Genomic DNA, 121,896 nt, shown 5'->3' with positions numbered 1-121,896 from the left:
GCAGGGGTCACTTGGAGACGTGGGCTGTGGTCTTGCCTGGTATGAAAGGTAAACAATATAGTTCGGAAAAAATGTCAAATAGAACAGAAAATGTCAGAAAATTTGATTTGGGCTGATGTGTGTGTTTATAAATCTTGCCGTTTTATATTTATTGTTTTTTAACTTTACAATAATTAGTATAATTAAGAATATTTTAGCCAATTTATTTTTATACATCAGTATTGGAATATAATACGATTTGGTTAATTGCAAGATATTTATATCTACATTTAATTTAAATTTATAAAGGCACTACTTAATTGCACAAAAAGTGGACTTTCCCTGAAAGTACATTAACAGCAATAATATGTTTAGTTCTTGTTAAAATACTTCTGCTACCCCCAACCAAAAATGTATTTAATTGTTCACTTCCACTTTTTTCAGCGTTAACAACAAATTCAGTGAATGATTTGCGGCATATGTGGTTTCCATAGCAACGCAACAAAACAAGCTAACTCGTGTCTCACTATACAACCCTCACAAACTTTAGCTAGCTCGCATTTTAAAATCGACTTCTGACCGTGAAAGGTAGGAGAATTCAATTAATGCTTTACACCTCAACAATTCACCACAACAAGCGAGACCCTCACGCTGAAAACATTATACACAACGCTAGTTGTACAGTGTTGTTGTGGTTAGCTTTAAGCTAACCTAGCATTTAATTTCCGACATTTTTAACAGTCTGCGTTAACTTCAGTGAATCACATACTGCAGCCGGACAGATATAAGTGTGGTACTGTCTTTGACAATGATAAACTACTGTCCCCAAGTCCCTGGAAAGCAGGGGCCCAGGGGAACCTGAGTTCAGTTAGCCATCAGCTTCTGTCCATAGTTCAGCTCCTCTTTATCGATCAGTGTCTCTTTTCTCCAATAACCTCGACCTGATTCCTTGAGATCAAGTGTGGAGAAGACCTGCTGTCACATCTCCTTCCCTACCTTTATCTTTTAGTGGCTCAAGCTGACAGTTGTATATGTAGCAGGTAGAGAGGTGATATATAATAATATACTGGAGCTAATAAACAAATCACATGGGGATTAACCAAGAGGAAGCAGAGGAAGCAGTGCTCACGAAGTGATTGCTGTAATTACAACACAAACTGAGTGCTCAACCAAACCTTTAGCCTCTGTCAAGTTCCTTAAGACGGATGCTTTTTTCACTATTTACTTCTAATTGTAAAATTAAGTTTTAGGCAAATTAAGGCTGATTCCTACCTGACATTTGTTATGATAGAAAATCATTAGAAAATAATGATTCAGGAGAACATTTTTGTCACTGCTGTGCTACTTGAGGTTACATGTGTCTACTTTTTTTTGACAAACACAGCCCCAAATCACTGCTGTGGGCTGAATGCTTGGCTGAAGCTGAAAAGGATCCTCTCTGAAGCACAGTCTGTGACGGAGCCAACATGGTGCATCTGACCGTAGATCTGATTGCTAAATCTAGAAACCACTTCAAAAAGAAAAGGGGCCTCTCCTTTCCAGACTACCTCAAGACACTCACACACCTCCACTTTTCCAGCAAGAATATTGACCATATTGTAAGTAGCCAGCATGTTCTGTGATTGATTCAGCTTCTTTATTTAATCCTCACACTCTAAAAGCCTTTTTTATTTTCTTTTTTTTTTTTAGGGCAATCTCTCCATGTGTAGAAACCTCACTGTTCTTTACCTGTATGATAATCAAATCACCTCCCTGTCCAACCTCGACTTTGCCTCCAACCTCACCCATTTGTATGTGCAGAACAACAACATCACTCATATCGATAATCTCCACAATCTCCACAAACTCTCCAAACTGTGAGTAGTGAGGGGTGTCACTAATTCTGGTTTTCCGTGCTGCCATCAGTGTGAACACGTGTGTGGTTTTTCTGCTCTGTAGGTACCTCGGCAGGAACAGAATTACAGTGGTGGAGGGGTTAGAGCGGCTCCATGAGCTCACAGAGCTTCATCTGGAGAACCAGAGGCTGGCACCAGGGGAAAAGTTGCTCTTTGACCCCAGGACTCTCTTCTCACTCTCTGTATGACCTATTTTTTTACACTGTGCAGTTCAAAAATAGTATCAGGATCCACAAAGAATCAGGGCTCTCGTTTAATTTAGAGGAAAAAAAAACTTTTAGAAGATTTGTGCACGATGTATCGTGCGGTAGGTTATCACATCTCAGGTTTCTCCAACACTAGTGATCCATGTAAAAGCAGTATTGTGCAGAGCAGATTGATGTCAAAGAGACCTCTGTTGCTCCCTCTCTGGTCTGACAAATCAGTTTGGTCTGTTTACTTTGTTTACTGCCCACCAAGCTATGGATAAACACACCAAAAGTCTCTGCTTCTGGTTTGTTTGGACAAATTAAAGAAATTGCTGTGTAAATTTAAAGAGTTCCAGCTTTTTATAAATGTGGCATTATAGAACTTCAAACCGAGATGAATATTTAGCAACAGCAGCACTATATAGAGTCTGATTTGGATGCGACCCTTGTAGTAGTTGTGTAGACATAAATCTATATGCTTTAGTTTTGCAGATGGTAACATCCATAATAAACCGATGTTAGGTTTTGTTTACTTTTATCTGAGAAGTTGCACTACACATTTGAATAATTGTGAGGTTTAACGTTTGATCTGATCACAAAAATGTTCTGTTAACTCTGCTCTCTTCATTTACTCTTTTCACAGAAGTCCCTTGGCGTCCTGAATATCAACAACAACAACATTGATGATATCAGGGACCTGGCAGTGCTGAAGGAACTCCAGCAATTTTTTGCTGTCGACAACAAATTGCACAATGTGGAGGTAAATAACAGTGTGACGGTAGAAACTGTGCACTGTGCAGTCAAAGTAAAGAGTACAGCAGCACAGCAACCCTGCATTATTAAACTCACCATAGCTGATCAGGTCAGCATTAACATTGTTCTGTAGCTTTCTCCAGTGATGCGTGAAATGATATGGAGAACAGGGGTGTAAAGACCCAAATCCTGCAAATCCTGCCAGAGGTTCCCAGTCTGCAGGACTCGCACAGGGTCAGAATTATTCAACAAATCAGTGAGCAGTTCCCTGGAGACATTTCTTGCTGACAGCTTTAAACAAGCACAAGTTTCTCTCTTACCTTGGAAGGTTTGATTTTTTTTTTCCTCTCTGCCACAGAATCCTCTATTTGATATCCTTAACGACCAACATATCCCCTTATAGAAGATTCGTGTTTGGCAGAGAGGCAGTGATTTTTCTGACTTGAAAGGGTTGATGGCTTTATTTAAAAAGGAGTAATACTTTTACCTTGCTGGCATCAGTCACATGACTGAAAGTACTTTCTAACTGGCTGCTTTGTTACCTTTTAACAGAATGTTGATGCAGGTAATTGCTGTACACGCGTCATTTTTAGAAGATATGTCCTATAATTTATACAACCCGTCTGCTTCTATTGATTCTGCAAAGACAGCACTCTGAAGGATCAATTCTTTCTTCTGCACCATTTGGTCAGAATCCAGTGGAAACATTATGGATTTTTAAAATAGATTATGACAGGCAGTCAGCCTGGGTGACAAATGGGGAGCATCTTCCGAGGCTGTTAGCAGTGTGCAGGGCAGAGAGGACAGGGGAATCGAAGCTCTGGTCAAATACAGGTTCATAACTGGCCCATCATTAGTCCAGGCGAGAGACCCAGCCGAGCTCAGTGAGTATCCAGTCTCTGCTGTTCTCCACGCCCCCGCGTGGGGGGCAATTTGGCGCTGGGCTCCTCTTCAGTGAGGGCCTTCTGAGTGACGGCCCTGACACGATCATTTATCAAAGCCTGGGAGCGCGTGGTGCTCAGGGGTCCCCTCTGAACTGATTGCAGCTCGGGCTGGAAAAGTGGAAGCGCTTTGGCCAAGACAGGAAGGCAATGAACAATCAGAGCGTGTCCAGAGAGTATTCATATTTCCAGGCTTGGATTAATGTGCCTTTAGATAAACATACAACTGCAGGCAACCCGCTGGAGGAGCCAGCCTCACACTGCCCCGGGAGAGAACTTGTAGTTACATGACACCGGCGACACTGTTTATTAAAACAGACTGATGTGTTGTTTATGCACTTTCTGCTGGCCCTTGTACGGCACATTACCATTCATGTCTTTACAGATGTTTTCTGATGTTTGTCTTTGTTGTTGTGTGCTTTATACTTTATAAAACAAAGCTGACTTTTGTTTAACCACAGAGCTAAATTTTAGAAATACAATATCATTAGTTTACAGGTGGTATTTGTGTGTGTGTGTGTATTTTCAGGAGTTGGAGGACGTGTTCAACCACTGGCCTCAGCTGCGTCTGATGGATCTGAGTGGAAACCCAGTGTGTAAAAAACCCAAGTACAGAGACTGCCTGATAATCACGTGCAAAAGCCTCGGTAAAAAAAAAAAATCGTATGCATATAATGCATTCTAATTTGAAAATGATTGTTTTGACTCATTGATATTAGGTTCAGTTTTATTTTTAATTTAAATTGTGTATTGTTCAGAGATCCTGGATGGAAGTGAAATTAATGAGGTCAACAGACAGTTCCTTATTAACTGGAAAAAAGCCAAAGAGAGCAAGAAAAAGAAAAGAATCAAACCATTGATCCCCTGTCCTTTAACGTGTAAGTTACAAATATATTTCACTAAATCTTTGCCCACTTCCTACTATGTTGCCGTTTCTTTGCATGGTGTTAATACTCTCACTATTGTGCTTTAGAATTAGTTATAATTTAAGCAGGATATTAAAAAAATATACCAACCCTCAAAGTGTGTTGTATGGTAGAGACATACCGTTTTGTCATATTTGCTGTAGTAGATGTGAACATGTTTAAATTTCGGTGCTCATCTCTTTGTTTTTGTTTCAGATGATCTTAACGTGCGGATCAGCAGACATGGAGGGCACGGCGGTTTCTCAGGTTTAGTGTAACACCTCAAAAGAGCCTGTGTTTGGTTCTTTATTGTTTCTAAACTGCTAAACTGGAGGCATTAAAATGTATTGATGAAATACTCAAGACATCCAGCTGTCATACAGATATAATGTATTCCCTCAGAGTATCCTTCATGTTCATTTACTTCCCATTGTCATCCGTTTCTGTGTTGACAACTGATCTAAGTCTACTTTTTATTCATACTTTTATTTTTCTCTGATCATACAGGGCACATAAATTAGAGAATCATCTGAATGGACTTAATCATTTGCCCTTCTGCATGAGCCATCTGTAGTCGTGTGGATGTTTAAGACGAGTCCACTAAAATCTTCACCCGTGTTGTCCAGAAAATCACCCAAAGCCCTGGAATACACACACTTCTTCCTTGGTCATTATCTAAGAAACAGTCACTGTCATCCTGTCACTGTGATGTCCAGCTGGGAGAGTCGCTGCAGTACAGGCTATATGACCAGGAGCATTACAGTGTGTAATTACATTAAAGTACATGTAAAGTCTTATAACTGAGTTAATATAAGAAAAATAATTGATACTTGTTTAAAAAAATTGGATTCAAGATTAAAACAATTTCCTTAAACTTCCTTTGCTCATTATTACAGCTGCTTTATTGCGGATCTAAAAACTGCAGCCAGCTCTCTCTGCTCGTGCTGATAGATCTACATTTTCTATGATGTGTGTGATTTTTCTTGTGGCAAATAAGTGAACAGTGAAATCCAGAGTGGCACAATCTAAATGATCATTCTGCCATATTATTACAAGTCTTTACATGATCCAAAGCTAACAACACGTGCTTCTATTCAAACAACTGTGTGACAAATGATTCAGGCCTCTTTTTATACAGTAACAAAGCGGATGTGTTTATTGCCATCATTGTTACTAAGTGTTTGAATGAGGTTTTAGGAGCCACGTGGGTGTATGACCCCTGAAAGATACGGGATAATTAGGGAAACAAGCTTACTTAACCTCCTTTTACATCGCCTTATAATTAGAGGCCTGGAGCAATAGTGTTACTCCATCCTTACAAAAACAATGTTTATTAAGAACAGTCCGAGGATATACATATTATGAATAATTCCTTTCATTAATTTGCCGACATCTCCGTTTGGAGCTCTGAAAATCAGAGTGATTAATTTCTGAGTCTTGCAAGAATTTCCTCAATGCCTGACTGTTGATTGCAGCGCTGGACTTTATTTATTAGCTGTTCCAATGAGCTTGCAATTCAAGACACGCTGGCAATTCGTCAAATGTTTTGCATATCACCTTACACTTGTCAGTTTGTCTTCATGCTTCATTGCAAATAGCGTTTTGATAAAGAGCACTTTATATTTCTGACCATAAGGAGCACACTTTCTGCTCATTTTGTCTACATTTCTGATAGGCTTATAAAGAAAATACAGTGTCAGATTCGCAGCCAATTAGAGTGGGGCATGGCCTACCACATATCACAGTTACAGCAAAAGGGGAGTCCTGCCTCTGGCGTTGAAAACGAGCCTGTGCTGCCCCCCAGACAAGTTGGGAACGGGAGAGAGTTCTAGTCTCCTCCGCTGTGAGGGACTGTTATGGGCCGAGTGATTAATTACGACCAAGTCAAATACTTGTCCACCGCTTTGTGTATGCAATAAATTAAAGGCTCCCGAGACCTTTGCGCATACAGGTGAAGTGCTGGATGCGCGTACACGGAGCGCTGCGCACCCTTTCTGCAGACGCATTACTTTACAAGGATAACCTGGACCTGGACGTGGACTGGGACTACTTCACATCCAAGAGAAAATTCTCCATCCTAACGAAGCCCACTTTGGATTGCCTTCATGTCGTCTTTTGAAACAGCGCCTGAGAGAAACATCAGAGGTAAAACTCCAGATCAGACCACCAACAGGACACTGTACTCTGCAGCTGGCAGCATGCCTGGCAGGGGCTTCGTTTGGGCTCCAAGTCCTCTGTATTCAGGTGTCAGCTGTTTATTTTTATTCTGCTTAATTTGCAGTATTGTACAATCTATATGACCAATAAAGTTAGGATGGAGGCAATCATTTAAAATGTATAATAAATTACAAAGTAGAACATGTGGAATGAACAGGGTTGTGTCTAAATATCTTGAGTCTTAAACTATATTGTTTCAGTCTGAAGGTCTGTAAGAGCCCCCTGATGGTTGGAAGACAGACGCTCCGGATGGACAGCGGTAATTGTTCCGGAGCTGTGGTGGATGACAGCCCAGCCTCCAGTCCGAGCTCAAGTCCAAGTCCGGACGGTCGACGCCGGGACCTCAACCGGCCCAGAGTGCTCCAGACGGGCGGGCTCGTCGGGAGAGGACGGCCGGCAGCAGCTAACGCAGCGCGGGAGAGGAACCGGGTACAGACCCTGAGGAACGCGTTCCTGGAACTCCAAAGGACTTTGCCGTCAGTGCCGCCGGACACCAAGCTGTCCAAACTCGACGTGCTGATACTGGCCACTACCTATATTGCCCATTTGACTCGAACACTACAAGAGGAAGGTACGGAGGAGGGAGAGAGCACAAAACAAACAGAAGCCTTACACTCACTGAAAGGTGAAGGATACCTGCACCCAGTCAAGGTCAGTACCAGGGAATTATTACAATAATACACAATATTACAAAAATAACACAAAAACAATAATATTACACAATCATCAGCTTTTGTTGTCAATTGTGAATTTACTACTTTATTGTAAAATAACTGATGAAATTAAATTATCACTGCATGTTTGAGGGAAAAGTTCTTTTTTTAAATTAATCTAACACATTTTCAAATTTAGATCAAAGTGGTGTCATTAATTAGGAATGAAATGTCTTTTTACAGAAATGGCCAATGCGATCCAGACTGTACGTCGGAGCATCCGGACAGTTCCTGAACAGTTCAAACCCGTCAGAGTCAGAGAATCAAGGCCCGTCATCGTCCACCTCCCAGTAACAGGCCTAAATCATTTGTAAATTCATATCTGCACGACTTCATGCTTTACATTCAGGATCAGCATAATGCCTTATGAGTGTAAAAACAATTCATCAGTCTGATTTGATTTCCACCAATAGACAAGAGGACAATGTAAATTAATATATTTAGGTGAATTTTATTGTATAAATTTTGAGCGTTCTGTTTCTCTATTGTTATTTTGGTTAATCCTGTTTGCGTTGTGCAGCTCCACACATGTCCCAGCTATGATAGGATATTTGTAGAAATTCCATGGCGTAACAAGCCCGTCATGCTTGAGTGTGCACTTTCAGTTGAGACATTTGCACTAAATGCATGTGTGAATAACTTAACATCTGTCATGTGAAGTGGTCTGTCAGGGAGTCGACAATGGAGGCTCTGCATCTCATGTTGCTTCTTATTTTTACATGCATGGTTGTAAATGTGTTTGTGAATAAATAACTTGACAATACAAGAAGAGACATTTCCCAGGGTTTTAAATGTATCGAAAATGTCCCTTCTTACAGGGGTCGATTTTAGTAATTATAATTTTTTATTATGGGGTATAATAATTAAAAGTCCACATGTAAAATTATTATTACCCTATTATTATTATTATTATACAAACGGTCTTGTTCCTCCTCTCAGCTAGGCTAAATAAAAAAATTGTAGCCTATACCACCATATAACCATATAGCCTACATCATCTTATGAAATAAAAGACTATTAAAAATAAACTTTTTTAAATTGTATGCACTGCAGGCAAAGTCATGTTATGCCACTAATGACAACTTTTCGTCTCTACCTCAGCTGACTATTTTTATTTAGGAAAATAATCTGACTCATCCTCAAAAGAATAACAGTTTTAATGTCTGTATCTGTTTACCCTCAGACGAATTAAATCATTTTAAGCACAGAAATGATCTATAGACACAGGCCTATAAAAGATTTTAGCAGTGTTCTAAAAATTACCAGGGTATCTGTCATAAATCACATTTTTTGCAAACATTCTGTCTTTTAATATTAACATGAATAAAAGGCAAAATGTTGTAGTTGAAACTTAGCCGTCAAACTGTCTGAGGTCGGTGCTCCTCGGTTTGTTAATTACTGCCTATGTCTGCGCTCCGTGGCTGCAGTGCGCAACTCTGATGCGCAGAAAAAGGAGGACGGACCGGAAGTTCTTCCTTTTCTCTCGGAGATGACGATGGGCAGCAGTCGTGCGCTCTACCTCTCCCCAACTTTAAGTTTATGGCTGCTGTGCATAGGTAAGCAGTACTTAAATGTTTGTCTGTGGTTTTATATGTTGCAGTGCGTTCTTTCGTCCAGGTTTTTTCTTGACTCTTTTAAGAATTCGCTGATGAACGAGGCCACTGCTAGTTAGCATGAAGCTAGTTAGCGTTTCGGCCACGTGGGTAATAAGGAGCATGGCTTGTCGATATTACCACCGTCAGAAAAGTTTAAATACTCACGGCAAATGTGTGTCGTTTGATTTGCATTGTATGCAAGTCTGCAAACATTGGCATATTTTGTTCATTGCTGTACGGCAATGACTGCATTAAGCCATGGAGCTGAGCTACAACACTGTAGGAGGGTTCGGATGGAAATTGAGTTCTGTTCGATCGTTGTGTCATCGTTTGCATTTTCAAGATTCTGCGTGTCATTTTAGCAAAACGTCTATTTCCCTGCAGTATTTGGATTTCGTTGTCTCGGTATAGACGGGTCTCTCTGAAGTGAGGCAATAAATCATTCTTTCGGACAGTTGAAAAAAGGAAAACGCCCGCACTGTCATTCAGCATCTCGCTGCACTGTCTGTATCTATTTGTGTCCAAGGGTCAGCAGAAGAGCTGCTGGTCAGGGAGTTGCCCTCTCCCATTATTATACTGGGGAAAGTCATCAAGACCCCCGGTGAGGATGTGAGGTCATGGCAGAGGTCGGGACCTGCTGTTGAACCCGTCCTCAGACCTCTGTTAGCCATGCTCCCAAGCTGTGTTGCGTTGTACCCTCTGACCTTCGGGTGATCAGTCATCTGTCCTCGCTGTATTGGCTAGTCCTTCAGTACATCTTAATTATCCTTGCTGGAAATCAATATGGTCTCACTCCTGGGTGTAATTAGTTGTAAGGTTTGGGAAACTTGGTGACACACCCTGACCACTGGGGTGGGGGGATTTGTGGGATGACCCAGTGAAAGTTAACATGTGACCATTGTCTTTCGTTTCAGTCTTTATGAAGATATCAGAATCTTACCATGGCTGATACATATAAGGTAAGCTTTCTAACCCTAAAAATGGACGTCATGGTAAAATAAGTCCAGCTGCCTCCTTGAATGAAAAATAACCTCCATGAATGAGAATCTTCATAAACAAATTGCTTACCAAGTAATCCTTCCCATTTCAGGTGCCATGCACCTGCTGCCCAAAGCAGGTGACCAGATGACTTCTTTATGTGGACCAAAGTGAGTACAAGAGGAGTTTATTTTTTTGTAGTGGCCTGTTGGCTACGTAGACTAGTCTAGATGCTGGAATAGTGATGAATTCACTTTTTGCCGTTTACCCATCAGACAATCAGATGGTGAAACTGTGACTAACTGAATGCCCAGCATAATGCCAAGCACAACTAGTTAGTGCAATTGTGTTGTAGTGGTACTTGTACAAAGTTAATGACATGTTTTATTTTTACCTTCAACAGCTATGGTCACAAGATATCCACCAGATATGTGGTATATGCAGCCAGTGTCTGCTGTCTTGACAAGGTTAGTGATTCTATTACACTGTTTTTATACTGCTGGAAATTGTGGGTGGAGTTTTTCCCCTTTTTAGGTAGGGACACATTAGGCTACACAGACGAGCTGCTGGAATAGTGATGAGTTCACTTTTTGCCGTTTACCCATCAGACAATACGATGGTGAAACTGTGACTAACTGAATGCCCAGCATAATGCCAAGCTCTGCTTATTTAATAATGCATATTTGATGTAGACAGTGGTCCTTTCACAGAGTTAATTTGTTATGTTTTCTACTTCAGCAGTTATGGTCTACCAGAAACGTAATCTATTGCATGCTGTCCTGATGAGGTGAGTGAATCGACCCCACTGTTTTTATACTGCTGGAATAATGAGTTTATCTTTTTGCTGTTCACCCATCAGACAATATAGTAGTGGGTGTGATTACTGAATTGCTTGCTGCAATGTGCAGATTGTTTTTTGGTGACATGTTTAGGCGACACAGACCAGATGCTGGAATAGTGATGAGTTCACTTTTTGCCGTTTACCCATCAGACTATATGATGGTGAAACTGTGACTAACTGAATGCCCAGCATAATGCCAAGCACACCTTGTTTAATGATGCATATCTGGTGTAGATAGTGGTACTTTTACAGAGTTACTTAGTTGTTTTATTTTTCTTTTAGAAACTATGGCCACAAGATATCCACCAGATGTGATATCTATTGTCTGCTGTTTTGATGAGAAGGTGAGCAAATCTACCCCACTTTCTTTTTATACTGCTACAATAACAATCCCATCAGACAATATAGTGTGAAGATTGTGATTTACTGCATTGCTAGCTGCAGTCTGTATGCAACACCATTGCCCTAATGAATTCATGTTCTACGTTTTAAGATTGTGGACAATGTCTTTTGTCTGAAATTGTAATGATGAGATCACATTTTCGCCGTTTACCCATCAGACCAAAATGGATTGCTGAGAATGTGACTAACTGAACTTCAAATTAGTTTTATAACAAACTAAACACATGTATCTTCATTTGAGCTGAGTATGTACCGTTTGTAATGTCTTTTATGTAGCCAGAAGAATGGTCAGATGTTACACGGAGAAACCTCATTTGAAAGGCAAGTACAAATCTAATTGTCATCAACTTGTGTTAATTTGTGCCATATTTTTACCCGTAATATAATTTGAATGAAGTAAACAAAAGTATAATTTTGTGGCCTACCTGTTTTTGTGAAGGTCTTACTCTTCTGTGATGTATGCGTCTGCTCCAGGTGCATAGGCGTAGATGAAGCGCAGGACGTTCTGGTGGAGCTCATCCAGGATCGCATCTCTCCTGTCCAAACCATCCACATCTCCCAGGTCACAGGGGAACAGTGCATCAGGTGGAATGATGAGAGCAGAGGCACCTGCAGACAGAGAGCAACATCAGTAATAAGCATATAAATATTTATCATAGCTTTTGTATACATTGATAAACACAATGTAAGAATATAATTAACAGAAAAACTATGTAGGAAGTATTAAGTAATGGAAATAATAAACTTTTCTTGTAAACTACCGTGTTTAAGGGTGATGGCATTCTCGCAGAGGAGCACAGCGATCACAGCGTCCTCCTCCAGCACTGTAGTTCTGATACACAACTTGCAGTGGGCCTCAGCCAAGGAAATCCTGTGACAAAATACCAGATTTTACCATTTTCTTTGTGTGTGGTTAATTAAATCTGCAATATATTATATATCTGTCATTTTACAATACAAACGAAAGCATGCAACGTTTGAAAAGTCAGATCTGTTAGTATACGTATAGTAAAATAACTATATGAAATTGAAATACTTAAGTACAAGTACTTTAGGCCATACTTGAGTAAATTCACTAACTACACACTAGGAGAAAAAAGCTGTAAAGTATAATTTAGATGGAAATGGATAAATCAAAACTGGTACAGGTTGCGTAAATGTTATATTTAAAGCTTAATGCGCTGCCTTCTCACTGAAAATATTTATTTTTATAGTTTTAGTTTCACATAAAATGTGTCACCACACTGGAAAAGATTTATAAACATTTGTCATTTAAATGAAAAATAATCCTCTGAGCATAGTTAGGGTATATGTGCCATCTAGTGGATGATAGTGATATTACACTGGAGGATAGAGGATATTAAAATAGCAAAGATGCATCTGGATTTGGCTGTTTCCTCACAGTAGTTTGATTAAAGCCACAGATATCTTGACTCCCTGATTCTGTGACCGGACTCTGCGGCTTGCCATGTAGTAACCATGGATTACTTTCTCCGCTGCAGGGCTAAGCTCCACTTGCAAACTCTGAGCATGGGCTACCAACTGAAAATAAAGTGACGAAAATGTGAAGGCTGCATATTTGAACGAAGAAGCATCTGGTAACAATACGTATACGTCAACCTCTTGATAGTCTTGAGTTGAAAACTCCCAGAGGGATGGATTGTGGGGTTTTCCAGGGTGTACTGCATGCTGGAGGGTGTGGACAGTCTGGGCAAGCAGGGCCTGCTCTCCCACCCTGTCCCCACACTGAATGACGAGCCCGAAGGCATCTGCCAACTGAACTGGTAAAGGACCAATTTCCTGCTCATAAAAAAGAGAGTGGGCATCAGACAGCTATCTTTAAGGCTATTTCCACAGTGGTAATGTTCTTAAATGTCCATCATCTCTGAAACCTCTATTTGACTGTTTACTGTCTACCTCTTCCCTGCAACAAATGAAAACACCGCTTTAATTATTCTCAAGGGCTCTCCTGTTAGGGAATGTCTGGGCAGGGCACTTCCTTCAAGAAAACCAAATTGTCTTAATTTCCTGTTTTGCCTGGAATACATACAAACAGTATCCCAGCAGACGTTTTTCAAACTATGTACTCCATCAACAAAAGACACTTAAATTTCCACAAAAATCTCATTTAAAGGCCTGTTAGCCCATACTGACATAAAGATAACTGAATATTATGTTACAATTAGACTCACTGCTGTTCCAAGTACTGCACACTCTACCCTCCCAGACCGACGGGAGGAGTCTGTGATGGCCCAGAAGCTGCACTGGACTGGAAAGTTAAGGTGCTGATCAGCGTCCTCGCCATACTTCTTTCCTGGGATTAACACAGAGACTGTGTTGCTCTCCAGAACTGAGAAAAGATGAAATGAAATACACCCACAAATGTCATAAAACTGACACAATCATCTCCTTAGTGGCAGCATTTATTATATTAATGACTTTTATACTATACCTGATTGTATAGCATCCAACTTGTCCTTTTTGTAAAAGCCAAGATCTCCCAACATGCAGATGCCGCCTGTGGCCAGCAGAGCAGAACCAGCATGGATGTTAGCAGTACCTGCTCCATGTTCATCCCGGGACAAAGATGCAAACATCTCCCCTGAGGGCTGATGTCTGACACCACGACAGGCCAAACTCAAGCTGTATCCCATTAGTCTATCACAAAGGTGGTGGGTACGAAGGATTAAATCTCATCGTTTGATAAACATGGGTTTCATTAAGAATCCAACTTTGTTTTTTACCTGTCTAGTATGAGAGTGTCAGCAGTGACAACCAGGAGATTCAGGTTGCGAAATGTGTCTTTAGCGTCTGTTCTTGTCTGCACCAAACTGAGCAACAAGCTCAGCTTTAGTGTGTTGTACAAGCCTGGGGGAGTCACATCCGATCCAAAGCAGTGAGCTACAATGGCAGAGAACCTCCAGGGAGAAGAAGCCATGGCCTTTAACAGTTCTTGGAAGCGAGCGCTGCCTTTGTGGTTGTCTGCAGGCAGACGTGTGAAACATGATGAATCTTATATACAATTCAGACTGTGGGTCAGATTTCTGTGGAGCAGGATTTAACTCTCTCACATTTTGGCTCCCACAGTTGGATGCTATTTGCCTCTACACTCCAAGTAATATTAGGCCATTGGTGCACATGCGCAGGAATGCCTAACACCCTGTAGAATCGACCGATTCTCATGGAGTTACACAGCTCATCTAAGGAGGGAAAACAGAGCAGTAACACTCAGAGGGGTCGTTCTCTGCTGTCTGGTGATTATTATTGAAGAAACATGTATGCCACCTACAAACCACTGCCAACAGAAACAGAGTGACGCCTTTAGAACAAAGATTTCACTGTGTGCTAGTTGCACAGCAAGCTAATGAGTGTTCCTGCACTTATTAACATATATGTTTAGTAACAGGAACCCACTGTATTGAATTCCTGCAAATGGCTGGGTCAACAGAATATGTTAATCCTGGTGCTGAGATTTGTTAAACTCTTAGGGGAACTGGGGGGGGGCACAATGTTATTAGAAGGGACAGAAACACTTAATATCCATCATGAGACAGCTGGCTGAACAAAAATCTATTTATTTGAACGCTCCCCCACCAAATTTGTATTCCAAAGTGAGCCTCTTTTAGAAAGCCACAGAAAATTAATGGTAAACCGCAGTACAGTAAATTACTAAAAACATGAAAAAAAATGATAAAAAAACAGGAAATAAAACAGTGCACGCTTGTACTGTAGACGTACCTCTGAGAAACAGAGTGACAGATTGGTAACGGAGCGAGCTTTGTTGACGGCCACTTAAAACATCCAACACGTTGACATGGATCAGCTCCACCAGCTGTTTATCTGTTTCCAAAACAATGGCATGTACATACAGAAAATAATAATGCACTGATCCCACCACATAATGCATCACTCTCACCTCCCAAAACTCTGAACTTCACATCCTCTTTCAGTTGGGAGCTGCAGATCAAGCAGCTGAAGTCGTTTCTCACAGTGGCTGACTCTGTAGCTCCGGGTGCATGAACACGGATGTGGTGGAATCCTAAAGCAAGAAATGTGAATCCAACTTTAAGTACATATTATGTACATTCATTACTTTTGTAAAGTAATGTGGTTGCTACTTCAGTGCAGTACCTGTAGAGCAGGGGCAGGTATCATTCATACAGAGGAACCTTGCACCCTGGGTGTACTTGGTGACTCTTGTCATGGCGATGACGAGGCCCTCCATTGAGAAAGGCCTCATAGGACCAGATACACGAGGATAGCTGCTAAGGTCCATTGTGTACTCGGGGAATGGAGGTAGATGTGTCCATTTTAAAATGACATTCACCTTAAAAAAACAGACAACATGACTGTAATTGAGGGGTTTTTTGTGACAGATAAAATGCATGCTAAAAAAAGGTACAAAAGTCTGTTCACACAATCACACGTACAACAATCTGTGACTAAAGGGAGAATAGATTCACTGTTAAATCCTACCTGATTCTCTGTGTGGATTTTTTCAATAAGTGAAAGTGTCTTTATGGACAGGAAGCAGACCTAGATGAAGAATTGTGTTAATAATAACAGTTAATCAAATGTGGACATTTAGCCTCTTTTCATTTTTTCCTGCTAAGAATTTTAACTCACAGACTGAAACAGAACTGTTGCCTTTAGGGGGTCATGAAGAACACAGTCACCCAGTACAGGGTCCACTTCTATAACATCAGAGGGATTAACAGTGACGCAAAATCTATAGACCGCCTCCGTCTGCTGGGGATCTGGAAACAAGGAGCAACTCTTTTAGCTAAATACTGACGTTAGCTAACATCGCTAACTGGTGGCGTACCTTTAAAAGCTGCGCAGTCTTGGGAAAGTTTCTTTAGGCCTCCACTTCTGTCTAAATAAACTAAAACAGATTCTTTCAAAGATAAAATGTCCGCCATTTTCACGTATAAGCAAAAGTCAAACCAGAAACGTCAACAGATGGCAGGGTTAAAGTCAACTTAAACTACTATCGGGCCGCCGTGGAGCATGTTGTCATGGTGACCACTCACCCGCGGAGCAAGAGAGGTTAGCGCGTGATGCGACTGAACCGTAAATCCTAAACAAGTATCGTAAACAGAAGTGAACAGAAAAAACTTGTATAAAAATTTAAAAAAAAATATAACTGTAATGTTTGATGCATAAAAAGACATTTAGGATCAAAGACCAGTAAGAGGGAGGTCAAAGTGATTGACAGGTCTGTCCTCCAATCACTGACGGGCTGTTTGGAGGAAGCTGGGAACCTTTTGGATGAAGTGTGTAAATGACATGATGTTACACAATATTCTCAGACATGGGGTGGAGTCCCATTGGAACATCTCTAGACTTCCGTTATAGAAACATTTCATTTATCATCTGAAAGATCTTGAAATTGATATCAGTAAGCATAACATAATAATATCTTTAGTTTCTGTTATTGGAAATACCACCACCTAGTGTTAGGCGTTTGATACTGCGGCCACTGATTTTGTAGCAGAGAGAGCTTTGCTCAGTTTTATTGAAGAAAATCAATACTGTACTGTATACAACGACTGACAGGATTCAGGACCCCAATAGATTACTTAAATAACGCAGGCTGCTTGCCACACTCGAACTAACTATGACTCCTGCATTAATGTAAATGTGTGACTGTGTGACTCCAGGCTGTGTGGATACAATCTAGTGGGTTCTGCACATTTATCTTATTTTCCTGTTTTTGCTCTCCTCCTTCTTCTTGCCCACTTTACTATAAGAAAATGGAATTGCAGCAATTCCTGAAAGTGCTGATCTCTGCCACCCATACAAATACCAGTACAAACCACTCCCTGCATGACGCACTCTTTTTAAAACCATTAGAAAGGATTTGGCTCAATGACCCCTGGTGGGAATTTAAAACATCTACATTATTCAGTTGGAGATCACACCTGTGTAAAGATTAGTCATGTGTGTGAATAGTTTTATAGTCCTAGTTGACTCGTCTTCAAAAGCATGTTGGAATAACTATACAGCAGCTTGTACAGCTAAATAGAATTAGCTACAGAACACTCCTCCAAGCAGCTTCATCTGTCAGTGGGGAAACAGGCTTTTATGTGTTGGAAGACCTCAGTGGGTGGATCAATGAACAATGGGTCGTTAACCTGTCCCACCACCTCAGCTCACCTGCAGCCTCATAGTCACTAGCTGGTCATTAGACACACCTGAGGAAACACACATAACAGCCTATTTCCACACCAAAGCCTTAGAACTGATGAAGCTGCCTGGAAGAGCAGCCGAAGTCTTCAAGAAAACTCTACAGGTCCAGCTGCTTCGCTTCAACCTTTTGAATGATCTACTAAGCAGTTCCTCTCCTCTTTCTCAGCCTGCTCTCTACCTCCGTTTTTCCTCCTCCTCCTCCTCTGGCCACCCATCAGCAGGAGGGTCCACCCTTATGAGCTTTTTACAATTCTGATTGTAAAACACATTAAAAGTTGCTGCTTGGACTGAACATAAATTTGTTTTACAAATTACCTATTAAACATATATAAACAGGCACTGTCATATTACTTTCTTTGATTTTATTTATTATTGTGCAAGAGTAACTGGCAAGCGAAAAAAGCATTGTGAATGGCTACTTTTGAATATGAATAAATGTAAGACAAAGAAAAGCAAATATAACACAAATAATCTAATAAAAACAACCAGTATTTGCAAAGACAAAATGAAAGGTAACTTAAGTACATTTCTCTTTTTTACAAATGTGATACATAAACCATAATGCTTTATTCAGTAATGTCTCAAGTAAATCCCTCTTTCCAGCTCAGTTAATATGAATGATACTTGAGTTTTTGACAGCAATTACATGGCAAACAAAGATCCATTTCTGACAGCCAAATGGTGCCATTAAGTCCAGTGAACTGTTCAAGTTTTTCAGAAAGCAGATTTTTTTAATTAAAGGGAGAAATTTAAGGCTTTGTAAAGGCTCATTTTAGAAACCACCAGAGTTCATCTTAATAGACAAGGACTGCACTTGATTTTAAAAATACCATCTGTAATGTATGTCTATAAATACAAATAGGTAAAACATAAAGACGCTCTGGTACAGTTTTTCAGACCAAAATGTGTTTTAAGTGCAGTTTCTTCTTAGCTGCATGCTTTGGTTAATCCATGATATAAGTTCTTCCCTTTAGTCACAATAATGTTAAGGCATTTGAGGGCTTCGTTGGGAATGCTTCATAGGAAAGAGTCATCAGAGGGTGGGGCGTAAGAGAAGCCCACAAAGGCATCGTCGGCCTCCATGACACTAGCGTTGACTATGGAACGTTCTTGAGACCAGCAGATGGAGTTTGGAACAATCTCCTCTGTGAACTCAGGATCGAAGTTTGAGATGTCACTGAAAGAGCTCTGAAAGAAAAAAAAAAGCATCATGTGTGCTGGTCCTAAAAAAACGTCAGTAATGTCTTTATAAGCAGTCATGTGTCATGTGTAGAAGCTGAAGCTGATTATTGGCCCCGAGCCGTAGTATTTACCACATTAGGTGTGAAAGGAGCAGGGATCTTCTTCTGCTCCAGGTCATCCCAGTTGATGGAAGAAAAGAAGCTGTGTGCTCTGATCTCATTCTGAAAATGGATGAATAGGGGAATTCATGAATGGCATTCATGTAATGTAATGTGCAAGCAGCACTAACACTAATACATGTCTCTGGATGCTCTCATTCATCCAGGTTATGTAGCAAAACTGGGAGAGTGGTGAAATGTCTTCAGACAGTTTCAGCTTCAATTTAAACTCTTGGACATAACATAATATACATTGGTGAACCACCAGAGGGAGCTCATACACTGAAAATCTTTCGGTTCCTAAACAATCAACAAGCACCAAATATTCAAACCTACAAAGTCATCTCTGGATCCCAGTCTGTGTGTGCCATCTTTCTCCAGCAGGCCCTCCAGAAGGGACCAGGCAGTACTGGATGCACCGGGACGCTTCACCAGCGACTTATGGAGTATGTTGTCATACATCTCATGTGTGTCTCTGCTATAGAATGGCGGCTGGGTCATTGGAGAAAAAAAACAGACAGATGTAGTATAGCAATGAACTGATTTTTAAATAACAATTAATTGTTGAAATGCACGCTGAAAGACTCACCAGTCCAAACAGCATTTCATACAGCACCGATCCAAGACACCACCAGTCTACTGTATTATCATATGGCTGCTTCCTCAGGACTTCTGGAGCCAAGTACTAATCAGAATTACAGAATAAATATGACATTAACATAAATAAGTTGCTTCTTGCTTAAATTATTTAAACCAGCTATTTTTACACATGAATCCTATTTTCCTGTCTGGGAAATATGACTCATTCCGACACATTCAGCAGTGCACCCATACTAAATTATTAACCACACTATTACTGCAAGGCTTTCAATGATTAGTAGGATTTTACACTGTGAGTGTGAGGCCTCTGTCGTGACAAATTAGCACCAGCAGACATATAAATACCTCAGGTGTTCCACAGAATGTAGTGGTGGTATCTGTCTGGGAAATGCCTTCCTTGCACAATCCAAAGTCCGTCAGAACGATGTGCCCCTTTAAAGAGAGGACACAGGCATGATTTTAGACAATATGTGCCACACAAGCAGCTCATTATCCCCATGGACTGAGGATTCCATTGTTGCCCAGGAATGCTGGCTGCAGTGTTCAGTCAGTCCCATGCAACGGGACTCACTTTCTCAATAAGGCTAGGCAGGAAAACCATTAGTAAATCTAATCCAATCACATGCATTCTGTCCAGCTGGAAGAGGAATTAACACTGGTGACATATTTATGACAGGAAATAATGAAACTATGATCCAAGTTTCAGTTTCATGAAAAAATACTCATTAATGACTACTACACTATATCACCACATTGACCAACAAGTGTGGTGCAATCCTGGTGTTTTAAGGGGTTTCAAAGAAAGAAACATTAATACTCACTTCATGGTCAAGAAGAATATTTTCTGGCTTTAAGTCTCTGCAAATAAAAAAGGATGGCAACGTAACTGTAAATCACATTCATTATCAAACAGGGCAGACTCACATGTGTCTCACACACACTTTATGATTTAAAGTGATACAAGCACGACTTTGAGCCTTTATTTATATACATTAATGTGTGATGTAGTTGAGGTTTTCTATTATTTATTTTCTAATAATAGGGCTGTGTTTCAGTAGCCTGGTCAGCCATACTAATTACTTAAGTAGTTTGGACTCGAGCTGCATGTAGAAATGAAGCATATGATGTAGACAGAGCAATAACCAGATGAGTATCAATAGACATCCAGGAAATGTCAGGTGGAGTAGACCGTTTTGCTATAAAAACATGAAAATGCAAGGTGTTAATAGCATTCCTGTAAATATTTTTGAACAATGTAGTGAGTCATTGCATAAAGCCCGTCCAATTTATAGATAAAAGGTTACAATCGGTTGTACTGAATGAAACCTGTGAAGGGTGAATGGGTAAGACTGACCAGGCTAGTGTTTAACACAAGTTTGTCCATTAAGAATAATGCAACATTGAAAATAATTACCAGCATACCTGTAAACAATGTTGAGAGAATGCAGGTATCCAAGTGCACTTGCCATTTCAGCGATGTAGAACTTTGCCCTGGGCTCTGGAAAGGTCCGTTCTTTTTGAAGATGAAAGAAAAGCTGAAATTGTCCAAAGGAATTTAGTGTTAATTTGTCCAGAAGGACAAGAGGCAGATTTACTGGGACACAGATTGTAGTAAGCTGTTCTCACACAGTCACACATTGCAGCTTTAAAAAGACTGATCACACTTGTAGAAGATCAACAGAGGAAGTGTCACTTGTGTGAGCCACTGAGCATTAATCAGTAATCTGTGAAAAGGTCACAGATGGAGATGTGCTAACTAGTCAAAGTGCAGCTCTGAAGCATTTTATTAAAGCTGTGTGGCATGTACATCCTGTATGACTGCATTTCTCAGCTGCTCTCAATGTTGTGACTCATTTCTATGTGATCACATTATTCACAAAACTGAAACAACTCACTTCTCCTCCATTGATGAAGTCCAAAACGAAGTATAACTTGTCTGCGGTCTGGAAGGAATAATGAAGTCCAACCAGGAACGGGTGTTTTACGTTCTTCAGCAGGACATTGCGCTCTGCCATTATGTGTTTTTGCTGATTAGAAAAATCATACAGAAGGAGCATTATCAGACCCATACAATGCATTCCCATGGTAACGGGTAAGGTCACGTGACTCGTATAGTTACCTCTTTTCTGTTGAGGATAACTTTTTTTTGTAAGACTTTGACTGCATAATACTTTCCATCATGTTTACGTTTGGCGAGAAAGACCTGCATCACAGAGAAGACAACACACACCGAGCGCTGCATCAGTAGTGAAACACCAGAACAAATCCCAGCCTGATTCTCACTTCCTACATGGAAATGTGATGCAGAACTAAAAGTGGTTGCTTCCCTAATAGACAACATTTCAACATTTCACAATGTTTCCATGTCAACAATAACACAAATACCACATGATCTTTACATTTTTTTTAACTTGCTTTCTACATAATAACAAGTATTACACTGAAAATGATGCTTTCTTCAATGGATGGACAAACTGAATATTCCACTAATATTTACATATCCTCTAACCAGCATCTGAAAACAGAGCTTTTACACCGAGCATACACTTCTACTTTCTGGTCTTGTGGTTTGTATAACTGTAGTAAAAAAAAAGCTGCTAAACGGTTTCTAATGCTACCAGTATATATTCCACATGACTCAATCTATAAATGCTCCATTTTAAAAATGGCAGAATTGTTGATAATATGACCCATATATATCAAAGTTGGACTGCATACTGCATTGCTGACGTACCTTCCCAAAGCTCCCTTTCCCTATGACTTTTAAAAAGTCAAAGTCTGTGGGCTTGGCTCTAGAATAAGAAATCATAAATCAGTACATGAGTACTTGACTACATACAGGATTGCTGTCCACTTTGTATTCAAAGTTTAAATTATATGTGTAATAGTGAACCTACTGTGGGTTTCCAGAGGGTCCCAGGTTAATGTTTCTGGAGGTAGAACTGTTCTGTTATAAAGCACAGAAAACATTACCTAGATTAGTCACAAGGGTGTAACTAAAGGCTAAGGCTGTAAAACAACATGCCAAGATGACAAACATCTTATATTTAGATTTCAGTAACAATTAAAAGATGTTAAAATCTGGTTGATCAGTTGCTTACTTTGTCATCTTCATCCTCAGAGGCATCTGAGAAGTGCTGCTTTTTGTCCATCAGTAGAAAAGTCCTCACATCTGGACTGTGCGTGAAGGAAAAATTACATCACTGCTTGACGATGGACAAAGCATAACTAGGCTTTTGTATGATTTGTGGTTTTATCTTAATTCAATTCAACAATATATTCATGTGTATAATGTAATATGATGACAGTGAGAGCACAATGCTTACTGGTTGCAAAGCTGAGGGTGTGATACAAGTCGCTTGATGAACTCGTGCAATCCTGCTCTTCTTTGCATGATGAAATCTATGATAAAAAAAAATACAATCAAACACCAGCTAAACAACACCGATCAAGCAAAGTTTCTTTTTAAAGATCAGGCTGCCGTCACACTGAACATGGCACACTTACCTGGGTCAAAGTTGTCCCCAAATATTCTTTTTGCAGGAATTTTCAAGTTCATAGTAGGAAACTGTTTCTTTAACTGTGTTTAAAAAGAGCAGAGAGGATGGTATAAGAGGTAGGAAGAGCTATAGTCACAAGTCTGTAATTACCCTAAATGTCAATGTAAAAATAGCAGGACACACAGACCAGTACAATCAAAGACTAAAGCAACAATACTCATAAGTTGGATTGCTGTCATGTGCATCAGTCCTAATGATCGAGTTCTGGCACTCACTGTGTTGTAGAGTTTATCAAACTCTGCATATCGCCTAAAGACAAACCACTCTTGTCGTCCAACACTGACCATCACTTTGTAAACCTAGAAAAACACAACATAAGGAAGTCAAATTCTAAGACAGACACATTCTAATAGATTTATGCTAATTGACTAGAAACATAAACATGATGTCATGAACAGTAGCACATACTGTGTAACGCTTTTTCTTGTCCCGCTGCTCATTGTGGCAGGGTATGCTGACATTGGGGAGACTGGACTGCTCTTCCATCTTGGGGTCTGTCGGCATTCAAAGGTGCAAGGCTGTGAAGTGACAAGTCTTCTAGGATAAGGCTTCAAGTATAAAACTGGACACTCCCCATCCTGGGTCACTGCAGCCAGAGAGACGACACCACAAAGAGGAAGTGAAACTGCTGTTCTTTCTGCTCACTACACTTTTCAGTCTACAGTGCTTATGCTCATCACCGACTCCAGCTCTATTTATTGATTAGTTGTAATATGCATTGTACGTATTGTTTAGACACAGGAGTTGCCAAACAGTCACCATTATTCCCTTCCTTTTTGGTTGTTCTCCAGGGCATGGTCAATAGGGCAGCATTTTTTATAGTGTGTTTGAAAGAAAAGACATCTTAACATCCTTGGTAACCATGGAGTAAATGGAAATACCGGTAGTCATTCAAGATAAACAGCTCCTAAGTCAATGTTCCTATCCTGACTAACCTCAGGAATCCAACTTATCTTCCTCCCATGCTATCACAGCTTATGTCACCCTAAATATTTAAATGTTTAGCAACTTTTATGTAACCTAGCAACCATCAAGTAGCCTGTACTTACACACAAGTGTTTTGTCATCGAAACACAAAACAGAGTTAGTCTGATATAAGCCTCTGTGAATAGTCTGTTGACATTTCACTGGTTGTGTAAAAGTGCAGCAGGGAAAGGACAGCTTCACAGATATTCTGACATTTATTTAAGGTTTTGGTTTGTTACCATGCTTAGGTAACACATTTCTTTAACTTATGTAATAAAAATTTGGGAAAATAACTGTCACATACCCTGAAGCTTTAGAGGGGATGTTGTCTGTTATACAGCCCTTTGCCAGCACCTATTACCTGTTCCAAGTATTATTTGAACAGGTTCTTCAGCTCCCCACCTTAGAGCCTTTTATCACTAGTGTCATTTGGCAGCAGCACAAATTCATTTGTTGTGACACATTTTATATATATTAAGAATAAAGGCTATGTTCTTTTTGCTTTAATAAGCAAATAGCCATTTAGCGTTTGTGTCATTCAAAACCATTGAGTGTCTCTGCTTTTAAAAGCACTTCTGTGTCCTTGTTAAGTCGTGTTTTTGCTTTCATGAAGAAGGAAGACTGTAGTGAGAGTACACATGTAACAACAAGCGGGTCAGTGAGCTGCAACATGGCAGCAGGCGGGCTCCCTCCTCCTGGGCGACCAGTTAACTCTCTCCTTCCTCTGAGCATGAATGTCACCTTATTCTCTAGTCTCTGAAAACCCTCAACAAAATAACAATCAAATAATAATAATAATAACTACCACCATCATACATTTTGCTTTGTTGCCATCTACTTCACCCACATCAGTCCGCACTTATTATCTCTTCATTCATCCCACACACTCTCTCTCTCTCTCTCTCTCTCTCTCTCTCTGTGACATGAGAACACACACAAACCCACACTAGCTCTCATGCATGCTGAGTCTGTGACACTATCCCCTGTTTGGAGCAGTTGAAAGGTAGCTTTAAATAACCTGCCGGTGGTCTTTGAAGCTGGAGTTGCACAAAAGGTTAAATCCAAGAGAAAGATAAACACAGTTTATTACTGAGGTGTAATACACTTCTCAAAAACTGTATTAACAAACAGGTCAAGGCCTCAGTTAATTGAAGGTGAGGACAAGATGCAATGACACTGAATAAGTGAATAATCATCGGTTGAAGTACATACAGTCTCCTTCATTCAACTTGATGCTGACCTGGTGCATAATGTGTATTGAAAATACAAATACAATGTGTGATCTAACTAAATCACACGCACACACAGACATATCCTTCACTACCATGAGTTATGTAATGTCCATTTGTGCTACGACAAAGCTCTTTGTCCTCTGCTCAGACTTGACCATTGTTTGATTATGGTGAGGTCAGCCTAGTTTGTTTGGTAGTTTTTATCTTTTTAACAGGCAACAAACACAAAAAACCTGCTTTGTGTCAACTTTCTTTGTCTGCATATTGATCCAAAATGCATCCTGAGGGGATAACTCATTCCGCTCACGTTGGGGTGAGGGAAAAGAGCGGCCCTCTTTAAAATGCATGTGTGCAGTCAGAGGGGCCGTCATGCCCTCTTGATCACTAGCCCTTCTTTCTGCAACTACGTTTATATTTCTGTTGGTTTCAGTTTCACACACACAGACAGACAAACCTCTAAGAGGATTACCATTTTCCTCTAAAACAGAACATCAATAGTTCTTCCTCTTATACTAAAACTGTTAGAACTTTGGTTAAACGCAGGGTGTGACTGACACATGATAACATCATTGTTTTTCAGAGCACATCCTCATGTGTCCAGTTTTGCCACAGCAGTCCAAAAACCAAAGGGACCCCAAACAAAAGTTCATTTTTGTTACAATTTTGGCAAGAATTGGGACATTTTTGCTTGACAATAATGGGAACAAACTAACAAAGCCATTAATTTTACTGATTACTGTTCAAGGAATTTATATGTAATTTCAACACATTTTAAATATAGATTTCACCATGAGCTCTGAAAATCACAGCACCAGCTAGGCATTTGGGCTTTTACTCTGGTTTTACGTTTTTTAAAACCTTGTTGCTGGATTACAGACAAAAATGTGTGGTCAGTTAGCAGGGCTGCTGCACATCTGTGCCTGTTTCCATGCTTAAAAGGTTTTATACATCACTGGGTAGGACCCGCTTTTTAACATTCCCCAAATTTTTCTGTTTGAGGGGGTAATAACCCACAACTGACTAGCACAAGGTACATTTTGAACTAACGCTGCTACTCCTTCATAAGGAATGCTACAGCTCACCACACCCACTAACAGACATTGTCAGGTTTGTTATACAAAGCTGAAAGCATGGGAGGCAGCATGAGTATGAAGAGCTACAAGAATAATGACAAGCACATTTTCCTCCCCACAATTTAAGAACCATGCCCAGCACCCACACCACGATATGAATTAACTTGTGCTGACAGGCACAAACGCGCTGGGCTACTACACAGGATCAAAAATAGCATTCTTCCTGCTTAGCTCAGACATACATCCTCGCTGCTGAACAAGCCATGCGGATTTTGGACATGTTTTTTTTCGTTCAGCATGTGTGGCTCTGTATCGTGCGTGTCGAAGACTTTTAGTGAGAAAACAAAGCAGATGTCACACTAGAATGGTAAATCTGATGGTAAGGCTCAATCAGATCACGGCAGAGGAACACTGACATGCAATCTAACAGCTACATCAGCGCATTGACACAAACAATCGTTTGAAAGCTTAATTAGACTAGTTATTTATCTTGAATCTGTAGAGGGTTTTTAAATTATTTTCCCCACACAGACACTATGTTTGTATCCTATTCTAATATCTAAGAATTAAATTAAGATGTAAAACAGACAGATCTCCAATTTAGGAAGTACAGCTGCAGAAGTTTGAACTCAGTCAACCCTAATGCGTGAAACCAACCTCAACATTTGACCAAATACTTACCCTAGCCTGACAGCACATGGACATACACATTGATGTCTTTTTAGAAACAAATCTAGATCAGTTTGTGTTCATTCAACTCCTGAAATTACAGTGTCAGAGGTGTTGTTTTGTTGTTTGTGTTGTTTTTATGTTATTCTGTGTGATGTGAACAGGGGCATGAACTGATGCTTGATATTTTAATATCCTCTTCTGTCATACAGAATCATACAGAACTTCAACTCATAGCATATAGAAAAACTCATGATTTCCACATAGTAGTTTAAATGTATGCAGGGGAGCACTGAGGCCTGTCAACAACACAACAACACAACACATTCTGACAGCTAACACAAGGCCCTTGTGTCTGTAGGTGGATAGCTACTCTTTTATTTTTTAATTCTTGTTTTTTTTTACGCAAAGTAATGCGTGTACCGACACTGAAACAACTTCTAAATCTCAGAACACGTCACGTGTATTACAGGAAAAAAAAAACCTTATACTTTCTCCAGCGGAGGAAAAAAATGGAGGGAGGAGCTGCATACACTCACACACACTAATAAAACAAAGTGAGTGGTTTTAATTGCTCAAAGAGGCTCCCATATGTAATTAAACTGCTAACAGTACACCCAACGATACATAATATTTTAACACCTTTGTAAAACCAACAAATCAAAGTAGCTAACTCAACTTTGCTGACGTTAAACTTCTGTTTAGCCTTCGAAGAGTAAGAGGTAATGTCATGTAATAGCTGAAGTGATCCCTTTACTCTTACCATCGAACATCATTATGTTGCTCAATGTTACAGTGAAAGTAGAGCTCCGTGTGTAAATATTACCCGACAGCTAGCCGGACGCTACGTTAGCAAAACCAGATCAAGGTAAGTTTACATGAACATCACGTACCTTACAGTATTTTGATGAGGCGCTTACTTATTTTCGTAATTCCAGTGAGGATGTTTCCATCTGCAGCATTTAAACCGTTAATACGACGGACATTTTCCCCGTTTGGATCGGGACAAAAGCCCCCGAACCCTCCTCAAACTGAAAGTGTATTTTCCTCGCTGCTCTTTAGCGTCTGACAAGTGAGAGAAGCAGGAAACATCAGTCTTTCCTGGCCGAAAGTTCCAATGAAATTTGTCACGGGACCTCACGGCCAGCGTCAAAACCAATAATAAAGCAGCGTCACATCCGGTACGGATTTTCAAAATATAAGCAGAGAAAACTGGACCGCATTTTAAGATATTATTTTATTTTTTTTATTCTATAAGATGATTTAGGTAGTATTGTAAATACTCCTGAAACAATTAATTTTACTTTTCGATCAAGGTAATAGGAATAGTAAGTGACTATCTAGAGATTTCTCTTTTGTGATGACAGTCATTGTTCAGTGATAAATCTGGACTTTTATTTTTGGAAGCATATTAATCGTTTTCCGGTATGGTTTTTTCTCGCTTGGAACAGCTTCCTTTACACTCAGGAATGACAACAGTCAGAAGTCAAACAGTTAAACAGTGACACCTACAGGAAGAACTGCAGTACAAAAGCAAATATTCCAAAAAGAAATACAGAGACAAACTTATGGCCCATAAACAGAAGAACACACCTATCTTTTAGTGCGAACATGCTCTTATCCGTGAAGAGCACTTCATTTACCAATGGCAAATCTGCCAATCTTGGTGTTCTCTGGCAAATGCCAATCACCCTGCACAGTGTTAAGCTGTAAACACGGGCCCTCATACCACCCTCATGGAGTCTGACAGTTTGAGCAGAAACATGCATAATAGTGGCCTGCTGGAGGTCATTGGGGTCATAGGGCTCGGGCAGTGCTCCTCCTGTTCCTCCTTGCACAAAGGAGGAGGTAGCGGTCCTGCTGCTGGGTCGTTGCCCTCCTCCAAAAGTGAGCAAAACATCAGGCAGAAAGGATGAGAGCAGAGAAATGGTCTGTGGTCAGCACCTGCAGAACCTCTCCTTTATAGGGCTTGTCTTGATAATTGCCTCATTTCCACCTGTTGTCTGTTCCATTTGTACAACAGCAGCTGAAACTGATTCACAATCAGCGTTGCTTCCTATGGACAGGCTGATTTCACAGAAGTGTGACTCACTCAGAGTTACATTGTGTTCTTTAAGTGTTCCCTTTATTTGTTGAGCAGTAGATTATGATGATAGTTATATATTCTTCATAGCTCATCATTATACCAGTTATTTCTAGATAATGTCTACTGGATCACTCAAAGCAAGCCTGGCTCTGTTGAACTTTGTGGTATGTAATCCAAACAGATTCATTGGACCAATCACCCCCCCAAAAACGGTCTGTCCCGAGTCAGCCTACCTGTTTGTAGTCACCCACATAGATAACACTTCTTTAATTAAATCTATAGAAACGTTAAGTTGAGATAACACATGAATAAAGTACATTTCAGTGTTAAATATGCACAAAACGAAATAACAGTACGCAGTTTTATCCACTAGATGTCAGTAAAACATAGTTTAAATTTACGGTGTGTATCGCAAATATGTAGTCAACAATATTGTCTTATACATGCTTAAGCCTATTTTGTCATATACAATAAATATAAATATACAATAAATATAAATATAATAAAGTTATATGAACTGTCCTAATTATTAGTTTGTAAAACTAAAGCCATATGAAATCATGAACAAAAAAGTGACACAGTTCACATTGAGCTGTGCTCAAAAATAAAATATATTAGTTGCTTGTAGAAATACACATGCAGTCAATATAAGTAACTATAAAGTAGAGATGATGCAGCCTAAGTGTAGCTTGCACTTTTGAAACACATGCAGCTGGGAACTCCTTGAAATCTCCCTATAGGGGCCCCGAAAGACCCCGCACCCCACCACTGACCATGAAAAGCCCCATTCTGCTGCAGAGGGTGACGGTACAGTTCTCTAACACGAAGCCCGCCCCTCAACCAATGAGACCAAAGCCTGTGAGTAATTTGACCAATCACTGACGAGCTGCTCCCCGTTTATGACCATTCAGTTTCGAGTACCCGCGCCTGTTGTCACAGCCCCAATTCTGACCAATCAGAGGCGAGGCCGCCTGCGCAGAGGGCTGAGCGCGAGAATCGGCGGGATGGACAAAAATGATAACGCCAGGGAAGTTCAGAGGAGAAACATTAAGACAGAAACAAGACGGACGGCGTGTAATGAACGTAATGTATCAGTTCCTTCAGCGTAATATTGCCTTTTTATGCTGCCATATTAACTCTTAGGAAACACGGGACAGAAGAGGACACCGTGACGCATGACGTTAGATAGTTGTTATTGTCTGTGAATGCGCCATCTACGAGGGGAGCATAATGTTATGAACTGTGTGTCATGTTAGCTTGCTGGCTAGCCGAACACTGCTAACTGGATGCTGCCGCGTCCCAGAAAGAAACCGGCAATGATTGACAAGGATTTCTATGGATACACGTCTTTTAATGTGGGATTATAGAGCGCTGTCAAACACATCTTTGAAGAGGTTCAATCGTCCAACCGACTGTCATGGACACCGTGAAATCACGCAGGTGGGTGATAATAGAGTGCAGTTTCATGATCCCACTCGCTAGCCATCTGTTTGTGTAAATTACTCGTCCTTCTGTGCACATACAACAAAAAATAATCTGAGATGGGGTTAGTAGCCTAATGCAGTGTGCGCTTACACTTTTACATTGTAAATGCATGTGCACCTGCATAACCACAGTGTGAGGAGCTCTGTCAGCTGTGAGATTTATGAATGGTAAATAATAACACGTGTAGGTAAATACCAATCCAATAGCATAAAATATAGCTTAATAGCGCATAATAATTTATCTTAAAATGTACAGTTTGTACATCCAGAATTATGTTATGGTTGATAATTTTAGCGGATAACTTCATTATGCATATTTGGAAATGCATAGGGGCGGGCTGGCTATTTTCAAACTGTAGTTATGTAACAGCATTATTCTTAAAAACACTCCTGAAAGTGACAAGTTAAGCAGACTAGTTAAAGGTTAGCTACAAACATTACACTTTTAGTTCTCATATTCTGCTTTCTCTATGATAAAAACATGATTAGATGCTCTCATTATTTAAACTTTTTGGGAAAAGCCAAAAGAGAAAAGTACCCTTAAGTTCTCAAAACACCTCTGTCAAAGCCCCCAGGTACAGAAAGTACCCGAGAAAACAAATCCAGAGGCAGAGGATGTATTATTTACATTCAGAAACAATTGTAATAATAATAGTAAAATTATTATAAGCAAAGAACATTAAATGCCACCAAAAATAACAATAATGTTCATCTACAGCTTCATTATTGATTATGATCATTTTACTGCAAAAACAAACCATTACATGTATAAAAGTATCATTTTTAGTTGATTTTCTTGTTGTGAGTTATTGATGGGTCATTTCTTCTGCAAGTGGAACAACTACCAGTTTGACTTACTTCAGTTATTACAGATGTAATCTTTATGCAGGAAACACTGAGGCTGTGACAAGCTGGCAGAGTGGTATTTGCGTTGCAGAATCAATGGCATCCCTAACTATATATTGAAATACGTCCCTGTTTTTGAATCTTTTTGAACAACTGGACCGTTAGAGCATTGCCATCCTTCTGACCACACCCCAGAACACCTCCTCCATCTCACATGCACACACACATGCACACCTCTGGAAGAGAAAGAGGCTGTTTATGTGGGATTGCCCCTTTCCTGTAGTCACCTTACACCCCTCCTTCCTGTTCAGCCAGGGGTCCAGTTTACACATTGCTCTAGTGAAGGAATGAGAACACACATATATATTCAAATTTCCACCTTCAAGAAGACCTTTCATTCACATTCTAGTAGAAGACCCAAGGAAAGCACTGCTTTTCCTGTATGGTAGCAGCACTTGGGAGCTGGTTTGGAATTTAATTTCTCCAACATTTATTAAAGTCTGTTCCACCACCACAAAGAAAGTCTTGCCCAGCAACAGGGCCTGCTGTTGTGTGATTAGTCTGTGGTCTTTGTATTTAGTCATTACACATTACATGCTTCTCTCATTCTTTTGCCTTGACAGACTTGTCAGGTTAAATTGCTTGTAGCTAATCCTGCTAACACTCATACTAAATTTGGAAAAACTACTCAAGCTGCTACCCTGCTGGTGTTGTGATTGAAATATCCGTGCAGTACACGTATTGTACAAAAATTCCTGCTAAACTTGCACATTGTCTTTCTAAAGACTTCAGTAATAAAATCTGCTATTCTTTTTTTTTTAGCAGTGATGAGGATGAAGAGCTACACTCTACAGATCCAGAGAGTAAAGAGAGGAGCAAAGACAAAAAGACACTGTGCAAAGTAAAATGGTCACGAGATGAGGTAAGTTCACCAGCGATTTATAGGTGGTCTGACTGGTTATTTGAGAGGTGAAAACTGAGACGTGTTCTGTATACAATCTTCTTGAAAATGAAAGCATGCACAAAACCTTCTCCCTGTCTATGTGTTTCCTTTTTTCCTGCTTTAAGGATGAAAAGCTGAAAAAACTTGTTGAGCAGCATGGAACTGACTCCTGGAAAATAATCGCTAACCTTTTTCCTGTAAGTACACCATGTATCTACTTAAGTATTCAGTCAAAATGTGCTCGTTCTGATTAAAAATAGTACCAAGTCAAAACTGTTATGACAGGAGATCGATATCCAGCTGTTATGAGAGGGTGTAACTGCTGGGCGGTGCATGTAAAGGTTGTTTGCACTTTGTGTGTCTGTCACAGGGGAGGACAGATGGTCAGTGTCAGCACCGCTGGCAGAAGGTGCTCAACCCGAAGCTAGTGAAAGGACCCTGGACAAAAGAGGAGGATCAAAAGGTAAGAGGAGCTGGGAGTTCCTGTTCCAGACAGAAAGAGGGATGAGAATAGGTAAATGATACAGGAGACAGAGGGAAGCTGTGCATAGAGCAGCTTAGTAAAAGTGAAAGATCACAGCATGCAGTGTATCTTTTACTTTCAGACTAATGGGGCTGTGCTCATGCGCAAGCTTACTTCCCGCCAAGAAGATTTTGCATGAGCCTCTTTTTTTCTTTTTTGTTAATGCTCCACTACATCACTCCTAATAAAACACAAACTTTCCAGGTCTACAGTTTAGCACCCAGCCCTTTTTTGTACAGAGTGCAGCTCTAATATCATCCCCAGCTCAAACATGAGCAGTGCATTCCTTAAATGGATCACTGTTGTTCAAGAATGATGCCTCATTCCTCCAGCATTTTGGCATCATTTCAGAAATACAGGTCTATCAGTAACAGTTTAACTTGCCAACAATGACATCATAACATTTTTTAGCTGTGAGAGAAACAGTTAAACATGCTCTGATGCTGCCACAGTAGGTTTTCTAAACACTAGTGCTGCTCAGAAATCCTTATACAAGCTTGGAGTTTGAATAAATTCATCCGTCCATAAAACAAACAGTGGCAGAAGGTTGATCATTACTGAAATAAGAACCTGTGTATGAATTAGTTTCTTTAAGTATATACCTCCATGTGATGGTGTTTCTGCAGGTTATTGACCTGGTACACAAATATGGCCCCAAGCGATGGTCAGTGATTGCAAAACACCTCCAGGGAAGGATTGGAAAGCAGTGCCGTGAACGGTGGCACAACCACCTCAACCCAGAGGTGAAGAAATCATCATGGACTCAGGAAGAGGATCGAATCATCTATGAAGCCCACAAACGGCTTGGCAATCGCTGGGCAGAGATCTCTAAGCTTCTTCCTGGACGGTAGTCTAACCAAAAAAGTTGTTATTGTTGCTTCCAATCGAAGCAACAAACTAGTTCACAATGTTAAAAATATCTATGTTCTTCACAACAGCACAGACAACTCCATCAAGAACCATTGGAATTCAACCATGAGGAGGAAGGTGGAGAATGAGGGGTACCTGCAAGATGGCTGCAAGACCTCCACGTCCTCTACTAGTGCAAAGAGACGCCACAACAGACCATGCCCTCCAACTCCATCAGATCTCCATCACTGCAACGGCAGTCCGCTACCAATGACAGGACCCAACCAGGTCTGTTGTCCATCTGCACCTCTTATTACATGGCATGGTTTCTTTCTTTCTTCACTCTAACCTGTGTATGATGCTCTGTGGTGTAGATGGGCAATTATCCTTATGATCCTCACAGTGGACACATAATGGACAGTCTTCCTGAAAATTCAGGCTTCATATCAGTGAGTCTTTTAATATGTATTTCTATGCATGCTGGTGTTAAAAAAAACTTTCCACATCTTTATTTTCTGGTCTTTCTGTGTTATGTGTGATTACCAATTCTGGTCCTCAAATCAAATACTTGAATGTCCTTATATTTTCACCTAACAATCAATATTTTATGTGTAAAATTGTTCTGTTTTTCTCCCTTTTTTCCTTGATTTTCTTACCTCTCCTAATCTCTTACCTTTCCTGTTTTCCTCTTCACCTCTCCTTCCTGACGTTTGTTTATTCCAGCCATGCTGCCTGGATGATCCCAACAGAGAGCAAAGAATTAAGGAGCTTGAGCTGCTGCTTATGTCAGCAGAGAATGAAGTCCAACGACAAGTGCAGTGCAGAGGTTCATGTGTAAGAACACACTCCGAATGTGTGTTAACATACTTAGCCAGCTTAGCCTGCGTGTGTTTGTAGCTTACATACACTGTAAAAAGGGACATTTTAAATTACATATTTGAGTCTAGAAATTGATTTTGAAGGCATATAAATGAAGAATGCTAAAAAAATTTAATCTGGTTTGATACTCACACAAAAGTTTTTTGTCCTAAATGAATTCTTGAATGGACTTTTTACAGTGTATACACGTGGAAATGAGAATGGCACACACATATGCAACACCTGTAGCCTGATTGTTGTAGTGTTGCCATTGTAACTACTTTCCCCATTTCGCCACTTACTCAGCTTGGCCTGAAGCTGTGCTTGGTAGTCACCCTACTTCCCTTCATTACAATTCAAAACATAAACCGCTTCCTCATCCCTTCCAGGCCTCATCCCCATCATACACCCTCTTGCCCCAAACATGCACCTGTTCTGTTTCTATTCTGTTTTTTATTCATTGCATCCATTTATTACCTCATTCTTCACAGTCAGTACCATCATGTTGTACCATTTAGTGGTCAACATTGTCCTGATGTGCAGTAGTAACACCAGTGTTTGCTCACACCATTATATCTAATCTGCTGCATGACCCCAAGATCTAATTCAAAGAACTTTTCCTCCCTCCTCATCCCTCAGAGTTTGGAGCCGTACTCCGCCTGGTCAGACGGTGTTTCAGATGACACGCTGACCACAAGTAGCAGCAGCCTGGAAGAGCAAGCAGAGAGAAGACCCTGGAGGGGCCCAGAGATCCCGCAGGGACCTCCAGCACAACTTCCTGTTTCCCCCAGCAAGTTTCTGGCTGTTGAGGCCAGCACTGTGCTCTCCACCCTGCAGACAATACCAGAGTTCGCAGAGACTATGGAGCTCATTGACTCAGTGAGTAACAAAAGGAGCAAAACTGAAAGCAAATGTGTCTCAGTGTGACTCTGTTGACCAAATAATCAAGAATGTATTAAAGATCTATTGTAGATGTGTTTTGCTCTGCAGGATCCTGTTGCATGGAACGACGTGGCCAGTTTTGATTTGTCAGAGACAGCGACGCCACCCAGACACAATCAGGCAGGCTTCACCACTCTTTTACAAGAACGGACGGTTTACAATCCAGTGGGCTACACTGTCAACACCCCCACTGCCATCTCAGGCCACGATAGGAACTGTGCCCCATTGGGGGTGGGAAGTGTCACCACACTGAAAACCACCCAGGCGTCCACTGGGAGGAAAAGAAGAAGAGAGAGAGGGGAGTTGTCTCCTTTGTGCGACAGGACTTGCTCGTCTTTCTTGGAAAATATCTCAAATTCTCCCAAGAAGACACCTACAAAGTCACTGCCATTCACCCCATCACGAGTAAAAACCCTTTCTCACTATTCCCTTTTACAGATGATGTACTGATATTGCATTGGACATGTAGCTAATGTGGCACATCTGTGTGTTTCCCCAGTTCTGCAACATAGCAGGAGTGGAGCATTTGAATCTGGATAACCCTGCCCTCACCTCAACTCCTGTGTGTGGTCAGAGGTGTCTCCTCAACACACCTCTCCACAAAGAAACCACACCCAAGCACCAGAAGGAGAATGATGGGTAAAGACAATAAACAGTTCAAAAAGCACACCAAAAGAGCTTATTGTTAAGAGAAAATTAACTCTTGCATTTTGTAGTTCCAGGACACCTAAATTCCGGAAAGCTATTATGATTTCAACCCCAAGGACGCCAACACCTTTCAAAAATGCTCTGGCTGCCCAGGAGAAAATGCACGGACCACTGAAGATGGAGGTAAAAGTGGCTGGAATTTTGTGTTAGCGGTTGATCCTTATTGGCTGCCTGTTTTTGTAGTTATATTCTTGCTCTGTGTATTTTGCAGCCACAGCCTTTGGCATTTCTGGAAGAAGATATTCGAGAAGTTCTAAAGCAGGAGACTGGGACCGACATCTTTAACAGAGCAGACATCCAGCAAGACTACAGAACATGGAAACACAATGTATGGGCACCTCCTATAACACCAACATGCGTACTTGCTCTCTATCATCTGTTATATTAGCAAATATTTACAAATAATTGACATGTATATAACCGTAAATATTATTTAAATCCTCAACATTAAGATGGATGGCCCAGCTCGAAAAGTGCGCAAGTCCCTTGTATTAGACCCCTGGGAAAAAGATGGCCTCAATGTCCAACTCTTCCAAGAGCAGCTCAATAATGCACAAGTAAGTCAGTCAGACAACACTTCTGAAGCATAAGCAAGTGTTCATCTACTTTTTTATAACCTTACACCATGTTGCAGGTGTCGGATGAAAATCTACTGGGAAGCTCTTCACTGGTCAACCCCATCCCTGAGGAAGAGGAGTGCAGCTGCTCTGTGACTTCTGGGAAAGAGGAGTCTTCATTAGGAGAACCTGGTCAGCTTCATCGCTTTACTAGCCCCCAGGTGAAGAAGTCTCTCTCCTCCCACAGAGCCACAAAACATGCCAATGCACAGGTACGTTACACAGAGCTTTATTTTGTATGTAGTATTTCTAATAATATAACATATAAATTAAGATAAATTCCACTTCTAAGAAAGCCTCTTAATCACCCTCTTTCTGCAGGTAACTGAATGGGAAGCAGTGGTTTATGGGAAGACCGAGGACCAACTGATCATGACAGAACAGGCTCGTCAGTACCTTAATCCGTACCCGTCCTCTGGCTCAACCTCAAGGGCCCTTGTGCTTTAAAGTAATCGCCCTCCCCGCCCTCTGTAGGCAGCAGCACTACATCTGTCCAACAACTAAGAACCTCCACTAAATCCCTTAAAAGACAATCCAGTGATGACGAAGGAGCTTTTTTCTTTTGAAGCAGAAATGCACTGCCAAGGACGTCCTCACAGAAGCATGGCTGCTGGTATAAGTCGCACACACACACACAACATGGCTTCATGAGCAGCTCTTTACACATACACACATATTCCAGTCCATAATGTTGAATCAACCTGCACATACAGTAGGCTATAGAAATAGTGTATTACTAGCAGTGGCTGCTTCTGAGTTTTATATTGTTAATATATTGTTTAAAAGACATATATGATGTAACACTACTCATCGTGTATCTCTTTCAGCCTGTTTTCCTGAACTGCCTGCCAGAAAAAAAACACATAAACACCACCTTTGCATCTTTAGTAGTCACACCCATGCATTTTTAAAATCATAGCATGGGTTTTTAGACACATGATAATCTCAAGCGACTGTTATTCCTATTGTGACAGCACAGAACATCATTTTATCCATTTCTTTTTAAATTAGAACAGACGTGCAGTTGATGCGTGATTTTTGACAGCAGAGGGTGATGTGAAGTTTTAGAGGATGGATATAAGAAGCTGTCAGTATTGCACTACTGAGTTGATTTTGCTGCTGAAAAAAGGAGCAGTGTATTTAAGGGCAAACTGGATAGCACTTGTGATGGTGTTTTAATTTTATTGTAACAACAACGTTTCCTTTTTAAGGCCATAGCGTCCGTGGTGACATCAGTTGAATGTATTTCATTGCAATGTTAAAACCTCAACATTGGAAGGGTACCTTAATGTTTATTTCTGTTTGTTTTATTTATTATCTGACAGCTCTAAAGCATAGATATTAATATAAATCGGACACAAAAGTTTAACTTTGCTGACAAAACAGCCTAAAAGCTCTCACTTGCTCTAAAGCAGCTCTCTCTGTATTAGATCAAATGAATGGCCACCATTGCTTTGGTCAGAGTGTGTGACGGTTGATACTGACAAGTTTTCATATCATTAGCAACAAATGTTTGGCTGAGAAGGGTTTACTTTGTAATATGAAGGCTGTAGGTTTTATTTATTTAATGTCTACTAATTTATTTATTTCTTTAAAAGAACAGAAACATTTAAGAGAAATTATTACAGAATTATATTGTCTTTTCTTTCTCAAAATCAGGATTGGGCTACCATTCATTTCTCCAAGTTAGAACAACATGCACTGCCACTAAATTAATGTTGGATTTATTTTTCCTTTTCAGGCAAGATCTAGCAAATAATTGTTGTGTAGTTGTGATGTGTGATCTTGTAATATGTAGATAGGACTTTTTATTTTTTGCTATTAGGTAGCATGACTCCATCTCCAACCTCTAATCATAGACAAATTGCACTTTTTACTCATTTCAGTTTAATTGTTTGTTCTCCTGATGTAGCTCCTATTTTTACATTTATGTGTGTGAGGGTGTGTGTTAGAGGGTATATTTTCCCATTTTGTAATGAATGCTGACATGAAGGTAATGCTGCTTTAGTTTAACATGTTCTCTTGTTTGGCTGCAGAAGTGTGTACTTAAAACTAGAGTCCAACCAATAACAATATCCATTTTATGGCTGACGTTCATCACACATTATAATCGTGTCATATTGACAAACTGAAGCTGGCTAGCAACCTTGCTAACATAGCAAACAAGTGGGATAAGCAATAATGACTTGTCAGTGCAAACCAAGTTAGTGTCTAAAAGCACCTTGACGGACTCATTGTTTTTATTTTCACACACTAGCTAGCAGTTTAAAATGGCTGCAATTAGCGCACATCTCCTCGGCTAATATCAACATACTGATCTATATTGGTTGGGCTCTACCCAGAATGCATTATGTAAAAAAAAACCCTTGCATTACACCTTTTGTTTTAGACCTTTATGGATAAAAACAGACCATATTGTTACAGTGTCTCCTTATCCTGCTGAAGTGCCCTTGAGCAAGTACCTTATGTACTCACTCATCATTTGACACTGCATATAGAACAACAGGCTTACAAAACCATGTAAATACTTGTAATTGCACTGTGCTTCCATGTAACAAACTTTCTATAATCTGGTGACACTACAGCTATAAATGGTCTTCTTGTATCCATGGATCCAGTGCTAGATATAATCTGGATTATCCTGCTTTAAGCATTTGAGTGAGAATAAGAAGGGACTTTTGCCAGGGAGATCAAGAGGAAAGATCAGGAGAACACGGTGCGCAGCTCTAAGACAGAAAGTCCTTACAAGTCGTTTGAATCTGGTGGCTGAGATGTGTCTAATCTGTATATATTTGTGTCACATGTTCTGTTTGTTGTGAGTTGTACATTCCATGTATTAAGATATTTTGTTTAACAACACTTGGCCATGTAACACCATAGGTTTTGAGGGAATTAAGTACATATGCAGGATAGTAGCAGCTGTCATATACTGTCATATAGTGTAGTTATGCATGAGCAATACACAAGAGGCTGGCTTTCATTTACAAGGTGAATCACAGATGTAACACTCGCACTATAATACGTAGCATTTTCAGATGAAATCATAACCAAGGTACCATAGAAAAACCTGCCTGCTGTCTTTGTAACCATGTACTTAATTTGAAACAATAAATGCAATTATTGCATAATGTCTTTGACGTCTTCCTTCCTCTGCCAAATGTACAAATTAGTTGGAAAACAAATCTATTTCCTGCATAATTAAGTTTGCTTTAGTTTGTCTGACATGCTCACAGTGGGCATCCTGAGTTTCTGCCAAAAACTGATTTCTTAAAATCCTATTTTTAATTTTATTCAAGGGGAAAAAATAAAAAAAATCCTCCAACTTTAATCCTATTGTGTGTGCAGGCTGAGTTTGACGACTGATATAGTGGTTTTAGCTGCCTCTCCTGTCACCTGTCTGTGTGTATGTATGTTGCAGATACTGTCAACTTGGCCTGGGGTCCAAAAGACACGAGCCCCCTCCACCAGAACAAGAGGCCTCTCCACAGGGTCAGCTGCTGGCCCTAAAGGGGCCCACTCACCCATGACTTAATGCCCCCGGGCTCCTTTGTCCTCGGGGCTGTTGGTTTTACAGGCTCATTCACTCAATTGCCCCTCAAATGGAGGGAGGCAAAGGACGTGACAACTTGCCTTATGTTGAGGGCGGGGGGGTGGGGGCAGCAGTGCACATGCATGCAAACAATGTGCATATAAACATGGGCGCCACATGCACGCCATGTCCACTTAATCAATCTGTCCTCCCTTCGCTCCATTTTTCTACAAGAGGGCCTTTTGTTCTTGTGTGACCTGCCGTACATGTTGAAAGATGTCAGGGACCTTTTGCCTCTTATTTGGTTGTTGGCAGCAGCCCTTCCACCTTATGCTCCCTGCATGTATTTAAGGAAAGTAGCTCTCAGATTAAAGTCACTTTATGACGCCGTACATATAAGCCTGATTGTTGTTGTCAGATCAATTTAATATCTATTATTTTTTATTTATACATACACTGGGCATGTCTGCCCAATTTCTGTGTAATATACTTTTATACTTATTTAATCAACATATCCACCACTGAGGTGTGTGTGTCCACTTTTCTGACTGTCTTGTGCACTGAAGACATGAAACAGACCCTGCAGGCGTCAGACCAAATCTCCCTTGCCTTCCTCTAAGCACACACACACACACACACACCCATAAACAAGTGCGCAAACTCACTCACACACACTGTTTGCTTTTGTGTATGCTAGACAGCAGATGGCAGCCCATTATAGGGCTGACAGAGCAGTCATCTGGCAGGCACCCTGTTACCCCTCCTCCCACACCCCCCAGAAGACACCCAACACAACACAGCAGGGATAGGACACATTTAGGCGGGAGAGTCCACAGCACTGAATTCAGCATGTGTGAGTGTGTGTGTGTGTAAGACTCTGGCCTTTCCGCCCTATGTAGGTCAGTGTTTCCACTGCTGCGTGTGTCACATCTGAATGGGGATTTGCCAGCAACACCTCCTGCACAGTGGATGACTTACTAGAATTTGAAGGGAAGTTGCAGCCATGAGAAGGAGGAAGCTTCATCTGCCTCTGTTCATGTACAAATATGCAAATCACATCATGGAGAAGCATTAAAATATGTTTTTTCTTTCCATATTATCATTCATAGTCACTGTACTCTTCTTTATAGGTCGAATTTTAGAAGCAATGTTCTTCTTGGCTCAGCATAAAAATGAGAGTCACAAGCTGTAGCAACAGCAGCAGTGGAAAGATTTTCTCCTCATGAATCAGTTTGCTTAGAGGACCAGTGGAGCTCCGACATTTATAACCTCCTCTGGTCAAGGCATGCTTCCCAAACACTGGCCCCAGAGTGACTGCCTCCTACAGCCGCTATTACAAAGGATTATACAACAGTGAATATCAAACAGCGGGGGGCAGAGGAGGGCTGGATTTCCCTACGGAGGTCAAGGCCAAGGTTAGGATTGAGATTTTTTTTCTTTGCTTTTTTTTGTGTGTCCTGCGGAAGGAAGGTAATCTACAGCCCACCCTATAGAGATCCCACCACAGGGACATGCTGAGAGGCACCACAGAAGAAGAAGAGTACATGCGACTTCTAAGAGCTGCTTTGGTGTTGCCTGGGCAACTGACACAATCCCTGGTCCTTTTGCCGAGGCTTTCACTAGGCCTCAATCACACGTCTTTTAGCCTGTGAGAGATTTTTTCCTAATAGGAGGGAGGCCCGACGTGTTCAAGGGAAAATAAGCAGGAGAATGAGGGAGCCAGGAAGGGTTGGCTGCTTTTATCATTATAATTATAATGTGCAGTCACATACATATATATACAGTAGGCTATACATATTAGCAAATGACATGAGCATAGCAAAAAAGCTAAATTACATCATCTTAAAGCATCACTTACTGCTTCATGGAATAATATATGTCACACATCACAGCAGTGACTGTGAAGCATGTCTAACATTCAGTCTTGGCAGAAACATTCATTCTTTCTGTTGCACTTGTGACCCCGCCCCCCCCATCAGTAATTGTGACATCACTAATTGGGGTGCATAGATTCAGATTTTTGGACCTCATAGAAACAAGTGAGGAATATTTTTGGTCCTCATCAGGGTATTTGCACATCTACAGTATCTTTCACCAAAGCCAGCTCAGCTTTGCCACCAAGACAAAGAAAAGGGCTTCTTAGTCGCCCTCGAAGGCGCCATTGGTGGCTCCCTGGCATTCACTCTTTTTCCAGCACTTGGACAAAATCCTGTGCAGCAAGCTTGGAGATCTGTGTATCTGGGGCTGAGAGGCAACAGGCTGAGGCACAGGGGTCTGGGGCCTCCACACCAGGAAGGGGCCCTCGCGCTCACCCTGGCTCCCATCCAGCCCCAATCCTCCTCCTCCTCCTCCTCCTCCTGCTCTGCTCCCCCTCCTGAGTGCCTGTAGAATGTGTCCACTGGGGGACAAAGAGGAAATAACAAGCACAAAGGACCTGTTTATTCCTTATGACCCACATTCCACAGCTAGCAGACAAGACAGGCGCGGTGCTGTACAGAGACTCTGTGATGTGTGTGTTTATGTATGTGTGTGATGTTGTTCGATGTTTAGTGACACTTTGTGAAATAAAAACTACAAAATCTCTCTCTCTCTCCCTCTCCTCCTCTAATGAGATGCAGCACAACAGTGAGAGGGGACTGACTGTGTGTATGTGTGTGTGTGTGTGTGTGTGTGTGTGTGTGTGTTTAGATGGCTTAGCAATCAGTGTGCTTTGTCAACTAATGAGGGACGAGAGGGGCCACCTGTTCAAGGGTGCTGGGTGGAGAGCAGTGGGATGGGATTTGGAGATGGGGGGGGGGTGGGGGGTGGGGAACATCTGCCGGATGCAGAGCTTGTTTGCATCATGATGTGTCCGCATATAATTGTTGACAGTGTTGATGTTGTTCGTGTTTTTGCACTTACTTTCCATATCCACAGCCCCTGGCCGAGGTCCTCAGAGATACACTCCTCCGTAGGCCTTGGGGAGGCAGATTCACCTGCGGGTGGAAACATGGTGGATTATAGTTAGAAATAATGATGTCCTGAAATAACACTGCATCAGATATTTCTCTTTGAATCTTCTCTATCACACCTATCTATGTTTTTATTCTTTCTCTTCACAGACATTGATGAAGACAGAAATAGATTCAGATGGTTTTTAGAAAATCACAAATCAAATCAATCACAAATCATCTTATGTGCACATTAACAGCATGGAGTAGCAGAAAGATGTTTCTTGGTAATGAAGGACCACCTGTCCCAGCCTTTAGCCTCAATGCTAACTGCCTAGCATATCATTAAATCTGTAAAATGACAAACAAAATATGTCACGATAACACAGCTAATGGGGTTCTATATCAATCTTTAGAAGGGACCCTGCAGCAGCAAGCATCTCCATAAAGATGGTGGACTCACAAAACATTGAATTCAATCTAATCAACAATGTGTTTGTGCAGAAAGAAGAGAACATAAAGAATGATCTGCCCTCACACACAGTGAGAAGCAGCAGCAACAGTCCAGTCATACTGTAACACTGCAGCCAGCCCCACCTGGCTCAGCTCCATCGCACATGAGGCGGGGAAGTATCCCTGCTGCCCACCCTGCAGCCGCCCAAACCACCTCTCCTCCTCATGTTTGGACAGCACCAGGATGACGTCACCTGGAGACAGCTCCAGCTCATCTGGCCAGTGGGGTCTGTAGCTGTGCACCGCTACCATCTGATGGACAGAGCAAGAATTACACCTGGGATTTTATTTTTTTAATTCAATTTTAAATTTAACACTACATTTGGACTTTGCTGCTGTGCTGTCCTTTTGTTGCTATAATATAATGTGTCAGTGTCCTTCTTGGAGTCAGTGAATGGGGAGGATTATGGGCAAAAGACCTGGAGATTAACTGCTGTGCAGTGAAACAGAAACCTTAAATCTGGGTGTATTGTTCATTATCTGTTCCATCTGAGTATGTCAAAGGAATTAGCTGAATTAATCTGAAGATAATCTGCAAGAAAATTGATTGAGCATATGCAACATCAATGTCACGCTTACAAATACTGCAAAGAAACATCAACACTCATCATGCCTGGAGGGATATTTACAGCATTTTAAATGTAAACTTGCCTTCTCAGCTTCTGCTCTGTAGCGATACCTCCCTGTGAACCATTGAGAGAAGTGAATCAGCAAAAACGGAGGACACAAGGATACAGTTTAATCTCTGCAGAGCACATGTTCCTTTTGCATGAACAGAAAACTAAGGACCACCTCATGCCTCACATTAATCATCATCACTGCATACGTGTGTCCACTCACCTTGTGGAGCGAGGACGGTGGTAAAGATCTCAAAGTGCTCGTTGCTGTGTGTGTAGATTTGCTGCATCTTGGAGCTCTGACAGAAGCTCCTGCACTCGCTCCGCACAACCTTTAAATACACGGAGATGACTAATCCACTGCAGCACTGACTGGAGCTGGACGCAAGCAACACACACACACACACAGGCATGGGCAGCACAAGACTTGGTACTAGTAAAATATTATTTAATGATAAAGAGCTATTAGACTGTTTTCCTTTTTCAGGATGAATTATCATGTGACAGATATGAGTAATATTTGCCGCTCATCAGTGGAATAAAAGGCCTCCTCTGTCTCAGGGGTCATGCTTGACCACCCCATCTTCATGCCAGGGTGTCTATTGTTTGTTGACCATCTGGTCACATGAAGAAGAGGTTTAGAGGCCACTGCCACTGCCCGCTCTGACCTCGATGAGAATTCATAACTTTACCTCATCAGGAGCTTGATTGATTGAGAGTTATTGACTGTGTCCCACTTTCCAGAGGCCTGGCTGAGCAAGGACAAAGATGAATGGGGCTGGGACGGACTGCTCAACAGATGGTGACTGAAACACCACCAGTGCCACCACCACCTCTTCCATTCGCCTCCCTCCTCCTCTTCCTCCTCCAGTGAGATGGAGCTTGGCTGCAAGCTTGTGTCAGCGATTAAAAAGCATCTGTCAATAAGAGGAGAGCTGCACCATCATGTCTACGATGGGTTGGAAAGTTTGTGCATTTTGTTTCCATGGTTACTGAGGCTGGCCGAGTGTACCGAGCAAGAGAAGTGTTTGTGCACCTGAAAGAGGAAACACCTTTAAAAGGATGAGGCACTTAATTCTCGCTTCACCTCCTCTCAACTCTTTCAAAACATGCAGGAGAAAAAAAAACTTCTCCAGAGCAAGTTAAAAGTTAAGATGTTCACTTAACGAACATTTAAACTAGTGTTAAGTCTTTTACATCTTGCCTTTGTGAGCTCTGTTTAAACCTCTCACTGCTCCTGATTCAGCGTGACACCTCCTGTCTAGAAACCAAGGCCGAAGCCAGGACTGCAACCTGAACGTAAAGACGTCAAAAGGTAAATGTGAAGGAGGACATCACAGGTGTTGAAACATGGGGCCACTAAAAAAAAAAAATCAATCTATAAAGAAAATATGCTTAACTTTGCCAAATAGACAAAGAACAGCCAAAATAAATGGTACTAAAAATGTAAATATTCCATTAAATGCAACAAAACATGTATGTATGTCTATATGTCAGCGTGTCACGTGACCCTGTCCCCCTCAATATTCAAGCTAAGGAACTAAATTAAAACAATAAATGATTAATATAGAATATATTTAAATATTGTTTTGGTGCAGTTCATTGCTTATGATAATAACAATAATAATAATAATAAGCTGTATTCCAGCTGATTACACATTCAAGGGAAACGGAGGCTGCAATAGTAAAGTGTATTTCAGAGATGTGAATATTACAAATGTTAAAATACTTTCATGAATGCTGAGACTGTTTTACAGTGAAATTAATTTACACAATCAGGGGGAGACACGAGTCCTGGACTGTCACAGATATCAGTTCAGCATCCTGGGTGTCCTGTCCACACACACACAGACACACACAGAGGTGTAGCAGGTCATCAGTGCTTCCCAGGTTTGCCTTTCTTCTTCCCCCCTCCAGGTCTGCCCCCTGCAGGTCTCCCTCCCTTTCCTTTGCCCCCCTTGCCTCTGGGCTTCCCTGACATGTTGCCTTGCCGTCCCTTCTTCCCCTTCTTGTGTCTGGCCGCAGCTTCCTCCCTGTCGTCCTCTCTCATCTGTTTGTTGACAGCCTTGGTGATGTCCAGCTTGGGTTTCTTGCTGTCCATGACTTTCAGCAGCTCCAGCTGCTTCTGCCTCTCGTTTGAAAAGTCACCGATGAGGGGCTCAAACTTGCGCTTCTTGCCTGTGTTCTTGGCCCGTTTCTCTTTGGGCAGGCTGTCCTGGAACCTCCCCATGGACGCTGTGGAGGTTTTGGCCACACTCACGGCTCTGCCCAGCTCGTCTTTGGACTGCTTGGTCTTTGGTGTCAGACCCACACCCGGGACTTTGACTTTCTGCGCCCTGGCGATGTTCTTCAGCCTGTTGAACTCGTTCTTGGCCACCCTCTCCTTCTTGGCTTTGATGCGTTTGGCAAACTGGTCCTCATTCGGGTCTGCGGTTTCTGGCACCTCAGCCATCCAGTCCTTGGTGTTGTCGTTGGCCCTCTTGTATCCCCAGCGCCTCCTCCACTCCTTCGCCGTCTCATCCCACACCAGGTTAGTCTTCTTCTTCTTCTGGATGCCCTTCAGTTTAGCGAACTGCTCCCATCTTGTAGGAGGTCTGGGCTTCGGAGGCGGCTTCTCTCTGGGCAGCGGGATGGTCGGCTCCGGCAGCTTGGCCACTATCGCCTCCTCGACTCTCTCCGTGGGTTGTTTCCATATTTCGTTGATGAGAAGCTGCGTGTTGTCTCGAGCTAAAGACCGGAGGAAGTCCTCCTTCTTTTGCTCCCTAAAGTCCCTCGACTCGATGCGGTTTTTGTCACAAGCCAGCAGGTTTCCGATGTCAAAGTCCAGCTCCAGCTCCTTCAGGACTGTGATACTTTTCAGCTTTTCGGCCTCTTCTTGCTCCGCTTTAGCCAACAGCTCCTCCACACTGCACGCAGCCATGATGCTTACTCTCAACTCCCCACGTGCAAAGCAGAAAAACCAGACCGAACCACTTCCGGGTCACAGTTTCCCGGATGTAGTTTCACTTTTAGCCACACGGGGGCGCCATTGTTTTATTCCTCTGTGTACATGAAGAAAGAACAAAGTTAGTACTACTACTACTTAAATAACTATTCAATTAATTAGGCTATATCAGTTAAAGTTGATTAAAAATGTTATTATTTATTATTATTATAGAAAAAAGCTCTTTGTTTTATTATCATATGATACAGACAATGATTTTCACAGTCCTCATAAATATGAATATATGAATGAATATATAAATATGTAAATGTTTCTTCTGCTTCAGTGAATGTGTAGTCACAAACTTTTGTCTGTAAGATCAAGTGTATTATAATGTCAACACTTTTATAACTAAGATAACATTAAAATGTAAATAAAAGTGTTTTTTTACATGCAGCTTTTGGTCCAATCCGATGATTCTCAGCTCATTTGTTGAGAAAGTGTACATTTCCAAATGTGTGAAAGCAAGACTGCTTCACTTTAAATGTAATCACTTCAATTGCACTTCAACATGTGGTGAAAGTCTTGAGTAGCAATTTATCAAACATCGGCAGAATGACACATATTGATGTTTAAATGTGACGTCTTAGACTTCTACACTCACTAGTGACTGTAGAGTGTAGTTACATCCCACAAACACCCATTCTGAGGAAAAACCCTGAAGTGCACACACCATAATATACACAACATACACACAGGACTCAATATAGTGATAATAAATGACACTTAACATGATAAAAATACACATTAAAATGCACTGTGTTGGTACGCAAATGTTTAAAAAACCAAATACACACACACACACACACACACACACTAACTCTCTGATGCTTGTTCCTTTCGGGCCTCTTTGTTGGGCTGAAAAGTTGAGATGCACGCTTCAGTCCTGATGCTGGAAACAGCAGGTGACACAACATGCCAGTGACAATGTGATTTTATTGAAAGCAACAGCTTGTGGCTGAGATTGATTTGTCAACTGCTGTTCTGTTGAAGGTCAAAAATTACATTTAAATCTCAATTCCATGGGAACAAATGGCCAATCTGTCTTTTCAAATTATACACTATGAATACATGACAAGTCTTACACGCTGTTGGTGAACCCTCTGTAGTCTGTAGATGGTATAACAGAGCAGTCTGCCGCACATAAAACTCATTTTAAAGGTTATTCTGAATAATTTGTGAGCATTTCTTGAACACAGCAGAGACAAAGTCTGTCTAAGTGAGAGACAGGAGGGAGAAGTAAAAGCATCTTCGCTTCTTGTTGCATTGTTTAAAGTGTTTTCTCCTCCTCTGAGTTTCTACAGTGACTCTCAGCAGCTGCACACATCATTTTAAAGTTCTGGAGCTGCGATAAACTTTATAATAGGATTACTATAAGTGTTTTCATGAGAGATTAAATTCCCTGAATTATTAATATCCCTGTCCTTTCCCTGCAATGTATTCTGTATGGGTTTCTTCCATAGACTATAATGACTCTATTTTTGTCCTTGTCTCCTCTAATTTGGAGAAGGATATGGGGAAGAGAGAGAGAGAGGAGGGGGGGGGGTTCTACAATTGACTGGCTGCTGGTTGCTCAAAGATGGTGGTGTTATTATTTTGGGCTCCAGTAATTACATTCATCGCCACACTTGCCATGTGAATGGTAACACTCTGACAGGCACAGAGATAAGGTCACAAGTGATGCTGTGTTTAGAGATGTGAGGAGGAAATGCGTAATTAGTGGCCCAAAGTCCCTGCCGTGATTTAGAGAAGGCTATAAGGTCCTCTGTGACGTCGATATATATCGCCCAAACATCCCCCAATTTAAACACAGTCCACTAGTTAGCTAGCTGGCCTCGTCTGTTTCATCTTGTCATTTCTTTGCTGACTTTTGATCCAGGGTGAAGTCAGCCAAACAGGATTACTTTTCCACGGTGTTTCTTTTTTATGAAAGGACACACAGCACCGGCTGGATAAAGTTCTGTGTGAGCTCTGACCACAGAGCAGAGACACTCTGCGTCTCCACAGCCTTTAAATGTGCTTAAAGGATAAGATTTAGAGAGTTCTCTCTCTGCACACAACACATTACTGCTTTCATGTGAAAACCATTTCAGAGTTAGATTTTTTTATTTGTTATTTTCAGCCCAGAGGAGCTCACTTCTCTATTTTTATGTGTCTGGTGACATTTGAGACTATCAGGGAGGCTGAGGGAGTGAGTCCCACCTGGGTGTGCAGTGCAGTTAATGCAGATCCACGTAAGATCTAAGAATTTACCCAGGTTTTTGTCTTTGTTTTAATGAATCCAATAAATAAAACATTTATGTTTATCAGGATTAGTTCTTCTTCTACGTTTACACACTTATTTAGTGTCTTCTAAAAGTGGTCTGTGTCATTGTCACTGTCAAAATGGTGACTACTGGCTGCCAAACCAGGTGGATAGGAAGTCAGAATCCACATTCTTAGATGGCAACCAAAAGAACTGTAGGTTTGTGGGGTGGTGTAAACGCACATAGGTCCCTGTAAAAGTGTGATGGACCAGCTGCATGGTGGCCCTTTTATCCTCCAGAAAACTGAGGCCATGTTTTTTCTTTGTGTCTGTTGGGACAGGTGGTGGTCTCAGATGTTCAGGATCTGCCTCAAGGTGACACCTTGGTCATTTAACCTCTGTGGCAATAACCTGAAATAAGACCATCATATGAAGTCCAGATCCGGTCATGGATCCTGTCGGTGGTCTCCTGTGTCGTGTCGACGCCTGGAAGCTGCATCCACGAGCGTTGTCCCCATGTCCTCTTAGACCACCTTGGGCGATGAGCAGACAGTTAGTTAGACCAGCCTGTTATAGACTCTAAACTGAGGCCACCGACTTCTCAATCACCCCTTGTTCCCTGTCTCTGCAGTGCATAAAGTGTTTCCCTCAAGCATTTGAAATCCAGGTAATAAGATTTGATTATCATCTGTCTTCATCATGAAAGACACCCTGACATGTAATAGAATGACTGAGATATAAATAAAGACTTTAAGCTGCTCTGTTTTTTTATGAATGAACACCACTCATGAATGGTTCACTGAGCAGGGACAAACCAAACAGGATCAGTGGTTTGCATTATTCAAGCTGCATGTTGTGGCTCTATTTATAGAACACATGTGCAGCTAGAATATTACATTTATCCAATTTATTTGAAGCTTTTCTCACTGCTTTTTTTTGTAAGTGGTGCCATAACCTTATGAACAGAGGAACTTATTTAATGATCTGTGTGTTACCTACTGACTGGTGGCCACCAGGATCCATGAATCACAGGATGAGGGGGGGGTGATAAGGGAAGTTCATTCATGCAAAAACTGGCCTGAGGCTTGAAACTTCCTTTTTCCTCGACCTGCTAGCAGCGAAGAAGAGGTGAGAGTGCCGCAGGCTCAGACGTAAGAGAGCAAAATAATCACATCAGCACCATCTTGGCATAAATCAGATGTGATTAGCTGCTGACAGTTTGTATTTTTAGTCAATGTGTGATTACATAAATTTCTTTGACCCACTTGGCTGGGGCACAGAGAAGGTTTTTTTTCATTTCACACGTGACACAGAGACATACAGAGGGTTTAAATATATTCCATAAACACTTAGATCCATCGCTGTGGTGAATAACATCTTAGATCTCGTAGACAGGAGTTGATAATAGTGTCTGTCTGTCTGTGATAGTTAACCTCTGGGCTGCTTGTGAAAAAAAAAGATGGGCTGATGGGTTTAGGCACTTTTCTAGATTACATCCTGTACTTCCTGTTTTGGAGGGAAATGAGTGTCCCCTCGCGCACAGAGTTTAGTTGGCTGACAGTTGAGGTCAGAGCTTTTATTGATCTGCTGTGGTTGGGACAGAAACACCATTTGGCAAAGCCTCACAGCTCTACCTGCTGCTCCCAAACTACCGCCTGCTCCGCGTGGTGCCTCGCTCTCTGAGACGCCAGAAGATAAACTGCACCTGATCAAAAATCACTTCCAGCTTAACCTGTTATTTTGCTGCAGCTGATTTTAATACATGGCAGAAGAGGGTGAGAGGTAATGATTGCTGTGGCTTGTATTAGCAAGCTCTCAGGAGCCAGGACACAGCAGGTGTCCTGTTAGCAGGTGAGCAGGAGCGGTCTCCTGGAAGTGCACCTCCACTCCGTCCAGTTGACACAAGTGAAACAGTTCAACTCCCCCAGACCTGGCCTGCTTCCTAGACCCAGCATGGCACAGAGAGTCCTTGAGATATCATTCCGACTACATTACCACTTCGTGTGTGTGTCTGTGTGTGAGAGAGGGCACGATCATGCAAGTGAGTGCATCACGCATGGCTCCATCACGAAAACCAGCTGGATGCTGGAAGCAGGCAGAGCCGGGTAGTGCCTGGTGTCATGGCAACTTACAGAGGTCGTCCCTCAGTTTGGTATGCAGCAGCACTGTGGGGGCTTATCGCGGTGACATCATCGGTTACACCCTGTACTCTGTTGAGCCAGAGCCTCCACTAAGTTGCCCCACAACTTTGTCAGAATAGTGATTAGCAGCAGAGTTAAGAAGTGTTTTCCTCTCCTTTATCAGCAGCTGGTGCAGTTTCCAGGATTCAGAGTCTACGCACCTCTTGCAGGTCTTATCCGTTCCTGGTAAAATCATTTCTTATCAGCCTGCTAAAAGGAAATACTAATGGTTATTTCAACACACCAAACAGGCTTTATATCAGGGGCACCATCACCTATACAAACACACTGCAGATGAATATGCAGAATCTGTAGACAAGTGACACAATCTGGTTTTTATTTGTAGTGTAGTCCAGTTTTTGTAATCCAAAATGGTGGAGAATTGTTTAAAAGCACACAGAGTTGTAGGTGAAAAGACTTGATAATCAACAGTCTTACCTAGAAAACGTGGACTGAGAGTGTCCAGGTTGGTGGTGAACATGGAAATTTACAGCATCCACAAATGCTCCATCTGAAGTGCTGGGCCAGAGACAGCAAGAGGAGTCTTGCTGATCCTACAAACACAGCCTGTGTGTTTTGTTGTTACAGTGTCTCAAACCCCAAACTCCTGAGTAAAGGTCCAGTGTGTAACCCCTAACTTTTGCGGCTGTATCAGTCCTACGACCAGTTGACATTGGGCAATAAATCCATCTTTTCCATCAATATAGTCATAACCATGTGTCATATCAGGAGGATGCATTATCTATTAAATGGTGTTTTTTGTGAGAACGTGTTGAAACCAATTATTTATTTTAATAAATAACAGTCAAAGGTTGGTGCTCGTGTTCTTGTTAGTGAGGAGAGAGCAGATTTTCTGAGCTCTTTCCAAATCCAAACAAAGAGGAAAGTGATGCGATGAAGACAGTTTCCAGATATATGGACATGCACTGCAACTTTTGGAGTTCATGGAGTTTAGTGGAAATGTTACCTGTATGATACACAAAGAAAAAGCTGCCATCATAAAGGGATATAAAGGAGGTACCATCACTCCACTGAACACAACAGTATGAAAGTACCAGCATGATGAAAGGGGAAAAACAAGCCACATGGCTACAGAGAGGGCTGATCCATTAAACAGACAAATGCTGCACTTTTGTGCAGAGCGTAAACACTGAAGCAGCCATACACAAGCAACAGTTCCAGCTAGCGTGCTTATTTGGCCTTTTTTTGCAAAATACTGATAACTGATATCATCTTTACAATAAGAAGCTGCAGTATTACTCATCCACAATAAAGTGGAAATGAAGCAGAAACCAGACGCTTACACTACACGAGCAGTGCTGATGTATCATAGTTAAATTTGTGCTCTCACAGGTCCTTCCAGTCTTTCACCTCACAATCATGTTAAATCTCCAGTGGGCACCATGACTTTAAATAGCTTGTCATCTTCTTCTCCAGCCTGTGGAATTTTTCACATGATTATAATCAGTTCCTCCAACACATACACACTCAGAGAGAAAAGAAAATGAGAGGAGAAGAAACACCAACTTTTGCCAAACCTGCAGCCTAATGTGTCATCTAGCCCCTCGGGTAGAGCCTGAGAAATCCTCTTTGAAGCCTCGTTGTAGCTCTAATAATGAGGGGGCTGAGCACTGGGCCCCTACGTGAGGGGCATCCAGGGCCCTTATTGATCCCCTGTTAATTAGCCCGTAGGTGCACATTGGTGCATAATTAGACTGATACTGAGCTTAATGAATGCAGACAGCCACTAATTCCTCTGGGGAATTGTTCACTGCAGGAAGGATGCAGAATCCACTCAATCCAACGTTAGTTTGGGGATAAAAACGCTTGTAGGAGACATACTGTGCACAAAAAGCGCTATTGTTTTAAATGTCATGTAATCATCAGCGTGTGTGAAAAGAACATAATATGCAGCGCTATTGAGACTCTTTATCAAAGGCAAGAGTGTGACTCAAACTGATGATAACCGATTTGATGGCAAAGGACCATGGGGAATGTAAGGAAAAAATAATAACGCTGAAAGAAATAGTTTCAAACTAAATATGACAAGTGACGAATTGACCTTTTGGACGATGCATTGAAGATGCTGTGGAGTGCTGCGAATCATGCACCGCTGAGAGTCATTAGGTCATTAGAGTCATCATTTTATCCATCTATTAAACTTCAAAATTCAGAATACATTATGAATACAACTGGGAATTGTTGACTGGATGTGTACTGAATTGTTTTATAGCTTCATTTTCTGCCTTCAGTTTGTTTCACCGGTGGCTACAGAGCGTTTACATTTTGATTTTTCGAATGGGATAATCCACTAGTTCATCATTTGCCTGAACACTTGACGCTCATTTGCATTTCCAAGAGGTGACACCCTGTGTGCCTGCATGCATTTTCCATGACACAATCAGTGCAGAGTATTACACCTTGAATAGGCTGATATCCAAGAAATCCACCAGGGAATAGTCACTTTGTTCCTGCGCCGTTCAACAGGAGCGTGTCATGGATCAGCCAATGCTGCTGGATGAGCCAGAAGAGAGGTGCTCATTAGCAAAAGGGCAGAAGTCACCTTGCTGCACTGTTCCTCAGGGCCACTGTCACTTACTGCTAACAGATTGTCAGTGTGTCACCGGCATGCTAAACGTCCCTGTATGATCCGATTCATTGGAGCAAAGATAGTAAGATGAAATTTAATTGATCAGCAACACATTTCAGTAATGAGTGTGAGTGTATGTTAGAATGAGAGGAGATGGAGCTTTGAGTGCTTGGAGAGTAAAAACCATGGTTTTTATTTTCCACTTCCATACATCAGAGAGCAGCCATCAGTGAGTTTATTTGGGTTAATTTAGCAGCCTGTAATGATTCATTTCTACAAAACGCACTGAGATCATGATTTCCAGTGAGTGCACAACCTGCTACTTAGGCCCTAAACCAATACAGCCATGTCACATTTCACACACTGTGTAAATATTCTGGTTAAAATATTCCTAAAAGCTGAAGAGTAAACGATTAGTAAGAGGGCTGTGACCCCTGAAGCCAGAATCAAGAATCAAGAATCTTTATTATCATTATCTGCAAACCTTTACTAAGACATCGACATCCTCAACGCAGATAAGCATTTAACTAATAAGGTTACCGTAGTTGTTAGCCAACGGCATACAAATATTAGCCTAACATGGTGTTAGCAGCCATTGGTTGTGGTTAAAATTGCAATCGCCAGGCTAAACAATATGCTAAAACACTTTGTGGCCCATACAGGCTATATACAGTTTCTGAAGAGCAGTTTCGAGTCCTGATGGGAGGCTCCGACTGTCACCGTGTTGGCAATGCCATAATGCTCCTGAACTCCAAATACAGGCAAAGAGCTGGAACATGAATGGAGCCGAGGTGGCCGGGAAGCTTGAACTCTGTGTTGGCACCTGCCCTTACTGAAAAGTTCAGTAAGTGATCATTTAAATAAATAAATAATAGAGCCAGCCCCTAGAGGCAGTGCGGGGAACTGCAGTTTTTGATGCTTCACGTGGGCTTTATCGGTATGTCTGCAGCTTTGTTATGAACCAACACAACATGAACTGCATATATTTGGTGGTGAAATATTTCATTAAAATATTCATTATATACACTGTTAAAACCGTGACGCAGACACACCTGCAGCTGGGAACAGCTGTGGTGACCACAGCGAGCAGTGTTCTGATTGGTTCAAGTTATCCTGTGACACAGATTAATCCTGTGATTGTTTTGTGTAAGAAAACATCTGATACGTCAGCTCTGCGGTAGTGATGCCAACAGCACCTGAGTAAAGAGGAGAAGATATGTCATGCTGCTGCTTGTTCAGACAGTGATCCCTTGTGGTGATACAAAGTCGTCCTCCTCCTCCTCTCATCACTGCGTGCCTCAAAGTGACTCCTGTCTGCTTTGTTCTCCAAAAAGTTGTCTGATCAATGCCGCAATTAAATGTTGGTCACGCATCAAGCGAACCTTTGACTTGACATGATGCAGCAGTCACTAATTGCAAGCTACATCCGCCCAACTGTCCTCTCTTAGCATGACAAACGATGAACAGCATCAGGATCCCAGGGGACATTCCTGAGCTATAAATAATATGGATCACATACATCTATGCAGGGACCCTCCAGCCCCAGTATGCTCGCTTTGATATGTAAATCAAATCTCTGCTTCTTTCCCCCTACTCACGCCCGAGTGTTTGAGTAAGTGAAACAATTTAGAAGGATTTCACAGGGCGACTCAGGTTTAGAATACTCTCACTGTAAGCATTGTTATATAAATATGTGTTTGCAGCTACCAGACTCCCCTCAATCATAACAGCAGGACTCCAGCGTGGGGAGAAGTGCATCAGGAAAGAAGAGTGCTGGTCATAAATGGACACTTTAAAGTGTAGTGGTTAAGTGCATCAAAAAAGACCACTAAATTGAACTGGCACCTGTGTCACATACCCAAGAAAACTGTAGGCTGTGACCTTCAGTGTACAAAGCTCTAATGTATGGCAGGGCTGCCTTTTCAGAAACTACTTTTTCACCCAACGCCTGTGCACAAAGAGGAGAAACCTGGCGTAAGAAGCTCAGATTCTGCACCCCTGAGCAATGAAAAGATCTGAACATCAATGGACCTTCGTGGGGGAGTTTTGGATCGCAGTGTGCAAAGCAGATTTCCACCCCTGTCGTTTTTCAAAGGGGGAATTCTTCTATTCAATAAACACAGTTTCAAACTGTGGCGGCATCTAAAGCGGGTTGTTCAAAGGCAAAAAAGTGACGCTTGCTCCCTCTCAGGTGCTGGTATTATCTGGTGTTTCTATTATTTTGTCCGTGCTCGGAGGTTAGATGTAAGGTGGCGGGTTTGAAGCTCCTGCTGCTGCGTTGCCACTTCGAATTCACCAGGAAGTGAATGAAAAATGAGCAGTTAAGTCAACAACTCTTCGGGGACGGCCTTTCATTTCCATCATATAAACATCTTATTGCCTGTCACAAGAATGCATAACACACACACACACACAGGCTGGCAGACTCTCTTAGCTTCTGCTCTGCCATCTGAAAAAGCAACCAAACATCACAACTGCTGTGCCAGTTCTCAGGTTTATTTTGAAGCCATTTCTCTCCAGAGCAGAGATTTGTGGGTAATTTACACTCTTCTTCCTCTTTTACCTTCAAACATGGTGTCAATAGAGAATAATACAGAGTGACAGCCGCGAGGCCTTGACTCCGTATGTACTCCCGAATAAAACATGATGATTCAGTGTCACAGATGATGGCGGAGCCATTTTATAATTCTGTACATGTTTGGAGTCAGGGTGCGACAAAGCAGCATCACCTCGGGCTGTGTACAACCTACTTGTGGTTAGTTAGGCTCCTGTTTCTTCTGCCCTGTTTGAAAGTCATTGTTAACCCAAGTTAAACTAAACTACCCCCCCTTCCACTCACTCACTGTTATATCACACAACTCAAACAGGCAGATAGCTGCATTTATTTAGCCTTCTCTACTGTATGTTTGCTGCTGTTAAGTACGTATTGTTGTGAAAACGCACGCTTGCACACATGCATGTGCATCACAGAGAAGGACAGCTTCTGTGCCGTGCCGACATCCAAATCCCTCATCTAATTAATGTTTACATAACTGTGTGTAATGAAATTCATGCTGGCCGATGTTGAGAGGGGTCAAGGAGCTTGGGGAAGCCCACCTGAGTTGACAATTGGCTGCGTGGGTGCTGTATGCACAGACCAGTGAGCTGGACACATCAGGAGAGGATGGAGAGGAGGGAGAGGGGAGGAAGGAGGAGGAGGAGGAGGAGGAGGAGGAGGCACTAATTACACAAACATCAGTCTCAGAGCAATTCAATAATCAGCCTGAAAGTTCTTGCCATGATCGATGAATATTTTGTCAGCACTCCCCTGTCAGTAAAACATCTTTGCATTGAGATAAATATGTTAAAACAACACTGTGATTAAATACACATTAGTAATTAGTATGTAAAAAAATGGAGACAATAATTAGCTTTGAAAATGCAAGTACTCAGATAAATTGAATTAATGTCTTTTTACAGAATCCTGCAGCAGAGAGGGACTTCTTCTCCCCTCATCAAGCACTCAGAGACTTTTTAAGGCGCAGTAATTGAATTGTGAGGAATCATGAAAGTCAATCTAAATTGCTGCTGTCTAGGCGGGGGTAAGGCAACAAAGACACACTTCACCTTTACTGCTTGTGGCATATATTATTTTTATTTTTAAACAAGCCAATAAGGCGGACAGCTTCCTGTATACAAAGTAATCAAAGGAAGAGTTTGTTGTTGAATGTCACAGCGTGGATAATTGTGTACCAGGTAGTAGCAGAGAAGTCATACAACTCTTCTGTGAGGTCTGCCAGCAAAGGCGATGCTCTCTGTTTTCTAGTCTGCAAACCTGGAAAAAGAGTCTCACTATTACACTAGAAGGACTTTTACACAACAAGACAACGCTCGAAGACACGGTGTTGATAGCTGCTATTCGGGGACGTAGATTTCAGCTCCACACCTGCCATGTTCAGCTGATTTAACACCTTCTGACTACTTTAATATGAAGAAGGAGCGCAGTGGCTGCCGTTTGAACAGTGATGATGACTCACAGAGGCACTTTGTGCGGGTCCAAGACGCTGACTTCTACAGATAAAGGATCCAACATCGGACAAAGTGTTTAAAGGCAGGCAGGAGGACAGTGTTTGTGTGTTATCAGTCACCTCAGAGAGAAACTCCTGCAGTGACATTTTTAAAACACAACCAGCTGTCTGTGTGTCAGAAATGAAAGAGATACAGAAAATAAAATCACTTGTGAAGGTTAGAGCACTCTCAGACATTATGATGCTGTTTGTCCAAGCTCTAGCTCATGACTGAGAGATTTACAGAAGAAATGAGTGTTAAGGTTGGAAAAACAAGCTGCATGTCAGATACTGAAGAGGCCTGTTTAAAGATTATAGGAAGATTGTATGACTCCTACAACAAAGAGCAGATTTACAGGCTGAGGCAGGATGTGGTAAGTGGCTTAGACTACATAAAGAGGTCAGTGTTACTGTAGCCAAACTGTTAAATCTACAGATAGGAGTTACTTAACAAAGGATGGTACTTTAAAAGTACAAAACTTGACGCTGAGACGGGCCAAAAGTAGGATGCATGGTCATAAAAATAGAACCAGTTGAGCAGTAGCACACGGCGCAGGGCTGCAGAAAGAGAAGAAGAAAACAAAACAGGATGTGGATCGTAGTATCATCCACTGGAATAACCACCAGAGTTCAGGTGGCGGCTCAGACGCAGCCAACCTGCCTGGTGGCAGAACAGCTGGACCACCATGTCACCTTTATTGTTTGCCCTCATAAATATTAAGCAATATCTTTACTATAAAATGTGACTGAAACATGACATCAATATGCTCAATATGGTGTCTTTGCAGAGGAAAGGCCTGCAGGGGTTTAGTCTGCGCTGGTTGCCTGTGGACTGGTCTTTGCGTGTCTGTCCAGCATCCTTTGCTGTTTCCCACACTCCCTCATATATTATACATTTGTTTTTTAATCACTTGTGTGCTCTTGTGATCTGTGAAGGTACATTTTTGGAGACACAAGCTGTCCTCTTGCTCGTCCACTGCAGTGACGTCCGTGTGCTTGCTGCATCTAGGTGTGTTTTTGCTGTGTGCATTAGCAGCACCTGGTACAGATACATCAGGTCCTCCGTGTGGCTAAATGTTTGGATGACCTCCCATCATCTCTGGATAAAGAGGGGACAGTGAAGGACAGTGCAGTTCCTGGCACCTCCCGTCTGTCTGACAGCTGCCTCCGCATTGCTCATCACAAGAAACGATGTCACTCTTGAGTCGCCCCATCACTCACACTGATGAATTTACTAGACAAGAGCAGCTTGCGTGTCAAACTGGCTTCCATACTGTACCGAGACCTCCTCTCAGTCTCCTGTTCAAACGTTTCCTCTCTAATCACACAGATACCTTCTGTACCTCGACTCCTGGTCTATTTTCTCTGAAGGCTTAATCCTGGTGGTGAAAGGTTTCTGACAGAGGAGCGCTCCAGATTAATGCACGTATCTCCGCTGATTGATTCATTACATTAGTTTTATTCGACGAGTTCAGCAGATTGATGCTGAGCTGTGGAAGCTTTTAAATTACAGCCACTCACTCGAATTAATCACAGAGAACAAGGTTCACTCCGCCAATGATTTTGTGACACAGTTAATGCTCTCAACACCAGAACACATTTATTAAAAACTTATTATTAACAAAAGCCAAAAATACAGGCAAGTAGTTTCCTGCGAGGATACAATGGATTTATTTTCCTCCTGAGCGCCGCTGTCGAGTGTGATTGTCTCATTTTGGATTTCAAAGTCTGCTTCCACTGTGTGATCAGCGCCTGTTAGCTCCTCACTGTAGGATCAGACAGAAATCAAGGAGGGGACGCTGACACCTACACAAACAATTACAGAGGAGGAATACTTCCCGACTTACTGTAGAAAACTCTCCGTCATCTTCTGATCTTAACACAGGGAAAGGAAAAACAAAGGATGAGTCACTCCATTAACTCAGGGGTAAATCATGCACAGAGAAGGAGGTCAGCATGAAGACAGTATGTCTTTGTTAAACAGACACTCTCCTAATTATACCCTAATATGATAACATCAAAATCAAGACTATAATTTTATGATAGAGACGAGACTTCTTTGTGCACAGGAGCTTTCACAATGACCCAAATTTGCTGCTTTTTTAAATGCACATTCTGAAAGTACAACTCAGCTGACTTGACTGCATCTTCACTGGCTTCAATCCTGTCTAATGTGGTGGACGACATTCATTATGTGTGCTGTGGTGCAGATGCCCAGCGTGGTCATCTAAACAGGACTTTGTGCACATGAAGGCATGAAGAAGAGGCGGCAGGACAGAAAGTAAACAGGGCGTTCTTAGAAACTGGAAACAGTCAATTCCATGAAGCCGTCTGTGATGGACAAAAGTCAGGGATATTATCTATTTATGACACATGCTCAGCGTCCTCATGCTGAACTGTAACATTCAGTCTTGAGAAAGGACCACATTGACATTGTCCCCTTCACCTGACGATAAGTACATCTCGTATTTTCCACACAAAAGCATGTGAAGGTCTTCGTCGTCGTAGCTCATGAAAACATTACGTAAGAAAAAAAAAACTATTGTTCTCGTTTTGACTCTGAACCCGGACAAAACGACCTTATATAAACACATCCGAGTTAACCGCTGTAAGACAGACCGATGTGACAGACATCCACCAAGACAGGAAGAAACCCGTTCAACCATTTCAGCTTTTTATTCCTTCTGATTGCTACATAGAATGAGTTTTTAAGGTCACTGACGCTCAGAGACAAGCCGAGTTTAGAGCCATTTGAAATGTTTCCTTTTTCTCTGGCTGTCTTCTGTCACTCTGACCTGTACGATAACTGTCAGTGTCAATGCATAAGATGTTTGTCAATCATTCTGAACGTAGGCGCCAAGTTATTTTGAACTCCTGCCACAGATCGACCGCATAGGAGATTTGACAGAATTATAAATGATTCTCAGCTTATCAGCAGTGGATGTTCATATTAAAAGGGCCCCAAAGAGACAATTATGGTCAAAGTGCGTTATCAAAGAGCAAAGAAAAATGGGTTACAATTTAAGCAGAATGGCTTTGGCCTAGTTTTCTCTTGAGGCTGCAATTCTTTTCTTTTTTTATTTTTTATTTTATCACATCTGAAGGAGACTAGACGCTTGCTGGATCGTGTTCTCTGAGTAAAACATTAGCTCCTGTATTGTCACGTCTCGCTGAAATAAAATCTCTATTATTAACATGGAATAGAACATTTAGTATTCACTGAAACAGAGACAACTCTTCACTTTATGGAGGATGAAAAGGAGAAAATGATCTCGCACAGCGCAGCCACGAACTTCAATACGCATCATTATAGCGACATTTTCATCTCGACTTAATAGGGATATAGACATCCTGTATCAGTGCTAGGATACCAGGATATTTATAACCCTCCAAGTCCAGCAGAAAATGTTTCGCCGCATACGTGTTCAAACTGGAAAGAAAGGATCAGAAACATGTGATTCATGTGACCAAAATGGCCTGAGAGGTTAGAAGATGATATTTTATGTTATTATGTGCCACCGATCGTCCCCTCACACACACAGGCCTTTACTGGAGCTGTAAATGGAGTCAAATATAGTCCTGGACAAAAGTGACATTTTGCTCTGAGTAACCTTTGATAAAAACTACAGTACCCAGCTGTTCCACAGAATTATTGAGCTGTTTAAAAAATTAAAAGTATTTATGGCTTCATAGGAACAAACAGTCTGACTGAGGTGAAAGTAATGACACACAGGTGGTGTTTTCATGAGATGTCAATAAAATAAATACTGAAAAACTCCAGCTGTAAGCTGTAATCTCCTGTCTCATGCTTAGACACATGGTTTAGGTTGGTATTATTTAGTATCTTCTTTTTCCTGCATACATTTTAGGATGTTATTGACAGCACAAATGTTTCATAGGGGGCTAATATGTGTATTTTCCTGCCACAGCTCCCTTTGAAGTCTGTCATTCTCTATGTGAACAGGTATAAGGGAAACCTCCGACTCAACACCTCCCAACTTACACATGCAAGATTACTATAGACAGGGCGGCCTCTGGAGTGTTTTTTTCTTTGATGCATTAAGGACAGGCTTGCTTGGCACGTTCTCATGCAGGCTGTGGACACACTGTTACGTTGCATTCACTGATCCTCTGAAGACTGTTAGATTTCACATGCACCGAAACAGCTGAGGCGCACCACAGAATACGTTAACATCATGTTAACTTTAGGAGATGCTGACCTGCAGATTCCTTCATGCATAATTAATCGATCTGTTTAGCAATGAGTAGCATGCATTTAATTACCCATATAACAAGTGGGCACATTGTGTGAAAGCTTGGTGAGATTTAAACGGGAGGTGTTTTTTTTCTTTGATGAAAGGCCCACATTTATCAGAGGTGTGCTTATAAGAGGTTGTTTGACTGGACTGTAAACCTGAAGGACATCTGAGCTACAGGTGTGGAGCTCTGCAGTCCCACTCCAACAGCACGAGTGACTTTGCTCATTCGATTTTTGCTCATCAAAGTCAAGCAATGCACCTGAAATATTACAAAACACACACACATCTCCTTCTAGTGGGAAGCACCTCTCCTCATCAAATCACCATAAAGATGATGAATGAATCAAGCTCCTATTATTACATAAGCGTCTTCATTTTCATATGTTCTACCGGCACAAACAGATCAGGTGAAAGGTCAACAAGTGGCAACATCCAAATGTCCCAGGACAAATCGATAAAGTTTTGTTAATCTAGTCATCTGAGAGACTCGCTCTGTGGAAACAAAGAGGATAATAATTTAAGCGCAGCGTCACAGGAGAGGATTTCTCTCCCAGTGATCTGTTCGGGGGACAGTGATTTGAAAATGAGGTGACGTGAGTTGACCAAGAGCAGTCACTCTCTCATCTGGCGGTGTTTTCTATTTGTGTCAGCCAACATGTGTTTCTCATGATGGGACTTGACACCTCCCCTGGAGCAGCACGGAGCATGAAGAGCGACAAAGTGAAGAGGCCACAGGAGAAACAATTTCACACTGGCTGCAAATTACACCCTAATCCACTAAAATGACTGCAGATAATGTATGAGATCTGGAGGATGGCACTTCTTCTGAGGAAAAACACACCTCACACTAACATCTAGAATCAAATTTTTCTCGTCTGTTCTCTCTCTGATTGGTTGATTTTACTTGAGTGCACAGTATCAGTTAGGGCACTTTGACCTCCGCATATGCTGCGTGTCTGAATGTTAGATTTCCTCAAGCTAACTGTCTGGGTGAAATGGGTTTATTGTTAAGGATTAATGGGAAGGATTTTAAAGGGGACTTAACATATGTGTAGATTTAAGCTGGAAGGGGGGGAACATGTCAACTTTTGCACATCATCATATTTTCCAGTGTGTATTTATTATTGTTTTGTTGCCACTCCACAGAGTGAAGCAGACAAATTAAAGATTTAAACCATTTAACAATTTAATGGCTGGTCTGATTATTGGATTAAGCTCTCCTGGGCTTGGATGGGTGGGCCCCTGTGGAGCAAGTTGGCCAAGGCACCCAGTGGCAGAGGTATAGTGACGTACAAATGTGCAGCAGCAATGAATCACTGGGAGACAATGCTCCCCGCTCTCAGCCTGAGGTGATTGCAAATGCACAACACACATAATGTGAAGGTGCATTTGGAATCATCGGTGTGGTGCAGAAACAAAAGTCAGTTCTGCAGCAAAATGTACCTGCAACAACAGCAGGTATGAAAAACTTCACACAACTGCACACAGAATAAGATGAGAGCAGAGAAAAATCAGCCTTCCAAACTTAAACTTGTGAGTGTTTTCTTCCTCTTAGACTCCTCTGCATTCATTTCTCATTAACTCCTCCAAGTGTAAAATGCCGGCAGGTGTGGCACCTATAGGCCTATTCTGAAAATCACAGAGGTAGACGCTCGTGCATGCGCGCGCACACTCACATATGACTCATCTCATCTAAACTAAAGCATTTTGTCAGAGGCGTCAATTCACGTTACACCCATGCAAGAACGGCGCAGACTCAATCTCAGCTTGGAGCTCGACACTTATAGTGAGGGTGGCTATATAAGTCCATTCAGCATCTACCCTTTAAGTAACTATATACTTGTTTCTTCAAAGAAGTGAAGGAGGGCGGCATCTCGCCAACTACCTGGCAACCTACACGGCTGTACTGCACCTCCTCTAAAGACTGAAGGTATGGGAAGATTCTTTCATTTTAACCACATTTTCTTAATTTGAAGAAAACAACTGTGCGCTTTTCCAAACCATCCAGATAATCTGCCGACAGATGATGAAGTGGATTCTTGTTCTCTGCAATTTTCTCTGTTTTCGGTCCGTTTATAAATTACGATTTAACAAAAGAATGAATACTTTAACTTCCACCCGCACTGAGCCACTGAGTCGAACATCTTTACGCGCAGATATTCCACGTTTTACGAACAATTCTCACAACACTACGGCGCATTAATATCAAGAGGCGATGTTGAATCACACACTGTTTTACAACAATTACGCTGTAGCAGTATCAGGAGTAATTACCGCTGTTGCAACATCAGATTTACGCGCGTAAACGTATCTTTACGCAGCACATCTTTTGCACCAAAGTTAAGAAAAACGTGCATTTAAATGTCCCGTGAATGTTGTTTTTTCTCCTCAGATTCCTGTTGATATCCTGACATGAAGCTCAATTTATTTGGTACCACCGTGATTCTGCTAGTTGCCTTCTTGCCGCGCTACGAATGTCGGGCTATTGAGAGCCCTGGCGGTACCCTGCGCGTCCCAGCTCCCCAAACCCAAAACTCCCAGCAACAGCAGCAACCTGGTCCCATTCTGGAGCGGCTTGGAGAGGAGTATTTCATCCGACTGGGCAACGGGGACTCGAACTCTTTCCCATCAACGTCCATGTATCCCGGCGGATCACCTGCCATCTATAACAGAGCGCTACAACTCCAGCTGACGCGGCGTCTTTTACAGGGGAAAGTTGGGAACATCAGGGCGCTCATAAGCAGCTTCGGAGACCGCGGGGAGGAATCGATGGAGAGAGGAAGAAGGTCCGAGGACCCGCCGATATCCCTGGATCTGACCTTCCACCTGCTCCGGGAGATGATGGAGATGTCCAGGGCGGAACAGCTGGCCCAGCAGGCGCAAAATAACAGAAGAATGATGGAGCTCTTCGGGAAGTGAAGACCTCTTTTCAGTCCGCCAAAGATCTCCCTTTCCTTTCTTTTTCTCTCTTTTTTCATTTCTACCATCAGCACAAAAACATGCTCTGTACAACATAGTGCTGCTTTATCACTCTATTGTTTATAGCTTTAACCTCAAAACTATGGAGCATTAAACGGGCTTGACTTATAATGAGCCGATTGTACCTTGCCATTTTAATGTTGGTGTCAAATCTGTAGAGTTACTTCATATTTGAGATGAATATACTTTTTGGTTATGAATTGCATTGACAAAAAAATCGGCATTTTGTTTAACATTATGAATCACTGTATTTATGATATTTACGTTTGTTAATAAACTTATGTGCAACCAGTCATTTTCTGTTGTGCAGCAGAACGTCTTATATCTATATTTTTTAATAAAAAATTAAAAGCAATGCTCACACTTCTCTGTGGATATCCTTACATATTAGATAATAGTAACTCCCATAAAAATATTAACGAATCCCAATTAATTAAAATGTTTTTTTTTCTTATCTTTTGTATATTGAATAAATTAAATACAGGTACAAAACAAACAGTTGGTTAGTGAGAGCACAAAAGGCCACTGCATCTCCAGTCTTGCCTACACAGATATTGATTGATAGAGAAAGGTTTCTGTAACTGAACACAAAAGTCATATATGGTGTAACCATAGCATTGCTCCGGAGCCAAGTCGTGGGTTAATGCCATGCCTCCTCTCTCACACACAATTTGCAGAAGATGTGAACATTCATGCTGTAAAGAGCACATGCAGTCATGCAGGTGAACATTCACACTGCACCCCTTAATCCTCCAGAGACAATTCTTATTATACCACGAAGAAGCGGCCACAGACAGATAGCCCAAAGATGCACCACTGATACCTAATGAGTGTGAAAGACACTGTGTGTGTGTGTGTGTGTATTTATATGTGTGAATGCTGATCCCTGACCCACAGTGTCAGGATAACTAAATAAGAGCTGTGGGTGTGAGTCATCCTATTCTGTTTTGGCCCACGTAGCAACTTGGGGCTTAGTGTTGCACTGAGGCCATTTGTAAAGGATCCAACTCACTGAGAGATGATGTACAATAATTAGATGGGACTCAGTGGTGGACTATAGCTGAATGGCATAGTTAGCACAAGGTTAAAACCAAATTCAGGGGCGACTGAAGGCCTAAGACTGCACTGTAACCGCAACTATAAAAGGGACATTTCTCTCTGGAGTAAGAAATAAGTGTGAGGATAATCAGGCTGTGTTTAATCTGATATCAACCAACTCTTTATTCAGATTTAATGCCACATAATATATGATAAACCACATGTTTTGTCTGAAATAGGAAAATATACCTGTGTTACACAACAAAGAACACATAATACAGGCAGCATGTGCAGGAAATCCTGAAATGTCACAGTGATGTCACAGATTTTTTGACTCCGCTCATACTCATAAAGTTATATCAGTCATAAAAAGGACGGGGCAGAAACCACCAGGCCCTCCTGTCCAGCTCTGTAATGAAGCTGTGAGTCTCAAAAGGTCAGGCACATGAAAAATGTATGAATGTGCCTGAATTCTGGAAACAACCAATGGACATTCATAGCCTGTCTGTCATTCATCATGTCCAAGATCAAAAGAAGGAAGAAGAATGAAAAAAGAAAGAAATAATCAACATCAGTCAGTGTGCAGAGGTGTATGCTATGCTATCACAGCCAGACAGACAGAAGTGAAACTTCCATCTCTTGCTCTGCCTTTCCCTTTGGCACCAAGCTAAATTTATCAGTTTCCTCACTCTAGAAGAAAACGTATCACAACTGACCTGAAATCAACATCTAGGAGCAACAATTATCCTGCTCCGGGTTTAGGTTTGCCGTCTAGCCCGGCGGCAGACACACAGCTAGGTCGAGACAGCGCTCTTGGCTGCGCTGGGGGTGGAGCTTATCTGCTGGGGGGCAGAAGGTGGAACGGAGGTGGCTGAAACAGCACCACCTCCAGAAACAGTCTGCGCTCCGTCTCCTTCCACATCACCTGCCTCTGCATCCTCATCCTCTTCATCCTCATCTTCATCATCTGTAAAAAAAAGACGCACAAGGAGGTCAAACTACTTGTAATAAACTGCAGTTACGATCAATCCCTGTCAATTCACCTTGAATGAAGTCAATGCTGCGCAGGGCTCTGCTCTCTTTATTGAAGCTGACGCTGTAATGATCCATGTTCTCGTAGCCCCGCTCAACTTTCTCCAAGTGTGCTGTACTGGATGCTTCTGCAATCCTGTGTGAGTATAAGGTGCAAACAGCGCCACTGTTTTAGGAAAGTTCCAGCCTCCCACAGTCAAGGTAACACCACTCGATCTGTGATGTTTAGCAGGTTATTTCAGGATGCCGCAGCCAAAGATAGTGATGTTGCAACATTTCACATTCAGTTATTTATTTCACTCAAAGAAGGTGTGACCTTGCTGCATCAGGGTTGTTTTTGTATGTGCAGAATATCATTCACAAGAATATTAAAAAACACACACACACACACAAAAGAAGAAAAAGCCCTGGAGTTATATTTAGTCTTTAGAAAAGAGTCTGATGTTATCTTCTTGGAATATAATATTAGTGTCTGTGTCCACAATATCATAGCTGATATTCAAAGGATTGAACACAAAGCAGCCTTCACAGAGGACACAGAGCCTTCGCTATTGTCAGGCAAACTGTATAAAAACGTGTACTCACTTATTGAGAAGAGGCTTCGAGTTCTAAAAGACACGAGACATAAACAACTGTATTGAAAAAAAACTATATGCTCATCATATTGACAACAAAACTTTGAATATGACTGAACTCTGACCTGCAGGAATAAAGCCATTTCTGGCTCCTCCATAGTCTGTATCCCCATCTCCACCATCTTACAGCTCTCCTCCAGATGGTCTCCGTACTTCCTGGTCAGGCCTCGGATGTAGTTCACCTTCTCTTCCTGCTCGGCCGTCACTTTCTGACTCATCTCCCTCTTCTTCTCCTCCAGGATAGAGTACAGCTGGTCAAACTTCTCACACACAAGCGTCTTCTGTCTGCGACCATTCTCCTGAGCATGCATGAGAGTCAGAGTCAGACGTATGCACACACACAATGTCCTATTGATAATTTAATATGTTAGTGTGGTTAAGAAAAGTACAGTGAGTTTAGTGTGTTTTAAACAAAAGAAAGAAGCAGGGTATGTGTTGTTGTTGTTGTGTTGTATAAATACTGTAAACTACAAATGTTGTCCTGTCGCCTGTTTCCTGTTTATCTGGCAGTGCCATATGTGCAGAGAGGACAGTGAAGCTCATTCTGCATGTCCATCCTGGGTGACGTCACCGAGGGGGACACATGGGGCACTGGAGCCACTCCAGCTTCCTCTCTACAGCAGCCAACTGTGGCACGTGAACCATAGGAAAGCTGTCTGTTGTCCCACTCGTTCATTACTCTGCCTGTTTTAGCGGGTCAGAGGGGGCGTGGGGTGCTCTCTCTCTCTCTCTCTCTCTCTCTCTCTTGGTGTGAGTGGAAGAAACTCAGAAGTTAATGTGAAAAAGAGACAGTAAAGCAGACAGTGGCTTCTTTCCTCTGCCTACCTCTCTGTCTAAATCCCACAGACTGTTAAAAGCAGAGAGAGTGGAGGTGACAAGGACACATTACATCAGTTTGTACGTCTGTACAGGTGCATTAGTGCGTGCACATGAGGCTTGCTGCGTGACTAAGTGGCGAGGCACTGCAGCAGTCGGACACTGACCTCTATGGCACGACAGGCTTCCTCCAGCTGACTGATGATGCCCTGCATCCTGTCGTTGTTACCGACCATCATGGCGATCCCGTCACTCAGCTCCGTCTAGTGGTGAAGGGCAGTGATTAATTATTACTAATAATCAATTTGACAGATGTACATATCCTCCATTGTTACCTTCTTTGTTTGGTAGATGCTGCTGATAGGAGCCACCTCACAGTCTTTGTGGTCTCCGAACACCTTGCACATGGAGCATGTAGGCACGTTGTGGGTCACACAGTAAATGTTGATCTTCTCCTCTTCGTGAACGTCGCACATGGGCGTCTCCTCCTGCTGTTTTGGAGGCGGCTTGCTGCTGTTGTAGGTGTAGTGGAAACAGAGGTACCTTTCAGTCCTGCATACTGATGTGACATGTAATGTCAGTTTGATAATGTCACTGTTACACATCTCAGCGGTTTATTGATGATCCATCAGCCTTTCCTTGCTACACACACTGACTGTCAGTAGCTTAATCAATACATCATCATTGTACTGATACAGGTGTGGGTTGTTATAGAGCTGAATTATGTATACTTGCCCTTTATTTTATTGTCAATTCAATTTAAGATTATTTAAAACAATGCCATCAAATCCTGATGCAGGAGGAGGCTGAGGGATTCTGAGTGCATGCAGTCTGGTCTAAACTATCTGTGAGGATGACTACCACTAGAAGCATCCTATCATCCACTCAGGCTCTCTGACTCAGAAGCCAATGGCACTCAGGTCTCATCAGTAACTGGTACACTTCCTGCTATTACACTCCTCATCACTTCTTCACTGCACTTGTGGACACTTCATTGAATAAACATAGCCTCTTACTGGATGTTATGTGTAAGGTGGGCCTTTAGTTTTGCATTTAAATGTAGGTCTGATGTGTCTCACCTGCTGGACTCTTGTTTGAACATGTCAATGATATTCTCAACCAGCAGGTTCCTCTGCAGGCCGTACACACCGTGTCTGTCCAGGACAACCTCATGTCTGCAGGACGGGCATCTGAAGCGACCGCCAGACGTCAGCGAGCCACTCCTCGTTGGAAGGTATGGATTTGAAGCCTGTAAACAAAAACAAATCGAACCTTAAATTTAGTGTATTGTTTCAATCAGCAGTTATGAAGTGTTAATCCATGAGATTAGCAGTGGAAACCTATTATCAGGGTCCTCACAAGGACTAACACTTAAGAGAAACAACACCATTTGAAAGCATTTCCTAACAATTTACTACATTAATAATGTTTTAAACTAGTTTACAAATGTTTACTGATCATGATTTATCACATAAATTGATTGTCTTACTTCCAGTGTGAATACATTCTTGTTATTTATGTCTACTTGACGGTGACCAGCTGGCTTTTCAATAACACGTAGGCCAGTTAATGAAAATATCAGATTAGCTACAGAGCTTTAGCTGGACATGCTAATACAGCCCTAACAACAGGGTCCTTCAAATGTATTAATACTTGTCTCTTAGTATGGAAACAATCTTGACATTTTTCTTACCTGAAAAACATCATTGGCACATTTCCTGCAGAGGTTGTGCTGGCACGGCAGGATGACCACAGGCTTTGTAAACATTTCCAGACATATGGGGCAAATCAGCTGTTTCTCCAAGCTGTCCATGGTGTCAGGTTTACACGAACAGTTTTATACACAATCAAAACTAAATCTGATGTAACTGCTAAATTAGAAAAATAAAGAATCCACAGAGTCAGGCCGAGGAGTAGGCCTGCTGCTCTTGTCCTACAGGGTGTAGGCTGCTATCTTGCTGGTGTCAGTTCTGTTTTTAGAAACTACTGCTGTCACGTCAGATGTTGCCATTTTTACCTTGCCCATATTTGAAACTGAGAAGGGCAGTACTACTGAACAGCTGCCCCCAGCCAGAATCCACGGTGATCACACGGGATTGGTTTGAAGGGTGCGGGGTTTACATCACAAAAGGATGTTGAGGTTACCAGAAATATTGATATTTAAGTATTAATTTAAAAACGTGTTTTGATAACACGTGTTATCAAAGGCGTGTACAAGGCTTAAACAACTGATATATAACTCTATATATTTAATAGAGACACCAGGAATAAAAAAGACTAATACACTAAGACATAAACTTATATGAACCGTTTTAACTTGTTAAAATGTCCGTGCTAACCACTGAGCCTTTTAGCCGTTTAGCTAACTTTACAGAAACTATTAGCAAGGTTAGCTAGCAGCTACTCAGGTATTCGCCCAAAAAGCACGAAGGAAAAACGGAGCCACTTGGAAGACTAAAGCCACGACGACCAAGCACATAAAAAAGGTTGGACACCTCAAACTAATTAGTTAATTAACCACATGAAGGAATGAAGTTTTACTTTTAACCGAACAAAGTGTGTTAACTGTAAAATAAAGGTGGTGTTGTTTGTAGCACTCATTTAGCAATTAACACTAGCTAGCTCAAGATAGTCATCATTAGAAAATTAATTAGTTTTTGCTAGCACACTGTGTTAGTTAACCACTGGAACCCGCAAAGATGTACTTTTATAAACAGAACTTGTGTTAAAGCAAAAGAAAAGTTATTAACCAGCGATGTGTTATGTTGTAGTTACTTTTGCGAGCAGTTAAAGATTTACAACTCTATACATTTTTAAAGTTTAGCTCATACCAAACATTACAAGCGTGACAGGTTGTGCTGTAAATGTAAATGTGGACACACTACTAGTTCTTAATGATGTATAAATTTAAATGGCGTGGCCGTTTATTATCAGCATCGTTTTTCAACACCGAGAAAAATAAAGTTATTGGAGAATGCGGGCATCGATCCCGCTACCTCTCGCATGCTAAGCGAGCGCTCTACCATTTGAGCTAATTCCCCAATGTGGACAGTTATATCAAGACGGGTTTTTTTGCCTCACCCGGTGGCAACTGCGTGTTCTTCTCGGTAGCATTTTGTAAGCTAGCTTTGGAGTTGTACGAAAAGGTACAACACGAACGTGGTGTTGATTAAGCTAACGCTAATAGCGTGCTAGCTACACTAGCAGCAAGCACTAGCAAAAGCATTCCAGTTCCTGGAAACCCCCTTTGCTCGTGCATGTTACTATGCTACACAATGACGAGTGATTTGAACCTTTAGCGGAAAAGAAAACACAGCGACGCTATGTACGTTCTACTTCCTCCCATTTCTCCTTTTATTTCGTTTATAGGAGTTTTCTATCACAAAATCTAGTCTTTGATGTTGAATTCGATGACGTTGTGATTACGTATATATCTCCCTTCGATAGCTCAGTTGGTAGAGCGGAGGACTGTAGAGGTCACAGAGACATCCTTAGGTCGCTGGTTCGAATCCGGCTCGAAGGAGAGTTTCTTTTTTCGTTTTTCTGTCCCTTATTGTAAAGCAAAAATGAATCAGATGGTAATTGTTTTCTCCAAAACAAAGACATTATCACAATTTTCTTAAATGTAATGTTCCCAATATTGAGCAATGCTCTTTATTATAGTGTAGGCATTGACAGTGTAAGCAGGCAGTTTACACTGCACGGTTGATCTGCATGTTAAATAAATAAAAAATATTACACCTGCAACCAGTTTGCTCATAAGCAAGTTTAAAGGTGATTGGTTTGTGGCTGATTTGCTTGCAGCTAGTGATGAAAACAAACATTATCATTTACTCTGACTGTGACATGGCTTATAACTATGCTGCAAACACATTTAGATGGATGAGTCAGAGACAATAATTAGCAGTTGTGTGGAGGACTGTAGCAAGGATTGCACACCAATAAAGTGTCTTTTTTTTCTCGGTGTTGCACAATTGCTATCCTCTGTCCAGTGATTCGCTTTAGCAGGAGGTAATGGAGTGTTTAAGATCCTGCATATGTATGAGTGCCTCATTGTATGTTCAAACATGTATTAAGTACAAATGTGAAGAGTGGATGTTAAAGAAAAACAGCAAGGTAATGAAATTTCAGCTACTGCTTAAAGAAAATATAAACAAGTGATTCAATGTGCAGATTAACAGAGAGAACGAATGTATTACCATTGACATTGGTATTAACACAATGTGACACTTTTAGTATTATACAAATTGCAGCTTGTGACCCATCTAATACTGTATTAATTAATTACGATTTTTTCCTTTTACATATGACGCATACAATAGGGCATCTGCTTCCCTGCACCTCTATTCCCATTATAGTAAGGCCATATATATATACACACTGTCAGGGAATTGCATTTAAACAATTTAGATGGATGTTATAACTTTAATTTAAGAATTATGTCTTGAATTGATAAAAAAAAATGTCACCCTTATATCAAACTCTTTACTTTGTCATTTTTGTTCTGTTAATGTATTAGAATGTAAAATAGCAGTCATTTATGTCTTTGAATACAGGCATGTGTGTGTCTCTAAATCTCCCCTTTCTCCAATGTGTTTTTCCTGTGATGTAAAATGTTTTTTTTCTGTCATTTTGTTATCCTGTGGGCACATCAATTAATTCATTTAATCAGTAATCTTTAAAAAAGGTTGAACTAGTATGATTACATATTCATTAACAGCAAGCAGGGGCTGCTCAGATGTTCACCATTTAGATGACGCCTAAAAGTGAATTTAAATTAGATCAATTAAGAAGATGTTCTCGGTTATGTCTTTGTGATTGAAGTGAATTCATAATTTTTAAGCCATTACTGTCTGACTCATAACATTGCAGTGCCTGTTGGTAGAAATCCTATAAAGATTGACAAATTAAGAGCAGTATGGAGATTTCTTGGAGATGAAAGGCAAATATGAATGTCAGACAGGGCTGCTTTTGAGGCTTTAAAGCTGCCAGTTTAAAGAGCACAGTGTGAAACTCCTGCTCCTCTGTTTTGCTCAGTGGTACGCGGTGCTTTGAGTTCATAGTGAAAGGGTCTGCAGTGCACTGACAAGTCCACAAAATACACAATGTGTTTCACACATCACCACATACATAGAGGTCTACAAGTTCATAAGCAAGATAAGAAAACTGCGCAGAGCAAATGGTGCCATCTGTTCTCTTTTATGAATATTTCAGTAAGGTGGAAGTCATATTGTATTCATACAGATGGTAAGTCATTGCCTGCAATTTAAAGTCTTGGTAAGCAGTCACAGATGTCTATTTCTAAATGTCTAGAATGACCTAAAATGACCTAGTAAAATAAAATTCTTCTATCAAAAGATGACTTGTTGGGGTTAGTATTAATCAATCATACACAGGAGTCTGATACTAATTGCTCAGAATGCAGAAGAAACAAGTAAAAGAAGGTAATTAGATAAAATAAGTGACAATTTACACATAAAACTGTAAGGTATTTACCATATTTAAAATGTGAATTCAAATAATATTTGAATAATCATCAACATTCAAGAAAAAGTTGTACTAGTTACTGCTTTTACGATAAAGGGGGGAATAAGGTTGAGCTGTGCAAATAAGAACTATACAGGGGTTACGATACAACAACTCAACACACCAAACACTAACAATAGGTTCAGCAGCAACATTCACACATGCAGTGGAGAGCTCCAATTATATCCTGTGTAAAAGACAGAATCCAGTAGTGAGCGAATGAGAAGGCTTGTTTTGCATCAGTTATTACAACTATATCATATTAATATGAGAAACAGGAGCTTTCACATCAGTATCTATTCCCATTTTTGGTTTTTCATTGTTAGGCCGCCCTCCCATATGGTTCCAAGTCCCAGTTCACCTGTCAGGCTGTACATGTGTATTCGATTTCTTCACACCAGAGTGCAGCTCTTCAGCCAAGGTACACAGGTACTGATAACAACATAACAGGTTATGATAACAATAACCAATATGAATTCATATTGGTTATTGTTATCATGCAAAAAAATATAGCTAGCTATTTTTTATGACACAAATTAACTAAAACATAGAAATGTTTATCTTGTTAGAAGTGTTATGATTTTGCAGAATTTTGAACCTATTTCATTGTCCTCATCACTGAGTAACTCATTTTTGTATAGACAGGAACAATTTTAGAAATAAAATGTCTGAAGCATTGGCCAAAAGCAACCAATAATCATTAATTTATTAACATTTGTGGGCAAAAGACTAAATTAAACCAGGCAGCAATGATACACTTCTTTAAAACTATGAATAACTCACATTTACGGTCTTACCAACACACTTGTGGATGGTCAGAGTTAACTGGGCTGAAAGACAGGTCAGTGTATGTGTGCTTTAGTCACAATGACCATAAACAGCTGCAGAACTAATGCTGTGGTATAATAAGGACCAAGATTGACAGCCCAGCAGTGTTAAAAAAAACACGCATTAACCCACAATATCATAGAGCAGATCTTGCCATTCTGTAATCCAATGATAACACATTAAAAATCCATATATATAACAGAAACATGGATGGGTTTGCATAGCAAATAAAACATGAACCATGACTTCTGTAAAAATCATCAGTCACTTGATTATAAGAATGATGAAATTAAACAGCCAGACCTCCACGTGGAACTTTATGTAACATCTTCACCCATATTGTGACGTAAAAGAGACGTCAGTCAGCACCACTGCAGCTCATGGTCATGGGAAACTGAGATGCACTCAGCATTCAAGTGCTTGTCTCAGCCTGGCTTAAACCTCACCCCCTCTAAAGCATGAGAAGTGCAGTCCACCTTCTTTAGCACTTAGGAGTGTAGAGATGCAAGAGATTTCAACATCTAGTAGCTGGGTGTTCACACATCATGAGCAGCCTGCATTCAGCAGGGTAAACATGTAGAATAATGGCATTATAATCATTGATGATGATATTATGAGCAGCGTCTTTTCAGTTGTGCACTAGGACCGAAACATTAAAGACATCAGTGTCTATAATAATGTGCAAGCACACTGTGATAATCAGAAACTGTCACTGATACAATCCAAGAGCAATATATTTAAATATAACAATATATTAAAAAATATTTTAGAGAGATGACAAGAAGTTAAAAAGAGAACGTGACTTGAACCTGGGACATCACAACTCGCACTGACATCTTACTCCTCACCCCGACCTGTGCAGACATAAAGATAATACTGTGTTTACACAGTTGTATTGGTCAACAATCTGAGCCTTAGTGTCCATCAAAGAAGCATCAAACTGCAGCTTCTCCTCAGTAGCTGCAACTGTAAAGTCTTGTGACCTTTAAGACAGTAAAATGGTGCTATCTAGTGGTAGAAAGAGGGCAAGGTATGTTCTGGAGCTTCACAGCTGCACAATTACCTCATTGCAGTCATCACAATTACAGTGACACACGCACAGTCATGGTTATGCTGTTGCTTTTAGAACTTGTGATTTTGATTCTTGATGGTAAAGTGTAGTGGAAACCGATTGCAGATGTCAGGCATGTGTTTGGCAGATATAGAAAGTGTAATGTGCAGCAGTCGCTACATTGAAAAACATAGTGTTAGAGTTAACAGAGGTTTGCATGTTTGATGTTTAAATTAACACCCTATCTGATCCCAAACTCACTTTAAATTGTTCTATTTGTGTGAGTGTAGTGAAAGTATTGTGTCGTTCACCTCAATGTGTTGGTAATATTTAATATTTTACTGACACACAGCCAGTGTAAGGGTTCTTTTTTACCACAAGATGGCTCTATATACATGCAGCAATACATCATAAAGCGTCAGTTATTACATCTAATATGAAGTACATTCTTCATTTCTCCACTTTCAGTGAAAATGACAGCATTCCAGGAGATATAAAGTTTACATTTGTCTGTTTAAAACACAAGGAGTGTGCATACACGTGGGGTTCACAGATGCTCATCAAGAACTGTAGCTGTAAAACTGCTGCACAGCTAATGAAGGAAAAGATAATGACCCAAGTGATGCTCACAGTGTCGTCAGAGGGTAGCTACATCAATTAAGGGACACCGTAGTGGATTGCAACTGGTCTCCAATGAGTAAGACTAGAGTCAGGAGGAGTGGAGCGTTGGGGGGTCTCATGCTACACCTGTGATCTCAAGGGGAATCAGCAGCTATGCAGCTCCCAGCCTTACCAAAGCCCCTGAGGCTGATGCTTGAGCAGTTAAACACACCTGCCACAAAAAAGTGTGTCAGTACATGTCGCTGTGTTAGCTTTTGTGTGTGTGGTGGAAATAAATGCCTGAGGAAGAAATTAATTAATGAAAATGCCTCCCAAATCATTTTCCCAAATGTATACTTAGAGGAGTAGGTGTAAAATATGTGCTGTGCCGTGCACACACACACATGACGTGCCTCTGACATAGCCATAACCCAGATCAATCAGTTCTCAGAGTTGTCTGGCAACAACAGTTTTGTGAACAGAATATTAACAGTACCAGCACTGTGTGGTTTACCAGCACTTTAGTAACTGTCATGTTAGTCTCTCTGACCATTAACATCACAGAAAAAAAGGTTGCAGTGAACTTTAAACCAAAACCACCATCCAGGAAATTAATCAATTAGAAGCACAGCCATTGTTAAGCTTCCCATCTATTTATAATTCAATTTTTAATTTCAAAATGTACAATAAAACATCCTGCTTAGGTTCGCAGAGAAAGGTAAGGATTAGAAAGGTATGGATTATTAAGAAACATGTCAGACAAGGCATTTTACCTTTTAGGTGAGCACCAATCAGTGACAACATTAAAACTAGATTAAGAATGAGATTAGATAAAGAATACCAGGACCTCCTGAAGATGGAGAAGATGGATTATTTTGTGATTTTGGAATCTGCTTTCCAAGATAGCACACACCAGCTAAGAACTAACTGTTGGTTTGATGCGTTTTATATCTTACACTCACTATGACAAGATAATATTATTAATTTCACATTTTATTTTATTAAAACATGCTGTTTGGACTTGAGTTGGCTCTTCTGGCACTCTTTCCACCCTTGTCACTTGTGCGATACATTTGCTGTTGTGTTTTGCTCCGTTGCCTTAGTAGCCTGGAAAAGATGCAGGACCTCTTTGTGGGGGGTATGGTTGTTGGGGAACTACATTCAGACCCATGGAAATGGGGAGGGGATTAGCCCTGCATTGGCACTGGGCCTGACTGTTGCCATGGCACATCCTTTGTCCCTGCCAGCACATGGCAGGGTAGAGAAACGTCCAGAGAAAATGTTCACACTCTGGATGGATATTGTTGTTGTTTCACTTGCCAGTGGCACGTTATCATGGAAAAAGTAAAATGTCAATTATTCTACAGAAATTGTGTGCAGACACAAAAACACCCAAACAAAGCCTGCTGGGCATAAAATGAATCAACCTCACACACATGTCCATGGGACCAAACTGCCACTGTTTGATCAAGTAGCAACATATTGCTCTATTTCCTAGGCTGTATTTCAAACTCCCGGTAAGTCTCAGCTCCCAAGTAGTATGAGTCATGAGAGGAAGGTAATCACAGGCAATGATGTGGACCGCTGCAGGGCAAGCCCCGTTGTGGAGGAATACCCTTGAGAAAGTCCACGCCGTCTGCAAACGACTGCTCATATAGGTCTTGGGATCGCCCTGGTCTCGCAGCCAATCATACTTGTCGTTCTATACTGCGTGAGCAGCATTCTCCAATCGGCGTTTCGAACACAAGCGCTGCCCTCACGCCATTGGTCAAATTTAGACAAGGGCGTTTTTTTTGCTCGCTCCAACAGCACCATCTCTGGCAGGTGGTGTGCGCTTTAAAAGCATACAGTAGGCTAATGTTTAGGACGATAGGTAGGTAGTTGTAGGGAAATAAACACACCTAAGGTTATTAATTTGTCATTTTTTTGGTTGATTGTTTTGTATTACGTGCCATTAGGTGTCATTTAAAGCCGCCGGGGTCGCAGTGAGTGAGATGAACGTCGGGGTTCCCCTTTCTGAGCCAGACACTTTGTGCTGTACGGGCAGCAGCAGCAGCAGCAGCAGCGGTGAATTAGACAACTGCTCCTTCATCATGCAGCTTCAGAAAAAAGACGGAAAAGCCCTGCACGCTGATTATGATATGTCGCCAGTGGTTTGAATGTGAACGAGAGAAAAGCTCCCGGAGCACGACTGACTGAGGTCTCACATCCTGGAGCTGCCTCACTTCATCCGCCGGGTGTTGCATAGAATATGTTATGTTGATGACATTTTTTGGAAGTGGTCGTGCCTTTTGTTTTCATATCGGGATATGTGATATGCGGATCTGCACGAAACGCCACGAAAGCCAAATAAGCGGACGTTTTTTCTGCTTTGAAAATGAGGAAGCGATTTCATAAAGACCCAGAAAATGGCAAGAAGGTCTCGTCGTCCGTGGGCCCGGATTTGAGTAAAATGAGAAGGAAAGGGGCAAATGCAACAGCGGCGTGAAAAAATTTCGTACAGAATGACACCAAATGAGGTAAAACGGTGGAAGTAGATGAGACACAGCATCAATGAAGGCGATCTGGACAAGTTTTGAGTCGCTCCTAATGAACAGAAATACTTTACGGCTCGATATCAGATCGTTTCCACAATATTGAAATATTTTTTTGCGGCTTGGGGAGATTTTCTATTTTACTAGTCATCTATTTTCGCATTGCATCTGTTATCTTTTTCATTATATATTTGATGTTTTTATATTTTTGATCCGGATCCAGCCCTGACTATTCAATGGAAGTATGTTATCAGCTGCCGGTTTTGCCTCTAGACAGGCCGGTTCCCAAGCATGTCCTCAGCCGGAGGGGAGCCATTAGTTTCAGCTCCAGCTCTTCTCTCTTCGGGGCTCCTGATCCAAGACAGCTGTCACAGGTAAAAAAAAACAAACATTTTACTTGTCTTAAACATTTTTTTTATCATTTAGTCACAGTGAGGTGGCGCTGGGGATCACACAGGCCTGAAAACCAGCTTCTTTTCAACAAATACATGAATAATCCACAGGAATCTTGCAGGTGGTTGCTGGAAATTTAGGCCCTAACACAGAGTGAGCACTCGTTTGCTCAGGCGCACACACACATTCTTATCTGTCAGACCTAAAACACACACACACACACACACACACACACAGCAAGCCATCTCCCTAAACCAACTTTGTGTATGTTGCACACAGATAAAGGCCTTCCTGACTTACCCTGTAGCCAGCAGTAACAGCGTAGTGGTGAAGTACATCAGTTTACTCCTGAGATGCATCTGAAGGAACGTGCTACAGTGTGTGTTTATGTTAATATTCTTTGACACTTTGACAGAAAAAAAACATAAATCATTGAGTCATGCTTGAGCTTCCTGCTTTCTTAGAGTCTTGAACACAAAAAAGTGCCTCTGGTAAAGCCTGCTGCTGTTTATTTTACCTGTTATGCAGCCACAACAACAGTCTTCATGTTGTTGGGTCACGCTCTGCTTGGCTCCTACAGCACAGAAAAACTGGTGCTGCACACTGAGTGTGTGTCTCAGATGGTGTACTATCTAATAGGGCCTTTTCCAGTGTAACCAGCTGTAAAAAGTTGTAGATCAAGTCATCATTAATAAACTATTTCCCTACTGTGTTAGATTTTTTTTCAAACTGGAGAAGCCTCATTACTCTTGATTATTAAGTATTTTTGGACACTAGTTGCTTATGAACTGAACAGTAGCTTCCACAAAGTTGAATGGCATCTGCCACCCTATTAACTAAGTCACAGTCTTTACTGTGAGCATTCTCTTCAATGGGCTGTCCATTAGTGCTTTGTGCTTGTTCCTGCTCCACATAACCATCCATGTGTGTCTGCGTAACCCCCTTCAAAAATCACTGCATAGACTTCACTATCAAAGGACCATCCTTCATCAGTAAATTAGAAATCAGCACCAGATCCATGTTGTGCTGCTCAGGTACAGTTGGCTTGATATCCACCTCTACTGTTGCACACTCAGTCAGGAGTGTGTGTAAATCTTTTGGTGAAAAGTCCATTCAGGAGAACATGGTACTATAGAAGACAGGGAAAGTTGTGGGAGGCCTTGTTTTTAAGTCACCCATTGGAAATAAACCTGTACGTGCACATCTTCAACTAATCCAAGGGACTCGGGCTGTCCTCTTGTTTCTTGTTGAGGTGAAAAACCACCATGGTCCACCTTGGACCTTGCATTTAAAAAAAAAAAAACCTGACCCAAAGGAAGGTTTCCTGGAGCGGTGGAGAGCATCCATCTAAACCTGTTCCTGCACGGCTTATTTATGGTTACATGCGTAGTGTGATGACGTTGGTTTTCATAATCCTTCTCATCAGTTGGCCAGTATGAAGTGTGCCATTACTATGTTCTTTTGTTGTGAAAAAGGGCATCGCTTGTACCAACAGCACAATTTGTAGTATTAAGAAAATCTTACAGTGAAACAATAACCATCAGAATAACATTTTTGTGGAGACATTGTTAAATCACACAAGGTGTGATGCAAAAATAACACGTCAACAGGTGGAGGTAAATAAAACTCCTCCTTTTCCCCCCACCTGAACATTTGCAGGTTTGAGTGAACATGCATACAGTAGTGTCACTCAGCCTTTTGTCACAGAATAATTACACTTATTATACAAATATTATGTTTTGGGCACTATTTATGACCGTAAGGGTGCATTTGTCCTTGGTGGCTGCTGTGTTTTTGTGTGTGGTTCCACAGGCCTGTTGTTTGTGGAAGCAGGGCTGGACTACCGTTGCAGAAAGAGGCAGTTAGGCATGTGCCTGGGCTCTGTGGGCAGTGGTTTGGCTTGCTGCCAGACTCACAGATGGCCGGAGTCTCAGTCTCTTTTCTTTCTCTGGCTATCTTGTTCCGCTCACTCACAAGCTCCCTCTCTTTCTTTCTCTTTCTCCCCACCCACCCCCCCCCCCCCGCAGATGAAGACATTTCCTCTTGTAAACAGAGGACGAAAGAGTAGGGTTGAAGGCACAACTAAGTTTCAGAAGAATATGTCACTGTGGTTATGGAATGCTTATGGTTGGGTGTAAATATGCTGTTGAAGAGGCGTTGAAAACAGCAATGGCATTAAATAAATGGGCTCATTTATCCATTACAATGCTGCCATTGTTTTTAGTACAATGTGTGTTGCTTGTTGATTAATTCCCAAGGTGCAGTGGAAGATGAGTTTGAATTTTGCCTGAATTATAGTAAAGCAAGCTGATTCCTGTTGGCTTCTCTTGAAGAGGAGAAGGGTAAACACATCGATGCACAATGAAAGGATCCTGAGTGCCAGACAGGGGGCAGGACACAGGCAAAGAGTCATGTGGTTCTCATCTAAACTATACAAATAAACACACATGCATTTCCACATTAGGACAGCTTGGCATAAGTGCACACATATTAAACATGGCAGAACTTCTGTGCCACCTGCAGTTGAATCCTTAAAACTGAGGCTGTGTTATGTATTACTTAAAAGAAAGTCAATAAACAGATGCACAGTATTGATGAGACTTGTGCAGTCACGTGGCTTTTGCTGATAATGGGAGGAAAGCAGCTTAGACTGGAAACGCTGATGCGCTGTCAGTGCACTTCGTCATATCACAGAGATATCATCAATAGTATGATGGCTACTAACCCCCAGATGGACTCCATCTCATTTTAGATGTTTAGACACAGGAGAGATGGGGATGATAGGGCTGAGCATAAGGGCGGGAGATAGCACTGTTTGTTCCATCCACACTATGAATGTTTCTGTGCAGAGATTGACAAGTAAATTCAGTACAGTGCTTCTTTCTGAGAGTCACTTTGTTGATTTTAACTGAACCGATAAGATTTTTTTTTTTTTTCTTCTGTGCGGTGCCATCAGATTGACGTCGTTTCAGGATGTGGTAAGAATGCTGAAGGAGCTGTTCAGACTCTGAGCCTGGTGTTTCACAACCGTTCACAAAAACTTTAACCCTTGTTGTGCCAAAATCTCACTTTCTTTTCTTGTTTCACTTTGTGTGAATGAGCTAGAATGCATGGTATTATATGCATTATAAAGTTAATAAAAAGCAGCCTGACTTGAAACACATGGACCCCCCTACCCCCCTTGTGTTTCTCTGCCTGTCTGTGTTTCTTTGTAAGAGGCCCCTCTTATCACATGACCATTCTGTTTTTGTGCTGCAGTGTCGAGTGCAATTGGCAAAGAGAATGTAGTTCCACACATCAACGCACCATCAGACATTATGTCCACTGCTCTGACTAAATATTAATCGTATAGGTCTGTGCACATGTGCTGCTACAGGAAGGTGGACTCTGCTTATTTGAACGCCAGATAAATTACACTTGTTGGTGACTTGGGTTTTGTTTGCCCTCCTCAGAAGTTTCCAAGGAGGGGGGCATTAAGCTGCCCCTGAGAAGCAATTAGAGCCTGGGGATGATGTTCGAAATGAATGAAATTCCTGTTCAGGGTAGACAGCCTGTGAGAATATGAAGCAAAACTCTCCCTCCCCCTCTTAGCTCTCCTTGTTTCATAGAGCGCTGCTGAAAGCACACGTATACAAGGCCTCTTAAAGCACTCTGTGTAAAAAAAAAAAAAAAAAAAAAAAAAAAAAAAAAAAAAAGGCTTAAATCATTTTATGACACTTTACCCACCAGTAAATAAAACACTGGTTGCAGATAAATTACTGCTCGACAAGCATGCTGCTTTGTTCCGTGACAACATTCAATCTCATTTGCTGGCTAAGGCATCTGGCCAAATCACCCCAGGCTTCTCTTTAAACCGAGAGCCCTCTCTCAAAAACTCACTGCAGCTGGAGCGTGTCACAGTGGACAGGGTGCTCATAAAACACTCTTCCAACAGGTAGACACTGTCTGGGGCTTTTGAGTACATGCAGGGAATAGTACACAAACACACTTGCTCTGAACCTGCCTGTGTTTACATCCTAGCACTCAGCATTCTGCTGGAATGTACCGTCCTACACGGCAGAGTACTGCAAGAGGTCATAACTCAGAAGGAAGCTTTCAGTTTGTGAAAGTGCGTTGAGTCCAGCTGCTTTTATCTGGGAAATTTACATGTGTGTGTGTGGTGTGTTTGTGTGCACTGCTTTGTTTCTGATGTCAGTTTATAGGAAAACTGCTGGCTTCCTCATTTGCTTGGCCTCAGATGACTTGCTGGCTGCAGTAAGCCTGTCCTCTGTTAAGACCCAAATGTAACAGTAATGGACATAATAAAGGCGGGTTTTACACCTGTGTTTGAAACGAGGAAGTGTGAGAGAATGCATGATTGAGCACTGGACTGTTGAAGGCTATTCAAAGGGTATCACACACTACAGTATCACACAGTCACAGTGCGGGTGTGACAAGTGCATGTTTGAACAATACTGCAACTAAGGAAGTGTACTTTAATTCAAATGCATACATTAGTCTGCTTTTGTTGATCAGACATCCCCACAGAGAGGAAAAAAAATGATTTTCAGGTCATTTAAGTCCATATTTTTGAAATTTTCTGCAATTATTGTTAGCATCTGTTTAACCAGAGGAGTCAAGATATGACAAACATTGAAGCCCTGGGGTTACTCACACAGCCAGGAGTATTGACATCAGGTCCTGACTTCAGAAATCTGAGTCTTCTGACCCTCAGGCAGCGAGACGAAGCCGAGATAAGAAACAGAGCCATATGTAAACGAGGCTTACATGGAATTGCAGAGAGCACAATGAGTGGTCTGTTATGGTAGCGCTAAACTCTAAACTGAATTTACCTTGTTTTCTCAATGCTGCAGGCAAACACCAACTGACTGCAAATCCAGGTGTTCAGTTGAATGCACCTAAAGGAGTTTTTGTCTAATATGTTAGACTTTATTAATGTCAAATGTTAACAACCCTGCTTACAACAGTTGTAGGTGCTAACAAATTAAATGTATCTAACATGCCTGTGTCAGATATTTGTGCAGGTTTGCCTGCAGCCAGTTTGCAGTATATTGTGGTTGTAATTTAAATGTTTTAGCTGTGCATACTTATTTCACTTTTTACTCATTATAAGTTTCTAGAGTTAAGTAACAAAGCATGTTGGTGGCAGAATAAGCTACTGTACTATTTAGCCATAAATTTTTCTTAATGATAACACTTGGACTGAGCAGGAGAGGTTTTTACAAAAGACCCACTGTACGTACTGCAGAAATTGGTAGAAATTTTAATCCCATTTGTGCTTTGTTTGATGCCTGAAGCTGTGGGTCAAATGCAAACTGACAACCAGCACAACTCCGCAGTGAAGCCAAAGCATAAGTTCTTGAAGCAGCAAGTTTTCTAATGGACGCGCTTGGCGCTTGCGCCAAGAATTGTTTTAGCAGATTCAAAAACAAAACTGGAAAAACGTAGTTTTGTTTTACCTTGGATGTTTTGTCTGTTTTTTTGTCCCTCACTCTGTAATCAGCTGGCACATTTCCATTAAGCTGGATACCTTTTCTGTGACGCACCTCTGAGTGTGAATGATAAGGACCTGTGATATGGGCAGTGTACCGCCCATGTTTTGTAGCAGGGAGATTGAAGTGAGATTCACAAATTCCTCAGATTAAAATGGTTGCAAGACCCACACTTAATGCAGATTTGTTTTTTAAACAAAGGAGTGAGTAAATTGCTCTTGCAGTGTTTTGTCAGCTTTTCTGCTGTTGGAAGGTTTTAATTCTTAAAGAGGTGCACAATCTGCATGCTGTGCTAATCAGTTTGCTGTAAGTTAGCATTAGAGTTTAGCCTTAAAAATGTTGCAGTTCTCTCAAACACACACACAGATTTTCAATGCTAATTGATGCTAATGTAAAACACTGCATGATATCATTTAATTAAGTATGCATCTGTGACGTGTTTTAATTTCTGCCTTTGACGTCACAGATCTCTTCCTTATCTCTCATTACCCTCGGCTCTCACACAGAGATGCCAGAAAGTCAAGTCTTACAAAATGACTCCAGTTCCTGTCAGACTGTAACAGTACAAGGGTTTTCATAGTGATTTGGCTCACTGAAGTATAGCTTGTGTGTTTTGTGGGCCGGACAATTTAAGGGTAAAAACATGGCTTCTGTTGACACTGAGAATGTGACATTGGCAAATTTCATTACATCCTCCTTCTTACCAGCTCACAAGGGAGCACATGCTAGTTGGTGCCAACTGGTGGCTGGCCCTGTGTGAGTGGGTGAGTTTGTATGTTTTCATCCAACTCTGGCCAAAAGGTTTGTATGGGCAAGTGTTGGCAGGGCTGGTCACTCTTCATTCCCAGCCCTAAAGTCAGCATTATACAGTTCCCACGCATGTTACAGGCAATACAACCCCCCCTACACACACACACACACACACACACAGAGGGCCCTTGCATACATACACAAAGTCTATAATGCTCACACTAAACACTGGTGCCGTGTGTAAACACAGAGTCCTGTTGACACTAAAATACAGCTTTGCACATTACCCACCCAGAGTCAAGCTGTTTGCTAGCTGGTAAAATATTAGCTTTGGATTGACGGCAGTCAGGAGCTTAGAGGACAGACATTGTCAGGTGTGTGTGTGAGATTCACTGTAAGCCTATGTATATGAAGTAATGAGTGTACAAGAAAGTACGTTTGTGTTTATGTCATTAAATGGTTGATATATCAAGCCCTAACTGCATTCTATAGTTATGATGAAAATTGCTTTCGTGCATCTTAAAAAAAGAGAGAGAGAAGCTGAGGAGAGTTGTTCAGGCTGAGTGAGGGATGGCTGGTATTAATAGGGTTTAACTGTCTCCCAGGCAGTGACAGGCTGGTTCAAACAAAGACTTTTTAAGCAGTCTGTCCTCGGCCATCATTTGGCTCCAAGTTGTTGAGTGAGTCAACCTGCCAGTTATGCAGGCTCCCTGTGGAATGGGTAACCCTATACAAGGGTAGCCCCAGAAGGGAGAGTGGAGAGTTGGCCTGGAGGGTGGCCAGGATGTGTGGAGTGCACAGAGAGGTGAGCCAACACCTCAGTGTTGCCCTGAGCAGCTGTTTGACTAGTGATGTTCCTGCTGCAGCTGGCACCTGAATATTGCTGCAGACACAAGTACGGTAGTTTGGCTGGAATCTCCTCACGTGCTTGAAAACTTCTGTTTTCTAAAGGAAATGTAATCGTATAAAATTATTAATAATATACTAAAAAAAGTTTTATACTCCTGTGTTTTGGTGCATTTATAAACCTGTCACATGTTCAAAAGAAGCACGTGCATTTAAATGCTTTTACTTTCAGGAAATGATTATCTGATTTGGTGCATCAGAGAACACATGCACAGAGTACAAGCAGTGACAATTGTACACCAGTAGAAATGTGTGTAGTGGATTAGTATTCAGTCTCAATCTACAACTTCGGTCTGGTTGCAAGTGTATTTTTATGCTCACGAGAGGCACGGAAACACTCCTGTTCCTTGATAGGAAACAGTTGTAATTGTCTCATGGAGTGCACTGTGTGTAAATGTGTTTGTCCATTCTGGCCCATCATAGTCCACCACTTTAGTGCAAATGTGTATTTTTAGGATAACAGAAGCCAACAACAAAAACCCAACACAAAGGCATTAGTTGCAAAGTACTCTTAAGTGGTTTCTGATGTTATTTGCTCATCATGCTCACACTGCTTTTGCCCTGCATTCAGAAAGAGTCTTCATTCTTTTTGTGTTTCCTTGGCACACACTGTCACAGGGGAAAAAGTCTTAATCAAATGTCCAAATCTAGATTTAGATAGGCTTTCATTTAATAAACAGTTAGCAGATGGCCCCTAAACTTGACAGTCATGTAGCTGCCAGATGGTTTGAGTTTAGATTATAAGATTGATGTTGCAAAGAACAAAATACAAATTGAAGCAAAATGAGCTTGAAAAACTCTATTCAGCAATGGTATTTACTTGTTGCAACCGTCCTGGTTGTCATTTCTACAAAACTTAATTTAAATAGAAATTCAAATTCATTTAAATTGCATTCACCATTTGATGTCACACAGAGAAGTTTTTTCCCCTATACATACTGTTTAATCTCTCTACTTCCTGGTGTGCTTTAAAGGAACAACATGTGGTAAAGGTTCTCTACAATGTAGGGTGCTGTTAATTCAGTTAAGTAACTTGAAGCTACTTTCATTCTGATGTTCTATCATTACACATAATAGACATAGAATTAAAAGGGTCATTAAAACATTGTAGGAGCATCATAAGGAGAGTTGGGTGAGTCCTACCTCGACTGTTGTGCAAACTACCTACAGTGGATATCTGAACACAATGCATAGAAGTATGAAACATGGTAACTACCATGTAAATAACTGTTACTTCCTAATAAAAAACTATTTATTACATATTATACCCCTAAACCGGTTAAAAAAAAACTTTGGAGGGAGCTAATGTAATTAATTTCAATGCGTGTTTGTGTCAATGTGTGTGTTCACATCGCACATGTGTTTCTCACATGACTGATAGCAGTGCCCTATCAGGCTGACGATATGGAGCTGGAGCATGTTTATCAGTAACAGCAGTGTATACACATACTGCAGATTAGGACCAACAGTAGCAGCATTGCGCCACCTTCCACTTCTGAAGTTCTGTGTACATGTTAAAAAAGAAAATGCCTGTATTATTAAACATAGTTTGTTACATCACACACACATTTCTGTAATAATATCAGCCATACATTGGTACAAACTTTGAACAGTTCAATTTTTCTCTGCAGAGACGAGGGGCCATCTCCTACGACAGCTCTGACCAGACAGCGCTGTACATTCGTATGCTAGGTAAGTGTTTCCCCACTCTCAGTGCATACGCACGCATACACACACACACACACACACACACACTTTCACTAGACACACATTCACACACTTTCCAGACATCAGAAGGTTCATCTCTTCCATGATCATGTCCATTTCTTAATACACAGTGGCTTAAAAAAGCAGTGGGATGAGGAAATGGATGGATCAGGAATGGAGTGAGATGTGGAGATTATAAAGAGATGGGCACGCACTAACATGCACATCCACTCAATCCCTGGCCCTTTTCTAATCACTCAATCACAGAATGCTCAGGTTATGTATGTGAATCTGTAGTGTTGAGACTTTTAAGTTTGATCAGATTTGTTACAAGCACAGGATTTCATTTGAAACCTAAGCAGGCTAACGGTTCTTTGAGTGTATTTTATGTGCATTCGCCTGTGTGTATAGTATATATACTGCATGTGTGTGTCCATTTGCTCTCGGGGATCCTAAAAGGGATGAGCAGTGTATAAAATGGATGAAAAGGTGGATGCTCCGGCAAACAGATGGAGATGTAGGAAGCAGTCAGATCAGATGTGGCTTCCCAGTCAATAGGTTTATTGGGGGTAAAGGTGCAGTTACGGTCTGGTTATACCCTTCAGGTCTGCCTGACACACATGGATGCAACTTTTGTCTTTGGTCTTGTGAATTTAGATGAGAAGTAGCAGCAACAAAAAGACATTTGATTATAACGTTTCACTGTCAGCATGTTAGGCTGAATATGCAGAGGCCATGAAGCTGTTGGGGCACTGTAGGGTCTTTGTTTATTATAATTTTCACATTATTATGCTATGCGTGCCTAGTCACTGTAACAACAATTTATGGAGCTGACTGAAAGAGGTTTAGCATTTAAAAAAAAATATATAATAATTTTACTTGACTAAGTGTGATGTCTCATACGTCACCAACATAAAGTATCTGTCTTCGTAGATTTTATGTTAAATTGAGTGTGAGGAGAGGCACACTAATGCAGACTGGTGTTTGCCTGGGCCAAGGGTTCAGTCTGCCAAGTTAATGCTGATGTGCTTTCAAATAGCAGGACTCAGAGCTTTAGCCACATCAGTTATAATGACATGACCTACATCCACCCCAGAGCGCCAGCACTAATGCACCGTAGGGGAAACATGGACTCTGTGACACTCAAAGCACACTAATCACACACATACACACACACACACACACTCACACAGACAGACACAGATGTACTGGCACATGCAACTGCAGATGTAACAGATGTGTACACACATACTGACTAAGAGTGCATGAATTTTTTCTTTTTTTTCTTTTAATTGGTCATAATTTATGTCTTGCATGTGAAATGCCACTGGTAGTTTCACATTCATTTGAAAAACTTTACAAACAGCTTTTCAAAATAATGTTGCCTTGAATAGTAATTCTTAGTTTTTGGTATTTTGATAGGAGCTTGTGTAGTATTCAAACAGCTGTTTGCAAGTAAGTAATGTGCTGGTCGTGGGAACACAACTGTGTGACTGCTTTTTAATCCTGATGCACACACACACACACACACACAGACACACAACACATTCTGAAGTGCCATGCTGGAAACATACCATTGCACTGTTTATTTAGCACCTTGATCAGTATACTGCCATACAGAGTCTTGCCAAGTGTTGCCTGGAACGACACACTCGCATTTTACTGCATCAGTGTCACCATCCTGTCACCTCACTGACGCTATCACTGCTCCTGACTGCAGTTTACAAGCAGGCCGGCTGCCGTCTGTTGGGTCTGAGTCTGGAGCCGCTCCCTGTTCCTCTGCCTGACTACTAAAAACAGTCATAGACTGACTATAGATCACTTTCAGTGGCTCTGAGTACTAATAGTAGAGCAATCTGTCCTGACATGGCATTGCATGCTCAGCTGTTTGATTGATCTATCTATCTGTTGAATTTCCTCTTCTGGGACATGGGAGTGTATGTTTGTATGTGACTGCGCCCGCACATGGATATTACATGTCAGTGAAAAATGGTATTTCCAAATCTGTTGCTCGTCTTAGTTTGCTGGGAGTACCAAAATGATGGGTTTTACCAGCACAGAGACTTAATGCCCTTCATGTCAATGTGGATTTTTTTTTTGTGAAAAGCTGAGACATCAAGTGTTTAAAAAAATGCTATTGTTTGTAAAATTAACACTTTAATTTTTGTGATTGCAAACATTTTACTGATTATAAAATGAATACTAAATCTGGTGTATGCTATTTGGTGGTAAACATGTCAGTGTCCCCTCAAACTGGATAGTCATGATATTCTGGCTGTAAAATCCGGATGCTAACACCCATTCATTCACAATAGATCCATAGGAGACAAAAGTCTATGCAGAGTTGGAGCAGTTGATAATGTTGCCGAGCAACACTGAGCATTCTAGCCCTTTTGAGCTAACATGTTAGCATGCGACTGCTGTTCGATACTAAACCTGACATTTCACATCTCACCTCCAGCTCTTCAGGCAGAAAAGGCAACCTTTCTCATCCAGACTTGTTTAATCTTTATTTTTTCCACTACAAAGTATTGCTGACATCACTGCACATTGTTGCACCACAGTCTTTGTTTTATTTACATCTACTTTCCCATGAGATTACATGGCATCATGTGAGTTGCACCCTCTGGCAGGATAATCTTAATAATATCCCTTAGTGCTGCCATGATTTATATATCCGGTACCGTGTGCTGAAAGAGTTTTTCTTTTAAAGATTTTACCAAAAAATAAAATGCTCAGTTTGCAAAGTGACTTGCAGCTGTGGTGATGAATTGAAATAATGAGTATTTACTAAAGCTGAAGTTTTTTTTCTCTCTGATCTCAGACATGCACACATATACTAGAGGATATTATTAAAGGTTTTTGTGCCAGAAGGAAGAATCAGAGGTGAGATTTTAATTGTCACCTCTAATATTTCATCAGTAGTATGCTAGCTAACGGTAGCTTATGTTTACTGTTGCTTGGCAACAACATCCACTGCTCCCTCTCCTTGTATGCCTCTTTCAGTGGTTCTTGTAAAAGTACTGCGAGCAATCAGAATCATTCTGATTTTTACATCCGAAATATTAAACATGCAACATAATTGGAGACTGCGCAATATGTCTGCAGTCAGTTTGGGAGACGTATAAACAGCTCACATTACCCGATAATCTTAGCACAACCACAATCCCAAACAAGGTCACCACATAATTCTCCACGTCAGGAACAATGAATCAAGGGATTAATTGCCCAAAACTCCAGCAGGTGGCAACAAGAATTTATATGTAATTTATGGAAATAATATCAGCAAAATCTCAATTGGTGAGTTGTGTGGTAAAGCCCATCCTGGTGGCACTTAAGCAAGACAAATTCCAGCATATAAACAGAACAGTTTGTACCTAGTACTGGGCAGAGCACATTTCTTTTCACGCAGTATGAACCTTGAGGAAATAAGTGCTGATTTCTTCTAGGAGATGTGAGAGTGAGAAGTCAAGTTGGATTTGAACCAGAACGAAGAAGCTCCCACCCATACCTGTGCATTGACTTCCGAACTCTTCACAGTGAGTATGAATCACAGCCCAGTCACCTTTCTGATAACAACAGTCCTTATCAAACTGCTTTGTTCCTTTCCAGCTTATCAGATGTATGTGCACAGCTTTCATGCAGTATTTCACATGACCGGGTGTGTCCGGCTGCATTATTGAACGTTTGTGGGTAAAACTGTGATAAAATGAGCACATAAAACCGTCACAAAGAAGTAGTGTGATTGTGACATTTTGACACAAAAGTAATCCTACCTTATGCTGATGTGTTTCCGGACAGCAGCCACAGTTTATTCAGACACTGTGCCTGTGCCTGTGTGTGTGGGTTAGGGTGTGTGTGAGAGAGACCACTGACAAAGCATGTCTGCTGTGTGATCCCAGACGAAAGGCTTACGAGTGGGCGGCTGTGTCAGCAGTGACTGTTTGTACATCGCTGTGCTAGTGTCGGATCCCCACCAAGCTTATCCGAGCGAAATGATTCTCCAAGCCTAATGAGCTTTTTGCAAATAAATGTGTCCAAAAAAAAATGGTTGTCTGTGTCACAAGTTGCATGTTTTGTTAAAATATTTATGTTGGTCTGTGTGTGCAGCACGGCTCAGCTGTGTGTCCACGTCAGCCAGCTCTGGTCCTGAAAGGCGGGTCCACAGACTACTCAGCTTCCAGAGATACCTGCACTCGTCCCGCCTGCTGCGGGGAGTCCCCCAGCAGATCCCCCTCCACATCCTTGATGAAGATTACACTGGACAGGCTCGAGTATGACATCTACCTTTTAGAAATCAAGACATTTGGTCTTTGGTAAGACTTGACATCTGTATCTCTGCTTCTCTCTTCTCTCTTTTGTAGTGCATGCTGGAAAAAGTCGGGAACTGGAATTTTGACATTTTCCTCTTTGATAAGTTGACGAATGGTGAGTAAAATATGATCCAGTTTACTGTTAGGACATTGTTTTAAAGTTGTATTTTATTGCTGAGAAAATCACTGTCATATAACTTAACTATCTAAACAGTGGAGTGGTGGAGAAAATAAAACTAGTGCAATGTAATCTGGGAAAATTGATCTGTAAATTTAGTGTCATCTGTGCTTTACCACTGGTGCCACCTAATGGAAGGTCAGCATGGCAGAGCATGAATCTATGATTTTACTCAGAACATCATTGACACTACCTTATTTAACATCACATGAATTTTAAAAGGAAGAGTCAGGAGTGTGTTTTAAACTGAAGCAAAAGCTGCCAGAGTGCAGTTACTTTGTATTTAATTAAAACGTGTCACGCTCACGCTGACTGTGTCCTCTCTAGGAAACAGTCTGATCACTCTGACCTTCCACCTGCTGAACCAGTATGGCCTGGTGGAGCTCTTCCGGCTGGACATGGTCAAACTGTGGAGGTTTTTGGTCATGGTTCAAGAGGACTACCACAGTGACAACCCATACCACAACGCTGTCCACGCTGCAGATGTCACACAGGCCATGTACTGCTACCTTCGGGAACCCTTGGTGAGACGTGCAGCTTTTTTTACTCGGGCTGTTACTCGGCTTCATACTGCTGGTTTGTCCTACTAATTGTGGCTTTTTGTCATGCAGCTTGCAAAGTCTTTGACCTCGTATGACATCCTACTGGGAATCCTTGCAGCTGCCACTCATGACCTAGATCATCCTGGGGTCAACCAGCCTTTTCTCATCAAGACTGACCACTATCTAGCCACACTCTATAGAGTAAGACACTCACTCTTTGCCCTGTTATCCAGTTATCAATCAGCTGCAGTAGAATATATCATAGATGAAGGATAACGCCCTGTTTTTAACCCACAGAATACCTCAGTTCTGGAAAACCACCACTGGAAGTCAGCAGTGGGTCTGTTTAGAGAGACTGGGCTGTTCTCCCATTTGCCTGCTGAGGACAGGTCAGTCTGACACTGAAATGCTGAAAGCTACACACCAGGAACATTTGTGTTAAATTAATGTATTTTACACCTCAGTCTGAGCATGGAGAGGGAATTGGGCTCCTTAATCCTGGCCACGGACATCAGCAGACAGAACGACTACCTGTCCAGGTTTCGTGTGCACCTGGACCAGGAGGACCTGTGCTTAAGCAACTATAGCCACCGTCACTTCATCCTGCAGGTTGGTTTAAACCTCCTCTGTCATTTGGAAACACACAGGTCCAGCACCTCAGCGGGCTCTTATTTTGTGTTTGCTTCCACCCTGCCGTACAGATGGCTCTGAAGTGTGCAGACATCTGTAACCCCTGCAGACCCTGGGAGCTGAGCAAACAGTGGAGTGAGAGAGTGACAGAGGAGTTCTTCCAACAAGGTATCTGTCTGTTCTTTATTTGCTTTGCTCTTTTTTTTTCTTTTGCCATGAAAAAAGTTCATATGTAAATTCTGTGTGTAATATTTTGTGCAGGAGACATTGAGAAGAAGCACAAACTTGAAGTCAGCCCACTTTGCGATAGACAGAAGAACACAGTTGGCAACATTCAAATAGGCAAGTTTTGTTGGATATTTCTCGTTTTTATCTGTTATTTAAAGCCCGCATTATATATCCAGCCTAATCTGCCACGTTTCCTCACCCTTCAGGCTTTATTACATATGTGGCAGAGCCACTGTTTGCAGAGTGGGCCCGTTTCTCCGACACACGTCTGTCCCAGACCATGCTCGGCCACATGGGGCTGAACAAGGCAAGCTGGAGCGGCCTGCAGCAGGAACAAACCCCCGTGTCCGAGGAGGCAGAGGCCAGCATAGCCGGCACAGACACAGAAGGCGCCGCTGTACGAAGGGACAGCACCACAGCTACAGCCACAGGAGGAACCAGCTCCAAAGAAATACCTCAGGGAAGCAGTGAATCCTGACACTCCTTGTGTGCCCTTTCACCCGAACCTCCTGACCCCTGCCCCCGGCCTCAGGGCCTCACCACACACTGATCCTAACACCTTTTTTTTATGTTTTGTTGCTTTGGCCTCCCATCTTGATAAACCACTGATTTTATTTAATTTATTTAATTTTTAATCCTCGTTTTTTTGGCATAGAGCAATACATAGATACCTCATTTGGCTACTGCTGTGTTTTCTTTAATTTGCTTTATTTTATTTATTTGTCCACTGTAGTTTTGACATTACTGACTGAACACACCACTGTTTTTGTTGGTGAACCTTACGGGGAAAGCAGTATAAGAACTGAAGAAGACATTTTTTTCTGGTATTTTGAAGTGCCATTTGAAAACAAAAGATCCTGAAGAATGATCTGAACTGAAATCAACGGAGACAACTGGAGTATTCAGACCTGAGACCCTCCCAAGACATTAAGATGCCGTGTTGCATTTGTATTGAAGATTCTTCCTCATGTAAAAACAACAAAAAAAAAATGTGACAAGCCCAGTCCTTTTGCTGCCTCTATGAAGACTGTTTACGCATCTCTTCGTTTTTGTTGTTTCTTTCCCTTGAACTGAAGTGAAATCATGTCGGCTCCACGGTTTGCCTTCGAAGCACAGATGTGAAGAACCACTCATTTGAACTGTCATCCCACTGTCGAAGCCATGAGCAGAACCTTATTCAGACACACCAGATTGCCATAAACAGCTCCACCTGTGCTACCATGTGTTCTTGCACTCCCAAATAAGTGATGCCGTTGGATGTGCAGCTTCGTCTCCGTGACTTCTCAACGGAAATTATCTGGTGATGTTTCATCTGGTCTTGGAGGAGAGCTTCCCTGCCAGACAACAGGAGACTGGTCAGTCACTGCACATGCATTATCACCTGGAACTCCACGCAACTCGACTCGCTCAGGGTTTTGCCAGTCTCTGTTTTGTTTTTAGAGGGAGAGAGAAGGGGAAGAGGTGACTGAGGAAGAGGCGAGGTTTTATTTTTTGGCTCGGATCTATTGAAAGAGACTCCCTCTCAACAGAATGTCTCTCACAGCCACACAAAACCTAAAGGACTGCTCAACTGATGCCTTATACCTATGCACAAACTATGCTAAGTGACCAAACCAACTCTTGTTCCCATCAAGTGCATGGTGTGCTTGTCTTTGAATGCACTGTCCAATCCCTTTGCCTTTTTTGTTTTGAGGAACAACTCCAGCTGTCCTTTTTTTCTTTTTGTATGGAAACAAAATGGTCGAGTGAATTTGAACATTCCATTCTTTGTTTGGTTTGTCTACTTTGATTCTGTATAGTGGCACAAAAATTGTGTTTGTTTAAACATTTTGAGATAACAGGTGCTTTTCTTACTTTAGCTGTTTTGTATTTTGCTGTAAGTGCTGTAAGACTGTTGATAAAACTGTTTACAATTTGTTGCGACAGCCATTTTTGGGAAGACTTCAGTGTCGAGCCAGATTTTTGTAAAGGCTTTGCTGTATTGACCTTTTTGATACATGCCTGTTGCAGTTACAATTTGAATAATAAAACCTGTTGTTGATAAACATTGGACTTTTACATGAGTCAGGTATGCAGCTGAATATGCCAGTTACTTCATCTAAAGTTTCCATTCGTTTTCACTTAACCTGGAGCTGCAGATATGAGGAAAAGTTGTTAAAACATTGCAAAATGCTCTGGAACACATGAGAGCAGGTCAGAAAAATACTTTTATTTAAAGATTTGACAATATAGGTTAATTTTTATGTCTACAAAATCTTGGAATTTTAAAATTGAAATCACCGTTGGACTGCTGACACCCATCCACCTTACTTTATTAAACTAATTAAAGTAATTTGGTTGACCTGAGGTAGCAACTGCACTGGCGAAAGTAGTGATAACTGGTAACAATGTGCATTTTTGAATCACTTGGAACAAAAACACTGCATGAAAACTTCATGTGACTCGAGACAAGTTTGCAACAAGGCATGGAAAGGTGATCATTACTGGCATGAGTTACATCTTTGGGATGCTGATGACTGTCAGTACCTCAGGAACCATTATGATATCTGTACTGATGTAAAAACAACAATGCAGGGGTCTGGGAAAGTGTTTGGCAACAAAAGGAAACGGATAAAGCAACAAAACACTGCACATGTACCATTAAGTACCAACCTGTTCTCACCATTCGGACATCACTGACAATAATAAAAGATACATCAGACTTTTAGAAGGCATCAGTGGAATGTCTTTGGCTCTTAAAGAAACATTAAACACATAAATAGTAACTAAAACTTAGAAGCATATATTTGAACCAGACTACAAGTTTTGGGAAGCGTGGCGACTGGAATGCATCTCACACTGGCTCAACAGATAAAATAACTCCCAACATCACAGAGCGCACCTGCAGTTAACAGAAACATCTAAGACAGAATTAACCGTGTTAAAAACTTAATTACCTTCTCAAACCGCAACATAAATAGAAGACATCCAAATCATAAATTAGTCTACAAGTCATAGAACATTACAGCACATGTCAGAAAGTGCTTCTTTCTTCTGTGGTAGAAGAACTCGACTGCTCTCACACTGCCCTTCAAAATGGGAGTGCAGAGCTGATGAGCTATGTCATGTGCAACATGGAAGTAATAAGTGAAGAACATTTTGTAGTGTTGCTCTGAGATGTTAAAGAAAATAAACATTCACAAAAAAAATTGTGGTTGTAAAACAGAAAGCTAACATAGGTTATAAAAGTGCAAAAACGGATGGTCAGGAGGATCACCACATGCAACACTTTGAGATGGCAGACTCATGGGGCGGCCTCAGTCTACCGCCAGCAAAATCCTTTTGTCTTTCCACACAAACAGCCGACAGTACAAATAGATAAATGCACTTCAAAGTGTCCACACAACATCTGGACCTCCCCCTCAGATCAACTTCCTCTTTCCAGTTGCTTTCAACATGTGCTGGCCAAACTGTGAAAACAGAGTAAAGTCACTAAACACACAAAAACTCAGCAGTCCTATTTTAGATGCACACTGACAAGACCAGCAACACCCAGTGATGATTTATACTATTATGCATATCATTTCTCACCAGGGGGGTTTCACTTTGAGGTTTAACTTCTGGGACTGGCAGTTGAAAATCTTCCGTGTCATCTTGTCCACTGCTGTGACGATACCGATGAGCAAACTTGCGTTTCAGGGCTTCAGCGATGAGAGCTGCAGGGTCTGCCGGCTCCTTGGGTTTCTCTTTGGCATCACCTTCCACTGGACGACTATGGAAACATACAGGTAACAAGAAAAAGTACTCATTCTCACTACAAAAAACACTTTGTTGGCAACCTTTAATAACTTCCAGATATGTATCAGAGTGTGTCTAAAGCTGAGTCCTACCTTTTAACTGATCGCAGTTTGACTTTGTTCATGTCCTTCAGGACATCGAGCATGTTTGGGATTTCTGCTGGCTTGGAATCCAAAACTGTCTGGCAGTCTGTCCTCTTCCCTCTTCTCTCTTTTATCAAATCAATGGCTGAAAATGTCCGCTGTAGATTTGGAGGAGGTAGTGGTGGTGGTGGTGGAGGAGGAGGAGGAGGCGGCATGCTGCCACTTGGCTGAGGAGGTGTCCCTGTGCAAGCACCTGATGTAAAACAAAGGGAAGACAATGTTTGCTAGCTTTGTAACATGCATTTCTGCTGCCATCTAGAGGATTTTCTCTATTATTACAATGAAACAAATCATTCGGTATACTCCTGAAAAACTGTTTAAAATTAAGAGGTACCTGGCTGTGCGCTCTTTTCCTGAGCCAGTACAATTTGTGCTATCTGGGCTCTGAGTTTTGCAAGTTCGTTCTCCAGTGCGCTGATCTTCTGAATGGCCTCATCATTTGCAGCTGTAGGCCCCTGAGGGTCAGCAGCACTCTGATGCATGCTGGGTAGTGACCTCCGGCGAGGTAGAGGTATTCTCTGAGGCTGCTGGGCTCGAAATGCAAGTCCCAGTGGGATATTTGACCTGTTTTAAAAATTATTAGAAGTTCATCCTGACACTCTTAATAGCAGAATTCTCTTCAATACTCTTTCAGAATACTACCCCGCTCTCACCTGGAACTACCAAAATCATCTTCCTCCTCAGCTTTGTCGAGCCAGGCAATATCAGCCAGAGAGGCAACCAAGCCTTTCTGTCTCCTCGAACTAATCAGAATACCAGCGTCCTCAGTGTACGGATAAAGCTACCAGTTAGAAAGAAAAGCCACGTTAACACACATTATAATACTGCATTTCAACAACCAGTCATTAAGTAAGGACAGGGAAGGAATCTATACATTGTTCATACAAGGTTTAGGTAGCTCAGCAGGTCTATAATCACTCCAGTGTTGTTGAACAAACTGACCTAAAGCAGACATACTGCATTCCTCAGTGCTAAGGAGGGGAGCTGAAGAGAAAAAGAAGAAAAGAAGGGACAGCACAGTGCTGAAAGAGACAGAAAAGTAAAGATATTAAATAAACATGGAACTGAACTGAAACCGGTAAAGCTTCTGAACCCACACAGAACTCTGTAACAGTGACTTCACCCACTCTGTTTATGGTTCATACATGAAAACAGCCTGACAGGAAGGGGCAAACAAATGTTGAAGAGGGATTTGTTGTCACGTGACTTTAACACTCAGGAGAGACGGGCGGAAAGAAAGAAGAGAAAGGAAGGACTCAAAAGAGCAACAGTGTGCTTCTATATATTATGAACTATAAACAATTGTGATGATGGCAACCTTGCCTCACCTGGAAATGAACCCTGGGGCAGGGTTTAATAGGAAGGCTAGTGGCTATTCTCCTCACAATACTTCTGGAGGACCCATAGGGCTTTGCTGATCCGAAAGCCTGCAAAACACAATATTTACCACAAAAATTTAACACATTATATCAGTTAAAGATAAGGTGTTTAAATCAATGCAAACAGGAGAGAAACAAATATCCCTTTTTACATAACTTATTTTACTCTGTGATAAATAAATGATGTGTGAGCGCTAACTGACTGATGACACAATTTGTGACATCTAAAGGGGTGAAAACTGGTATAACCACAAAGCTGTTGTGTTTACATTGTGCTTAAATGGGTAATATAAATGGGTAATAAGAGCACAAAAGGGGGTTTAAGAGACACTAAAAGATATCGATACACATACCAGGTCCATTTCGATCCTCGCATACTCGTTACTCATTGCTGTTGATGTGTTTCACAAGGATAGATGGTCCCATGTGTCAACATCATCTCCAAATGATCATCTAGAAAAGTGAGTGAATCATAATCAAACACATAAAACACTCAAGGAGCTTTACATCTCCACAATATAGCTGTGTTAAAAAAAAACTATTAAGTGTCTGACCAGAACTCATGTTTCTCTGCTCTGTTTACTATAGATCCACTGCTGCAGGCGATATTGATCAAATGCAGTACTACATTTTACTGCTAGCACTTGGAATTGTACTTGTAAATGAGTATTTTTATATGACATTACTGCTATTATCGCTTTAATAAATAAATCTGATTAAAGGATTTAAACATTTTGCTTTAGTAATTTTTACTTTACATGGTCTCTACTTTTCTTTCTAGCTCCGATTTTCTGTTACAACCCTGAAAACACATAATTAAGGCAACGTTATGTTTCCAGCTAACGTTGTGTTTTCCCGGCGTTTGGTCAAACAAAAACAAGACATGCAGATGTCAGTCCCGACTCAGACAGATGTTAACTTACATCATACTCGATTATGTATTTATTATCCAATTTGTTTGCTATGCTAAATTAAACTAGCAATTTTTAACTTTGTGTTAGCGGGCATGTGCTAACTGACGCTAACGACAGCAAGCTAGCTTACACCAACTTACCACGAAGTAATGTTTTAGGACACACAAATTACTAGCTTCCAAAAACATATGATACACAACTAACGACACATGTGTTCACATTATAGCCGCATTCAGAGATCGGCTGTAGGTGACTTTGAATCCAACTTACCAGACTGACGCAGGCTGACAACTTTGTAAAGTTTTCCACCTTCAGCCTGATGGACAACAGGAGGTGACTACTAATGTGGGAAGAACCATGGAATGCATTATAAGCCAATGGGGTTGTATGGATTACAAAGGATAAAGTGTGACAGTTAAACGTCACTATTGGCTATTCCTATTTGATTGACAAGCAAAATGTCCAATTATCTTAAACGTACAAAACTAATCTGTCAGATGATTTGTTATTTTAGCAGTCAATCAAAATATAACATCCAATCCCCTGCCAGGACGTCTGTGTACGTTCGTTATATTTGCCTACACTTCCCGGCGGGGACATGTTACACTTAAACAGCTGAATCCCTGTGGAAAAGTGGGATGTCCTGGAACGTAAAACAGCTGTACCCTTCGATGTGCCCCAAAACCCAAACACTTTGCACAGCTGCTAGCTAAAGAAGCCCTGTAAAGAAAGAGGCGCTGGCCTAATGCTAGTGAAATTGTTTTGTTACAGTGTTTTTAATATAAGGTCCAAATAGTGTTCTTATTGGTTGCGTCGTTTTGGTATCTGTTGTAATCAAGGCCAGCGGGACTGTCTCGTGTTTTTCATGAAAACTGACTAAAAGGTATGTTATAATAATTGACATTAGCGCTTGCTAACTAAGCCTAGCTTAGCTGCTGGACCGTCTGTGTACCACAGGGCGTGATTTAAGGTGAGGTTGGGGGTCGTGGAAGTGTCTTTGGAAAAAACATTTCTTCTTTGACTCGTTAAAAATACTTGCCCGTGCTAGCAGCAAAGTAATGACATGAAACGGCATAACTTTAACATCTGCCTAGCTTAGCATGCTAAGCTATTTGCTGTTTTATAATTACATCTGCAGTCTTGTCAAAAGAACACAATGAGCGACTTATCAAGAGTCACTAATCAGTCAGTTGGTGTAGTCACATATTTCACTCAAACTCAAACAGGTTATAGACAAAGTAAGTCATATTCAGTTAGTTATTGCATGTCACATGAGTTGTAATCTTAAGTATATTGCACTCAAGTTAGAATTTTTATACCTAGTCAGGGTTTCCATATATAAATGTATCAGCACCAGCCAAATGCATGTAAAATATTAACAGCAACATTTTTTTATACACAAAATAATGATTTACTATAGACTGGCTTGTATATTTTAGATGTATCTGTTTAAATCATATCCTTGTTGAGTGTAACTATTGGCATGATTTCTCAACAGTTGTGTGCTGGATCCTCAACCTGTATATCTCATCTCTTGTTTTCAGTAGAGTGAAGGTTGGTTTGATGTGTGTGGCATTAAGACAAGAGGCACCATGAGTGCGGAGTTGGATGCACTAACTGTGGTAAACCAGCTGCGAGATCTTGCTGCAGACCCCTTGAATCGAAGAGCCATAGTCGAAGACCAAGGCTGTCTGCCAGGTCTTATCCTTTTCCTAGACCACCCCAACCCACAAGTGGTTTACTCTGCACTATTGGTAAGCAGCATGCATTTATTTGTTGTTTCCTTAAGGCATTTACATAATAACCTCTTTTGTAGTAAGTACAGCTCCACCGATTATCGGCCGATATGAGGTATTTGCCGATCTATTGATATCTGCTGTATGTCACATGAAGAACATAGCTTTAATAACGGTAAGAATCATTAAGAAGGCAGCAAATGTGCTATCAAAATGACGAAGGATACAATAATGATAGGATGGAGTTTTGGTAAAGGGATAAACAAGTTGACATTGTGACTAAGGGAAATAAGGTGTTAGCTATGCACACATGCACACACACAAGTGTGACCTTGTATAATAATAATAATTATAGTAGTAGTAGGCCTGGTAGAAGGGTGTTAAATGTACAAACTTGTCAAACATTTTGTATGTCTGATCAAAATGTAAAGCTTTGCAGTGGGTTTTGGGGATAAAAGTGTATAATTAACTTGAATTTTAAGTTTATTTTTAACTTTTATATTTAACTCCATTGTTATGGCTTAGACTCATCACACAGCACACATAACAGATATTAGGAGAAGCTGTGTTTGTTGAAGGAAAAATACATTAAAGAAAATATGTACATATATATCAGATTTTTACATCCCAAATATTGGTATCGGTGTAGAAATTCCTATATCGCTCGAGCTCTAGTAGTAAGTGGTTTCCACTGAGGAAAACTATACTAGTGTGAATAATCAATCCCAGCATACAAAGAGAGACGGTCCAGGAATGTCACAGCGGGTCTCTTAGAGTGGTGGCTCAAAGGCCATTCCTTTCTCCACCACGTCCCACACAGTCTAGCTGACACGTGGTGGCTTTAAAATGACTGCAGGTTTTGAAACACTGTGCAATGGTGACATCTACTGTCTGCTGTGGTATAAATAACATTTTAGTCTTCCTGCCCAGGCTCCCGATTTGTTCAGTGTGTGACTTGCGAGTACACATTTAAGTGGCTTTATGTAATAGTGACTCCTTGCCAGTTAGCTGTGAAGGTAAAACACAATGTGAGGGCATGTGTGTGTGTGTAGAGTGCTTATGTAATATTTTATCATTGCACATGTTTGCCTATTTTTGAAGCGCTCTATGTTTAATATCACAAAGTGTCTGTCAGCTTTTAGTGCTGGATAGATAACAGTTGACCTTGTCCTTGCAGGCCGTGCGCTACCTGGCAGAATGTCGAGCCAACAGGGAGAAGATGAAGGGCGAGCTGGGCATGATGCTGAGTCTGCAGAATGTCATGCAGAAGCAAGTCCACCACGTCATACACACACACACATGCTCACAATGCACTTTCTTCACATAACACCATAACCTAGAATTTCTTTTGTTTTGCATGAACAATATTTGCCAGTCTGCAGAGTTTTCCAAACAGGATGCTGTCCTTCTGTTTGCCGTGTCAGGATGAATGTGATTAAAGCTGAATTAGAGGATGGTGGCAATACATTTGAAATGCTGTTTGTGCATGCCACAGATTATAATGCAGCTTGTCATCTCTAAAGATTCTTGATGGGTCCACTCATGTGGTTTGACTGGCATAGGCATAAATGTCTGCTTGTTTCATTGGGTGGTTAGTTGAGTATTTGGCACACATGATATTTTTTGGTTTACTTAAAAAATGATTATGCATGCATATTTTGGTCATCCATTTTATATAGTTTTAGGGGGTGTCACAGTTGAGAACGCTAGGTTTTAGGTTCGTGAAAAGACCCTTCACCCCGTGGCGAAGCCAGTCACTTCTGCTAATCGGTGTTATATCAAGATGAGCCCTGCAGAATCAGCAGCAACTTTGGATAGAGGTCGATCATAGCTGGACAGAGTGGGACACATGGCTAAGCTAGAGTGCCTAAAATGGCTGCACGGAACATGTTTTAGTCTTTCCGGCTAATTAAGATGTTAAATTTGTGGAGGAGTTGCCTGACTGCATTGACTCATGCAGTGTATTAAATGGTAAAAATATACATCCACTAAAGAGTGTTTTTTTTCTGAAAGGCAGACGGGTTTCTGCAAACCAATGCTGGGATCACCACACTCCCAAGGGGTGGCTATGCCAGCCAGTCAATGTCATATGTGGTTACCATAGAAGGAGTGATGACTTGTTGACATGTAAAGCTGTATATGCTGGAGGGGTAACCCAGGATCCTTCAGTTCTGGTGCTACTACTGCAAGTGACCTCATGCTGCTTCCTGAAGTTAAATGCTGTCCTTTAAAATGTGCTCTTCAATCATTTTTTTGTGCAGAATGAGCCTAATTAACTTCAATGTTGTGTAGTGGATGGCACAGTTGCACTAAGACATGTGGCATTTATAATTTCATTGCATGTGAATGTGGGTGTCTCTTATATCCACTTTAAATCTACAGGAAGGATGTCACCAGGGAGATTAGTTTCATTCAGCTCTATCTACAGATCACATCTCTGCTCTCAGAGAGATACTGATCTAATTGACTTATTCTTACATTTACACCTGCATTACACCCATTGAGTGGCACTGACCACTTGTGTGTAAGTAAAACACCTTTTGGAAATGATCCTGTAATGTGAGATCATTTTTTTTCATTTTCTGTCACCTGAAGGAGTACGTCGCCTGGAGAGACCAAACTGCTGGCCTCTGAGATCTACGAGATTCTGCAGGCAGCTGGTAAAGAGGAGGCTGAACAGGCCGAGGCAGCTGCCGCCTCCTGCCGGCGAAAAGCCCAGTTTTTCCTGGGCTCCAACAACAAGAGGGCCAAAACTGTCGTCCTCCACATCGATGGACTAGATGACTCTGTAAGTGCTCACAGAGGGTGTTCAGGACTGAACACAGCCCACTGGCCTGCATCTGTGATGTCCAGACACACAAACAAAAAATACCTCCCCTCAGTTCCGCATGTCTGCTGCTGCTGTCATAATCGCAGTGTTGCCAAAGCTTCTTAGGAGTGTCTATCTGGCACATGATAGGAGGGCAGAGAGGTCAGGTTGTAAATGTCAGCCATTGAACAGCAGGATGCTGAGATTGAACCTGAATGCTGCTCTGTAGGAAACTTGCACCTAGCCAGATTACATTACAGCAGACAGACGGCCTCTGGTGAGCTGCATCCCAATCACCACAGCAGAAACACACACAACACTGTGACAGCTGGAAAATAGAGAGATATAACTGTATTTCTTTGAAATGTATTTTTAAGTCCACACTAAACAGCTTTAAAATGGAATAAAATAACACTGTTGATCTTTATGGTATTATTTCACACACATCTGTCTCTTTCTGCCATCAGACTCGAAGGAGCCTGTGTGAGGAGGCCTTGCTAAAGATTCGAGGAGTCATAAGCTTCACCTTCCAGATGGCTGTGAAGAGATGTGTTGTCAGGATCCGATCTGACCTTAAAGCCGAGGTCTGTATCTCTCCAGGCACAGAAACCACTCTGTTTGCATGTATGTCAATACCTGCATTATATTTATTTGTCACAGATGCTTTGAAAAAAACTGCATAGACACACCAGGTAAGCTAACCTTGCCAAAGAAAATAAAACCCTTTTAATACAGGACAGCTGGCCCTGGAGTGTCATTAAACTGTGTTCTACTCTATGTTGAGATGGTAGATATGTTGACTAACACAAAGGAAATGTTTTTTCCTCACAGGCTCTGGGAACAGCAATTAACTCCACCAAAGTAATGAAGGCTCAGCAGGTGGTTAAGACGGAGGATGGAGGAGAGGTAAGGACGGCTGAATTCTCAGACCTTATACCGTTTTGTATGACATTGTTCTAGAGGAGGCAGTTAATAGTTCATTGTGTTGCCTGTGTGTTGTTTGTTTGTGTGTCTGTCGTGCACACAGTGTAGTTCTTTCCACTTGTGGCTGAGACTCCCTCAGACTGACATGATTAGTCACATCTCTGCCACAGCCTGTAGCCTTGTTGCTATTTTCTAGAGATGTGACTGGTCCTAGTTGCTTTTAACAGCATCACTATTTCCAACAAGTTCTAAGGTTTGATTTGTTGCAGTACCTTATGTAACCAGCAGGGGCCAGACCTGCCTCAGCCATGTGTTTTTGACCTGAAAAGACAATTGTTTTCTTCTGTTGTCAAACTATTAAGCTTTATGTTGACCACCAAATATTTTTTAATACAAATTTAGTGTGTTTATGGTGAGGAAGATTTTTTTTTTATGTGCAGCTGATGGTGCCCTTCCAGGAGGGCTCAGCCGTGTTGGTAGAAGAGAACACAGACATCCCAGACTACCTGCCTGAGGACGAGAGTCCGTCCGATGAGCAGGACAAGGCCGTCACACGTGCAGGATCTATCACAGACGGCATGGGCTGGCTCAGCACAGCCGCCAACTTCCTGACACGCTCCTTCTACTGGTGACAACTTCCTGTTGCTCTCTTTGCTCCCTGTTGTGTCAAAGGTACCGTCCAGCTGCAGCCTTAGCGTCTCTCAGCCTAGTCCCCGGACTAAGTAACACTACGATAGTCTAGCCTCCCCTCTTCCAAAGCACACAGAGCCTGGCCAGGTGTGCAACAAGTGCTCGGCTGTCAAGTGGAACCTGCAATAACTGTGTATATATTGAGCTACAAATCCCACTACTGGCTGTATGTGCACAACTATATACTAACTGCATATGTATTTCAAACGACATAGCCAGAGGACTCGGATGAAACCAAAAAGCTTTGTTGACTGACACGTGGCAGGTGTAACTGTTCTAGGCTGATTCTGGGTACATTGAAATTCGGGAGTTACTGCTTTTGTGCATGTGTATTGTTTTGGTTACTTTTTTCTGCTCCCTTTTCCTGATCATTGTCCTTGTACTAAATATTTTCTTTTTCTTTTCTTCTGTCAGCTTTTTCCCCTTCCAGCTTCTTTATTTCTTAGCATGCTATTATGCTTTTGTGCCAATTTTGCCCGATGCCTACATCTGTGATTTTTGTGCGTGCCTTTTTTGACATTTCAGTGTAATTATTATTTATTCATCAAGTCATTCAAATGATTCGAGAGCTCCGAGCATGTTTGGGCTTTCCTAGCAGCAGCTGGCCTCTCCCAGCTTTTAGATCACTGAGGGACGTCTCTTCAGCAGAAACAGTAAATGGACACCAGCAAGCGGCCGCAGCTCGTTCTGCCACTGGCTGACATGCATTAGACTAAACTGCATTAATTAGTTAGTTGGCTGATTAATGCATAACCCCACTTTGTGTTGAGTCTTTTCTGTCATAAGCCTCTACTCCCCTGATGATATAATAGCGCAGAAAACTTGCTCTGTAGTAGCTGTGAATGGACTGACAGCAGTTTGTGTTACTTGCACAGAATTTAGGCTACCTCTGCTTCCAGCCTCCTATCTCACATCAGCATGCTGAACTCAGACCTGTTAGCTGCCTGCTTGTCAAATACTTCCCAGTGTTACCTTTAATTCCAGTGATATATATATAATTTTTTTTTACAGTATTTGTAGCCGCTCCTGTGCAATTTAATTTTCAGTTTAGCCAGCAGTGCCCTTAAAGCAATGTTGGTGCATGCTCACACATATACAGAGGATTCACTAATGCTGAGCAGTAGTGTCATACTGTAATAAGAGTTTGTACATTTTGTATATGGTGCCTGAGTCCCTAAAATCTTACATGGTGATTGAGAGATTTTTTTTCTTTCTCTTTTAGTAATGCGGATTTGTTGTAGCTCTTAGTGATTCTTCACCCCCTACAAACCCTCGACTCACTACAGCTTTGATTATTATGTGAGTGTCATTAGAAATTATTGCATACACACTGCTGACCAGGTGACTTTTATTCATTGGATGGTGCAGAGATGTCACAGTTGGTTGAAGTCAAACACACAGTAACCTGAGCTGCTGATGGCTATCTTCCAGAAAAGCAATAATAATTTTTTTTGCCATTAATGTACTGTGTGATCACAGTTCAGCGTATAAACAGTTAAATTAAACAGTTATTATTTGGGCAGTATTAAAATTTCTTCTTGATTTTTCACAGTTTATCTCTTTGTCGTGTCACATTTTATTTTAATATTTGGTGTCACACTGCAGAGAGTTGATTGTTGTAAAGAATCCTCCTCCATGTTTTTTAATTTACCACAAACCGTCCTCAAAAATGTAACTTCATGTATACAGACTTCAGCTGTCAGCGTATGTAATATTGTATGCAGATCTTAAAACTGTAGATTCCCATACACTGTTAATGCAAATAATGATAAACTCAAAAATCTGCATCGTCTTGTGCTTTTATTTATATATCAGACTCCAGGATTATGAAGTGTTGACCTCTGATTCTCCAGTATATTCGTGATAATTTTCATGACGTGTGCAGCGCTCTCACTACTGCTCACTTTGTCAAATCAAATTGCTGAGGGCAGCAAACATTCTTAGCAGAGAGACAGAGGTGAAATTCAGCTTTCTTTACTGGTGCATAAGTGAGGTGCCCCAGGGTAATCCTGTGGCCTGCCCACCACTCACCTCCCACAACCCCCCTTCAGCCTTGTGCTGGTAGGCAGAGGCAGCAACCAGCCCCAGCTGGAGGCCCTGGAGCCACTGACTGCTGCTGATGCTGCTGCTGAGCCTCCAATGAAATGGCACGCTGTAGAGAGGGCTTTCACTTATCTGCTGCATCATCCAGATGGACAGACACTCAAAATAATGTTTAATGGGGTGTGAATTGTTTATATCCTCGTGGTTCAAATTGAGTCTTTGGGTCTCAATTTGATGCAATTTTCGACAATTTACTTTACAAAGCTTATTGCTTAAGTCTTATCAAGCTCGTTCTTACCCTGCAGATATAAAAAACCAAAGTTTGTCTAAATGCTTGACCTCACTATAAAGGCGCTGGATGTATTCATTTGACCTCCTCTGCTGCTGCTGTGCTGTGTGATCTTCACCTTCTTCTTTCATTATCATTTTATCCTAAAGTGTTCCCATTAAGTGTTAAATGTTAAACTGTTACAGACAGATTCACGGTGATCAAATTCATGTTGTGTCTTGATTTTTTTTTTGTCATTAAAGTCCAGTGCAGTTTTTTCTCACTTCACCACTAGAGAGAGACAGTAAGCCTGATAGAGACAGACACAGTGTGAGTGTAATCTCATAACATCTGATGAAAACACTTGTTTGTAATTACATGACCTAAGATGATTATTGAGAGCCCGTGCTGAAGCTGCATTCCCATCTGGTGGGTTTGATCTTGAGCAGGAGTCATTAAAACCATTAATAAGCTTTATAATATCTGCACACCTACCGGGACTAATGCAGCCATAAGGTTGTTTTTAGTAGTTAATATAATGTGCACCTTTCTCCTCGATGCCTGAGCACTAATGATCATTTTCAAATGATTTTCTTCAAGGGTTCACATGCCGTTTTGTGACGATATTACACCTCTCTCAAGTGCATGAAGAACTGAACTCGTTTTCATATTAAAGCTGCAGATAATTTCTTTTGGATAAGCCAGGTTGCGTTTCCTCTCATCAGATAAAACATGCGCACTTCTCCTTTCCGCATATCAGCCCCTGCAGTTGCATATATGTGCATAAATGTGTTTGCCGGTATCACCCTCCCACCTGTGTGTATTTGCATGGTTAATCTGCGCAGAGGGCCTGATGGAGGGTAGATAGGTGCGTCGGGCTCTTGAGGAATTTTATTGGAGGTTCAGCTCCCAGTCAATGGGATCAGCCGTAAATCGCGCTCACAGTGTGGCAGGAAATGATGTGACTCCGGCAATTTATGTCAAATAACTTTTGAGGATGTGTGAGTGTAGCGATCAGCGCTACCGGGGCAGCGATAACTCTTCTGCAGGGGGCCCCGGTGAAGATTTAATTGAGACATTTTTCTTTATCTGGAGCACAGCGCCGGAGCCGTGTTGTTGTGTAACGAGATGTAATGTCTCTCTTTATACGGGGGTCAACATCCAGGATGAGGGAAGGTCACGGACTGACTGTTTGAGCATCCAATTTGCCCACGTAATACCCGCTCCACAGGGAGCTGGGTATAAAGACACAGAGTATTAAGTTACACAGTCCACACATCACACACGGACCTGAGGGGCCCGCATGTGTGAGAGCATGTGTGGCCTCATGTACAATACAGCGTCCTTACTGATGATTTGGCTTTTATAAAACCACCTGACCATAAACAAGGAGACATTTCATTATTAGTGCAATCATATTGGTCAAAACAAAAACCCATTACATGTTAGGCCTCTTATTCATGGCTTATAAAGCAATAATACACCTGTTATTACAGATAATAAGAGTTTTACAGCTGTAGCCTATTGCTAGAAAATGAAATGATGTATTTTTATTCTTCATTAAAAAAAAAACAAAAAAAATTGTATTTAGTCAGTTAAATCTGATCACATCTTATGATGATACTATATTAACAAGCATATAGTGCTGCATGTAATTTCTTCATTTTTTAAAGATACAGAAGAAGCTGAGTGTGCATGTAGAATGTATCATGAAACATGTCCTGCACAAGGGGTGTGAGGCCCTTCAGAAGAGTTTGTGGTTGTGACACACACACACACACCCTTACACACTTGTGTTAGGACTGAAACAGCCACGTTGTAGGAGGGAGTAGATTCCCCTGAAGTCTCTGACGATGTGGCAGCAGCTCTGTCATGTCAGCTGATGAGGTCACAGAGCTGGTCCTAGATGGTGCAGTTGAAATATTTCTCTGTCTTTCTCTATTTCTCTTTCTCCAGTTCCTATCCTACTGTTGATATTTAGTCCTTTCCTTATAGAGCTGTTTGTGTAACATTAACTCTTCTTGATTGCACTGAGAGGCAGACACCACAAGCCAAGCTGTGATTATGGTGTCCAGAAGAATTCTTGATGAAAGTGTGTTGTGTGTGTGTGTGTGTGTGTATAGGTTAATATACAGCTGTCAGTGACCATGACTGTAAAAAGAGCAGTTTTGTTTTACAGCAGTTGGCATCCAGCCCTAATGTGCATCAACACTTTATTATATTTCCAACACCATATCAATAATCGTTTTTTAATTATCACAGTAATTGATAATACCTGCACGCTGATATCCCTGCTCCATAAGGTGAGGAACAACACCAGTGTGTGTGTGTGTGTGGAGGCAAAAGCAGGCAGTGTTTATAGTCAGGCCCTGGTCAGTGCAGTGTTATAGCAGGCTATTATAAATGATGATGTAATAATTATTAATTAATGTTTGGTAGAAAAACTCAGAGTATCTAAGTGTAGCTGTACTGCATTTATTGTGATCAGTGTACTCTCCTGCAGTAGAAAGGGATTTAATATTTTGTGCATATTTTTTTTGTATTGTGTGTCTCTGTGCGTGCCTCCCTTCCTGCAGCAGCTTGCATGCGGGTCTTGATGAGATGCATGCGCACACAGGCGGCTCATAATTGTGGCCATAGCTCATTATTGTCCCCCGGATGATTTGGATCTGCCGGGGGGAGTCTCGTCCTCTGACACCGCCGCGTCCGCCCTGGCGACAACCACTCCAGGCGCTGATTGGTGGGATGAAATATTGCCGGCGAAAATTAAAAGGTCCCAGTGTCAAAATAATTCATGATATGCATATCTACCCGGCTTGATGAAACCCCTGATATCTGGATTAGACGGATAATAAAAGCGAGTGTGTGTGAGACTGTTTCAGAGGAGGGAAGCAGCTTGGACTGCAGGGTCAAGTTTACAACAAGTGTGCGTGCACGGACATGCGCGTGCACGCCTGTCAGGTTGCTGCAGTTCACCACACAGACCTGTGATTTGAATATCCTCTGTAATTGTCCCAAAACGGCTCATCAGTGGATCTGCCTGCTGCCATTAGGGCCCAACAAAATGGTGTGACATTCAAATTCCCCTCAATGACAGGTTATTAGAAGCCCCAAGCAGCCGGCACATAATTAAGCACCGTAACGTTGACCTGTAATATGAAGTGATGGCTCAGTGGTAGAAGTGGAGCAAGAATGAAAAAGGTGCTTTGTGGAAACACACACACAGAGAGCTGCGTGATTTTTCCACGAGTGATCGTGAACAAAAGAAGACAGCTGTCAATATACTGTAAAATCCAACTACAGGCGGATTTTTTGATTTTACAACATGCCAGATGCCATGGCAACTGCTGTCTGTCACACATTAGAGATCAGCACCATTAGTCATAAATTCTCATTCTGAGTGCCTGAATTTTATTCTCTTACAGTTTACTTACATTTTTATCACAGGGATGTGAGCAAATCTCTCAGTGCAACAACAAAAACTAACAACCTGAGGAAAAAAGCAATGTGTGACTTTCATTTGTGACACTAAAAGCCTATTACACAACTTAAGACATGCTGTCTGAGGCCCCCGCTTTCCCCTTTAGAACAAGTGGACGTTGTGATGAGCAATGGACCCATCTGCTGTGCCCTCTCCTCCAACTGGTGTGTGAATATGATGTAGTCTGTATAGGTGCCATTTCCAAGGCAGAATATAATATATTACCAGTGGCACCTGGAAAATATTCCAAAAAGGACAAAGTTGGAAGTTGTTTTAGACTTGGTTGGAGCATTTATCTCTCTTTGTTGTTGTCATACTATTCAATGCATGTTATCATCCCATACATACATGCTGGTGGGGACCCTTTTTTAACATGCTTATAGGCCAGAAGGCGTGTTATCATGTATATTCTGATGAATGTTTGCGTCTCTGTAATGCAAGCATGGCAGGTTGTTGTCATAAAACTTCCACACAGTTGTCATGAATGTGGAGACTATCATATACACAAAACCAATTTTGTACCAGGCTGCATGTAACATTGATGTCTATGGGGACTGACTCACTTTCGGAGGCAGCCTCCAAGTGCTCATTTGAGGAACTGTGGTTTTTTGCACCCGTGTGTTGCCTTCATTTCTCAGAGCTCTTGCCGTCGGGCATGGAAGGCTCGTTAACGGTTGATTGACACCCATCGAACCTTTTGTTATGCATTTGATGGGACGATAACAAGCAGATGGGATGAACTGGTAGGTTAATGTGAATCGATAACGGCCTCTTGATTAGTATGCCAACATCTCTTCTGTGTACTATTGAATCTTGTAAAACAATAACACACCTTCATGACCCACTTCTGCTTCTTTAGCTGAGCTCACCTTCACATACTGGGACAAAGCGAGTCTCCATATTAAACTGTAGGCCAGAGGCCTGTGTAATGGTGGGTCTGTGGCAGGGCTGCTGAACAGAAGGTCTGCACTTCCCTCCCCCCTCCCTTTCTCCCTCTCTGTCTCTCTACTAGCCCCCCCCCCCCCCCCCCCCCAACACCACCCCACCACCCCACCACCCCCTCTCTCTTCATAACGGTGGCAGATGGCTGCAGATGAATCCCTCATAATCATGTCAGGATGGCTCCTCCGATCCCAATTCATCTCTTTAAACACATTTCATCAGACGGAGAATTACACAAAGATAAAGGCGGCCGGCAGACAACAAAAGCACACAAAGATTGTCCTTGCAAACAAGTGTTCCTAGTCCCTAACACCACTTAATCATTTGTGCTCCTGTTATTGCTCCTCACCCAGTGTGCAATCACCCCATCTACTCCTGCTCGCACCCTCTCACTCCTTCACTCTTTATTTATGCTTTTCTATACTGTTAATTGTCTCCATCCTTAACCACTGGCTGTCCTTATTAAACATTAATCTTTGTCGCTGTCTTTTTTTTAAAAAAAAAGGCAGGTGTGTAAAATCCTTTTCCCTCTTCATTGAGTCCTGGTTTCTGATGGCTGCTCCTTTCAGACGGGGTGATAATTTGCCACAAAGTGAATTGTGCGTTTTTCTTCCCTCTCCTCCTCCATCCCTCCCCTGCTGTGACTCCATGTCACCCATCCGCATGATGCCGTTAATTGTGGATCAGGTGAAGTTTGTCTCACCTCATTTCAGGGCCATGCTCTGCTAGGGCCATTCTCCCCACTCAAAGGCCACATAATTTCACAGCCTCCTACTTCTCATTAATCCCTCCTGAGTGGCTGCTCTCCGAGTTCCAGATCACAGATTTGTTTTGCTCTTGTTTTCTGACTCGCTGCCCTTCCTGCCCCACCCACTCCTCTCCTCCGCCTTCATATTAACCCCTTTACTGGGACCCCTCCCCTTCAGTGTGCCAGCATCTTCACTGCTCACTCATTCCCATATCTCCTCCAAAAAAAATACTTGCATTTTGTCTGCTCGCTCTCACCACTTTCACCACATTTTCTCCACTCTAGGACACTCTTCGTCTGTGAGATAGAGGTTACCGCTCTGCTTTTTGAAGTGGCCATGAACAGGCGTTTGCTCATGATGCCAGTATCACCTCTTCTTCCAAAACAACTCCACACCCGGCTGCATTGTACATTCAACTGATAAAAACCTGCCATCTCCAACCTCATAAATATCCAGTGACAAACTGAACAAAACAATTGCAACTGAGGAGAAAAGCTGTGTGTTTGTGCATCTCAGACTTCCTCATTCCTTTCCCTGCTAAACTTTTTTGTTGATTTATAAATTATTCATGAGGAAAAAGAGCTGAAGATCTCTCATTAACATAAAATAACAATTTGCTAATTTATGGAAACTCCTAATTACTTGCCTTATTTGCCACGACCATATTAAATATTCATAAATATGTGATTATTTCTTTGATTTGACTGTGGTTCAGTTTAATCTACTATTTTTCCTCAACAATAGCGACGTGCCAGCTTGTGCTGTGTGCACCGACCAAAACAAAAACCCAGGAGGGAACAATGAACAATGTCGTGCATTCATGGTAGGGGCCTTAAATGTACTAATTTACTTACACAGTTTACATTATTCACATGGTAATCATAGCTCCCATAGCTTTGTAGCCATTGATAATTTGAAGCCCCCTCTGTATACACTATAGAAAGGACTCTGGTATCTCTGGTCATATTATGAACTGATCTATTCATGGTGCAAAATTTAATCAGTGTGTTACTTGTGAATTATTTGGGCTGGTGAGCCAGTGTATGATTAGTCTGCAGAGGCTACAGGCTTGTAAATAATCCAACAACCAACCTGCATGATCATCTGCTGGATGATCTTCATGATCTCCTCAGGTCTCCAGTCTTCAGTGGGACATGGTAAGCTAAGAAGCTACAAACAAACCATAGCCAGCTAGCTTTCCTGTCTTTCTTAGAGACTGCTGATGGTTGTGGATACTGCCATCCAGTGCGATGGACTCATCTGTTTGATGGCAACAGGACTGAAGCTGGTGTGTTTACATCAACTCTACACTGGTTTCTATACTTATAAGTCACGTTTTTGCTTTGTTTTTTTTTATTGGTAGCTGTTCTTTTACATGTAGTTTGCCTTTGCACTGGTTTAATAACCCTTTGAATCAGTAAACACTCTTTAATTAATTGATGTAAAGGCTTCATGTCTGGGAGTGAAATCCCATCTGACATATTTAGCTTAAATAGCTTATATTTACCAAACTATGTGAGCGACCAGGCATGACTTGGTTATGTAGTTAAAGCATAGGCTACTCGTGTCTGAAAAATATAGTAAAATATTATTTTTTGGAAGTGTAAACAGAAATATAAAGTCGACACTCCTAAGTCTAAACAAATGTGTGGATTGTTGTGTGGATGCAGCTTCATTTGACTGCAAGTCAAAAACAAAAATGAATTCATTCATTTGGCTTCAATCCAGAACTAATCATTTCATTTTCCATTCTGTTGCCTGGAAGCCGATTTTCACTACAGCTAATTTTGATTTACTCAAGTCTGAAAGGGAACGCAAAGAAAAAAAAGAAGTCTATCTGTGAGCATCTCCTCCTGTCTGTATTGCAGTTGTCGGAGCAAGCCTCAGCCAAGTTCTTGGGAGAAAGCGGAGCCTTGGATCCCATCTGGGACGACTCGATGAGGTCTCTTGCTGTCACCACGTCTGTTGTCAAGGCTGCATTTAACCTCAAATTTATGGCTTTGTTATATCAGAATTAATTACACATATTTCCCCCCAAAGTGAGTGACGTTGACGTAAACGCAAAGCACAGGCAATTTAGCTCTATTTGCAGATTAATTTGGGCCCACCTGTGATGCTTGGTGTGCTAAGTAGGTACATCAGTTTTAATTACAGGCCTCACAGAGTGGGTTTAGTTAAATTACAGTATTAATTATCACATTTACCAGATATCAGAGTGACAAACGGTTGTGTAGAAGCACTTCCCTCAAACCTCCTGTTTCTCCAGACAATGGCTCCGCTCCTGTCCTTCAGGCAACCTTCAGACAGGTGGATGTGATGGAGGCACTAAAAGACGAGTGTTTACCTGTGATCAAACTGATTCCACTAAAAGATGGATGTCACTGCTGAAGCATGAAAAACTAAAATTTAACTCTTTGTGCCATTTGTTAAAATCAGGCAAAGTATTTAAAAAAAACACAACGGATAGAAAAACAGCCATTATAAAAAGGCAATAAGTGGCCTTTGCCCACATCATTACCCTCTTCATTCACTCAGCCACATTAATCTCTTCAAAGATAATATGACTCATGCTTGACTGCCACTTCAGCAGCCTACATCTGAAACAGAAAATAGTGACCTTTGACCCACGGGATCATCACAAATAGAAGATATATAGAATATAAGTGATCCATTTGAGGCATTAATCTTCTATATTTGAGGTCAACAACACAGCTATGTTGAAAATAGGAGCAGCTTTTGGTCGAGGCTCTGTCATTGTGGATTGTTATATAAATCACATTAGAAGATAGAGATGCACACAACCAGAATATGTGCTTTTTGCACCTGTACTGACTAAACAACACCATAGTAACTTGCTCCTTTTTAACGGTTGAATGCATTTCTTGCTTGTCTTATTACCAAGATTCTGTTTTTGCTAGAGACTTATTGTTTACTGATCAAATATACAGCCTCAGATAAGGACCCTCACCAACCAATCAAGACAGCTGCCCTGTGCATCAGCTCTATTGTATCTATTGTAATGTCACACCTGCAGCACTGTCCAACTTCTATCTATATTTCTATGATGTTTTTAATGTGTTGTTGTCGAATGCTATTGCATATAATGGCTAATAACATCACCTTTGTGACTAGTTGGAGTTTTCCCATCTCCAATTTTTCCCAATGTCTGAAAAATGATCTATTTTCTTTTCTATGTGACCCGAAGACCTGAAAAATGTCAAATTCTGCTTTCTCAAGACATCAAGAAAAACATGTTTTATCTAAGGTTATCAAGAGGCTGCGGCTTTCAGAAATACACTAAATATTCCTTACAATGACAGAGGATAAGGGCAGCACCTGGTCTTCAGGTAATTCCACTGTCACATTCTAAGCTAAGAGCCTGACACATGCGCTGTAAAGAGGTCCAAGGCAAAGCTGAAACGTGTCCAACACTGGAACTGGAGAGAGGAGCTCCTCATTTAGCCCTTGGCTGATGTTCTCTCCCACCAAAGTACTATATTAATCATAATCACACAACACCATTAGACTATGTCATTCTATTAAAGAAATCACATTATCATACATTTCATTAATTAAACTCAAACCCAGTCCATCCACAGGCAGGCAGTGTGTGTGTGTGTGGATGGGGTTCAGAGGGCAGGGCACTTCGCTTCTCCACTCACCATCTCTCCAAAGTGAAATCAAGGGGACAGATTTGCATGTCACTAGGGTGGGGTGCGCCGATGGAGGCTTTAGAAAATAGCGGCTGATGATGGAGTTGGAGTGGGCAGTCTGGGAAACCTTCAAAAAAATCCTTCTGACAAGTGTTTGAGCGATGGAGGAGAGGAAGGAGTAACTCCATCCTTTAAATGTTAATCACTGGATGGGGTGTATGAGACACACTGCATGGTTGAGATGAGGAAGCCTCATCTCTGTGTACAAGCACACTTCAAGTGACTGTGAAGAGACACCAATGTCACCGATACCTCTTAGGGAAGGAAATGTGCACTTGGTCATGCCCATAAAGTTCCATCCAGCAGCACGTTGTTGTGATTTTTCAACCTTTGTAACCAGGTTTTACCTACAGGAACATCAGACGTACAGCTTTAAAAAAAAAAAAAAAAACACAACCCAAAACTGCACGTTTCATCAGAGCTGCAGCCGCACTTCCACTTCCTGTAAGGTCAGCCTGACGTGTGGACGGATTGTGTTATGAATGTTGAACACAAGACAATATTGTGTGACAACAAAGGACACACTGCGGCTAGTTAGAGTTTGATGCCATGACATTGACACTGCTTTGCACTACAGTGACACTCTAACCACACAAAACAACAACTTCACGTTTCTATAGCGACCACATACTATGGCATTATGGTTACTATGCAGCTAATTCATGTATGTTTATGAAAATCATTTTAACTGCTTCAGTCAGCATGGTTAAGATACAAAGCAAGTATACACTTTTCTGGAATTTGTGTGGTTTCACTAAACATTGATAAGCCAGCCGAATGAGTTGTGACATTTTCCTCTATTTGCTGTTTTCCGCTTGTGTTTTAACAACTGTCTCCTATTCTGTGTTTGTTTTATTTTTAGGTCTATTGTTTATTTTGCATTTCTTCTAAATAGCCCCAGTTTTTTTATTCCATCTCTTCATCCCTGCCTCCATCTGCCCGTCTCTCCCTCTCTCCGTCTCTCTGGGTCTGATTAGCATGTGTAGTGTATGTTCCGTCACGCTGTAGTGTTGACCTGTGCTGTCATCTCCCTGATTACCTCCCTGATTCACTTTCCTTGTTTCGTAATGTGCAATCAATCATAATCAATTAGCCAAAATGTTGAATCATTAAAACCATTATCATTAATTAAAATAATTATCACTTTCTGCCAATGCTTCATTACCAGTGTTGTCTAACGTGTCTGCCACACACCAGACTTTCCTGCTCCTGCCTTTTTCTCTTTCACAAGTCAGATGTGCTAAAGTTCTTTTTAAAGCTCTTTTGTTGATGTGTGCATGCAAATAATCACTGATTGATTTTAATAATGGTAATTCCAGAGTTCCTGCAACATTTGAAAAATCCACAGAGGAAATGGTTAATTATGATTCTATCACAAAAGTTTGTGTTGTGCAACTCTAAAGATATTTTTGCCTGCAAGTGTGAACATCAAGTTTGTCTGGAGAACTTTCCCACACCACACAAGCAGCTCATCTTGACATGAACTGAAGTGTTTTCTCACTGTCTGTAGGACTCTGCTGCAGCACTGTTTTCTTTCTCTCACGCTTGACCAGAAACTGTCTTTTCTTCCACCTCAGACCTACTGAAGCCCTGCTCTTTAAAGGACACAGCAGAGATGAGACAGGGGAACCTTAATGATGTGTAAACATCCAGGGAGAGGCAGAGTGCTCGTCTAAAAAGCCCTGAGGGGGAAAAAGAGAGGCAGACAGACAGGCAGCTCACTTAGTCCAGCACGCTGCCTCGACCCGAGTGTAATTCCAGACGATTGTCAGCCCGCTTCTCCTCTGTGTGCCTGTTGAAACCTGGAATAGACCTGTCACTCCCTAACCCTCAATAATTGCTCATGTCAAAATTTCCTTGAAAGTGGGCTGCAGACCCTCAGGGTGTGAACTGAATGGATGTGTGTGTGTGAGATGTACAAGCCTGTGTGGGCGTCTGTTTTTCCAGCCCTGCCCACTGGGCAAAGGAGGGTCTCCCCGCTCCCCTGCCCCTGCACTGTGGAGGAGCATCGCTCACTGCCACCTGGGGAAAGCAGGCGTCTCATTGGGGTCATGCCACCCCCAGTGGAATGTGAGTCAAAAGGAAATGGGCCTGAACATTGCACAGAATCCCCAGTCTGAGCTCCATTAAGCCAGGCATCCACACTTTGGGATGGATGTCCATTATTACACAGAGCACAAGGACCATCCATTGAGCTTATAGTCAGGCCGCCTCATGTCCTACATCACTACACAAGAGAAGAAGATAATGAACTTATATAGAGGCCATAAAGGGAGAGTTTTGTACTTTTTTTGAAACCTTGCTCAATTGTCGACGTCTGTCTGGCTGCTCTGTCGATGCCCATCGCACCTCCTGGCATGAAAGAGGGGGCCACAGAATACAGACTGTGAGACAGGAGGGGTCTCAGAACATGTGGCGTCCTTCTTTTCCTCCACCAAGAGGCCCACTGATCCTTCACCAGAGCCCATCGTGCCCACCTGATTGCATTATTCACAAATGGTCTCCAGGAATGAGGGTAATTCTGGTCTCATTAAGAGCCATGAAGTGTGACAGGAAAATGTTTTATAAAGAAAAGAAACAGGAAATATATTTATTTTAAGAAAGCACAGTGCTTGTGATTTTACAGTACAGTAATGCCAGTAAACATCATCTATTGAAGTGGTTTAATGAGAACAAGCGTCCAGAAAAAAAAAAAGACAGAAAGACATCCTGGTTGCCTCCATCTCTGCCTGTTTATGATGAAGGGCTCTTTTTGGTGTGAGAGTGAAAGAGACAGTCCGGGCTGGCTGTCATGTCATAAAGGATGCAGTCAGAGAGAGCAGACATGATTTCATGGCTAATGATTCCTGCACTAATATCAGTGTGGGCTGCAGAGGGGATAACCAAGTTGAGCTGTCTTAGCTCAAATGATTCAATTAGGCCAGCTGTCCCTATTTGTCATGGCTCAACTGGCTTCTAGATTACCTTTCCAGAGTGCATGCGTGCCTCTGCATTGAACTTACCAGCTCAACAGTTTCACCAAAAAAAAAAGAGCGAGAGAAATAGAGAAAGAAAAGAGCAGTGGAGGGGAAGAAATGAAACAAAGAATGCCGTAATAACCACATTATCCACTTAAACGCTGAAGCCAATTACAGAGATAAATGTGACTTTTTGTTTTGAGGAGGATCCTTGTGAAATCAAAGAGCATGCTAGAGTGACTGGAGAGACGCCGTGCATGGAAATCTGATCTGCTAGAAGAGCATGAGAGATAACGATGTGAAGGTCAAGAGATAGACAAAGAAAAGACAGAGGACACTTTTTTTACACATAATCTGGAGCAACTTGCTTGTATTAATAAATGTTTATTCTAAATGTGTAACTTCA

At 41.5% G+C, this 121,896-nt stretch overlaps 11 protein-coding genes, 1 long non-coding RNA gene and 2 other non-coding genes across 24 annotated transcripts; 8 read left to right on the top strand and 6 right to left on the bottom strand.

Annotated features, from left to right (window-relative positions):
- The first annotated feature begins 469 nt into the window (after positions 1-469).
- On the top strand, positions 470-5,341 carry ppp1r42 (protein phosphatase 1, regulatory subunit 42). Its single transcript, XM_028432521.1, has 9 exons — positions 470-567; positions 1,364-1,577; positions 1,669-1,835; positions 1,918-2,056; positions 2,706-2,822; positions 4,286-4,403; positions 4,515-4,634; positions 4,878-4,928; positions 5,169-5,341. Exons 2-9 carry the CDS (start codon positions 1,446-1,448, stop codon positions 5,180-5,182), a joined length of 858 nt encoding a protein of 285 aa, XP_028288322.1. The 5' UTR covers positions 470-567; positions 1,364-1,445; the 3' UTR covers positions 5,183-5,341.
- Positions 5,342-7,085: 1,744 nt separating this feature from the next.
- On the top strand, positions 7,086-7,885 carry tcf24 (transcription factor 24). The gene is made up of 2 exons (XM_028432522.1): positions 7,086-7,529; positions 7,775-7,885. The coding sequence occupies exons 1-2, from the start codon at positions 7,104-7,106 to the stop codon at positions 7,883-7,885; spliced, it is 537 nt and encodes a 178-aa protein (XP_028288323.1). The 5' UTR covers positions 7,086-7,103.
- A 1,181-nt stretch (positions 7,886-9,066) lies between these two features.
- On the top strand, positions 9,067-11,730 carry LOC114452960 (uncharacterized). The gene is made up of 7 exons (XR_003672394.1): positions 9,067-9,147; positions 10,101-10,145; positions 10,277-10,334; positions 10,568-10,631; positions 10,903-10,951; positions 11,288-11,349; positions 11,684-11,730. It is a non-coding gene; the product is annotated as an uncharacterized LOC114452960 (long non-coding RNA).
- Positions 11,731-11,739: 9 nt separating this feature from the next.
- On the bottom strand, positions 11,740-16,329 carry mcmdc2 (minichromosome maintenance domain containing 2). Its single transcript, XM_028432519.1, has 14 exons — positions 16,233-16,329; positions 16,034-16,164; positions 15,884-15,943; positions 15,539-15,734; positions 15,324-15,446; positions 15,146-15,247; positions 14,479-14,607; positions 14,152-14,389; positions 13,860-14,065; positions 13,600-13,757; positions 13,028-13,207; positions 12,810-12,949; positions 12,169-12,278; positions 11,740-12,016 (listed from the first exon to the last, which is right to left on the bottom strand). Exons 1-14 carry the CDS (start codon positions 16,327-16,329, stop codon positions 11,850-11,852), a joined length of 2,037 nt encoding a protein of 678 aa, XP_028288320.1. The 3' UTR covers positions 11,740-11,849.
- A 1,650-nt stretch (positions 16,330-17,979) lies between these two features.
- Positions 17,980-28,174, bottom strand: sgk3 (serum/glucocorticoid regulated kinase family member 3). 4 transcript variants are annotated; one of them, XM_028432575.1, is made up of 17 exons: positions 27,933-28,174; positions 23,508-23,593; positions 23,315-23,398; positions 23,047-23,119; positions 22,866-22,941; positions 22,641-22,716; positions 22,437-22,486; positions 22,274-22,331; positions 21,659-21,742; positions 21,435-21,566; positions 20,962-21,074; positions 20,361-20,397; positions 19,885-19,971; positions 19,529-19,624; positions 19,276-19,431; positions 18,913-19,002; positions 17,980-18,787 (listed from the first exon to the last, which is right to left on the bottom strand). In XM_028432575.1, the coding sequence occupies exons 2-17, from the start codon at positions 23,583-23,585 to the stop codon at positions 18,617-18,619; spliced, it is 1,461 nt and encodes a 486-aa protein (XP_028288376.1). In that variant the 5' UTR covers positions 23,586-23,593; positions 27,933-28,174; the 3' UTR covers positions 17,980-18,616. The 4 variants fall into 4 exon arrangements, with proteins under 4 accessions (XP_028288376.1, XP_028288375.1, XP_028288374.1 ...); XM_028432574.1 differs by having other exon boundaries at positions 23,508-23,685; positions 27,960-28,174; XM_028432573.1 differs by having other exon boundaries at positions 23,508-23,685; positions 27,933-28,173.
- Positions 28,175-30,141: 1,967 nt separating this feature from the next.
- mybl1 (v-myb avian myeloblastosis viral oncogene homolog-like 1) lies at positions 30,142-38,833 on the top strand. 3 transcript variants are annotated; one of them, XM_028432571.1, is made up of 16 exons: positions 30,142-30,565; positions 32,278-32,377; positions 32,524-32,595; positions 32,769-32,861; positions 33,548-33,768; positions 33,860-34,058; positions 34,145-34,219; positions 34,494-34,604; positions 35,268-35,507; positions 35,619-35,975; positions 36,070-36,209; positions 36,287-36,401; positions 36,490-36,606; positions 36,731-36,835; positions 36,913-37,107; positions 37,217-38,833. In XM_028432571.1, exons 1-16 carry the CDS (start codon positions 30,543-30,545, stop codon positions 37,340-37,342), a joined length of 2,289 nt encoding a protein of 762 aa, XP_028288372.1. In that variant the 5' UTR covers positions 30,142-30,542; the 3' UTR covers positions 37,343-38,833. The 3 variants fall into 3 exon arrangements, with proteins under 3 accessions (XP_028288372.1, XP_028288371.1, XP_028288373.1); XM_028432570.1 differs by having other exon boundaries at positions 35,601-35,975; XM_028432572.1 differs by lacking the exon at positions 34,494-34,604 and having other exon boundaries at positions 35,601-35,975.
- A 7,323-nt stretch (positions 38,834-46,156) lies between these two features.
- rrs1 (ribosome biogenesis regulator 1 homolog) lies at positions 46,157-47,422 on the bottom strand. The gene has a single exon (XM_028433122.1). It carries the CDS (start codon positions 47,402-47,404, stop codon positions 46,361-46,363), a length of 1,044 nt encoding a protein of 347 aa, XP_028288923.1. The 5' UTR covers positions 47,405-47,422; the 3' UTR covers positions 46,157-46,360.
- Positions 47,423-64,626: 17,204 nt separating this feature from the next.
- On the top strand, positions 64,627-65,791 carry crhb (corticotropin releasing hormone b). The gene is made up of 2 exons (XM_028433227.1): positions 64,627-64,717; positions 65,180-65,791. The coding sequence occupies exon 2, from the start codon at positions 65,200-65,202 to the stop codon at positions 65,704-65,706; it is 507 nt and encodes a 168-aa protein (XP_028289028.1). The 5' UTR covers positions 64,627-64,717; positions 65,180-65,199; the 3' UTR covers positions 65,707-65,791.
- A 1,166-nt stretch (positions 65,792-66,957) lies between these two features.
- LOC114453364 (tripartite motif-containing protein 55-like) lies at positions 66,958-71,273 on the bottom strand. 2 transcript variants are annotated; one of them, XM_028433226.1, is made up of 8 exons: positions 70,981-71,273; positions 70,367-70,536; positions 69,623-69,797; positions 69,455-69,550; positions 68,537-68,770; positions 68,422-68,444; positions 67,848-67,972; positions 66,958-67,771 (listed from the first exon to the last, which is right to left on the bottom strand). In XM_028433226.1, exons 1-8 carry the CDS (start codon positions 71,098-71,100, stop codon positions 67,599-67,601), a joined length of 1,116 nt encoding a protein of 371 aa, XP_028289027.1. In that variant the 5' UTR covers positions 71,101-71,273; the 3' UTR covers positions 66,958-67,598. The 2 variants fall into 2 exon arrangements, with proteins under 2 accessions (XP_028289027.1, XP_028289026.1); XM_028433225.1 differs by having other exon boundaries at positions 69,623-69,800; positions 70,981-71,100.
- A 982-nt stretch (positions 71,274-72,255) lies between these two features.
- trnaa-agc (transfer RNA alanine (anticodon AGC)) lies at positions 72,256-72,328 on the bottom strand. The gene has a single exon. It is a non-coding gene; the product is annotated as a tRNA-Ala (tRNA).
- A 396-nt stretch (positions 72,329-72,724) lies between these two features.
- On the top strand, positions 72,725-72,810 carry trnay-gua (transfer RNA tyrosine (anticodon GUA)). The gene is given in 2 exon segments: positions 72,725-72,761; positions 72,775-72,810. It is a non-coding gene; the product is annotated as a tRNA-Tyr (tRNA).
- Positions 72,811-79,126: 6,316 nt separating this feature from the next.
- Positions 79,127-96,880, top strand: pde7a (phosphodiesterase 7A). Of its 4 annotated transcripts, XM_028432897.1 has the most exons (14): positions 79,127-79,165; positions 79,251-80,200; positions 88,999-89,059; positions 90,497-90,529; positions 92,524-92,613; positions 93,185-93,348; positions 93,439-93,502; positions 93,893-94,089; positions 94,177-94,308; positions 94,405-94,496; positions 94,572-94,716; positions 94,809-94,905; positions 94,999-95,079; positions 95,172-96,880. In XM_028432897.1, the coding sequence occupies exons 2-14, from the start codon at positions 80,063-80,065 to the stop codon at positions 95,441-95,443; spliced, it is 1,566 nt and encodes a 521-aa protein (XP_028288698.1). In that variant the 5' UTR covers positions 79,127-79,165; positions 79,251-80,062; the 3' UTR covers positions 95,444-96,880. The 4 variants fall into 4 exon arrangements, with proteins under 4 accessions (XP_028288698.1, XP_028288700.1, XP_028288699.1 ...); XM_028432899.1 differs by lacking the exon at positions 90,497-90,529 and having other exon boundaries at positions 79,133-80,200; positions 92,527-92,613; XM_028432898.1 differs by lacking the exon at positions 90,497-90,529 and having other exon boundaries at positions 79,133-80,200.
- A 274-nt stretch (positions 96,881-97,154) lies between these two features.
- Positions 97,155-101,535, bottom strand: mtfr1 (mitochondrial fission regulator 1). The gene is made up of 8 exons (XM_028433004.1): positions 101,449-101,535; positions 100,618-100,717; positions 100,214-100,312; positions 99,539-99,666; positions 99,220-99,449; positions 98,835-99,078; positions 98,536-98,716; positions 97,155-98,414 (listed from the first exon to the last, which is right to left on the bottom strand). Exons 2-8 carry the CDS (start codon positions 100,651-100,653, stop codon positions 98,367-98,369), a joined length of 966 nt encoding a protein of 321 aa, XP_028288805.1. The 5' UTR covers positions 100,654-100,717; positions 101,449-101,535; the 3' UTR covers positions 97,155-98,366.
- Positions 101,536-101,876: 341 nt separating this feature from the next.
- Positions 101,877-109,120, top strand: armc1 (armadillo repeat containing 1). 2 transcript variants are annotated; one of them, XM_028433457.1, is made up of 7 exons: positions 101,877-102,061; positions 102,726-102,932; positions 104,092-104,183; positions 105,510-105,702; positions 106,191-106,307; positions 106,555-106,629; positions 107,088-109,120. In XM_028433457.1, the coding sequence occupies exons 2-7, from the start codon at positions 102,771-102,773 to the stop codon at positions 107,277-107,279; spliced, it is 831 nt and encodes a 276-aa protein (XP_028289258.1). In that variant the 5' UTR covers positions 101,877-102,061; positions 102,726-102,770; the 3' UTR covers positions 107,280-109,120. The 2 variants fall into 2 exon arrangements, with proteins under 2 accessions (XP_028289258.1, XP_028289257.1); XM_028433456.1 differs by having other exon boundaries at positions 102,723-102,932.
- Positions 109,121-121,896: the final 12,776 nt, after the last annotated feature.

This window comes from Parambassis ranga, chromosome 20, assembly GCF_900634625.1.
Source record: "Parambassis ranga chromosome 20, fParRan2.1, whole genome shotgun sequence".
NCBI lineage: Eukaryota > Metazoa > Chordata > Actinopteri > Ambassidae > Parambassis > Parambassis ranga.
Note: the sequence above shows the minus strand (reverse complement) of the source record. Positions and strands in the feature narration are given on the sequence as shown.

Excerpts from the sequence above, each read along its gene's own strand:
- ppp1r42 (XM_028432521.1), top strand. The coding sequence starts at position 1,446 with ATGGTGCATCTGACCGTAGATCTGATTGCTAAATCTAGAAACCACTTC. Across the intron at positions 2,823-4,285 it reads ACAAATTGCACAATGTGGAG|GAGTTGGAGGACGTGTTCAA; the intron begins GTAAATAACAGT and ends GTGTATTTTCAG. Across the intron at positions 4,404-4,514 it reads AATCACGTGCAAAAGCCTCG|AGATCCTGGATGGAAGTGAA; the intron begins GTAAAAAAAAAA and ends TGTATTGTTCAG.
- tcf24 (XM_028432522.1), top strand. The coding sequence starts at position 7,104 with ATGGTTGGAAGACAGACGCTCCGGATGGACAGCGGTAATTGTTCCGGA. Across the intron at positions 7,530-7,774 it reads GATACCTGCACCCAGTCAAG|AAATGGCCAATGCGATCCAG; the intron begins GTCAGTACCAGG and ends GTCTTTTTACAG.
- mcmdc2 (XM_028432519.1), bottom strand. The coding sequence starts at position 16,329 with ATGGCGGACATTTTATCTTTGAAAGAATCTGTTTTAGTTTATTTAGAC. Across the intron at positions 15,944-16,033 it reads CAACAGTTCTGTTTCAGTCT|GTCTGCTTCCTGTCCATAAA; the intron begins GTGAGTTAAAAT and ends TTCTTCATCTAG. Across the intron at positions 12,950-13,027 it reads CAACTCAAGACTATCAAGAG|TTGGTAGCCCATGCTCAGAG; the intron begins GTTGACGTATAC and ends CTTTATTTTCAG.
- sgk3 (XM_028432574.1), bottom strand. The coding sequence starts at position 23,603 with ATGCCGACAGACCCCAAGATGGAAGAGCAGTCCAGTCTCCCCAATGTC. Across the intron at positions 23,399-23,507 it reads ACAAGAAAAAGCGTTACACA|GTTTACAAAGTGATGGTCAG; the intron begins GTATGTGCTACT and ends GTGTTTTTCTAG. Across the intron at positions 22,942-23,046 it reads TGGGGACAACTTTGACCCAG|ATTTCATCATGCAAAGAAGA; the intron begins GTAAGTGTGCCA and ends TTTTTATCATAG.
- mybl1 (XM_028432570.1), top strand. The coding sequence starts at position 30,543 with ATGGACACCGTGAAATCACGCAG. Across the intron at positions 34,605-35,267 it reads TGCAGTGCAGAGGTTCATGT|AGTTTGGAGCCGTACTCCGC; the intron begins GTAAGAACACAC and ends CTCATCCCTCAG. Across the intron at positions 36,836-36,912 it reads AGCAGCTCAATAATGCACAA|GTGTCGGATGAAAATCTACT; the intron begins GTAAGTCAGTCA and ends ACCATGTTGCAG.
- rrs1 (XM_028433122.1), bottom strand. The coding sequence starts at position 47,404 with ATGGCTGCGTGCAGTGTGGAGGAGCTGTTGGCTAAAGCGGAGCAAGAA.
- crhb (XM_028433227.1), top strand. The coding sequence starts at position 65,200 with ATGAAGCTCAATTTATTTGGTACCACCGTGATTCTGCTAGTTGCCTTC.
- LOC114453364 (XM_028433225.1), bottom strand. The coding sequence starts at position 71,100 with ATGGACAGCTTGGAGAAACAGCTGATTTGCCCCATATGTCTGGAAATG. Across the intron at positions 68,771-69,454 it reads AAGCCTGTCGTGCCATAGAG|GAGAATGGTCGCAGACAGAA; the intron begins GTCAGTGTCCGA and ends ATGCATGCTCAG. Across the intron at positions 68,445-68,536 it reads AAATGGCTTTATTCCTGCAG|AACTCGAAGCCTCTTCTCAA; the intron begins GTCAGAGTTCAG and ends CGTGTCTTTTAG.
- pde7a (XM_028432897.1), top strand. The coding sequence starts at position 80,063 with ATGGAAGTATGTTATCAGCTGCCGGTTTTGCCTCTAGACAGGCCGGTT. Across the intron at positions 92,614-93,184 it reads TGACTTCCGAACTCTTCACA|CACGGCTCAGCTGTGTGTCC; the intron begins GTGAGTATGAAT and ends CTGTGTGTGCAG. Across the intron at positions 94,309-94,404 it reads ATCTAGCCACACTCTATAGA|AATACCTCAGTTCTGGAAAA; the intron begins GTAAGACACTCA and ends TTTAACCCACAG.
- mtfr1 (XM_028433004.1), bottom strand. The coding sequence starts at position 100,653 with ATGAGTAACGAGTATGCGAGGATCGAAATGGACCTG. Across the intron at positions 99,450-99,538 it reads GATGATTTTGGTAGTTCCAG|GTCAAATATCCCACTGGGAC; the intron begins GTGAGAGCGGGG and ends TTTTTAAAACAG. Across the intron at positions 99,079-99,219 it reads GGAAAAGAGCGCACAGCCAG|GTGCTTGCACAGGGACACCT; the intron begins GTACCTCTTAAT and ends GTTTTACATCAG.
- armc1 (XM_028433457.1), top strand. The coding sequence starts at position 102,771 with ATGAGTGCGGAGTTGGATGCACTAACTGTGGTAAACCAGCTGCGAGAT. Across the intron at positions 104,184-105,509 it reads CTGCAGAATGTCATGCAGAA|GAGTACGTCGCCTGGAGAGA; the intron begins GCAAGTCCACCA and ends TGTCACCTGAAG. Across the intron at positions 105,703-106,190 it reads TCGATGGACTAGATGACTCT|ACTCGAAGGAGCCTGTGTGA; the intron begins GTAAGTGCTCAC and ends TTCTGCCATCAG.